Source organism: Littorina saxatilis, linkage group LG5, assembly GCF_037325665.1.
Source record: "Littorina saxatilis isolate snail1 linkage group LG5, US_GU_Lsax_2.0, whole genome shotgun sequence".
Lineage (NCBI taxonomy): Eukaryota > Metazoa > Mollusca > Gastropoda > Littorinimorpha > Littorinidae > Littorina > Littorina saxatilis.
The window spans coordinates 12,504,026-12,621,341 of record NC_090249.1 but is presented as its reverse complement, the minus strand read 5'-3'; the positions used below and the strand labels follow the sequence as shown (position 1 = coordinate 12,621,341).

At 41.8% G+C, this 117,316-nt stretch overlaps 4 protein-coding genes across 8 annotated transcripts in view; all 4 read left to right on the top strand.

Annotated features, from left to right (window-relative positions):
* Window positions 1-1,633: 1,633 nt before the first annotated feature.
* On the top strand, window positions 1,634-54,223 carry LOC138966329 (dual specificity protein phosphatase CDC14A-like). Of its 4 annotated transcripts, XM_070338524.1 has the most exons (16): window positions 1,634-1,957; window positions 5,068-5,158; window positions 6,972-7,047; window positions 8,326-8,418; window positions 9,623-9,702; window positions 13,957-14,023; window positions 15,984-16,046; window positions 20,348-20,435; window positions 20,836-21,066; window positions 21,680-21,818; window positions 28,861-29,041; window positions 33,302-33,423; window positions 36,601-36,834; window positions 37,905-37,946; window positions 42,231-42,399; window positions 48,721-54,223. In XM_070338524.1, exons 1-16 carry the CDS (start codon window positions 1,909-1,911, stop codon window positions 48,745-48,747), a joined length of 1,752 nt encoding a protein of 583 aa, XP_070194625.1. In that variant the 5' UTR covers window positions 1,634-1,908; the 3' UTR covers window positions 48,748-54,223. The 4 variants fall into 4 exon arrangements, with proteins under 4 accessions (XP_070194625.1, XP_070194626.1, XP_070194627.1 ...); XM_070338525.1 differs by lacking the exon at window positions 37,905-37,946; XM_070338526.1 differs by lacking the exon at window positions 42,231-42,399.
* Window positions 54,224-59,741: 5,518 nt separating this feature from the next.
* On the top strand, window positions 59,742-77,916 carry LOC138966001 (apolipophorins-like). Its single transcript, XM_070338086.1, has 15 exons — window positions 59,742-59,892; window positions 60,645-60,698; window positions 61,834-61,994; window positions 62,414-62,662; window positions 64,028-64,183; window positions 69,013-69,208; window positions 69,879-70,134; window positions 70,393-70,558; window positions 70,785-70,955; window positions 71,584-71,727; window positions 72,980-73,126; window positions 73,506-73,877; window positions 74,236-74,409; window positions 74,987-75,150; window positions 77,709-77,916. Exons 1-15 carry the CDS (start codon window positions 59,841-59,843, stop codon window positions 77,899-77,901), a joined length of 2,655 nt encoding a protein of 884 aa, XP_070194187.1. The 5' UTR covers window positions 59,742-59,840; the 3' UTR covers window positions 77,902-77,916.
* A 1,142-nt stretch (window positions 77,917-79,058) lies between these two features.
* Window positions 79,059-102,981, top strand: LOC138966325 (serine-rich adhesin for platelets-like). Its single transcript, XM_070338512.1, has 26 exons — window positions 79,059-79,318; window positions 79,855-80,002; window positions 81,422-81,688; window positions 82,116-82,385; window positions 83,256-83,487; window positions 83,878-84,097; window positions 84,517-84,685; window positions 85,416-85,594; window positions 86,440-86,685; window positions 87,054-87,583; window positions 88,132-88,309; window positions 88,588-92,229; window positions 92,510-92,758; window positions 93,217-93,372; window positions 94,722-94,934; window positions 95,489-95,628; window positions 96,012-96,213; window positions 96,939-97,104; window positions 97,954-98,138; window positions 98,424-98,695; window positions 99,445-99,592; window positions 100,044-100,367; window positions 100,667-100,807; window positions 101,404-101,574; window positions 101,907-101,969; window positions 102,568-102,981. Exons 1-26 carry the CDS (start codon window positions 79,103-79,105, stop codon window positions 102,631-102,633), a joined length of 8,793 nt encoding a protein of 2,930 aa, XP_070194613.1. The 5' UTR covers window positions 79,059-79,102; the 3' UTR covers window positions 102,634-102,981.
* A 6,369-nt stretch (window positions 102,982-109,350) lies between these two features.
* Window positions 109,351-117,316, top strand: part of LOC138966324 (uncharacterized) — a 42,126-nt gene continuing 34,160 nt past the window's right edge. For both annotated transcript variants that reach the window (XM_070338510.1, XM_070338511.1), the window contains exons 1-5: window positions 109,351-109,490; window positions 110,213-110,266; window positions 111,018-111,178; window positions 111,596-111,844; window positions 112,339-112,494. In XM_070338510.1, coding sequence (XP_070194611.1) covers window positions 109,439-109,490; window positions 110,213-110,266; window positions 111,018-111,178; window positions 111,596-111,844; window positions 112,339-112,494 — 672 coding nt within the window. In that variant the 5' untranslated portion in view covers window positions 109,351-109,438. The remainder of the gene's footprint in view (window positions 109,491-110,212; window positions 110,267-111,017; window positions 111,179-111,595; window positions 111,845-112,338; window positions 112,495-117,316) is intronic.

Genomic DNA, 117,316 nt, shown 5'->3' with positions numbered 1-117,316 from the left:
CCCAGGAACAATGGTAAATAGCAATGTTCAGCGAGTACCATGATCGGGTAATTCGTCCCCCCCTTTGTCGTGTAACTCGACCCGGGTCACAATACCCGACTATGGGTCCATATCACTCTCTCGTCTGTGTAGACTCTTTAATCTCCAAGAAATAGTGTCAGATGAAGAACCCGTAAAAGTTCTTTGTATGTATTTGAAATAAAAGTGAACGTAGCCTTAAAAAAATAATATTCGAAGTTGTGTGTTGATTAATTAATTAAGACAGAGAGAGAGAGAGAGAGAGAGAGAGAGAGAGAGAGAGAGAGAGAGAGACAGAGAGACAGAGAGAGAGAGAGACACAGAGAGACACAGAGAGAGAGAGAGGGGGGGGGGGTGCTTTCCCGTCATTGGAAGTGCGCGTATACTAGTAGGCCTATTAAACTATTTCACGTTCACGCAACCTGAAATGGGCGACACAAATCAATTACAAGTCCAATTTGTAAATATATTTTCCCATTTGCTTTGCTTTGAACCAGAGCAACTAATAAGTATAGATGTTTGAACATCTATCCCTTCAAATACTCACCCTCCCTGCATAGCCAAGACGTCGATCGACTTCTGACGTAGGCCGACTCATTATGACGTCATTCTCACTTCCGATTAACAAAACTGACACAGAAAAGTTACTTCAGTCAATTTCATATGTCGAGGTGATGCTATTGGGTAATATGAACAACCTTTTCCACCTGGACGAATTACCCGCCCCCCATGGACGAGTTGCCCTCCATGGAGGGCAAGTCGTCCATGCTTCAGGATTTTATTCTTTTATATTTTATTTAAAAACCATGCCAGTTGGATCGTTCATATTCCACACAACGCTTACACGAAAGAGAACACACCAGGTTTTACAACAAAAACAATCTTTTTTTTAAAAAGACGAGAGGTATAAGCTGCATTTGTTAGAGGGGTCGACTTGCCCTCCCTTCCCCTACATTGGTACATTTGCCATGTAAGTTGCAATGCCCGCATGGAGTGATTTTTTAAAGTTTTAAAGTATTTTAGTTTACATAAATTGTAATGTGACCAAATTTCATCAATATTTCATAGCTCTGCCATAGATGGTCATGACCGTTGTAATAAGCCTATATTTGATTTTAGTTAATTAGAGCAACACCAATGTAATTTTACAATTCTGGTACACTGCAAAAAGACTATGGTGAAAGACTATGGTGAATCAATGTGTTCATCAGTCTTCTTTCTTTCTAAATGCAATGCTCAGCTTTCTTTCTAAATGCAATGCTCAGAACGGCAGTCAGGCAACTTTTTCTGATTCTGTGTCCAGTCTGGCTTTAAGACGTTCAAACTCAAAGCAAGTTGGCGCATGTTTAGATTCTTTAGAGCAACCGCATCACAAGCTCCTTTGCGATGCAAATATAGAGGTAAAAACGCCAGCACAAATCTGCATTTCCCATTTTCGTTTCCTCGTTGCTTCAAGCTATCGAACTCATCATTTGGTCATTTGGCAAGCAGGTTTGTTTACATCCACAGAGTTGTGATTCTTTCCACCTGCACAAAAAATACCACATTATTGGTCCAAGTTCAAATCGTCATGACGACACATAGTACGATTCACCTGATTGGCAAGCTACGTCACATGGTTTTAGCTCGTCGTTTCCTCTGGTTCAAACATGGCTGTCCTCAATCCGATAACATAGGACTTTATTTTTATCTTTGTGCTTCGTTTTGTGGTAGTTTGTTTTGTTTTTGTCCGCTATATTTGGTTGTCATCTGCGAGACCGAAGATCGTTCAAGTTGGCAGCGCGTCCATAGCCACTGTGACAGGGTACTGAGGAGCCCTATCGCTTGGCAATCTGTGGCAGGCAGCCCCGATCTCTTCGTCTCACTTTCCGCCCCGAAAGACCCCAAATTATGGCCGATGAGCATGAAATTATAGGAAGCGCCTCTGAGTTTATCAAGGGTAAGATTTGTTTGCGTGTGATTGTTGCGTTTGTTTACTGTTTTGCATATCTTGTCTGACCCATTTTTCGCCATGTTTGGCGTTCAGGTCGTTGGGTTACAGACGCGTAGCCGTGGCACAACTGGTATTTGTGATGGAATGCAGGATTTTGAAAACTGCCGCGGCAGATACAAATAGAAGGCCTTGGCTTCGTATTATTATAGCTTGAGCTTTTGACAATCACTTCTCCATTTGCATTGGAAAGTGTGACAGCTGAATGTTGATTTTTAATATATGTATTTCTACAACATGAAGTAAAACAAAAATTAAAAGTGCTCAGTATGATTTGATTGATAGAACTAGAACAGTAGAAGCTTGATACTGATAGAAAGCATAATTGAATGGGTCTTTCGTCGGGGATTGTCACTGTCAGGTGGGTGAAGTTTGGGCACCACAGTCGTTTGAGTCAGATATATTTTTGGGAATTAATGGTATTATTTCAACTATTTGTATTGCAACTGGATTCAGACTACTAGTACTACGCCTACTGATTTATAGGTCAAACTTCAGCTCTGTTAGTGTTATGTTATTTTAAATGTTGAGTACTTAAGCCTGTAAAGTTCTACCAACTGTAACTGTAAGTACTATTAGTATTACACTTAAAGTTTAAACATCATGTAATATGTACTTACTCTTACACCTATTGTTAGAGGAATTAAATTTAAAATTAAATAAAGGGCCTGTTTTTATAAGTTAACGGAAACCGACAAGCCTGTTAGTGTTACTGTTAGTGTTACTGTTACGGAGCCCCCAGGCTCGAGAACCGGTATCTCACAAAATAGACATTCCTAGTTTCCCCTTGCCTGGTCGGTAGCCGTTCATAACTCAGTTGTTCATGAACTGTGCTAGGGTTTGTGAGGTCGTAGGTTGGAGCCCTGCCATCGCGTTTTTTTAATTTTTGTTATTTGATCTTTTTAACTACTTTTTTTCCCTCTTAACTCTCCTTTCTTTTATTTTGTTTATTATTCTTTATTTCCTCCGAAAACGGCGTATGGCGGGGTAAAAAACGGTCATACACGTAAATTTCCACTCGTGCAAAAAACACGAGTGTACGTGGGAGTTTCAGCCCACGAACGCAGAAGAAGATTATTCTTTATTCAAACTATTTCGGTGATCAAACAGAGATTGCAACAACAAAGCTCACGAGTCACTGATTTGGCATTCATCACTGAATAAGTTTATACTATAGCTATACTCAATAAGTGAATTTGTCAGCAAACCAAGCAACAAGATTCACTGGTACCGAGGCTTGAAGTTGAAGCAGCATAATAGTTAACAAAATGTAGTACATAGATTATTAACATGAAATGAAACAAATCACACACAAAAAAAACGTGTTTTCGTTATGGCAAAGCATAAATATGCTTCACATCGAGTTACTTCGACCTTTGTCTCTGCTTCAAGTTTAACAGAATATCTTCTTACAGTTTCACCTGCTATTGCTAACCGCATCTCTCGCGAGGCTAAGGTCAGTCACTCATCAGTGATAGCGCTGTTGCTGAAATACAAGTCTTTCTGAGCCTTAAACTGATCAGTAGTAATCTTTCTCCAAAAGAGCAAAGACCACAGTTCTTTTTACATTTAGTCAAGTTTTGACTAAATGTTTTAACATAGAGGGGGGAATCAAGACGAGGGTCGTGGTGTATGTGTGTGTGTGTATCTGTGTGTAGAGCGATTCAGAGTAAACTACTGGACCGATCTTTATGAAATTTTTCATGAGAGTTCCTGGGTATGATATCCCCAGACGTTTTTTATTTTTTCCATAAATCATTAAATGTCTTTGATGACGTCATATCCGGCATTTTGTAAAAGTTGAGGCGGCACTGTCACACCCTCATTTTTCAATCAAATTGATTGAAATTTTGGCCAAGCAATCTTCGACGAAGGCCGGTCTTTGGTATTGCATTTCAGCTTGGAGGCTTAAAAATTAATTGATGACTTTGGTCATTAAAAATCTAAAAATTGTAATTAAAATTATATTTTTATAAAACGATCCAAAATTACGTTTATCATATTCTTCATCATTTTCTGATTCCAAAAACATATAAATATGTTGTATTCGGATTAAAAACAAGCTCTGAAAATTAAAAATATGAAAATTATGATTAAAATTAAATTTCAGAAATCGATTAAAAAACAATTTCATCTTATTCCTTGTCTGTTCCTGATTCCAAAAACATATAGATATGATATGTTTGGATTAAAAACACGTTCAGAGAGTTAAAAAAATAGAGATATAGAAAAGCGTGCTATCCTCCTCAGCGCAACCGCTACCGCGCTTTTCTGGATTGTTAATTTCACTGCCTTTGCCACGAGCGGTGGACAGACGATGCTAGGAGTGTACGGTCTTGCGGAAAAAATGCAATGCGTTCAGTTTCATTCTGTGAGTTCGACTGAGCTTGACTAAATGTTGTATTTTTGCCTTACGCGACTTGTTTTAATTTGAACTTAAGAAGACAATCTTTAATGACGACCCATCAGACTTTGGAAAATAAAAGTAGCTTGTAGAGTGCCGGTCCCTGAGCCTTGGGGCTCTATAACCCGCTCGCCAGATCTCCAGCCACGGCCATAAATTAAATTATGTTAAAATTCATGACAGCTAGCAAAACCTGTATGGTCAGCAATCAATGCAGCTGTGAATAGCAGGCTGCGAATGCGATGTAAAAAAAAAATTTTAAAGTCCAAAACAACACCAACAATCATACAGGGTACACAAAATGCGCACCTGAGATCATTTAGTAATTACTGTGAATGTGATAACCTTGCTCACACACTTGAGTTCAGTTCAAGTCAACTGATTCTTCCTCAGCCAAGAAATTATTTATTTACATGAAATATAGTCTGACAGTTATTTTTGGAACGGGAACGGGGAAGCCTATTTACGTGAAGTCTCGCTTATACTTACATTATTTGCACCACAGTTCCAAACACTTGCAGCTTAAATAGCTGTGGTTTAGAGATAATGATTTAATTTATTTTCACAAATGATGAATCAAAATGTTCTTGAAGCTGAAGTAGCTGTGGTTTAGATGATATGTTTTCACCAATGATGTGTTTTTGTTCTTCTCCAGATCGCCTGTATTTTGCTACGCTACGAACTCGCCCCAAGTCAACAGCACACACTCATTACTTCTGCACGGATGATGAGTTGGTGTATGAAAAGTAAGTGTTGCTTCGGAGCGTTCAAAGCATATTTTTTTGTCTTTCCTTATGTATACAGTGGAAACCATCCAAATTTGAGGAAAGTGATTTGGGAGTACATGTACATTTACCTGGCAACTCTACATTTTCACTTTGAGAATTTGAGAAAACGTTTGGTTGCTCTCTCTCTCTCTCTCTCTCTCTCTCTCTCTCTCTCTCTCTCTCTCTCTCTCTCTCTCTCTCTCTCTCTCTATCTGTCTCTCCCCCCCCCCTTCTCTCTCTCTTCCCCCCCCCCCTTCTCTCTCCCTTCCCCCCCTTCTCTCCCCCCTCTCCCTCTCTCTGATCTCTCTAGAGAGAGAGAGAGAGAGAGAGGAGTGTGGATGTGTTTGCAGAGATGGTTATGTTTATTTCTTCTGTAAATTATATCCCCTTGTCTAAAGGGCTTTTAAAGCTGAGGACAATAAACTCTCAAAGCGTCTCTCTCTCTCTCTCTCTCTCTCTCTCTCTCTCTCTCTCTCTCTCTCTCTCTCTCTCTCTCTCTCTCTCTCTCTCTCTCTCTCTCTCTCTCTCTCCCCCCCCTCTCTCTCCCCCTCTCCCTCTCTCTGAGTCTCTCTTGTGTGTGAACATACTTTTCTTTTTTTCATACTTTTTATTTTGACTTTGTAATTGAAACACCATAACTAAGTTGATAAAGAAATAGGAAAGAATGGCTAGACAACTGATATATTGATAACAAATAATTTCACCTATGAATTGACGAGCCAAATTAACAAATGACCGTTGTCGTTGATTGAGCACTTGGAATCAACAACAAACTTATTTAAAGTGAGCTTGTGTAAAAATGCATGTGTATGATCTATTACTTCTATACTACTAGCAGTTATACTTATAACGAATGTTATTTACTTATCAAGACTAATCTGGCTATATAACTTCAGTGTTCAATTGTATACATGTAAAGACTATTAAAGTTAAATGAAAAACTAACCTGTTGCATTTTAGATTTAAATAAGGGCCAGACTGCTTACGAATAGTAATAAACCAAACCGTTATTGTTAAGTCTTTCAGAGCATGTGGCATAATGCATTGGGTTAGACTAGAGTGAGTTGCCTAAAGGGTGGCCTAGATGATAAAGTCTAGGCTTAGTTCATAGTTGTGATTGCTCCATTGTGTCGAGCAGACTTCATCAGTCTGGCTATTGGAAGCACAGCGAACAGCTTATCCCTTGTCAAAACAGCACTTAACTCGTTCCCTTCTGGTCAAAATTTCAGAGGTCCTTCAAGTTTAGTCATGTTACAGCGTGTATTGTAATGGGAACCTTCAGATTTGTTGATACTTCAAAACAATGCACAGTTGTCCGGATAAGATTTGTTGGTAATGGGCCGTCATTAACAGGAAGTCTGCATAACCAAGGTCTTACAAGGGAGATTCCAGTACCACTGTAGTTTTAGCAAGTGTCACATGGCAATAAAAGTTTTTTGAGAGGTTAAAAAAAAGTTGCACAGTTATGAGGGAAAAAATAAAATCGGTTGGGGAATCGGAAACATTGATTTAAAAAAAAAATATTGGCCTTATTTTATGAGTTACTCTGAATAAAATTTAGTCATAAAAAAATTACGGAACTTAACTTAGCCAGCATCTGCCAAAAAGTTGCATGATTTTGAAGGTAAAAATGTTTGTCTGTGTAGTGTGTATCTCTCTGGTTCTGTCAGATATCTTGAGCAGAGTGTTTGAAGTCTTTGACTATGCATGTGTTTTGGGTTCCGCTTCAAGTCAGGACCTCGGAGATTTTGATAATGATTAACAAAAAATATTGTGTTGTCTTTTCTCACAGTTTCTATGCAGACTTCGGCCCACTGAACCTTGGAAACCTGTACAGATACTGCTGCAAAGTCAACAAGAAATTGAAGGTAATGCTTCTTTTAAAAATCTTTTCTGCTTCCTTTCAGGTTTTGTCAGGACATTTATTTTGCCATTTTGTGAATTTCTGGCATTTTTAAAGCTCAACATTTCTTTCTTGAGATCGCCAGACTGTATGGTTTTGCAATGTTGTTCCACGCTTTGCAGTTATACTTATACTGCAGCAACTGCAGACACTTGGTCTTGTCTCATTGTCTTTTCTGTTGTTTACGTAGAATTGAGGACTGCTTAAAAATCAACAAGTGAATGGGTCAAGCAAACAGTAACATTAGACAATAATAATTAACATAAAAACGTTGAATGAAATTGTTTGTGTCCTACGGTTGTTTACAGTTGTATATAAATTAAACATGTTGTGGTTGAAATTGAGGTACTCGCAGCATGTACACATGTAGTGTAGATATGAACAGAGGGCAACAGTAGATAAACCTCTCAATTTAGGTTGTAAACATTATCAAGAAGTCCTTGATTGTAATCGCAGTTGATAAGATAGATAGAATGTGTGTACAAAAGCTTATGGCAATGACCTAGCTTTAACACAATGTTTTCGAAAGTCTACCCTGGACACTGTATACAATACATTTTGACCATACGTCTTTTAATCAGGACAGGGGTATTTGTATTGTCCCAACTTCCACTCTAGCAATTTGCTAAACTGGTACTTCTTTCTAACTCCAAGTGCGATTTCTGTCACTGACAGAAACATTTCCCTCTGTCATGCAAAGCAGCCGTCAACAAAGCAAAACAATGCAGTGATTACAATTAACATGATTATATTAGGAGGTGGGGGAGTCATTACAGAATAGGTTGGTACAATGGTAGGTCTGATTATCAAGTATTTCAGATTTTGTCTGGTATAATACAAAATTTCTAGTTACTGCTGTTCATGGTTGTCCCTGCTTTCAACTCAGGGATGGCTAAATAGTAAATTGTCCGCCCGATCGCCAGGGGCGAGTACAAAATACGACAGGCTAGTAGAAATCGCCTTGCAACTCGCCCAGCTGGTCAGTGAATATTCTGGTCAAATCAGTGCAATACTTTTTGTTGTACTATCGAGTTTCAAAGTAATTGTATAAACACTGCAGATGCATGGAGTGTGGTACTGTATGTACCGGGCCAGCAACATTTCTGGCGAGCTAGTAACTTTCTTGAAGTTACTCGCCCAGCTGGCGAGTTAAAATGTGAGATTTGGCTATCCCTGCAACTGACTCAAGTTGTAAGAATATAACACTTCACATGTATGTCATCCTTTCCCCTTTGCTTTGCAGTCCTTTTCCTTGGCCAAGAAGCGAATTGTCCACTACACTAGTTTTGATGCAAGAAAAAGAGCAAACTCTGCCTTCCTTATAGCATCCTATGCTGTGAGTATCACATTTATTTTGAAAAGGCATTTACTGAGAAAATGAAGTGAGAATGTGTACTGTTTTGTAGGTTAGGTGGAATACATGTTCAGAAGGGGAAATTGTATTGTCCCCGTGATCACTCAAGCCATTTTCTAAAATGTTATTTCTTTTCAAGTGTTCATCAGGAGGAGAGCCTCTGACATTGACAAGGAAATAATATGCTTGTTCATTTGTTTATTTGACTTGTGTTAATAATGCAATGCAGACAAAAGAAACAAAGCCTATGTCAAGTATGTAAGAAATGTTACTGCCTTCAAATACACATATTAATTTGGAGACTTGTGCATTTTTTCAGATAACTTTTCAAAGCATACATGATTTGTGTTTCTCTGTTGTTCTAATTGTCGAACACTTGGCAAGGACAAACAACATCACTTGGTTTATGATAGGCAAGGACAAACAACATCACTTGGGTTATGATAGTCAAGGACAAACATCACTTGGGTTATGATAGGCAAGGACAAACAACATCACTTGGGTTATGATAGTCAAGGACAAACAACATCACTTGGGTTATGATAGGCAAGGACAAACAACATCACTTGGGTTATGATAGGAAAGGACAAACAACATCACTTGGTTTATGATAGGCAAGGACAAACAACATCACTTGGTTTATGATCGGCAAGGTCAAGGACAAACAACATCACTTGCTTTATGATATTGATAGGCAAGGACAAACATCACTTGCTTTATGATAGGCAAGGACAAACAACATCACTTGCTTTATGATATTGATAAGCAAGGACAAACATCACTTGCTTTATGATAGGCAAGGACAAACAACATCACTTGCTTTATGATAGGCAAGGACAAACAACATCACTTGCTTTATGATAGGCAAGGACAAACAACATTTGTCTGTCTCTGTCATCAGACATCAGGGCTGTCTCGTGTTTTGGGTTGTCATGGTTATATGTTGTAGCCTGTGTGTGTCTACTTTTGTGGCTTCCCATAACTCTGTTATAGACTGTCTGTCTGTTTTTGGGGTCATCTGTTTCTGAATTTTTGGCTGTCTGTCTCTCTGTTTGGAGCTGTGTCAGTGTCTCTTTGTGTGTTTGGTTGCCTGCGTTTTGATTTTGAATTTTGAGCGGCTTTATGTTTGGTATCTTTTGTTATTCCGTACTCTGAAACTTTGGCATTAGAGTTTGTGTGTGTTCAGATCATCTACCTGAAGAAGACGCCAGAGGAGGCATACAAACCTCTAGTGGCTGGAGCAAACCCTCCCTTCCTGCCCTTCAGGTGAGACTGGCAGTAACGCTGCATTTAAACTGTACACAGAGTGGTACCTGTGGGTTGAGGCCCCTCCTGTGAAAAGACACCTCCCAGTAAAGGACGCCTTTTGTTGTCCCTTTGTCTTTATCAAGTCTTATCTTGACCCAAGGCTGTCCGTTTACCACAGGTACCACCGTACAACTACAAGGCGCATGGCATCATTATCATACTTTTCTGTCATATCTCATCATTTTTGACTCACATGCGAAGCAAAAGTGAGTCTATGTACTCACCCGAGTCGTCCGGCCGTCCGGAAAACTTTAACGTTGGATATTTCTTGGACACTATTCAGTCTATCAGTACCAAATTTGGCAAGATGGTGTATGATGACAAGGCCCCAAAAAACATACATAGCATCTTGACCTTGCTTCAAGGTCAAGGTCGCAGGGGCCATAAATGTTGTCTAAAAAACAGCTATTTTTCACATTTTTCCCATTTTCTCTGAAGTTTTTGAGATTGAATACCTCACCTATATATGATATATAGGGCAAAGTAAGCCCCATCCTTTGATACCAGTTTGGTTTACCTTGCTTCAAGGTCAAGGTCACAGGAGCTCTTCAAAGTTGGATTGTATACATATTTTGAAGTGACCTTGACCCTGAACTATGGAAGATAACTGTTTCAAACTTAAAATTATGTGGGGCACATGTTATGCTTTCATCATGAGACACATTTGGTCACATATGATCAAGGTCAAGGTCACTTTGACCCTTATGAAATGTGACCAAAATAAGGTAGTGAACCACTAAAAGTGACCATATCTCATGGTAGAAAGAGCCAATAAGCACCATTGTACTTCCTATGTCTTGAATTAACAGCTTTGTGTTGCATGGCCTTGGATGACCTTGATCTACACATGTATTTTGGTAGGAAAAATGTGTAAAGCAGTTCTTAGTGTATGATGTCATTGCTAGGTTTAGTTATTTGACCTTGACCCTGAAGGTCAAGGTCATGTAAAGGTCAAGGTCAAGCATGTGAGTCGTATGGGCTTTGCCCTTCTTGTTGTCTGTACAAGATTCAATAGCAGCATACTTATTTGTTTTATCATACTTATAGTTTTGGACACAATATCCATAGCTTTATAGTATATTGTCCATCTGTCTTATCTCGTACTAGTTTAATGGGTTCACGTGTGTAATTAAAATAGAAACAGACTCAATCATAAATAGGATTGGGGTGGTGGTCGGGGAGGGTAGCATTTTATTTGCAGATGCTTGTCAGCTGTAAAGTGCAAAGAAGGTGTTTCATGACAATTCAAGTGAACTTAAATGGCAGTGTTAATGTTTTATGGGGTCTGTTTTGCAACAAGCACAACATTGTATTGTTAAGACTAAGAGCATGTGTGTGAGGGAGAGTAGACAGAATTTTCAGGCACGTGCAACAGCTGTTTCACGCTCACAGTGTTTGTTTTGTTTTGTGTCCTCAGTGTGTCGCTTTTGTCGGCTGCGTTGTTACAAATATACTTACGCGCATGTATCCGAAAATTAGTTTGTCGCTTTTTACCTTAGTTGATACCTGTCTGCCTTGATCATTTGTTGGAGTTCTGATGAGCATGATTCTATAGAATTAAATGAAAATAGGTGATATCAAAACATTTTTTGAAGTGTTCATGTGGCTAAGTCTGAATTTCAGCAATTTGAGTAGGGTCCTGACAGGCAGTGTGCATGTGGCTAAGTCTGAATTTCAGCAATTTGAGTAGGGTTCCGACAGGCAGTGTGCATGAAGAAAACTGAAAGCTAGTTAGCAAAAAAGTTGGAAATGAAATACATGTAGTGTGTACATGCATCATGGATTCATAATTTACAATAATGTTGGTTGTAATTTACTGTCTCATTTCTTTTTACATTTAGTCAAGTTTTGACTAAATGTTTTAACATAGAGGGGGGAATCGAGACGAGGGTCGTGGTGTATGTGTGTGTGTCTGTCTGTCTGTGTGTGTGTGTGTAGAGCGATTCAGACTAAACTACTGAACCGATCTTTATGAAATTTGACATGAGAGTTCCTGGGTATGATATCCTCAGACGTTTTTTTCATTTTTTTGATAAATGTCTTTGATGACGTCATATCCGGCTTTTCGTGAAAGTTGAGGCGGCACTGTCACGCTCTCATTTTTCAACCAAATTGGTTGAAATTTTGGTCAAATAATCTCCGACGAAGCCCGGACTTCGGTATTGCATTTCAGCTTGGTGGCTTAAAAATTAATTAATGACTTTGGTCATTAAAAATCTGAAAATTGTAAACAAAACATTTTTTTTTATAAAACGATCCAAATTTACGTTCATCTTATTCTCCATCATTTTCTGATTCCAAAAACATATAAATATGTTATATTTGGATTAAAAACAAGCTCTGAAAATTAAAAATATAAAAATTATGATCAAAATTAAATGTTCAAAATCAATTTAAAAACACTTTCATCTTATTCCTTGTCAGTTCCTGATTCCAAAAACATATAGATATGATATGTTTGGATTGAAAACACGCTCGGAAAGTTAAAACGAAGAGAGGTACAGAAAAGCGTGCTATCCTTCTCAGCGCAACTACTACCCCGCTCTTCTTGTCAATTTCACTGCCTTTGCCATGAGCGGTGGACTGACGATGCTACGAGTATACGGTCTTGCTGCGTTGCATTGCGTTCAGTTTCATTCTGTGAGTTCGACAGCTACTTGACTAAATGTTGTATTTTCGCCTTACGCGACTTGTTTCTCTTTATGTTGTTTGTTTTGAACATGAAGCTCTGAAAAAAAGATACCGATGAAGCAGTTGTCATACCACATGCACACATGTTTTTACATTCTACACTTGTAATGACACTGGAAGAACTTTTTTCACAAGTCCAGAACACACAGAACTGTTTGTTCTGGTTGCCGAACATAATGGTGGTTTTGGCAGCACTTATTAGTGCAGTACATGTACATGTACCAGAAGTATTGTCCTGGGCACGATGATGGTGGGATAGAAGACATTGACTTCTTTACTCTGTGAACTTTGTGTGACCCCGACCTATTTTCTCTGCCATTCAAGTCAGGGGAGAAGTGGTTCTGCTGTTGTGTGTAGTTGGTCCCTGTACACACATGGCCTTGCTTGTCTAGTTGAGTCACTTAGTTGTGGTACTGGTAGTGATAGGGGAAAGACAGGTAGCTACAGGCACCCTCTCTGCTCTCTGTCAGAGTTTAGATACTCTCTCTCTCTCTCTCTCTCTCTCTCTCTCTCTCTCTCTCTCTCTCTCTCTCTCTCTCTCTCTCTCTCTCTCTCTCTCTCTCTCTCTCTCTCTCTCTCTGATGCATGCTCGCTTGTGCATGCCCTTTTCACACACATGCACTCACACAGATACACATGCAGTCTCTCTCTCCACCCCCCCACCCCCACTTCACTCTCTCTCTGTGCGACACACACATTTGATCTCTCTCTCTCTCTCTCTCTCTCTCTCTCTCTCTCTCTCTCTCTCTCTCTCTCTCTCTCTCTCTCTCTCTCTCTCTCTCTCTCTCTCTCTCTCTCTCTCTCTCTCTATGTCTGTCTGTCACAGACACACACACACACACATTACCACACTCATACACAATATTTTTTCTGTTTTTAATGCATGAACACTTCAAGTAATTCTACCCTTGAAGCCAAAGGACAGCAAGTCAGGTGGCTTGCCTAGCAGTCCATGAAAGCCTGTGTATGTAGCATCTTACATCACATTCCATGCATAATGCAGTGTGTTGTGGTACATTCAGTCACACTCACAAAGACCAGTACATGTATATAAATATACATATCTATGCAACAACTTATAATGCAGCATTCCATTTCTGACTCACTCCTGCTGTGCTTTGCAGCGCTTTATATAGGTTTTATGCCCTTTATATAGGTTTTATGCTTGACAGGGCATGGGTATGGATGTGGGGGGTGGGGGGGGGGGGGAGGGATTGTTATGCAAATTAGGGAGACACTTATTGTATAGACCTTGGTATTGGTGGTTTTTCCGTGTAATGTTGGTTGTTAGGGTTTTATTTTTATGTGGGGGTTGTTATTGTTGACAGGTTTTTATGTGATTGTGTGTGTGTTTTTTGTTGTTGTGGGGTTGTTGTTGGGTTTTTTTTTTGGGGGGGGGGGGGGGGTGGTGGGGGAGATTTATTTGTTTAGTTGGATCTTTATTTTGTATTTTCATACCTTAGGAGAGATCAGGATCTGTTTAACTCAAGTTCATTGACTGTTGTTTTGTTTTTCACACAGGGATGCATCGTTTGGGCCATGTTCCTACAATCTCACACTTCTAGATTGTCTTCATGGTCTAGACAAGGTGAACTTTTTTTGCAGTCTCCTGTCTTCTGATTTGCCCAGTATCTTCATAGAAAATGATTAGAGTGCATGCCTGTTGACTGTTATGATATGCAGTGTTCTGCATCTTTCAGGTGAACCCAGTGTATACACTTTAACAAGTCGCGTAAGGCGAAAATACAACATTTAGTCAAGTAGCTGTCGAACTCACAGAATGAAACTGAACGCAATGCCATTTTTCAGCAAGACCGTATACTCGTAGCATCGTCAGTCCACCGCTCATGGCAAAGGCAGTGAAATTGACAAGAAGAGCGGGGTAGTAGTTGCGCTAAGAAGGATAGCACGCTTTTCTGTACCTCTCTTTGTTTTAACTTTCTGAGCGTGTTTTTAATCCAAACATATCATATCTATATGTTTTTGGAATCAGGAACCGACAAGGAATAAGATGAAAGTGTTTTTAAATTGATTTGGACAATTTAATTTTGATAATAATTTTTATATATTTAATTTTCAGAGCTTGTTTTTAATCCAAATATAACATATTTATATGTTTTTGGAATCAGAAAATGATGGAGAATAAGATGAACGTAAATTTGGATCGTTTTAGAAATTTTTATTTTTTTTTTACAATTTTCAGATTTTTAATGACCAAAGTCATTAACCCAATGCCCCCTGACAAAAAAATGGCAGGCAGCCTTCTAAATCCTGAGCAAAGGGAAACTACTCCGCACAACATGCACATACAAAACAAAACAATTCATATAAAATCATAGAGTACTCACATTTATATAGAAGATCGCAGAATAACTCGAGAATACACTATAGTTTCATATGCAAGTATGTTCTGTCCATTTCCAATGTAATAAATGTTGTTTAAAAAAAAAATATCCAGCAAGTGTTCTTCAAAAACGTCCAACGCGTCAGCCTTCAGTCCTCATTTACACCAATATATGTTGAAAACTCCCAGAAAAATCCTCCCGAAAGTCCTTTCGTCGAATAACAACACCCAGATCGATGTCAAGACTCATCCCCTTTCACCTCTTCAAGTAGAAAACCTTCGAAAGGCGTGTCAGAATCGTCATCTGAGTTCCCCATGATCGAACACCATACTCCCTAACCTTTGTTCAACGCCATTTTGTCAGAAAAAAAATCCTCAAACTTTGAAAATTCACAGCTAACACACTATCGCATCGATTCAAACTCTGCAAACGCTAGAATGAAGCAGCCGGAAGGAAGTGCATTAATCACATCCGGTCGCAAGGCCTTATGGGTAAGGCTCAAAGCGAAAGTGAAAGTAGGTGACCTAGTGTTTAGCGGGCCATGCCGGGCGTTTCAGGGATTTCATAGGGCACTTCCGGCGGGCCATGCCGGGCGGTTCAGGGGGCATTGGGTTAATTAATTTTTAAGCCACCAAGCTGAAATGCAATACCGAAGTCCGGGCTTCGCCGAAGATTACTTGACCAAAATTTCAACCAATTTGGTTGAAAAATGAGGGCGTGACAGTGCCGCCTCAACTTTCACGAAAAGCCGGATATGACGTCATCAAAGACATTTATCAAAAAAATGAAAAAAACGTGTGAGGATATCATACCCAGGAACTCTCATGTCAAATTTCATAAAGATCGGTTCAGTAGTTTAGTCTGAATCGCTCTACACACACACACAGACATACATACACCACGACCCTCGTCTCGATTCCCCCCTCTACGTTAAAACATTTAGTCAAAACTTGACTAAATGTAAAAACCCAAACTTTTCATTCCAGTATTTGTTTGTGTACCTAAAAAAGCAACTTCAGCCTTTTCAATGTTTCAATTTAGTTTTCTTCTTGATGAAAGGTTTTCATTGCATTTATGCAAAATTTACAAGAAGAAGAGTTTATCACAGGTTACAAATGTCATTTTTAATATGAATAGAAAGAGGATCACTCATGTGTGTTTTAATACATATACTCAGCTAGCTGTGTGTTGTGTTCATTGCAGGCCCTTGCAAATGGATTCTTTGACTTCGAAACATTTGATGTGGATGAATACGAGCATTATGAGGTGAGTAGTGGTAGTATGTGTAAAGGAGGGAGTGGAAAACAATATGTGTGTCTTAGGGCTTCTGCTGTTCTGTTTTTCTGACAGTGTAACACAGTTTATTGAGTGTGTATGTGTGTGTCCTATGTCTCACAGGGATCGCGTTTACCGGTAATTTCTGGGTTTTTTACCGGTTAAGATTCGCCAATACCGGAAAAAAAAGTGGATGTCGGTCAGACGTACCGATTGTTATTTGGTTTGACCGGTAAAAAAAAAAGTAGTAATTACAAAAATCGTTTGTCAGTACGAGAGAGAGAGAGAGAGAGAGAGAGAGAGAGAGAGAGAGAGAGAGAGAGAGAGAGAGAGAGAGAGAGAGAGAGAGAGAGAGAGAGAGAGAGAGAGAGAGAGAGAGAGAGAGAGAGAGAGAGAGAGAGAGAGAGAGAGAGAGAGAGAGAGAGAGAGAGAGAGAGAGAGAGAGAGAGAGAGAGAGAGAGAGAGAGAGAGAGAGAGAGAGAGAGAGAGAGAGAGAGAGATAGATTTGGATGGCTTGTTGTGACAGCGCTACAATGTTGCGATTATGTCTCCATTGATGACACTTGATGTCAAGGTGTCAAACATGACGTCAAAAATCAGACATCATACTTTTCGCGCCATTTCTTTCGGTTCCCGGTCCATCGTAAAATCTTTCAGTTTATGTTATAAGGGACGGCGTCTAACTATAGCCGACATAGCATCATACCGGGAAATCATGTACTCACACCAGCTTAGATCTTTGTCTACATACAGTTGATTATTGTGAGGCGAGTCGATTGCGATGAAGAAGCAACGATCTTTACTGTCTTTTCTACCCCCAAGAGGTGAGAAAAGGCCTTTGAATGAAGGAACTGAAAGTGAAAGTACTTCACGGCCTAGTACATCTGCAGAGCCCGAGTCTCAAGCGGCGGCAAAGAAACCAACATCGGCATCTTCCACTGTCAAACGATTTCAGGAAAAATGGTGCAAAGAGTTTCTGTGGTTGCGGACAGAGGGGGAGAACTTTCTCATGTTTTGTGAAGACTGCAAAAAAACACGTCAAAAAAATGGTTACACAAGAGGTTGTCGAAATTTTCAACATTCATCTCTCGAAGACCATTCAAAATCGCTAAGTCATAGAAATGCTGTTGGCTCTGCGCGTGAAAACTTTTTGACAACAAAGACTAGGCGAAAGTGAAACTGTAACAGTAAGTAACTAGTGAGTAAGTCTTCCAGTTGCGTGATTACTATTTGCTTTCCTATTTTATTTCGGAAGTCTCTCTCTCTCTCTCTCTCTCTCTCTCTCTCTCTCTCTCTCTCTCTCTCTCTCTCTCTCTCTCTCTCTCTCTCTCTCTCTCTCTCTCTCTCTCTCTCTCTCTCTCTCTCTCTCTCTCTCTCTCTCTCTCTCTCTCTCTCTCTCTCTCTCTCTCTCTCTCTCTCTCTCTCTCTCTCTCTCTCTCTCACAGCGGCTGCTGATGTGTCACTGTCAAGTTGTGCGACAGTTACTTTGAGGGGGGGGGGGGGGGGAGAAAAAACGTCCGCATAATATCACTGACATTGATTTAATGTATTGTAAGTCATTGTTTGTCTTTTACTGGTTGCCTTGGCAAGCTTACCGATTTTCGTGAGAGCCTTGTAGCCAGCTCATGACGTCATACCGGTTTGAAAAATACCTAGCGCGATCACTGTCTCAGTAGTACAGTACAGCAGCACCCCCCCTCCTTCCTGTAAGTGAAACCCACAGAATGTGCCAGTGAATTTAGGTGATAAGCATGTGCTCCCTTATTCCACAGTGCTGTGCCAAAGTCCCTTATTTCAACACAAAAGGTGCATTCACACTTGTACCAGGAGTGACTCAGCTATGTAAAAAAAGACGTTCTTGGGACAATAAATAGCTCCCAGTCTAATGCTTTAACTATCTACCTGTCACAGTGAAGCATAGGACATTCACTCCACCTTTTTCCTTTTGAGATTAGGATTTCTATTGCTGTCACTGGTTTGAGGGTGTGCCTTTTCATTGATTTACTGTAGGAGTACTTATTACATATTAGCAACCCCTTTGAAATCTTTTGTTCTGGGTATTGTAAAAAATAAAATAAAAATGCTTTGCACATGTATGTTTTGCTGTGTAGCAAAATTGTGATGTGCGTGGTTTGCATTAACATAAGCAATGTGCATTTTATTCCCATATATGTCAGATAAGGTGACAGGTTTATTACTCCAAAACATTAAAAACAAATCTTGTTAACCAGTGAGTGATTGGAAAGGGGGGGGGGGGGGGGTTGATATAGTGTGCAGCCATTTACGCCTCGACAGGTGTAATAATTTGCAGTGACAGGTGGCTTTATGTGAAAGGTAGGCTCCGCTTAGTTAACAGCTGCACCCCTGTTAACATGATTTAGTGTGTTGATGTGGTATGTTAAATTTAAAAAAAAACTACTTAAAAGTACACTGTCTTTCCCGGGAAGGGGGGGGGGGGGGGGGGGGGGCTTTGTGCAAAAGTGTCATGGGTGAGGGGTGTCTGCAGAAGGGGTATACTGATTACATGTTACAAACAGGTATGCCATTGGTGTAATGGAATGGGAGGAATGTCCTTGGTTATGATAGTTAAAGAGATACAAAACTTTTTGGGGTCACTGAAGGACTGATTGGGCCACAAAAAAAAAATGCTTTGGTTACGGTTTCCCGACCGACCCTAATTTTTTGGGCCGACCCTAAACTTTTTTTTGGTCCTAAAGCTAAAAATAAAATGAACCAAACACATACATACACACAAAAAAACCACACACACACACAAAAACCCACCGAAAACGACAACACCACGGCACAGAGAAAACATCGATCGCCGGCGAGCAGACAACAACAAGCCCGACAAGGGACACCACTCCGCTTTTTACAACTCCCATATCCAAGGGAAGTCAGTCTCGTGCGTTCGTTCGTTGCGCGAACGTAAAAAGATGTCGTCTGCATTTGCAATCGTATTCGGAAAGTGCGTTCATATCGAACAAACACGACTGATAAGTCAGTACTCGAAGAGTGCAACCTTGGTGGACATTTTTCATGATTTTCATCCAACTTTGGACGGCAAACTGTTCGGGATAAAATGTGTTGGGTCGACGAAAATAAGTGCCGAGCCCGAAGACTCTTTCGAACTGGACTTTGGCATGACTCTCGAAAACTTGGAAAGTTTCCACATCAAATCACTTCACTTCAAGTGTGTTCGTTTGACTCCTGATGGCAGTGAAGCGGACGAATACACCAATATGAAAATACCTCGAATATCCTGCATACACAAATATTTTTATCATTTCAAGAGGGACCAACCAAAAAAAAAAAAAAAAAAAAAAAAAAAAGTTTAATCGACCTACCTACCCTATTTTTTTTGGCCATGAAACCGTAACCAAAGCAATTTTTGAGTCACTTGAGAAAAAGTGACTCTATGTAATCGGTCAGTGTTAGTCTGTCCGGCCGGCCGGCCGGCCGGCCGTCCGTCCGTAGACACCACCTTAACGTTGGACTTTTCTCGGAAACTATCAAAGCGATCGGGCTCATATTTTGTTTAGTCGTGACCTCCAATGACCTCTACACTTTAACGATGGTTTCGTTGACCTTTGACCTTTTTCAAGGTCACAGGTCAGCGTCAAAGGAAAAATTAGACATTTTATATCTTTGACAAAGTTCATCGGATGTGATTGAAACTTTGTAGGATTATTCTTTACATCAAAGTATTTACATCTGTAGCCTTTTACGAACGTTATCAGAAAAACAAGGGAGATAACTAGCCTTTTCTGTTCGGCAACACACAACTTAACGTTGGGCTTTTCTCGGAAACTATAAAAGTGACCGGGCTCAAATTTTATGTGAACGTGACTCATTGTGTTGTGAATAGCAATTTCTTCCTGTCCATCTGATGCCTCATATAATATTCAGAACTGCGAAAGTGACTCGATCGAGCGTTTGCTCTTCTTGTTTTTTTTGGCCTTGGCAGAGTGTGTCTGGGCTGGGGTGGAGGGTGGGGGTACATGTATTACTATTATGGAATGGGGATGAAGTCAGAGAGAAGGTTGCCAGGTGTGAGAGACACATGTTAAGTGTTCTATTAAGTGCTTAAATCGTCATTTGTTTAGTGATTCTCACCAAATTGAGTCTGGTTATTCAATGGATCTTATTGAATCTGTGTCTGTACTGGAGTTGATTTGATTTGAGCAGGTGTGTGAGTATTTCGTATGTTACACCAAAACAGAGATAGCTTCATGTTGTTATCCAGTTTGCTTGGACATGGCAATGATGGCGGTTATGTTTAATGCGTGCAGAAAGTGGAGAATGGAGATTTCAACTGGATCGTGCCAAACAAGTTCCTTGCCTTCTGTGGCCCTCACCCAAAGTCCAAAATTGAAAACGGTAGGTGCCTCAGACTAGCAGAAACATTTCTCTTTTGTTTTCCAGCTTAAGCTTCTAATTGTGTTACTACATGTAGGTTGTTTAAGGGTGCAATAGTACCTGGCTTTAATAAAAACCGTTGATGAAGAAAATGCTAGCACAAGAAAAGTTGTATGTGGTGACTGCTTGCAGCCTTAACAACAAGAAAAGAAGAGGAGAGTTTAGGGTAAGAGTTACACATACTTCCCTGATACAGAGTGGACTGTACAAGTGAGTACGTACCTTCAGCATACAGACTACAATTACACCACCAGAAAGAATGAGATTGACAGAAAGCATCATCAACTAAATTTAAGCCAAATGATATGACAAAAAGCATCATCATATAAATGTAAGCCAAATGTGTGTTTGCTTCTTCTAGGGTACCCCCTGCATGCCCCCGAGTCCTACTTCCCCTACTTCCGCAAGCACAAGGTGACAGCCATCGTGCGGCTCAACAAGAAGATCTACGATGCACGACGCTTCAAGGACGCAGGCTTCGACCACTACGAACTCTTCTTCATCGACGGCAGCACGCCGAGTGACAGCATTGTACGCCAGTTCTTGGAGCTGTCAGAAAACACAGATGGCGCTGTGGCCGTCCACTGCAAAGGTAGGTGCAGGCTTGTGTGCCCATAAAGCTGTAGCATGTTACACTGTACACATAAAAGTTAAACAGAACCCATAGAGTTGTGGTTTGTTTTTACAGTAGGTTTTTAAAAGATATCACACTGTTCAGGCATGACACATTTTTCACTTCTCTCTGGTGTTAGAGCTGGTCCAAACCTCTTTCTCTCTTTTTTCTTCAAAGAACCCAAACAGTTTGTGTGCATCTAGTACAAGTTTTCAAAATTTTTAATGCTTTCTGCTGTCTGTAAGTTGTGGGACCTTTGTCCTTGATGTTAAGCCAGGCATGGGAAGTGTCCGCCGAATGGCAAATTTCCGCCTACCTTTGTTTTGTTCCGCCGAAAAAATAAATAAGGGAGGCAACAACAACAAAAAATTTAATGGCAAACTTGGAGCTCAGATGACACCAAATTGCACCATTTGGGTTCTTTGAAGAGAAAAAAATTCCCCCGGACTCTCCTAGTCAACCTTTTTTACTTTTTGCAATTCCCATGCCTGTAAGCCACCAGCTACAGTTCACCTTGTTTTCCGTGTCCCTAAAAGCTTAGTTAATTGTGTGGGCGTTAAAGCTTCATTGCAGACATGTGGTGTTTTTACAGCTGGCCTGGGCAGGACAGGATCGCTGATCGCTTGCTACATGATGAAGCATTACAAGTTCACTGCGGCAGAGTGCATCGCGTGGTGTCGCATCTGTCGCCCCGGATCCATCATCGGCCCCCAGCAGAACTTCTTGGAAGAGTAAGAATTTCACACAAAAAGCTGTTGAATTCATTCCGCTTAATTTCAGCTAAAAGGCACAGTCCTTCTCATGAAAAATACTGAGCTTACTATCTTAGATGTGCCCAGGCTTTTGTCTGGGATAAGACCATCACTCCACATGGACACATACCAAAATTCAACATCCTGACTGCTGTCTATGCAGGTTGAGAATTTTTTGATGAATAATTTCACAGGTAGCCATTACTGTCCACTAAGAAATTCCAAGTCTGCACAGAGAGCTCCCAAAATGTTGATTTTTAGAATGTGTCCGAGAGGAGGGATGGTCTTATCCCATGTAAAAGCCGAGCCAGATCTGAGATGGTGAGTTGAATCAGTAGCTAGATTTAGAGAGGTGAACAAAGCCCACCACTTTCCTTTCGCCACCTCATTTTCTCTTGCCCGCTCGGATGGGCGCGCGTGCACAACGAAACTCAACAGTGCGTGTGGTAAATTTCGTAGTTTAGACGCCACTGGCAAAGACATTCTGATGGCAGAAGAAGCGGTGACAACACATGTGTGATTAATTTGCAACCTGAAGCTCGACTCATAAAAATTATTACTGTTCAAAGTGAGACAGTTAAAAAATTAAGGTCTGCCCTATAAATACCGTAAAATCCCTAGCATAAGCCCACCATCTAGCAAACGCCCACCCCCCACTTTGGGCCAAAAGTTGTGAACAGGGGTAACTACCTAGCAAACGCCCACCCTGATTTTTTCAGAGACTATAGGCTCACTTTCACCAGGATTTGTGCAGACTGTTCTAAAAGTCATCTTTTTCCCCTTCTTCACCTTTTCGTGTTTCTTTCCTTTTTTCTTATTCTTTGTCCCCTCTCCTCACTCCCACCCATCGTTCATGTTTTTTCGAGTTTCTCTTCTCTTTTTTTTCCTAAGTTTGTGGGTTTTTCTTTCTCAGAAAGATTGGGCCTTTTGAAGACAAAATCCAAGTTCAGTTAACGTTTCATTTCCAAAGACGATCGTGTAATTTCTTCCCTGTACAGAAAGAAAGGGCTTCATTGGTGTTGACATTTCGACATTTCATCAAGTTTCTTTTCCCCGGAATTGTGTTGTTATTGTTTGTCCTTGCAAAGGTCTGGCGATTTTCTTTTTACTCATAAATTTATATGAATGACTATGCTCGTGTTGTTTTCAGAAGAGCCAGTCCTTTTCTCTCTCTCTCTCTCTCTCTCTCTCTCTCTCTCTCTCTCTCTCTCTCTCTCTCTCTCTCTCTCTCTCTCTCTCTCTCTCTCTCTTTCTCTCTCTCTTTCTCTTTCTTTCTCTCTCTCTCTCTCTCTCTCTCTCTCTCTCTCTCTCTCTCTCTCTCTCTCTCTCTCTCATGGTTGGCCTTCTTTGCCTCAAAGTCCTTTTTTTTATTTTTTCCTTCACTTCTACTCACACGACCTAACTTACATGCTTTCTGGGTTTGTATTCACTCAATTACACGGTTGAGCACAAAACTTACTTTGTGCAAAGGGGTCTATCCCTAGCAAACGCCCACCCCCCAATTTTGCCCTAAATCTGTGCACAGGGGGGGTGGGCTTATGCTAGGGATTTTACGGTATAAGTATTCTATTTATATTAGGGAAGAAATAGAACTCTAAAGTCGTGAAGCGGCAATCGGCTCCTGGCCGGCATCTTTGATTTTCCCCAGCGCAACCTAGGGAAATGTATGCTACAGAAATCCAGTGAAAGATCGACCTCAGCGTCCACTCCAGACCTTAAAGTAGGAAGATATGAAAAGTTAAAATAACAATTCGGTAACCTATATCCAATAAATTAAAGGTTTCCAGACAGAAATAACCAAAACATGAATACAAAGTCAACGAAAGTAGATTCGTAGAATCGCCCAAATCAACGAAAGTCGTTTGTGTTTTTGGTGTGAACTTCGTTTCATTGCCAACCGGAAATGACGTGTACGCAAAATTTGTGACGTAGCACTTCCTTATATGGGACGAAACGAATGTGGTTGGTTGGTACTAAATAAGCCTATTATAAGGGGAGGACTGTGCCTTGAATTATCTGCTTAGTTGTTTGTTAACCTTGAACATCTTATTATTCTGCTTCAGTGATTGTGATGTTTTTGGTTGGTCAGGGGTTATGTTAACAGAAAATTTCTTTTATTTTACAGGTTGTAATTTGAAAAGATTGTAAATTAATCTACCACCAGACAGACCTGTATTTGTAAATTGTTTCAGAATTTGTCCAACAGTTTGTATCGTACTTATAATGACATAATTATTGCCAGCTTTAACTTGTTTAATATAATAATAATAATAAAGTGTATTTATATTGCGCCTATCCCTTACAAAAAACAAAAATATTTGGCTCTAAGCGCATTACAACATGTGTAGAGACTTGGTACAATCAAGTCTGACAAATACAATAACACAATATACAGTCGGTCTCTTAGGTAAAACTGGGAAAAGCAGCTTCGACATTGAAACACTGCTACTAAAAAATCCTCTAACAATGCATACTGCTTTACAATATGCATTTATGTATAAATATAGTTAACCCCTTCACTGCCACAGTATAACAGCATTTTGGTATTGCTGTGTGCCAGGGCAAAATTTCGCTTTCTTCGGTAGGTTCACTAATCTGTTCACTGCTCGATCATTTATTGAGATATCTCTTAGATCTTTGGCATGTGTTTTGCTTATACCCTTGGCTATTATAGGACTAGCAGTTAAGCCCGGCTTCGCCCGGGAGTAAGCGGAGCCCTGTAGCAATTTAAGACGCTCGCTATCCCATTATCATTAGCTTTACCTCCTTTGTTTGGATACAAAAAAAGAGTTATCTCCCTTACCTTCTAGAAATTTCCGGAACTGTCCAGTTAATTTTTCATTCTTCATTTCTTCCCCTCATAGGAGCAATAGCAAGTCTCTAATATCACTGGCATGATGTGCTTGCTACAGACAAAAAAGAGTTATCTCCCTTACCTTCTAGAAATTTCCGGAACTGCCCAGTTAATTTTTCATTCTTCATTTCTTCCCCTCATAGGAGCAATAGCAAGTCTCTAATATCACTGGCATGATGTGCTTGCTACAGACAAAAAAGAGTTATCTCCCTTACCTTCTAGAAATTTCCGGAACTGTCCAGTTAATTTTTCATTCTTCATTTCTTCCCCTCATAGGAGCAATAGCAAGTCTCTAATATCACTGGCATGATGTGCTTGCTACAGGTGAACAGTAGGCACTGAACTGGTCTTGCACCATATAGGCTGTATTCAATAAATGGGAGGTCCATAATCTGAGAAAGGAAACAATGAATCAAGAAACTAAAACACAGGTGCACATCTGCGGCACTTCGGGAGTGTTCGTGCACACTATCTTGTTTCTGCCTCTTGCCATCTCAGAGGTATGGCGACCACAGACAAAAAAGAGTTATCTCCCTTACCTTCTAGAAATTTCCGGAACTGTCCAGTTAATTTTTCTTTCTTCATTTCTTCCCCTCATAGGAGCAATAGCGAGTCTCTAATATCACTGGCATGATGTGCTTGCTACAGGTGAACAGTAGGCACTGAACTGGTCTTGCACCATATAGGCTGTATTCAATAAATGGGAGTTACCTCCCTTTGCTTCTAGAAATTTCCTGAACTGTCCGGTTAACTTTTTCTTCTTCATTTCTTCTCCTCATAGGAGCGATAGAGAGTCTGTAATATCACTGGCATTATGTGCTTGCTACATGTGATCACCAGGCACTGAACTGGCCTTGCACAGCAGGGGGCAGGGTTAGTGTGTGTGTGTGGGGGGGGGGGGGGTGGGGGCGGGATGATAGCGGGCGGGGGGTAACCCTTGAGAATTACACGGTATACTGGTTTGATGAGAGTTACCTCCCTTCCGTGGGTGACAAAGCATGACTTACCTCCCTTGCACTATGTAGACTGTATTGATAGATGGGGAGGGTCATTATCCGAGGAAGGAAACAATGTCTGGAGAAACTAAAACCCAGGTGCACATCTGCGGCAGCTAGGGAGTGTGCATGCAAAATATCTTGTTCCTGCCTCTTGCCATCTCTGAGGTATGGCGACCACAGACACACAGACACACAGACAGACACTCTCTTTTATTATATGTATAGATAGATAGATAGATGACATGATCATTGGACTTTGTTTGTGATTGTTATAGTAAAATTGATATAATGACCATTTTTGTCAAAAATTACAGTTTCCGGACTTACACACACACACATTGCAGCACGTAAAACCACACAAAACACTGCTAAAACTGGTGTCAAACATCAGGTACTCACATTACAGCCCATAAAAGTATTCTTCTGTGTGGTAATCCATAAATCACTTCTTGTAGAGCTTCCAGAACACTGTATCGCTTGAAAACAGGTCTACGAGTTGAGGTCCGACTTTCGGCTGCCATTGTGAATGCTATAGATCGGTTCTACATTTCTAACACAGTTTTCAACACGTAGTAGTAACTTATCCGAACGGTCTATGGGAAAGAACTGTGTTTAGAACCCCTACAAGTACTTGGACAGTGGTTACCTCCCATTTAGTTTTCAGAAATGTCCTGAAATGTTGTTGACACAAATCCCACGTATGAGATACGGTTATGGGCGTACGACAAACCGAAAATGACCACGTATTACATACGGGGTGGGCAGTGAAGGGGTTAAAGAACATCGAGTTAATAGGAATTAGAAAGGGTTCTTATGATAAAACTATCTAGCGAACGACGAAGAAGAAGAAGAATAAAACTATCAATGTCAATGTATAACAAGTCATTCAACGTAAATGGCCAAAGAACAACAAAGCAATGATGAGTTATACTCAATGGCTAATAACGAGGCAGAACTAAATAGTATCGACACAAGATTAAAACAAAACATATTCCTGGAGACACATTTATACATGTATAAAATAATTAATATACAAAATACAGCCCTCACACACTCGCCAAGGCACGTGTAGTCGCACTCATACACCGCGACAGCTATCGCGCGCACGTACAAGGGAAAAAAACAGACCTGCACACCGATTTTCAAACACGGAAATAAACAAAGAAACAGGCACATGAAATACCAACCCGCCCCCAGCCGGCCCACAGCGCGCTACGATGGTAAGTGGCAGATACTGAACAGGCTAGGGGTTGAAGTATTGCCGGAAGAGGTGTGTTTTAGAGAGGACTTGAAGGAAAGGAGAGAGGTAGAAAGGCGGACAGACATGGGCAGAGAGTTCCAAATAGAGGGAGCTGTGTAGATAAAGGTGCGCTTGCCGAAAGCGTTCAGTTTGATGCGTGGGACAACAAGGTGCCCTGCGTCAGCGGATCTGAGGTTGCGTGTGGGGACGTGTGGCTTTAAGAGCGAAGACAGGTAAGAAGGGGCAGAGTCGTCGTGAAGGCTACGGTAACACAGGGTAGCTATTTTATATGTTATGCGTGCTTTGATTGGTAGCCAGTGAAAGGTCATTAGGAGAGGGGTGACATGGTCGCGCTTGCGCAGCACAAGACGTGCTGCATTGTTCATGATGCGCTGTAGGCGGTCTAGCTTGGCGTCTGGGAGGCCGGCTAGGAGCGAGTTGCAGTAATCCAGTCTCGACAAAATAAAAGCCGAAACCAGTGTCTTGGTTGCGTCGAGGGAAAGAAGGTGTCTGATTTGGCTAATCCTCCGCATTTCAAGAAAGGCGGTTCTGCAGAGTGAGTTGATGTGGGCGTCCATTGACAGGCTACTGTCAAGGTGGACACCCAGGTTTTATACTTTGGTGCTGAATGTGACTGTGGTATCAGAAAGGGTAAGACTGGATGTTTCTGAAAGAAGCTTTAAGTTTGATTGTTTGCCAACTGGCATGATCTCTGTCTTATCATCGTTCATCTTGAGCTTGTTGACTGTCATCCACTGTTTGACCACTAGCTGGTAGGTGGCTTTGTAACCAGTTTGTCGCTAACAGCTATCAAGACCCAGGTACGGTGGGTTATCTCTGTTTTTCCAAGTCATCATTCAGTGCAGAATCTACATGGACCGATTCTAAATTTGTACTTGTTTAGAAAAAACAATTTGAAAACTATTTTGGTTTGCTTCCAAACGGCATCTAAATGCTACAGAATGCTGTGGGTAAAGGGAGATAAACCAGTCGTTGGCTGCAGGATTGTCCCCTCTTACACTTGTCTTGCAGCCAGGAAAAACAACAACCTACTGACAGAAAGCTGGTTTTGGCTGGTGGTGCTGGGGCTGTTACAGGGGAAAGAGATCAAACTGTTCAGTTTCTGTGATGGTTTAGGTCAAGGGTCTTCTACTCTCATTGTTCATACTCAGTCATTAAATGCAACAATGTTTGCTAATCAGTAATGCCTATCTGGACTGATTTCATATTGTTGGATTGGACTCAGTACTGTAACTTTTTTTTTAAACCATTTCCCTGAAGTACCATCTATTCCTTATAAATCGTTATGCACACGACGGCATATGCAGTTCAACTTTTTTTTTTTTTTTTTTCTTTTTTTTTTTTTTCTTTTTGTCCTTACACCTGTTCCTTGTTCCGGTGTTCTCTCATTCGCTGCTCCATCCACATCTGAATTTCGTTCCGCTGCCAGACCTGTCGATTTTACAGACGCTCCAGGGAGGGATGTCGGGTCGTTGCGTTAGGCTACCCTCGGAAGTTGACACTGCACTTCTGCTGAGTCACTTCGACGGTGTTCAGTAGTGGGTCTGTCCCGAGCAAACGGACTCAGCCCACTACCTACTATGCCCCCTACTAACGACATTAACTGCTAAGTCGCGGAGCCAGACTAAGTGAGCGCCCCCCCCCCCCCAGAGAGCAGTTCAACTTTTGCTTTCTTCCACTTGAACACCAGACTCATCAGCCTCACTGCTTACCGAAGAGAGCAGGATCGATCTAAATTGATTTATTTTGACTTAATGAATTAATAATAAGTGCTCCCTTTAATCAGCCCCCAAAACCGTACACACATGAAATGTGTCTGAGGTATCCACATTGTCACCTTTCCACTCTTTTTGTTGTTGTCATTACTTATCATAAATATTATGCACGAAATGTTGTGGGTGCTTGCAGACGTCAGATGTGGCTGTGGTCGCTAGGAGACGCGCATCGGTCACGCCGCAAGGAGGCAGCCATAGAGAAGGAGCGGTTCCGCGACCGCCACCACAGCTTGTCCAACCTGATGTCCGGAGTGGACGATATGCGCATCCATGATGCCGTGGAGAACGACAACCGCTTCAACAACTATGACAACGTGAGTGCTCCTGTCTTTCGGGTCATACTGTGGAACCCCCCTTTTCAGACCCCCCTATTTGAAGACTCCCTCCTTTTTACATTTAGTCAAGTTTTGACTAAATGTTTTAACATAGAGGGGGAATCGAGACGAGGGTCGTAGTGTATGTCTGTGTCTGTGTCTGTGTCTGTGCGTATGTGTGTGTAGAGCGATTCAGAGTAAACTACTGGACCGATCTTTATGAAATTTTACATGAGAGTTCCTGGGTATGATATCCCCAGAGTTTTTTTTCTTTTTTTCGATAAATGTCTTTTATGACGTCATATCCGGCTTTTTGACTCACATGCGAAGCAAAAGTGAGTCTATGTACTCACCCGAGTCGTCCGTCCGTCCGTCCGGCCGGACATCCGTCCGTCCGGCCGGCCGGACATCCGTCCGGCCGGCCGTCCGGAAAACTTTAACGTTGGATATTTCTTGGACACTATTCAGTCTATCAGTACCAAATTTGGCAAGATGGTGTATAATGACAAGGCCCCCAAAAACATACATAGCATCTTGACCTTGCTTCAAGGTCAAGGTCGCAGGGGCCATAAATGTTGCCTAAAAAACAGCTATTTTTCACATTTTTCCCATTTTCTCTGAAGTTTTTGAGATTGAATACCTCACCTATATCCCATGACCTCCCTTCTTTGTCTCTGTTACTTCAGTATGGGTATATATGTTGTATTTTTATAGCTCAATAAATACATCATGGACTCCAAAAAATATATGATAGTGCAGATTCCGATTTGGGCAAAGAACTACTTTCCTCCCGACCTTTGACCTTGCGCCAAACAAATAGATTGTAATACACTCTTAATTGTTTTGCTGCCAAAGAGTTCTATCCGCAGTTTTATTAACCCGTGCATAACACTAGTTTGAACAGTCGAACACTATCACAATGCCCATGGCTACAAACCAACAAAAAAAACCCGAGTACCCTCCCTTGCATCGAAGCAGACGACTGTTCGTGAGAGTCTGTCACAGTGTCGGTGTGGGAACTGACAGAAGCTAGGGAGCACAGATAATAGAAGCCCTGTCACATAGACTAATCACACAATCAATACACATTTGGCTCATGTTTTAAATGACAGTTTCGAGTTTGTTAGTCAAACTCAAAGCAACAACACTGGTCTGGTGTCATGCGTAGCGGGACCGAGAAGCCGTCTTACCTGCATGGTTTGGGGTGGCTTCGCTTCGTATCAAACATCGACTGTTTCACGTATTTTGCGAGAAAGTCTACTCTTTTGCCTGGCTCTGCAGTAAGTCCACATTGGCGATGAAGGTATCCAAGAACTTAACGTGTGCATTTTTCCGTAATCCAGTCATATTCCTTCAAAATGCAATCAATCGGCGGTGACAGACTTGGTGTCAGCAATTCGCGACTTCACCATTTTGGTCCCGTTTCCTCACACCCATACCAGTTTAAGTTCATCCATGCAAACACACTCGCAAAACAATTTATCACGTAGATACATTTCAAATAGGGAGCAAATGGTTAAATCTAAACCTACATATTTGTTCCCTAAAATTTGCTTCTTTGTCAATAAGCCTGATTGTATAATAATACGTTCGAGAAAAACAACGTGGAATCGATTCTGAATCGAGTAAGCCAAATGGGTGCCAACCCGGTTTCGCCCGTTCTGCCGACCTGAAACGCCGCAACAAAAGAACTGTGCGCTTCAACTAAATTAATTTCTATACGACTTCATTACTTTCTTGCAACTTATGAACCTTTACTTAAAGCTTTTAAATGGTCTGAAAGTAGTGTTACCGCGTACTTATCGATGCACTCATTCGTTTTATTTTTTCAGCGACGGTCACTTAGTTTTTAAGGTTGCAAAAGGGCCAAATCTCGCTGGCACCACTGTTTCACTCTCCACAGATCGCAACAGTGCCGCTAGTAGTCTACACTTTGTGTTTGATGGTAGAATGGGATATACAGATTACAACACTCGTGGTTTTTTATATGGCTTGTATTTCAGTCAAGACCCAGCGGGAATATCAATCGAGAGCCACTCGCCAGAGGCTCGTGTCTCCCGATGATATTCATCCGCTGGGTCTTGACTGAAATACAAGCCATATAAAAAACCACTCGTGTTGTAACCTATACATATATGATATATAGGGCAAAGTAAGCCCCATCTTTTGATACCAGTTTGGTTTACCTTGCTTCAAGGTCAAGGTCACAGGAGCTCTTCAAAGTTGGATTGTATACATATTTTGAAGTGACCTTGACCCTGAACTATGGAAGATAACTGTTTCAAACTTAAAAATTATGTGGGGCACATGTTATGCTTTCATCATGAGACACATTTGGTCACATATGATCATGGTCAAGGTCACTTTGACCCTTATGAAATGTGACCAAAATAAGGTAGTGAACCACTAAAAGTGACCATATCTCATGGTAGAAAGAGCCAATAAGCACCATTGTACTTCCTATGTCTTGAATTAACAGCTTTGTGTATGTATTTTGGTAGGAAAAATGTGTAAAGCAGTTCTTAGTGTATGATGTCATTGCTAGGTTTAGTTATTTGACCTTGACCCTGAAGGTCAAGGTCATGTCAAGGTCAAGCATGTGAGTCGTATGGGCTTTGCCCTTCTTGTTGTAAAAGTTGAGGTGGCACTGTCACACCTTTATTTTTTAATAAAATTGATTGAAATTTTGGCCAAGCAATCTTCGACGAAGGCCGGACTTCGGTATTGCATTTCAGCATGGAGGCTTAAAAATTAAATAATGACTTTGGTCATTAAAAATCTGAAAATTGTAATTAAAATTGTTTTTTTATAAAACGATCCAAAGTTACTTTTATTTTATTCTTCATCATGTTCTGATTCCAAAAACATATAAATATGTTATATTCGGATTAAAAACAAGCTCTGAAAATTAAAAATATAAAAATTATGATTGAAATAAAATTTCCAAAATCGTTTTTAAAAAAACAAACATCTTATTCCTTGTCGGTTCCTGATTCCAAAAACATATAGATATGATATGTTTGGATTATAAACACGCTCAGAAAGTTCAAACGAAGTTCAAGTAAAGCGTGCTATGCAGCACAGCGCAACTGCTACCGCACTAAACAGGCCGTCACTTTTACTGCCTTTTGCACTAGCGGCGGACTACGGTCATTGTGAAAAATAGCAGTGCGTTCAGTTTCATTCTGTGAGTTCCACAGCTTGACTAAATGTAGTAATTTCGCCTTACGCGACTTGTTCAGAGATCTGATATTCTCAGATTTTTAAAATGCAGATCCGAGAGTAGCAACACATCATCCACTGTTACTGATGGATGCGTCGGTAACAACACATCATCCACTGTTACTGATGGATCCGTCGGTAACATCACATCATCCACTGTTACTGATGGATCCGTCGGTAACAACACATCATCCACTGTTACTGATGGATCCGTCAAACGGCTGAAGGTTGTAGTTGTATCTACTGAATCAGTGTTAACATTCACTTGAACAGTTTGTTCGTTCATGGGCTGAAACTCCCACGGCTTTTACGTGTATGACCGTTTTTACCCCGCCATTTAGGCAGCCATTCGCCGCTTTCAGGGGAAGCATGCTGGGTATTTTCGTGTTTCTATAACCCACCGAAATCTGACATGTATTACAGGATCTTTTTCGTGCGCACTTGGTCTTGTGCTTGCGTGTACACACGGGGGTGTTCGGACACCGAGGAGAGTCTGCACACAAAGTTGACTCTGAGAAATAAATCTCTCGCCGAACGTGGGGACGAACTCACGCTGACAGCGGCCAACTGGATACAAATCCAGCGCGCTACCGACTGAGCTACATCCCCGCCCATTCACTTGAACTGAAGTGGAGGACAGAATGCTTTTGTGTAGCCAACTGATACCAATCAGAATGAACTTATTCAATATTATCTATTCAGCCTCCATGTTGGCCACATAATGTTAAGACCGCTGCAAGGAAATCCTCTGTATAGATGTGGCACAATAAAGAACACAGGACTTTTAGTGTTTTTTTACTCAACAGCTCTGTGGCTTGTTGGTTATGGCTGAACTCAAAGTACACACAAGTCTGTTATTGTTATTTTACAAATGGCAGCTGTTTAAAATGACAAACGGCATCACAGTTACTGAACTAAATGTAGTGTTCTTTTTCCATGGTGTTTTTCCAGATCTAAGATCCTCCTCAGACTTGCGGTCATGACAATGGGGAAACAGTGAACTAAAAACTGATGTCATTTTCTGTGATGTTTTTCCAGATCTATGATCCTCCCATGACGCGTAGCCATGACAACGGGGAAACGCAGGGGGACAAGTTGAACCAGCTCAAACTGCTGCGCAGCAAGCACAGTCGCTCAGCAACCACCGGAGTCACTGGGGCGTGAGTATTTATTGTCCCCTTTCTGTGTGTGTCTTTGATGCGCATGGCTTTCCTTGCAGGTGGAGGGCTGTCGTCTTTGACGAGAGCTAAAATCATTTTCTTTTGCCATTTTTTTTAAAATAAATAATTAAAGGCTTTCACTTTGTAAACGGAGCTGCCTTCGTGTTCTCCCCTGCTGCTTTAAAATAATTTTTCTTTTGTAGGTCTTTTTGGTTTAAAAAAAAAAAAATTGTACATGTTGATGTATCAATCTCTCCTCAAGAGTGGAAACATTTTCATCTTTAACTGAACAAGTTCTTTACCCATAGAAAGAGGATCAACTTGTAATTGTGGGGTTGTGATCATCATAGCTTTTTACTTCTATGCCAGATAAAAAAAATATTGTCATTACTGTGTAGTCCTATGATGATGAACACCTAACTCAAGTTTATTGCCATATTTAGTAAAGGTTAGTGTCATATATCTGTTAACCCTTTCGCTGCCAATCAAAACTTGCGTATGTGCATTCCTGACTGCCAGGGAATATTGGAGTTCGGGGTGTAATAATTCACAAAAAAATCTAGCTCCAAACTGGCAGTAGGTAGGTAAGTAAAACCTATGTTATTTTTAAGGGAAATTGAACCAAGAATCTGTTTTTAGTGTCTAATCATGGAAATAATAATTAGTTTGGCTTATAATGATGTTTAAATATGAACTTTTGAAAAATCAGTCCGGCGCATCTTCCGGTGCCTGTGGATGAAACACAGGTGGCTGTTTTGCTTGCTCCAAGAAAGGATTATAATCACTATCATCTACCTGTTTCCAACGAATCGTCCGAAAGAAGATCTCCCCCTTCCCCTGTCAGTATCCATAATCATGCGGCTGCACAAGTGCATGACGGGTATACCCGTCCTAAGGCAGTCAAGTGGTTAACTAACCTGGTATTTACTAAACCTTGGACCTTTTTTTTTTATTAACTTTTTCTCTTGCTTCTTTGGTCAGTGCAACTCAAAACCACAGCTTGCAGAGAGAAAAAGCTTGACATTTAAATTTCTTATAGTTTTGTCCACTTTACCCACCCTTACACTGACTGAACTTTGTGCAGATTTGACAAGGTAATGCTGTTACACAGTTTGATGATTTGCATGGCTTTTGACATTTGGGAATGTGGATTTATTACTGTTTCATAAAAGAAGAGACTAGATTTGCAACTACTCTAAAGTAAATGAGGGTGTGTCCTCACGAAAAAGTAGACAACGATTTTGTACGCGCCTCTGAAATTGTTTTATGTTGTTCCTGACCAGTAACAGTGATGACTGAATCCTGTATGGATCATTCTCTCTTGATCAGTCTCAGGAGTATACTTTTTATAATGGAGTAGCTGAATGTAGAAAACAGTGAAACGGAATTCCAGTTATGTGATATCATGTTATTTTGTGTTCAGTTGTTCTGTGCCGTTAAATTTTTCAGTGTGTTCGCATGATCTTCCAGTTTAATAAAATTGTTGCTTACAGTTGAGTTGACTGTTCACATCATTGTGGGTTGTTTGTGTTTTTTTCCACTGGGTTTTTGTTACATTTTTGTGTCACCAACTTTCATTGTTATTCACTGGCAGCAAATGATAATTCTTGCAGTTATAAAGTGTGATAAGGGACACAACCCAGAACAGGGTTCGTACAGGTCATGGAAAACCTGGAAAGTCATGGAATTTGATTTTTAATTTTCCAGGCCTGGAAAGTCATGGAATTTCAATTCAAGTCATGGAAAGTCATGGAATTTAACAAAAATAAGAAAGAAAGAAAAATTAACCTTTAGCACGCCAGCGGCGATTTTCGTTGCCCAGCCATTCACCCACCCCCCCCCCCCCCCCCCCCCCTTTGCCAGCCAGCAGCGATTTGCGTCTCCAGCACAAGGCTTGTTCGTATGACCAACTTCTCGTTCGTATTTGCATACGAGAATTACGGTATTTTTAACGGCACTTGAGCCAAAGTGAGGCTCACTTCCTTCCGTTATCTCGTCGTGTCGTCTGCGCTGCATTTGAGTCGGTTTCGTCGAAGTTTTCTGCTTTTGTTTTTGCATCGATAAAGTACTTTAGCGCTTCGACAAGCAAGATGGAGGATGATGAGTTTGATACTTTCTTTCGAGTTGTTTCTTGACAACAAAAAGTATGCGGAATTGGAACGAATTACCGAGGAAGATCTTCGCAATGAACTGTGTATCGCGGTGAAAATAATGACAGTTCGTCAAGTCACAGTGACGGTTACGAAACGGAATTTACGAAAGTGCAGATGGATACAAACAGTGGCTGGTCCAGTTTAGTGAAATGACAGGACCAGCAAACATTACCGATAATCTGACTGCGTAGCAAATGCTTGACTTGCTTGTCGAAGAGACACTGCGTAGAAACTGACTCAAATTCAGTGCAAAGCAAGCCAGTGTCAAAACTGGCAGTGACAAGACGTAAAAAGTTTGCGTGTTTGGAAATGGCGACCTGTGGATCTAGTCATGGAAAATGTTATTGAGGCTCATGGAAAGTCATGGAAAAGTCATGGAATTTTGTTTCTAAAAACCAGTGGGGACCCTGCCAGAAGCAGTGACCTACTGTTGTTTCCTGTGTGTTGAATTGTGCAAAGTGAAACTCGGTGATCAGGACTATCCTTGCTTCTGACTAAGTGGTCAAATGCCCTTTCCATGTGCATGATATCGATGTTGATATTTTGTCATGGGGATTAGATCTGAGAACAACAAATTTGATTTTAGTGTGATCTTGCCTTGACCGAATGTTTAGTCTTCCCAGATGATGGCAGATCTTCTGTCCATGCATTACTGTATTATTTATTTGTTTCTTTGTTGTTTTAGGGAAGCTTCTGCTCCATGAATGGAGGCATGGTTCTTTTATCATCATTGTCTTCCCTAGCCCCAATCCTGTTTTGGCCTTTGCTGAGCATACTTTTTTATTTTTTTTATTTTTGTGAGTGTGTGTTGCTAACTCTGTCTGCATGGTTCTCTTCCTTTTGTGTGTGTATACAATCCTTGATACTTTACCACACAATTTTCCTGTCCTTTTTTTGTATTCAGCAATGACACATCCATACCCACCATGCCTTTGCTTTATCTTGCGTGTATTCACTGTGTGTGTTGACCTCCTCCTGTTTGAACCTAACCCTGAGTGCCTTGCTTGTCCCTCCACCCATGCAGCTCTGAGGACGGTCTGAAGGGCCACAAGCGCTCCACCACCCAGCCCCTGCGCACGTCAGGCGCCAAGAGCGCGGGTCAGAGTGCCGTGTCCCCCCTCAAGTCCTCCAAAATGGCTACCACCACTGCCGCCTCCTCCATCCTCTCCAACCACCACCACCACACCAACGCCAGTGTTAAACGCTCCCCCCGCCACGGCCTCGCCACCACCACCTCACCCTCCGCCAGCTCTAAGAGGTGGGTCATTTCTTGCCAACACTTTGACCATACTCCCTCTGTCCCTTTCCCTCTCTCTGTCTTTTTTCGGCTAGGCTCAGGTCAGTCTTGGGATTAAACAGGGGTAAACACTAAAGGAAGAATTATAGGGTGAAGCAATATCAAAGCGAGAGAAAGAGAAAATAGGGCTGATTCAAAGGGAGAGTTGAAAACAGGATAAATAAATGGTTTGGAAAAAAGAGAAGAAGAAAAGAGTGTAGTGGAAAAGATTACAAAGAGCAGTCAGTGGAAAAGCAGTCTGTCGACTAAGCTTGAATGTTACCTGTAAGATTGAAAACAGATGCTTTTGTTAAATGCATCAAGAACTCAACCAGCAGACTGGGAGACTGTTTCGTTTGGGGGAAGTGTGAATTAAAGAATACAAACTACTTCATTGAAACTGATGCTATTATTTTATTTAAAAAAAAAAAGTAAAACTGTAGAAACGTTTGCTGTTGATGGCAGAGTCTGCAGTGATTATTCTTTTGTGACACTGAAGTCTTGATTCAGTCAAAACAGTGCAGTTGTGGTTTAGATGAAGGGGAAGGCAGCATAGTACTAGTAGCAGTTCGGTTTTCTGGGACATGAAGAGTTCAAATTAAATCTCAGTGTTGATGTCTGGTTCAGTCTATTCTGCGCATCCACTTTGTACTTTATACACCTCTTGCCCTCTCCTGGCAACTTTAACTCCTCCCTCTGCTTTCCTCGTCTGCCTTGCATATTTCTCTTATAATTATACATTGTAAATTTGTGTAATCTTCATTAGTGAATATATTTGAATTTATGGATTTGTTTTTTTGTAAATTTTTGATTGCTGAAGAAAAACTAAGGGCTACGGTAGTGTTACAATGGTGACAACAATGGTATTGCTGGTGTTAACAACAAATTGCATCTTGATGCTGACTTCTCAATTGTTTTCCCTTAGCTTCACTTGGTAGTGCTGTTTGTATTTATACTTCCTTTCTCCTTCTACTTATTTGTCATGTACTGACTCATTGGGATGGTATCAACTTTAATTAACCTGCGCTCCTCATCATTTATTCCTTTTCTAGAAGAAACCAGATGCATAGCTTGCGGAAGACTATGAACACTAGGTATGAGATTTTCTGTGCTCATTGGCGCACTTTTCTTGTGATTGTGGATGATATTCACGTTGTGTCTGTGCTCTATGGTGGTCATTGTGTCATGTTTTGCCGTGACTCTTTTGAGTTAACTCTTTATTTTTCCAAGTTACTGTTTGGTGCTTTCAGCTTTGTTGTGTTCTGATTCTGAAACAGAGCTGTTAATAAGAATACAATTCAAAAGCTTATGTATGTAGTTCAAGTACCAGTGTTTTGTGTTCAAAAGTTCAGTAAACATAGTTGATGTTTTCTGTTTGTTGGCCTGATTCAACGTTTTTGGCACTGGACTGTTTGAATTCAGTTTGTGTCCTTCATGATTTTGTTTGATAGAAGTGAACATTTGTGTTATTGTAACCTTCCCTTTTGTGTTGAAGGTTGTTTTGGTTTTTTTAATTTTTTAAACAGTTATCAGTTCATGTACCAGTAGTTTCTGGTGTGCTTTATTCATATGAACTGTGTATGTTTCCCCTGAGTTTCCTTTAATATCTTGTTTTTCCCACTTAAAAATTTGTTTGATTGTTTTGACAAACAGATTTATGCATGTATCATTCTAGTCATTGTCATTATTAGTTTATATTATAGTTGAAGTACCTCATGAACTAAATTTGCATTGAAGATAGGCAGTAAAAGAACAAAATCAATTTTAAGATTTAAGAAATCACAGGTGCACAACACTGCGGCATTAGCTTCCATCATGAAAAACTGAACCTCATGTATTTGATCAAAGGGAATTGTTATTGAAAGGATAAACTTTTACATGGGAGATATATCAAGAATTGAAGGGGGGTTAGGACAGATTAGAATAATCTGTATTTTATATTAAATCTAGTTGTCATGTCAGTCTGATTTTTTTTTCACCATTCAATTTTGTTATTGCACTTACATGTACTGCGTGTATCCACTGAGGTTGTGAGAGAGGTATTAAATCCTCTCTTTGAAAATTTTAGCCTGTCTATGGAATTGAAAACGAAGCCAAAAATGATAGTTTCATTCAACCATCGGAACAAAATAACCATGAAAATGTTACAAGGAATTGTCGCACAGTGCGTGTTGACCAGCTTGGGCCTGGTATCACACACTTTCAGCATCTCCAGTTGTTGGTGCCTATACTTTGTGACAGAGATCGCTGATGAAACTTTTCAATTACTTGAATAACAAATGTATTCAGCGTTCGGAAGGGCTTTACTTTTAGGTTTGGGTGAGCTATCTCTGTTATGGTATATGTACATGTATCTTGGAGTCTGCTCCCAAATGTTGAATGTTACAAAAACTATCTTGTTTCTCAATAGGGCCTTCCAAAGCCACACTCTCTATACTAACTTCCGTCGTTGGCTGGATCGTCAGTCAGCTATGCCTAAGTACTTGACTAGCAGCTTGTAAGTGCATTGGGCACATGCATACTTTATGCTTGGTGTTACTGCTTTTGAACAGCTTTATCATCAGAGATGCGCTAGACATAAGAGTAAACACAAATTGATAACATTTAGACTAAATTAGAAATAAACAAAGACAAATGGCTGTGAGATAGATGGATAAAATAGATGAACAGTTAACTGGGACAGTGCCGTTAACATGGTAAAACGGGGAAACATGGGGGTGCGTACTGATATGACTTGTTGGTCTTTTTTCATGCCATCATGAAGTTAGAGGTAGAGAGAAAAGGTGTGAAAAGAAAGAGGTTATAAAATACATAAACTTTAAGCTGAGTCCATCTTGACATTTTCTGCAGAATTTTGTCTTAGTTGGGGATACGTTGTTGGAAGGAATTTGTGAGAGAAGTTAAGTGTTAAAGTTGGAGACATGTGTGCACCAGTGTGTCAACTTTGTTTGTGCTAAAGTGCTAATTCTGAGGTGCAATGTTTTGGCTGGAGAATGGGGAAAAGGTCGGGTTTTGCTGCTGCAGAGTTTGTTTATAGTGTTTATTTTTTATGATTATTTTGACAAGATGCGTGTGAGCAAAGTATTTTTGTCTTTGCCTTGTTAACGGCCGTTTTTGCTTTGCATGAATATTGGTTGCTGTGGATTGATGTAATCTTCACCCAAATTAACAACAAAAATCTGAACCTGTTTTCACATATTTACGTTTTTGCTTTTGGATTATTGTTCAGCTATAAACATTACAAAAAGACAAGAAAAAGTTAAGTACAGAAATAATGAAAGAAATTATCAAATCAATATGCAAAGAAAAGCAAGTTTTTTGTATTTATATTTTATTTTTATAAGGCAGTTTGCTGTCAAACAAGTTAAAACAGTCAACTTTAAATACTGTGTTTGGGCTTCTTTGATGGAGGTCTTAGTGGATTTTCACATTCAGTTGAGAAAGAGTTGATTGTTGTTCCCTGTCTGAATCATAGATACCACGAAGAAAAGGGATGAAGAGTGAAATCCATCATGTACTCTTCATTTCTCACCTGGGAAAACTTCTGTGTGTGCGCGCTTCTCAGTAGATTTGCACATTTGAAGAAGCTTTTTGTCTTATTTAATATATTTTGTGGCCGAGTGGTAACGCACTTGCACTCGGAAGCGAGAGGCTGCGTGTTCGACCCTGGGTCAGGCCGCAATTTTCTCCCCCCTTTCCTAACCTAGGTGGTGGGTTCAAGTGCTAGTCTTTCGGATGAGACGAAAAACCGAGGTCCCTTCGTGTACACTACATGGGGGTGTGCACGTTAAAGATCCCACGATTGACAAAAGGGTCTTTCCTGGCAAAATTGTATAGGCATAGATAAAAATGTCCACCAAATACCCGTTTGACTTGGAATAAAGGCCGTGAAAGGTGAATGCTCGCCTAATAGGCTACTGAGCTTACTGGCCGATGTGAATGCGTTATATATTGTGTGTAAAAAATGTCTGTTTGTCTGTCTGTCTGTAAAACATTCCATTTCAAACGGCAGAAATTAATATGTAAGCGCCTAGGGCTATATCTAGATTAGGCGCATAAAAATGATCACAATAATAATAATAATAATATGATATTTATTTAAATTTTCAGGTTTATCACGTTTTTTTCCATCGTTTTCACTTACTTTGACGACAAACTCTACTTGGGCAGGTTTCTGTGAATGTATGACATAGTTTGCCTTCCAGTTAGAGGAGTAAGGTTTTTGCTTGCAGTAATAAGGAAGACGATCTATAATTCTCTTTTGATGGTCTGTTTTGTGATTTTTTACAGCTTTTACTTTGGGCACAGTCCTTCTAATGAAAACAGTTTCGCTCACTGTCCTGTTCACCAAGGTTTTTACTAGGGATAAAACCATCTCTCCACTTGGATGCATACCAACAATCGAGATCCTGACTGATTTCTGTGATGAGTGGGAATTTTTTTCATGAACTAACTTCACAGATTGCCAATGCCACTTGTGGGTGGATTTTTTTGTTAAAGAAATTAATGTATTAAAGAAAAAGTCCCACTCTGCACAGGGAGCAGACAAGCCGCTGATGTTTGGTGTGTGTCCAGATGGAGAAATTGCCTTATGGATGTTTTCCTAAATTGACAGATTTCAATTGTGTCTGGAGGGATACGTTTCACTTAATGGATTAAGTTGCTTAGTTCATAACTTGTTTATGCCATGGTTTTGGAAAGGCTGAAGGACTGAGACAAGATTTGTATGTATTTTTCTTCGTGCATTGAGCTATCATCATCTTTTGGGCAATAAGAGTCTAACTGCAGGAATGAGATTTGTTAATTTGCGATTGAGTTTTTTTTTAAATTTGATGTGCCTGTTTTAATTAGAGATTGGACTGTGTGTGGTAACCAGTGTTCATACAGTATCAGTATTCTGCTGTGATGTTTTGTATACCTAATATGTTGTGATATTTTGTATACCAAATATGTTGTGATGTTTTGTATACCTAATATGTTGTGATGTTTTGTATACCAAATATGTTGTGATGTTTTGTATACCTAATATGTTGTGATGTTTTGTATACCTAATATGTTGTGATGTTTTGTATACCAAATATGTTGTGATGTTTTGTATACCAAATATGTTGTGATGTTTTGTATACCTAATATGTTGTGATGTTTTGTATACCTAATATGTTGTGATGTTTTGTATACCAAATATGTTGTGATGTTTTGTATACCAAATATGTTGTGATGTTTTGTATACCAAATATGTTGTGATGTTTTGTATACCTAATATGTTGTGATGTTTTGTATACCAAATATGTTGTGATGTTTTGTATACCAAATATGTTGTGATGTTTTGCCTTCATTCTGTGATGTTTGTTCTCTTCTCTCTCTGTTTTTGCTGACAGCACGGCGCGTGTAGGCTTTGGCCTCGAGTCTGACCTCTCCGACTATAGGTCTAAGGAGTTAAGGGGAAGCATGTACACTAGTAGTCATGATCGTGATATCTATAAAACAAGCTCGGAATTCACGTCCACCTGGCCCTACAAATATCACTTGCGCTCCAACAATCACACAGTAAGTGACCAGGCGGAGGCACAGGTCTCTCGGACTTGCTCACTCAGCCAGTAACTGTTTTTTGCCCGCTGATTCCACCTACCATGTAACCTGCTGTGTAACTTTTTCATTTTTAACTTTTTCCTCATCAAAACTTTTTTTTAATGCATGCTGTTGCTAGCTTTGAGAGTTTCACTCCTTTTTTTTTTAATTCACACTTCATGTTTTCATCACTAAGGTTTTTGTGTGGTGTTTTTGCTGAACTTTATTGTCATTTTTCTTGTCCGGTAGATATTTTTCATATTTCACAGCATTTTCATGTCATTCACTAGTCGTCATTTACAATGGTCATCTGAACTTACGGTAGTTTTCATGAAAAATCTATTTGATTTATTTTTACAAGAATAGAAGCTACGTATTTGTTCAAACTGATCAGACTAAGAGGGCAAAATTAAACACATGGTGCTTTTCAAAATATTGATATTTAAATGAATGCTTTTGTACATTTTTGTCTAGAATCCTATGTCAACATCATTGTGAGAAATTTACAGAAGATTTAACATTTTAAAAGCACTGTTATATCAGAGCATTATTATTATAGTTCCAAACTGACAGACTTTGATGATACCAGTGATTCTTTAGCTAAAACATTCAGGATCTTAGTTTTAGGTACACATTATGGAAAGGGCTGGTTTATAATTATAGTGTCAAAATACTTTCCTTTGGGCTCCACCATCAAGTTTAGCATGAAATGTATGCAGGTAAATTGGGTAAAATAGGATGAATGTGAAAAAGCTTATCCTCCACAGTAATTGCTATGACTTTCCAAATTGGGTTCTTTTTCTGACCATTTTTTTTCTATAAAATATTAGTACCGTAAAAGTCGACCTATAAGACGCACCTGGGTATAAGCCGCACCCCCCGATTTTTAAAAAAAAATCAGAAAAATCCATACACAAGCCGCTCCGGCATACAAGCCGCGCCTAGAAGCAAAGTTCAAGTCAAGAAACATCGAAAGTCAACGAAAAAACAACACACACACACAAAAACGAACCGGCTAACTTGTCAGTTTTGCACTTTACTTTCAGCATCAGATGTTGAGTGATTCACAGAACTCTGGACTATCAAACTGTCCTCTCGTCCTGCACACAGCACCTGTAGTTAGTTCTGTAAATCACTCAACATCTGATGCTGAAAATCCGCTGAAGTCGGACTCCTCAGTGTCGGAGATGAACAAGTTCAGAATGGCTTCTGGCACAGAGTCACCGGAAGTGTCACTCTCGGCCCCACTGTCAGTGGCTGTCGTGTTGTCTGTCGCGTCGTCTGCTCCAGTGATGATCTCAGCCTTTCTGAAGCCGTTGATGATCGTTGACTTTTTGACAGCATCCCAAGCTTTCAGGACCCACTGGCACACATCTGCAAAGGTTGCTCTACGCATGCGGCCAGTCTTTGTGAATGATTTCTCGCCATCCACCATCCACCTCTCCCACTCATCCCTCATCACCACTTTGAAGGGCCGGTTCACACTGATATCGAGGGGTTGCAGGTACTTTGTTGTGCCACCCGGGATGATAGCGATGATGGAGTTGGTGGCAGTGACTGACTTTTTGACCTTCTCAGTGATGTGTGCACGCATGCTGTCCATGACTAACAGAGCTTTAGTGCGACGGAAGAAACCCCCTGGCCTTTTCCCATAGCATTCTGTCAGCCAGGTGTCCATCATCTTCTCATCCATCCACCCCTTCTTGTTAACCTGCACGACGATCCCCTTCGGAAACTTTTCTTTCGGCATTGTGATCGATCAAAACCGGTGTATGCCAACCCATTACTGTGTGAGTGTAAGTTATTGTCATGCTTCAAACTTCCGGAAAGAAGGTGAGTGAGTGAATTGAGGTAAACACGGCTGATTCAAGGCCATTACACAGCGGCGATCCAACTTCCGGAAACTAGGTCACTGAGCGAAGTCGGATACACTCCACTGATTCAGAAAAAGTCATTCATAAGCCGCACCGCCTTATAAGCCGCAGGGGTCCATTTAGGAAAAAAAAGTTGCGGCTTATAGGTCGACTTTTACGGTAGGTATGTAGTCTGCACATGGAAGTACGTGTAGTACAAATAGTACTTTAGATGCATTGCTGTTTTGATGCCATAGACTTTTTGTGTTCCTTCTGTATGTTGTCCTCTATTTGCTGTGGAAATCAAGTATTCACTCATATAAACATTTCTCTATCATTTTATCCCTGTTTGTGTGCACAGGTGCCCATTTTCCATTTTTAAAAAGTACATCGTTTTGTTTGTTTCTGACTTCATTTTAATTCCCACTCTCATAAAAAAAAGTTTGAATACAAAATGTGGATAACCTCACTTTGGCTTTCTCAGTTTTGGCTGGTTTTAAAGGAAAATTAGCAATAATTTGATCAACAAACACAGTCTGTGCGAAAGGTTAAAAAGAAGAAAAGGGAGCAAAATACGTAGCTATAAAGATGCATATCATTAAACAACCCGCTCCCATGGGGTCGCCTTCACGCGGCAGGAGTGTTTCCACAGAGCTACCCCACCCCTTTACTTCTCTTCTTTTGTCTTATTTCTGCCTTACCAGTCCTTTCACCTATATTTCCTTCCAAGAAAACTCTCCCTACTATTCCCTGCAGTTTTCCAATTCTTTTCTTGTCTTATTTCTACCTGACTGGATCCATCACCTTTATTTCACTTACCAAAAATCTTCTTTTCCACATCCTTATTTCTCTGCCCCCCGCATGTCGTAAGAGGCGACTAACGGCCCATTCTGTTTCTCCTTTTACCCTTGTTGAGTGGTTCTTGTATAGAATATAGTCAATGTTTGTAAAGATTTTAGTCAAGCAGTATGTAAGAAATGTTTAGTCCTTTGTACTGGAAACTTGCATTCTCCCAGTAAGGTCATATATTGTACTACGTTGCAAGCCCCTGGAGCAATTTTTTGATTAGTGCTTTTGTGAACAAGAAACACTTAACAAGTGGCTCTATCCCATCTTTCCCCTATCTCATCTCCCCCCTTTCCCTCGTCGCGATATAACCTTCGTGGTTGAAAACGACGTTAAACACCAAATAAGTAAATTAAACAACCCCAATTATAGTTTGTCATTTTTGAAGTACTGTCCCCACATTGATCATTTTGAAAAGCTGTGGCCTCATTGATCATTTGAAAACCTGTGGCCTCATTGATCATTTTGAAAAGCTGTGGCCTCATTGATAATTTGAAAAGCTGTCGCCTCATTGATTATTTTGAAAAGCTGCTGCCTCATTGATCATTTTGAAAAACTGTCGCCTCATTTGTCATTTTGAAAAGCTGTGGCCTCATTGATCATTTTGAAAAGCTGTGGCCTCATTGATCATTTTGAAAAGCTGTGGCCTCATTGATCATTTTGAAAAGCTGTGGCATCATTGATCATTTTGAAAAGCTGTGGCATCATTGATCATTTTGAAAAGCTGTCGCCTCATTGATCATTTTGAAAAGCTGTTGTCTCATTGATAGTTTTGTAAAGCTGTTGTATCATTAATCATTTGGGAAATAGTGTCCCCTCATTGGTCTGATGATACATGTCATTCATTGACGATCGATCTACCTCATTTGCATGGCTACATTTTGAAGGCATTGTAGACAGTGGTACCTGTGATGTGAAGTGCGCCCCTCCAATTATCAGCGACCTCCCAACAAAGGACACTTTCTGTGGTCCCTTTTTCTGCTATCTTTATACAAAAAAGTATACCTGTCATAAAATTGTAATTCAATGAAGTTTGCGTTTCAATGAAACAGATCCTGTGATTGGTCAGAATGCCCCAACTCATTAAAAATTACCGGTCATTAATTGTCGATAACCACTCGCTAAAAAAGCCATTAACCACCTGCTGGCGAGGCGCATTGATACAACCTCAACTAGTCTCGGTTAGCTTTGAGGGTCATTTTACAAGTAGGAAATATGAAGGCCAACAAAATTCCGAGACCATAAGGTATGCGAAGTGATGACGTCGAATACGTGACGTAAGTTGATGCATGAATTCTTCCGGACTACGTCAGTCAATTCCAAAGATCGCTTTTGTGATGAAAAGAATTTGTTTTAGAGTTTGCTGTCCAGAAACCCACAAAAAAAAGGGAAAATGTATGTGAAAGAAAACAAGACAGGAGCAGAGTGATAAGATAGGAATACAGAGACATATTTCTTGGGACTTGACCCTTGCAGGTAGGTGGACTGAAAGTAGTGTGTGAACAGAACAGAATCAATTCTGTCTGTTTACCATCGCATGAAAGCAGGAAAAAGATCGTCGTCAGATTGAATTACAATAACATTAACATGCTTCCATTTGAAACTTCTCGGTCGTCATCGTGGATTGACGCCCTCCCAAAGTTTAATTGAAGCCCTCCGTCGCTTCGCTCCGTCGGGCTTCAATTAGCTTTGGTCGGGCGTCAATCCACGATGACGACCTCGAAGTTTCAAATGGAAGCATGTTAATGTGTAAATGAAAAACAAATATAAAAAAAGAAAACTATAAATGTGCTCAGATATGTGTTGGTGTACACCACTTTTGGCGTTTGATTCAAAATTTGTATCAAACCTTTCGCTACAATTTTAGGGATTTTGTATTCAGTGGGAGTCTTGGAGTTAGAAGAGCTGCTTAAGAGACACATTTTATATTTGTGAGAAAGTTAGCACTGAGTTGGAATGCAAGCTTTCTTAACAACTGTGTGGTGCTGATGAGTTGAACGTTCCGCATGACTGGTTTTGACATTGTTGACAAGCGTTTTGCCTGACTGGCTTTCAGGGCATGTCTCATGACCACCTCCTGTTCAGGTACCGGTCATCAAGTGTGCACAAAAACCCTTGCTGGCGGTGACAAAAATTACCATGATCCGGTTTTCCTGTGTTGTGTTGAAGGTTGTGAAGAGAGTAGGTTTGATAATTGCAACACACCTTTGGTCCCGCGCGAATATAGACAATGGTTGGAATAAACTGTCTGCGGTTTTATGCGCTGTGGATGAGGTATTTTCTTTGAAGATGAGGCCAGATGTAAACATGTTGATAGAGTCGCAGTGAAGAATTAGCTCTGATGTGCATGTTTATGAAAGAAAAAGGCATCATTCTGAGGGGACACAGCATTTAGAGATCTTGCCTCACTTTCAAGGAAATGATACAACGTCCAGTACAGCACGTGAAAACCCTAATAGTTCTTTCCTCATAATGTCTATTGTCTTGCACCCTGTATGTCATGTGTTAAATTTGTGTCTTTGACAGCTAAACTTCCAGTGTGAAAAAAGAAACAAAATGTAATACCCCAAGTTTGCCGTGTTTTATAAAAAGATAACATTTGGACTTGGAAGTGTTGTGTCTGCTGTGAAATTCCCTAATTTTCTGTGATATCCCTCCATGTAATTGTGTGACATGTGAATGGTTGTGCAAGGCTTTCTTCATAAAAAAAAGGCTGTTGACACATGAATGAACTCAGTGGAGACAGTATCTGCGCATCTTCAAATGCTTTTGTTCAGTGACACTGTAGTGAGAATGTTCATGATAAAAAGTTATGCAATAGTAAATGTTATGTTTTGTTGTGGTTCATTGTTTAAGTATCATAATGAATTAGTCTTGGTGTGTGATTGGCATCTCTCTCTTTGTGTTTGTGCATCCTCCAAAGGCTCATGTTAATAGGTGTGTGTGTGTGGGGGGGGGGGGGGGACATGAAAGTGGAGGGGTGTAAGTGAGGGGGATAGTTTTGGTGTTCATCACTCGGTTTCTGCTTTTGCATAAGGCTGTGCAGGGGTGGGGGATGGTTATCCTGTGTGAAACTGAAAGAAAAGGTGAAATGACACTTTGGCAAAAGATTGTAAAGCATTGATTGGAAGAATGAAGGTCAGAAGCTGTTGTCATGGCTTGCTTGATCAGCATGGCTCTGGGATGGGGGTTGGGGTATTTTGCTATCAGTGCCCTGATGTATATACAGGGGTGATAGTACCAAAGAGTTCCAAAACCTGAACCAAACAATTTCCAGAACCCAAAACCTGAAACCAATCTATAAAATAAATTTAAAATTCTTGTAAACCGGAAAATGAACAAAATTAATAGATTCATCACTTAACTATTGCTGAATCTGGTAGCAGACTATAGTAGAGGCACATGAAGTCTTGAATAACTCACCACAGTCACTTTGTTGTTTAGATGTCAATATTGATATTAAAAAGAAGACAGAAACATAGTTCTGTTGGGATGTAGTATACAATAACTCAGCAAAATTCAGATTTGAAATTACAGAAAAACGGAGACAAAAGTGTGCGAAATGGGTCACTAAACAACTGCGTTTATTTGTTGTGTGCAGACCCGTGCCTCATACACGAACTACTAAGCCGACGCTGATTCGATGATGCCCCTCCACTACGCCCCCCTGAACTTTAACGACGAATTTGCTCCAAGGCCTGGCTTCACTCGATTAACCCCCAGCTGTGATAGCTTCCATGGCAGCCTACAGCTTCTTTTTCCTCGCGCCTTTCTCATTTTATGCTCTTTCTTTCTTGGGCGTTTTTATCTTCTCCTTGTTTTCATTCTTTGGATTTCGTTTCTTTGCGTGCTTTGGTTGTCCGTGGCTTTTGCTATCAGGTACATGTGGTTTACATTGGAACTTTTTTTTATTTTTTAGCTAATGTGACGTTATCTTTCTTGTATTTTTAGCAGTTCTGTTTTTGATTTAATGCATTTTTGTGTTTTTATTTGGTATCTCTCCCCCGCCCATCAGATATGTGTCACAATATTAAGTTATGTTCTAGTAAGAGTGGCTTCTTTTGCTGTCCTTACCTGAAGTAGCTGTTGTTTTGTCCCAAATTTTTATGCAAATTTGTTATGTTTGACTCGATCTATTTTCGTGATAGTAGGTTTTACATTTGTTATGTTCACATTATAGTGTAATTTTGTTGGTGTCTCTGTTAATGTTATTAGGTTTTTGTGTAGTCAATATGCTTAAGTTATCCAGCTTTCGATGTGTGGATTATTTCCATATGGTGTTGGTTTGAAACAGCGCATGTTGTAAAAGTGGACGACGAGAAATGATTTTGTTTACAAGAGTTTGCTTGGGAGAAGCATGTGAGAGCAAGGCTCCCGCTTTGTCCATGCATTCGCGGATTTCTGAGAAACGTGAAAATGAAACACCAACAAAAGTGCTCAGATTTGCGTTTTCTAGCAACATTTTGAATGTAGATGTCAAACAAAATTTCCGACCTCCATTGAATTTCTGTTTGTGTTCGTGGGAGCTCTGGATTGTCAACAGAAAATGAGTGCTTCATGCATAGAATGTTCCAGAACCTGTGTTATGAAGAACCTTGCTGTGTCAAGCTTCTGGAGGCCAACATCACTTACAATTTTGGATGAGCGGAATGCAAGACTGTTGTGTTTTGATGCAAGTACCAATGTGCATTTCAGGGTATGATCGTTTGGATTTGGATTATGTACCTGACAGAATTAAGGTAGGGAGGAAATTGACATACAGATTCTGTGTACCTGCATATTTTTGAATATTTTATCATAGTAGATAACCGCAAGCATTTATCAGATTACTGGTACGGAAATACTTCTGAATGATTGCTTGGTCTGCTATGAACACTCATTAACTACTTGTACTTTGGTAATTGTCCGGTGCAGGAGATTAATGTGTTTCTGTTATATTAACAAGCATAATGCCTCAATTCGATACCGATACATTTTCACAACATATACATGTTCTTGCTTTATGCTATTTTTTATTTTAATTGGTAGGCATAAAGCACTAAGACAAGTGAGCATCTGTCAAAGGTGTTCCCAAGTTCATTTTAGCAGCATCATGTAACTTTTGTTTTCACGGTCCAAGCTTGATAATAAAAAAAATTGGCATTGGTAATATTGACAATTGTGCTTGGCCATACTCCAATCAGATTATTTGATTGCATTGTCCCCTTACTATATGTCATGTGTACCTTTTTGTGTAATTCAGTCAGGATCGTTATAACTTATATTGTCTTGAGTGGTTGCAACTCCAAGGGAAAAGCATCAGAACAGAGCGTTGGCCCAATTTCACTTGGTGTAGGGACAGAGCTTGTGTTGAGTGTATGTGGTGCTGACACCCGAAAACCCACAATTCCCTTGTTTTTGCAGTCTCTCACTCTAGATATCGATAGATATTTTTTGTCTTTTACCATTGCTTGTTTTTGTTGTGTTTTTCTGTGTGATTTTTTCTTGTGGGGCTGTTATTTTTCTACTCCCAGAACAACGAGGCCTTAGATTTGCAAAGCTCATCACTCATACTTTGATTGATTCATTGTAAATCAGTTTCTTTGCCTGTCCATGTTTTTGTAGTAATTTTCTCGTTGTTGAAATCGCCTGTCCATTGATAATGATAGATTATGCCAAAATTTTACTGTCCAGGCTTTATTCAGTCACCGTCTATGCACTTGCAACTCGATTTAAAAACATATTTTATATTAGCCGCATATTTCTGTTTTGTGTTTTGTCTTATAGTGTAGTTAGTGATTGTAATGTATATTTAACAAGATTATATTTTGGGTTTTTATCACCATGTAGCATTTAGACAAACATGCATATGCATTTATAGAGAGAAAACAAATATGAGAGGATGTGTGAGAAATACATATATTATGCACACCTGCCTTGCGGTACTCTTGTTTTATCTTTTTCATGGCTGTATTTTGTTGCATCCGTCACTATAGAAACACATTGTTGGTTTTTCGGTTTATGCATGTTCTTGTTGTGTGTGTGGACTGGCCCAAACCGGTTATTAGTTGTCTTGTTGAGTGTAAGGCCTGGATGTTTTGCATGAGGTGATGATAACCTGTTTGTGGTCAAACTGCACATTATGAATGCTATGAGACTTCCGTTTTCTTGGAAGGTTTGAGGCTGGTCCACATTGGTTTGTTGATGTTATTTTGTGATTTTAGAATGTTGATTAAATAGCGGGAGCTTTGCCTGTTTGATGACATAGGTAGGGCAAGTTATTTTTTGTTTGCTGTTTTGTACATAGTTTTAGATGGCCAGGAGCATGTATATGAACATACATTTATTATGCAGTTTCATCTCTCTCTCTCTCTCTCTCTCTCTCTCTTCTCTCTCTCTCTCTCTCTCTCTCTCTCTCTCTCTCTCTCTCTCTCTCTCTCTCTCTCTTTCAGACACACATGAACACTCAGAGTGTAAAATTCTTCTTTGACTTCTATAGTTAGTAAGACTGTGAGATCAGTATTTATTGCAAATAGAAATATGACGAGTAAACTTCCGGCTGAACCATCTTTGATTAGAAGCTCTTGCATCACTCAACTTTTTGCTGCTTCTGTAATGACTAATGTACTACATTTGAGGGGAGACAGCAAAGCAGATTTTTATTGGCACATACCATATTGCACATCACAGAAAAGGGGGCTACGGTAATCTGTTAAAATAAAAAAACATTATATATATATATATAATATATATACCTAAAGTTTTTGTATCTACATGGCATTAGTGTACAAAGAACCTGAGACACAATTGTACAAAGTATGCAAAAGATATTGTAGTGCACATACAAAGCTGACAATACCACAGTTAACCTAGTTATCGGTGGTAATATAATTAACTATGTACAGGTCAATGGAAGATGTATCACTTCACGACCCCCCGCGGGTTAGGGGGAAGAATTTACCCGATGCTCCCCAGCATGTCGTAAGAGGCGACTAACGGATTCTGTTTCTCTTTTTACCCTTGTTAAGTGTTTCTTGAATAGAATGTAGTCAATTTTTGACTCACATGCGAAGCAAAAGTGAGTCTATGTACTCACCCGAGTCGTCCGTCCGTCCGGAAAACTTTAACGTTGGATATTTCTTGGACACTATTCAGTCTATCAGTACCAAATTTGGCAAGATGGTGTATGATGACAAGGCCCCAAAAAACATACATAGCATCTTGACCTTGCTTCAAGGTCAAGGTCGCAGGGGCCATAAATGTTGCCTAAAAAACAGCTATTTTTCACATTTTTCCCATTTTCTCTGAAGTTTTTGAGATTGAATACCTCACCTATATATGATATATAGGGCAAAGTAAGCCCCATCTTTTGATACCAGTTTGGTTTACCTTGCTTCAAGGTCAAGGTCACAGGAGCTCTTCAAAGTTGGATTGTATACATATTTTGAAGTGACCTTGACCCTGAACTATGGAAGATAACTGTTTCAAACTTAAAAATTATGTGGGGCACATGTTATGCTTTCATCATGAGACACATTTGGTCACATATGATCAAGGTCAAGGTCACTTTGACCCTTATGAAATGTGACCAAAATAAGGTAGTGAACCACTAAAAGTGACCATATCTCATGGTAGAAAGAGCCAATAAGCACCATTGTACTTCCTATGTCTTGAATTAACAGCTTTGTGTTGCATGACCTTGGATGACCTTGACCTTGGGTCAAGGTCACATGTATTTTGGAAGGAAAAATGTGTAAAGCATGTGAGTCGTATGGGCTTTGCCCTTCTTGTTTGTAAAGATTTTAGTCAAGCAGTATGTAAGAAATGTTTAAGTCCTTTGTACTGGAAACTTGTATTCTCCCAGTGAGGTAATACATTGTACTACGTTGCAAGCCCCTGGAGCAAATTTTTCACTAGTGCTTTTGTGAACAAGAAACAATTGACAAGTGGCTCTGTCCCATCTCCCCCCCTTTCCCCGTCGCGATATAACCTTCGTGGTTGAAAACGACGTTAAACACCAAATAAAGAAAGAAAGTCACTTCACGTTATCCCCTGCAACTGTGTTGTCATTCTAGGCTCATTGGTGAAGGTTTTCCTATTAATCTCCAGAATAAAATGACCGTGTGCTTTTGCACTGTCTGTTTCATTGCCATAGTCTATTCCGTGGCCATCATATGTTATCATGTAAAGGAGACAGAGGCGGGACAGTTTTACTTCTTACTGGTAGCCAGTTCTTTACTTCATTGTAAGAAATAATCTGTTCTTGGAGAATAATTGGGCGAGAATTTAGATGTAGAAACCACATAAGAACAGACATGTTATCTCGTCATCTTTTGATGCAAACCATATAGAAATAAAAAAGCATCAGCATATATAAATCGTGATACTGATAGCTATCTAATCCTGAGAGAAAAAACTTACACTATTTTAAGTTTTGCCCCTTGCAGGGAAAATTTGTACGAATTTGTTTTCCTTGCAACCACAATGAAAATACCACAATAGAGAATTGGGGTTATGATGGTGAGGTTATTTGAGTTTGACTAAAATTCATATTTTGGGCTCAATTATTGGTTGCTTTTGAAATAATAAAAAGCAAGTATACGTCAGTAAAATTCTCCAAAAAACATGTTTCAGTGAATATGCTTGCATGTGTCCGTGCACAGGCCCACACACACACACACACACACACACACAGAACTCTTCGACACAATAATTATGCCACTTACTCCAAAAAGGGCTTGTTTTCAGGGAAAATCATAATCATTATTAGAACAAGGAGTGCATAAATTACACACATATGGCTTTCATGCTCTTCGTACTAATAGTAATTTTTGATCAATTTCTTGTTCATCATAATGCTGTACATGATTGTTCTGTTGCATAGAAAAAGAGAATATTATGTAGAAGAGATTGCCCGATCAAATGCGGCGTAAATTGGAATGAATTTGTAGGTTTAATTTGTTTTTTCATGCGTTGTCTCCCATGATTAAAGCTTTGCGTAATTAATGCGAAGGGGTACTTTGACATTGATTGTACAGTTGTACTGACATCATGCGCATTGTACATACATCCTATAGGCCTTTCATAATGAGAATAAACGTATACGATTTGTAAAAAAGAAAAAACATGAGTTGTGGTATTTGTGATTTTCTGTGATGTATGGTAAATGATTGTTTCAATGTTTCCTTTTGGATCTGCTTGAAAGTGCGTGTGTGTGTTTGTGAAATCGCAAGCTGAATAAAGCAGACTTTTTCTGCTTTCATTATGAATATACAACAAAATGTATACAAAGTCACAGCACTCTTGCACTTATTTATTTCTTCCCACCTCTGCAGTGGTACACAAGGACACGCTTTGGACCAGCTCAAAATACATTGCAAGGGGCCTCTCGACAGTTGCACTTAAAGTCGAATTCATAGATAAAGGGAATCTAGAAGGTTCTCTTCATTGGCAAGCACTTGCCCTGTCATCAAATGGGCCTCACGTCGCACAACCACTTCAGATACCATTTGGAACCGAAAGTGTAGCACACAACTCTATCATTGAGTCTCAATGTGTCCAGGTTATGCTTCCACTCTCAGTCACAAAGACAATAATTTTCTGGCTGTGGTATTGCAAGTTCAACCCCAAAGCGGTATTAAATTCAGAAGGGTGGTCCAAAAATGTACCGATTTTTAATAAGCTCCCACGTTTTCAATTCTCCACATTTACCCGTCATTTTCAGATGACACATTGAGCAAATCTAGACATTTTCTGAGGATGTTAACTTGTACTCACGTACTGTTAGTCAAGGGATCAAAATGGCTGTTCTGCGACTAAATCGTTGGGATGCTCACAGTAGATGGCTCTGTATTTCACATCAGAATCGAAGAAGAAATTGTAGCAAAATGAAATATTGATACCAATTAAAACTGGGCATATTTGGAGGGAACCACATTGTGACATGTAAAATTAGTTGATAATTCTTTTTTAATATGAAAAATTAAAGAATGACATCTTTTTTAAAAACAAAACACAACAGAAAACACACACACACACAAAGAAAATATAAACACACACTGACTGATAAAAGATCTGTCCCATACACTCACTACTCGCCACATTTAAGTGTCAGTAACTAAAGGGCAATTTTGATAGCATATATCTGGGTACATGTAGTCGTTTCTGTTTTGCTCAGCAGGGAAGCGGTAAAGCAATGCTTCAGATCATGTGACTGACACATGTGCCGATAACAAAAACATGACCCCAACTGATCAGTTTATGATTGCCACACTTACACAACAATCAATGTCACAATGCTTCTTGCTCATTTTGTTTTTAATTTAAAAGAAAATTAAAATGTCAGTAATAATCTTTGATGTTCGCATGGTTATTAGTGGGTTTCCTGCTGGTTTATTTGTTGATTTGCATTCAGTATTTGTTTTTATGTTCTAACAAAGGATGTTGACTAGTATCTTCTTCTCTGTCACTCTTTTTTTCAGAAGTTGATAACAAAACAAAAAAATAATAGTAATAATAATTATAATAATAATGACAGCTTATAAAGCGCAAAGCACAGTAATCTATGCTCTTCGCACTTTACATATTAACTATGAATAAAAACATACTATTTAACACAACATCAAATACATATACATGTACATTCTAGCGAAATAACGTAACAATAAACTTACAACAACACATTAGCTAGTTATGGACAATACCATGCAGACAGAAACACAACGCAAAATAAGTCAGCCGTCTCCTTAAACAGGGCAGGTTGAGAGAGAGATGTCTATGTCTTTGAATCCAGAGAGAGTTCGGCAGATGGGGTTTTAAAGCGGTTTTAAAGGCGAAGTCGACTCCATGTGCGAATGTTATGGGGGTTGTGGTGGAGATGGTGATGGTGTATACATGTACCTGTCTGTCTACGTGTCTGTCTCTGTATGATTGCCTGTCTGTTTTAGTACCTGTCTGACTGGCTGGCTGCAGGCGCGTCTTTGGCTTCAATCTTTGAACCATTGCACGCACATTGCGTACTTCAATCATAGAATCTTTCAAACGCAAGGCATTTTCTTCTTCATCATGTCAGTAAAAGTGATGAGTATTATTATGAAACCAGATGGAACGGCTAACAAAGCCGTTATACTCCAAGACGGTAGCGAATTAGTCTTTACGACGATATGTCATAACACTGAACTGAGGTCGGGAGAGCTTTACTTTTCTTCTCCATAAGGTGTCAGATAGCAAGTAAAACTATTTGAACTTTGTCAGGTGTTATTTATCAATTCTGCTGATCTTGCCAGCTGAATAAACCTGGTTCACCGAATCACTGACTTTTCTCTATCTCTTCTCTGTCCATTAAATATGATTGTGTGACCTAGAAGTTAGTGTGTGTAAGTGTGTGTGTGTGTGTGTGTGTGTGTGTGTGTGTGTCAGTGTGTGTGTGTGTGTGTCGTGTCAGTGTGTGAGTGTGTGTGTGTGTGTGTGCGTGTGTGTGAGAGTATATGCATGCGACCATGTGTGTGAGACCTTATTTTCACTTTTTTACACCCCCGGTATAGGGGTGTGTATAGGTTTCGGTCGATGTGTTTGTTTGTTTGTTTGTTTGTTTGTGTGTTTGTGTTCGCATATAGATCTCAAGAATGAACGGACCGATCGTCACCAAACTTGGTGAACAGGTTCTATACTTTCCTGAGACGGTCCTTACAAAAATTGGGACCAGTCAAACACACGGTTAGAGAGTTATTGGTGGATTAAAATTATACAAGGACTTATAGAGGGACATCTTAATGGTCAAAGGGAAATAACCATTCTCACTCAGTCACTGCCACCAACTGAGAAGGTTATTTCCCTTTGACGGGGGTGTTTTTCCTACCTCGGAGGAATTTCTTGTTTTCTTCTAGTCCAATGCAATCCTTTTTCTCTCTCTCTCTCTCTCTCTCTCTCTCTCTCTCTCTCTCTCTCTCTCTCTCTCTCTCTCTCTCTCTCTCTCTCTCGTGTCATTTATGTTTGTACTATTGAACTGCAGCTGGTTGTCCTGGTTTGTTTAATTTAGACCACTTGTGTCATGTTCTTGCAGGTATCCTAATTCTAGAACATCACAAGACCTTGCAGTGATAGTGTGTTTACCTGTTTAAAATTGAATATACAAACAAAACAAAACAGTACAAAGTACATGCTGTCAATATTTTAATGCACCTTGGGTCGTAATTACCTACATACGCATTCAGATATAAAAAGTTTTTTTTTTAAATGTATCATTGCACTCGGTGACAAAGTTCAGAATGATAAAGACAAAACAGATGTGAAAGGTAAAACATTACTGTCAACATTCTTTTTTCTCATCACACCCTATCAATTGATGACAAAGAGTTCACAGTTCAATTGCCTTTTTATCAAATATGGGTGAAGCATTTGATTCCTATCTGACGTTAATCAGGATCGATACAACGTTAATTTGGTCAGAGTGGTTAACCAGTATTGCCAACACTTTTGGAACATATGCACTTCTGGTGGGTCATCCATGTAACAAAGTTTGGTGAAATATCTGCATGATCGACTTTTCTAATAATAAATGTAAGAAGAAAATAATTCAGTTAAAATGCCGAGCACTCAAAATGAAGTTTTCCCTTAGAGGTCCTCTTGGCATATATTTGTAAGAATGTAAAGCCTCGAGAATGCATAGAACCGTCATCTGGTTTTTTTAAGCCGTAGTAAGAATAGGGGGTATTCACCATACACACATACACACATGAAAACACCAAGCCTTTCATGTTGTGTAAGCAAGATAAAAGATAGAGTCCAACCTGTCTGTAGCGACCACACAAGTGACCAACCAACAGTGGTCCATATACACAGGTAGTTGCTGTGGAAAGGTGAATTATTTAGAAGAAAAACTCGTCTGGGATCCTTGGGAGAGGTCGTTGTGGACAGGTGGTCGCTTTCGAGAGGTGGCCGCAAGAGCAGGTTTGACGGTACACTAACTCACAAAGGATTCATACCGCAACACGGTGGCCTAGTGGTAAGGCGTCCGCCCAGTGAGCAAGAGGTCGTGGGTTCGAACCCCGGCCGGGTCATACCTAAGACTTTAAAATTGGCAATCTAATAATAATATAATAAATGAGCAGTTATATAGCGCAACATCATAACTTTACAATTATGCTCTTTGCGCTTGACACATTTAAAATTAAAACACAGTTATACAAGCATTTACATCTACATTCATAGTCAGCAACGCTTAATTAAAAGCATACAGCATCAAACATACATTACAAAAGATTCTTCCACTAAGTAATTTAAAAACATGAATAAAATAGGTAGTGAAAACAAGGAAATACCAGCTGAATACCCTTAATCAAACAGAACATGTTATCAACAATACTGAAAACAGCCCTAGATGTTTATATACATTATACAATCTAGTGGCTGCTCCGCCTGGCGTCTGGCATTATGGGGTTAGTGCTTGGACTGGTTGGTCCGGTGTTAGAATAATGTGACTGGGTGAGACATGAAGCCTGTGCTGCGACTTCTGTCTTGTGTGTGGCGCACGTTAAATGTCAAAGCAGCACCGCCCTGATATGGCCCTTCGTGGTCGGCTGGGCGTTAAGCAAACAAGCAAACAAACAAACAAACAAAGGATTCATCCAGACACGACTCTCTAGCGTCGAGATCCCCAATCCATCATTGTTAGGCTTCTACATTGGACACAAGTTCCAAACATCTAGTTATGAAAAAGCAAAGTGTCCTGCTATCGTCTCTGTTACTCGAATCTCGAAGTATATTTACATAAACTTACAATGGATTTGAAGCTGACAATAAAAAGTCCTGAAAACAGTCACTGACACCAGCTAGTTAAGGACAAGCACTCGATGTAGGTGAGATTTTATTATCAGCATTATTATCATCACTTTAACTGTGTCATCTCGGCCAATGTATCGAATCGTACAAACAGTTCATAGCAAAGCCGTGTTCATTTATCTCTCTTTAATCACCCTTCCCCCGCCGATTTTTCTGCTCTTCTCTCAATCGTCGGCTCCTGGCACGAAGCGGCTGGAATTCTGTAGTTATTTTGTGAAAGTACCATTTTCTCCACTGTATTGAATGTCCTTACAAACAAACAAAACAAAACAAAAAACTCTCAAAATATAACGGTCGTTGACGTAAATGACCTTAGGTCAAGCACGCGATGTAGGTGAGATTTAATCATCAGCATTATCATCACTTTTACTCTGTCACCTCGACCAGTGCATCAATGCTCTAATCCACTGACACACAATCACACCCTCTACACTTTGATAAAGATAAAACCTAATCAATCAGAAAAACCTCTGTCCAACTCCTAATCAACTAGAAAATAACTTTCAATGTCAGTCAGCCCTTGACAAGGCCTCGAAAATATGTGATGCTGATTCGTGATCCAGATCATTAGGTTAACGGTCATAATTAGTCCAGAAAAGCGCGTAGAATACAGTCGTTTGAAACTAACTGCGCTAAACTAATACTTTCCAGTCAAGAAAAGCGCAAAGAACGTTCGGTCTTCATTGCTTACCGCGCTAAACTAGTCACTAAAAACAGTCAGAATTTTTTTTAACGATCCACCCATCCCACACATCAACCTTTGAAACAAAGCGGGTGCAGGCCGGGGTGTATAAAAGACCGGGTAGATCGAGGTGGCAGGCAAAACCGCGATCCCCTTTACCCCAGGCCTCCACGACAGACAGAAGAAGAAGAGGTGGGACCCACGCAGGACAACCGACAACCATGGAGGCCAAACTCTTGGTCCTCTGCGCCATGCTGGCTTACGCCGCAGCTGGTGAGTGAAATAATGCTAGATGCGGTCGTGGACTTTCGCTTGTTAGCACAACAATGAAAGTATTGGATAATTCATTTTCGAAGCGTTTAATTTTGTGACTAACATTTTTTTTTCTTGTCAAAAGTTTTTTGTGAATGTTTTTTGTTGTTTCTTTGCACGTTTCTCTCTTTCTTTATTTATCTATGTAATGACTTTATAATATTTTGGCTTTGCTTGCTTGGTTGTTTCCGTTTTTTTTACCTTGTTTGTTGCCTTCCTTCTCACTGTCTTTCTTTCTTCCGTTCTGTCTTTCTTTTTTATTTATTTCTTTTTTCCTGTCATGACTCTTTATAATTATGGCTGTACTTGGTATTCTACTATTTCTTCATTGTCATTCTTTGTTTGTTTGTTTGAGTGTGTCCTGGTGTCTTTTTCCTCATTCTTTTTTATATTTAGTCAAGTTTTGATTCTTTCTTTCTTTCTTTCTTTCTATCTTTCTTTCTTTCTTTCTTTTTCTTTCTTTCTTTCTTTCTTTTTGAATACGTGTAACTTTATTTATCCTAGAATTGACCATAAGTCTTTAACCCGTTGCAAACATAATACCATGGCTGTTTTGTGTAAAGTTTATGCGCCCTTGGTATAACGTTCCTGAATTTAACTCTTTGTCATTAAGAACAAAACAATAACGATATTCACTAATGAATTTACTTACAAACTATCAAAGCATGCTTCTCTGCATACATTAAAATATATGCAAATGTGTGTGTTTGCAGGCCCCGTGAGAATGATGACGGAACGCAGCGACTCCTGTGCACAGACCTGCACACGTGAGTAACGGTTACATCTTCACACAAGTATTCGTCTAGACTGCATCGTGTATACTTTTAACTCCACAATTATTTCTTCACAAAAATACTCGAACATTACACGTAGACTGTACGATGCATTATACCTTTATCTTCTAAGTTATTTCTTCCCACAAGTACTAGTTTACGCATGTATATCTTTAACTCCACTATTATTTGTTCACAACAGTACTCGAAGACTGCTCGATGTATACTTTTAACTTTCAAGTTATTTTTTCACAACAGTACTCGTAGAATGCAAAATATATACATTTAACTCCACAAGTACACGCTAAAAACCCACAAAGCCTTATGCTTTGTATCTAATGTTGTATCTAGGCCCTATTGTGTTTTAAAGCCTTATGTCTCATGTCCCATGCCAACTTGTATATCTTTTTTCTCTTACGCCGTTTACCTTTTTGTATGTCTTGTGTCTTATGCCGTTTACCTTTTTGTATGTCTTGTGTCTTATGCCGTTTACCTTTTTGTATGTCTTGTGTCTTATGCCGTTTACCTTTTTGTATGTCTTTTGTCTGATGCCGTTTACCTTTTTGTATGTCTTGTGTCTTATGCCGTTTACCTTTTTGTATGTCTTGTGTCTTATGCCGTTTACCTTTTTGTATGTCTTGTGTCTTATGCCGTTTACCTTTTTGTATGTCTTGTGTCTTATGCCGTTTACCTTTTTGTATGTCTTGTGTCTTATGCCGTTTACCTTTTTGTATGTCTTGTGTCTTATGCCGTTTACCTTTTTGTATGTCTTGTGTCTGATGCCGTTTACCTTTTTGTATGTCTTTTGTCTTATGCCGTTTACCTTTTTGTATGTCTTGTGTCTTATGCCGTTTACCTTTTTGTATGTCTTGTGTCTGATGCCGTTTACCTTTTTGTATGTCTTGTGTCTGATGCCGTTTACCTTTTTGTATGTCTTTTGTCTTATGCCGTTTGCTTTTGTATGTCTTGTGTCTGATGCCGTTTACCTTTTTGTATGTCTTTTGTCTTATGCCGTTTGCTTTTGTATGTGTTATGTCTTATGTCTAACACCGTATGTGTTATGTCTTATGTCTTATGTGTTATACTGCACGCCTTGTGTCGTACATCCTCCAATCTCACGTCCTGACAGCGTCCAGCAAGTTCCAGTACCGACCCGGCCAGACCTACACCTACGACTACACCATTCAGACCGACACCAGCATGGACAGCGCCTCTCAGGAGAAAGCCGTATTGGTCATCTCCGCTCAGGCAGACATTGAAGTCATTGACCAGTGTGACTTCGTCCTTGTGGTCAGTTGCACTCTATGCCTTGACCGGGTCGCTCGCGAGCATTCACGTTCCGCTTTATTGACTCTCTCTTTCTCTTTTTTTTTCTCTCTCTCTCTCTCTCTCTCTCTCTCTCTCTCTCTCTCTCTCTCTCTCTCTCTCTCTCTCTCCGCTTATATTTTAGTCTGTTGTTTCTCCGGGCTGTTTTCCTAAAAGCTAGCAGTAATGCTAATCTGTTCATTCTCACTGAATTATTTATTAATCCATTGATTTAGTTATGCTTTATTCTATTCTAATTCACATATTTCCATCGGTTTTCTTTGTCATTAATATAAATGTGCTCCTCAGATTCGAAAAGAGAAAACTTAGCAACTGTAAGCAACATTACAAAACCAGCTCATTGACCAATGCGAGCCCTCAATGCTCTCCCTTACCTTTCCCAGATGAACAATGTCCGAATTGACGAGTCCAGCCCGTCACGTGACGGCCGCCTGCTGCCCAGTCCCAGAGCTGCGGAACTTCGCCGCGTGCTTGAGGCTGCGCCGCTGCGGTTCGCTTTCCAGGACGGCGTTGTGCAAGAACTGTGCCCCGACCCGCAAGATGATCCCTGGGCTCTGAACATCAAGAGAGGTCTGCTGTCCGCCCTGCAAAACTCCATGGACTCTCTGCAAGGAGAACAGACTGTGGAAGAGGTGAGTGTTGTAGTGTAGTTTTGTGAATGGTGTACGTGTAGCAATAATGTTCTGAGTGCTGTATCTACAGTGTTCTGAGTGTTGTAGTGTAGTGTTCTGAACGTCAAATGAGGTCTGACGTCCGCCCTGCAGAACTCCAGCTCTCATTTTGTTACACTAACGATGTTTTATTCCCGCAAAGGTTTTCTTTTCTTCTTATTTTCAAAATGTCGAGTTTCAACCACACTGACAAAAACGCTCTGTGAATGTCGAATCCTAGCAAATTCTTGGTTTTCAAGTTGAATGTAGGATTGAATTACAAGAGAACATAGAAAAGGGAGAGTACCAACACAAAAAACACACACACAAACACATACAAATAAAAAACAAAACAAAACAAGTCGCGTAAGGCGAAAATACAATATTTAGTCAAGTAGCTGTCGAACTCACAGAATGAAACTGAACGCAATGCAACGCAGCAAGACCGTATACTCGTGGTCCACCGCTCACGGCATAGGCAGTGAAATTGACAAGAAGAGCGGGGTAGTGGTTACGCTATGCTGCATAGCACGCTTTTCTGTACCTCTCTTCGTTTTAACTTTCTGAGCGTGTTTTTAATCCAAACATATCATATCTATATGTTTTTGGAATCAGGAACCGACAAGGAATAAGATGAAACTGTTTTTAAATTGATTTGGAAAATTTAATTTTGATAATAATTTTTATATATTTAATTTTCAGAGCTTGTTTTTAATCCGAATATAACATATTTATATGTTTTTGGAATCAGCAAATAATGGAGAATAAGATAAACGTAAATTTGGATCGTTTTATAAATTTTTATTTTTTTTTACAATTTTCAGATTTTTAATGACCAAAGTCATTAATTAATTTTTAAGCCACCAAGCTGAAATGCAATACCGAAGTCCGGGCTTCGTCGAAGATTACTTGACCAAAATTTCAACCAATTTGGTTGAAAAATGAGGGCGTGACAGTGCCGCCTCAACTTTCACGAAAAGCCGGATATGACGTCATCAAAGACATTTATCCAAAAAATGAAAAAAACGTTCGGGGATTTCATACCCAGGAACTCTCATGTCAAATTTCATAAAGATCGGTCCAGTAGTTTAGTCTGAATCGCTCTACACACACACACACACACACACACACACACACACACACACGCACAGACAGACAGACACACATACACCACGACCCTCGTTTCGATTCCCCCTCGATGTTAAAATATTTAGTCAAAACTTGACTAAATATAAAAAGCAAAAAAAGACGACGACTATTATCCTCATCCTCGCCATCATTATGATCACAATCATCAGTGTGTTGACACACTTCGCACCTTATTGACCTTGACCTTATGACGATCAGGTGGACGTGACCGGCAAGTGCCCGACCAAGTACGAGGTGACGGGCGCCGGTTACTGGGGCAACCAGAACATCAAGCGCACCAAGGACCTGATGGCCTGCACCGACAGACACGGCTACTCCGGCAGTCTCCAGGCCGCCAAGTACCAGATGGCATCCGTGAGTTACTCTTAAAATAATTATGATAATAATTGTCAGTAAGGACTGGTGTCACATGACTGATGTGAAACAGTTGATCGGCTAATGGCAATGCGCTTAAAACTGTTAGCGCACTCACAATCACCGAGAGAGTATATTATAAGATGTTTGATGGGTTGTTGACAGACCAGCTTTTTTGTCGTCCGAGGGGGAGCATATCGTCTTTTGTTTCATATTGATTGACCAAGGCCGAAAGCCGCGGTCAATAAATATGAAACAAAAGTCGATATGCCCCCCGAGGACCGACAAAAAAAGCTGGTCTGACAACAAACCACCAAACATCGTTTTTGTCATCATTTTGGTAGTGAGAAAATAAGATAACAATCAACACAGGGAGCCATGCTTTGAAACACGGGTTCCGTGCTGATAACCACACGAGTTCCGTGCGGTTAACCACTGGCAATCAAAGCTGGCGTGTGAAAGCAACTTTCTGTATTTTTGAGTTCAAAAAATGTTGGCATGAATATGTCAGGTTTGAGGATGCACAGTTCTCTTTGTTCATCTCGGTATTCCACTCCCTCGGCTTTCAGTTGTGAGTATTAAGCTTAGTAATCGAATGTGGAAGCTACGTTGAGTCAAAGGTCACAGAAGATTTGCGCCGTGCATGCAGCGAAGGAAAGAATCGCGATCTTGTTTCCGACTCAGTACCTCTTTGTTTTTCATTAGGCCTGTCAATCTGCTTGCTCGGCTTTGTGAGATGTTTTATCTTGTTGCTATTTTCTTTGCTTTTATCATTATTTCTTATTTGTGCTTCGTTTATCGATACAACGTCTTGTGCACGGGTCAAAATGGGTGTGTCAGGGGTCAATTGGTTTGACTTGAACTTGACGTTCGTGTTTCTCACACAAAGATACACGCACTCCATGACTTTGTTAGAAGACATAACGTATCGGTAGGTTTCATTTGTTTGTGACGAATTTATTGAAGTAGTTTTGTTTTTTTTGTTTACTTTTGCCAGTTTTCCAGTTGGTTTTTGGAACTTTGCAAAGCAGTGTCTTGTCGTCTGTTTAGGTCTGGGGAAACGCCAATGAAAAGAACCGAAGAATCCTCGAGCGTTTCTATTGGGTTTGCTTTTGATTATCCATGTAATAGGGCTTCCTGCAACTATGGTAACCAGGGATTTATTCCCCGGGGAACATGAGATTTATTTCCCAGGTGCTTGTGAATGAAAACTCGTGAAAATGATGACAAATATATTTATCCCATGACCTGCCTCTTTGTCTCTGTTAGCTGAGGAGGTGAATATTCTGAATATTCCATCACAACCATATTATGGATATCCCATCACAACCGAGTTTCGATCTCAACTGTCATTGGTGATTGTCTTTGATTTCAGAGTACAATTGAATAATTTATAGAGGTCATCTGCATATTCAGAGTTTACAGATGGACTACTTTTTTTGAACATACGACTGAAATATTTTGTGGTGTCAAAGTCAATATCACGTATAGGTACAGGCCTACATGTGTCAAGATTGAGAAAATAAAGAATACTTCATACGATACGCACATTCTGCATGGATTTAAAGAGCGGAGTCAAGATATTTCGCTGGCTGAAGCGACCGCATGGTCAAAGGCATGTTCAACGAGTTTCGCGAGTGGGATCAAGGGACGATACTCCCTAAAGACAGCAATCTTCACAGAACCGTGAGAGAGAGAGAGGGAGAGAGAGAACTTTGAACTTTGAACTTTATTACAGGAAAGATAGCATTAGGTCCGTAGGACCTTTCTTACAGCTAGTCCTGATCTAAGCAAAATGGTTATAATCGAAATGGGAATACATAGGAACAAACTTTTTATGATGAAAACGCAGACACACGCAATAATAGTAATATAAGAATAAGATCATTCTTTACAGACATGTGATATACAGATATCACAATACGGGCAATACAACCATACATTATCAGAACACACACCAAGTTGACGCAAGACACACACATGCACATTTCAGAAGGATAGAAGGCATACATACGTTTGAGCAACCAGGCACACCACATTAAAGTGATGTTTGAATGTATTTTTGCAGATGTGTTTTGAATGTTTTAAGGTTACTGATCGATTTTAAGCATGTAGGTAGGGAGTTCCAGACATAGGCTCCCGAGTATGAAAGACTAGTTTTAAATATGTCAATGCGTGGCTTCGGGCAGGCCAGATTATGCTTGAAGGTGGAATACCGAGAAAGAGAGAGAGAGAGAGAGAGAGAGAGAGAGAGAGAGAGAGAGAGAGAGAGAGAGAGAGAGAGAGAGAGAGAGAGAGAGAGAGAGAGAGAGAGAGCAATCAAAACACAACCCAGTCACCTGGTTGTTCGAAAACTCAATCTGAAACTGACATCGATTGTCGAAGGCAATGCCTGCGGTGCATAACTCTGGAAAAGTTGTCGTAGCTGGGAACCCGTTGAGATCCATTCCAACGCCAAAACAATTATCAGAAGAGTCACCATGAAGTCAAATCAAACGTTAGGTTTTCTCATTTGGTTATTTGCTTTGGTTTTAAGTGTATTGCTTCGATTGATAGTTGAATCTGCTTGCAACCGTGCTGTTCAAGACTGTTCGAACTGTCGTCTGCTAGACGGGCTGGTGTGAATCTGAGTCGAGTCAACTGGGGGGTTCAGCGACAAATGAGGGAGTGGCATCAAAATGAAAAGAAGAAGACGAAAAGAAGTTGGAGATACAGTTAAGATATATGGGGAAAAGAAGAGGATGTGAGGTGTTAGGCCTAAAAAAAAAATAGGTGTGGTTACGGTAACCCGACCAGAGACTATAGAGTATACAGAGATGTACTCTACAGTCTCTGACCCGACCTACCCTATTTTTAGGGGCCGATCCTATAACTTTTTATTACATTTGTCAAAAAAGAAAAAAAGGAAAAAAAAACGAGTGCAAAAAACGCAATGAAAGCGAAAGCGCCCGAGTCGCACACTTATTTCCCTGTCAAGTAGGTTTAATTTGTACACATTAGAAAAAAAAGTTTAAAAAAAAAAAGTAATTGCCTACCTACCTACCCTATTTTTTTTGGCTATGTTACCGTAACCACACCTATTATTTTTTTTGGCCTTAGATGTATCCAACCTTAGGTGTTCAAACTCAAGACCGGGACAAAGTAGAAAGCGATGTACCGCGACCGATTCTCAGTGCCGACATACAACTTCCAAGCTTTATTGCTTAACGTCTACAACAGGCGAAGTATTGAAGCTTTGGCTCACCTAAACCCGACGACTGAATATGTAAGTGATCCACGTGTGAAAACCGAAACAGAACAGCGCGATGACAGCCAACATTTCTATCCCCGACTGACAAACAGTAACACTGCATGCGAACTGACTTGGGTCAACGATCAAACCAGCACGGCCCGAACTGAATTTGTTGCGCTGCCATTATCGTGCGCAATTCTGGTAAAAATATAAACCCGGTATGCCGAATTGAGTATAACGAAAGCCGATGTCAAATATACACAGGGATATTTTAAAATGACTTTCAAAATGTAAAAGCAGATAGCAGACCTTTTTATAAGCAATATAAATGACTGAATGTCCACATACAAGTCGAATGACGCCGTCCATTATGCTGACAAATGGGAACTAGCTTTGCGCATGAATTCATTGACATGAATTTCGACTGCGGAGGCTTTTGGCAAGCTGAAAACAGGCACGGGCAGGTTTTAGTGGAAAAAGTAAGTGTTTTTAATGAAAACGTCGGAGTAATGGGATAAATAGCTTACACAACTCGTCCTGAATATCTTGCATATTTTCCCTCGGGTCGATTTTTCAGAAAATCGACCCTCGGGAAAATATGCAAGATAATCAGAACTCGGAGTGTGTAACCTATATATATGCGCCTATGCCCCTTCTTTCGATTTGAGAAGATTCTTTTCATCGTCCATTTTATAATGACATGTAGCTTATCGTCTCCACATTACCAATATATGGTTCAGCCTTAAATACCCGGTGTTTAACAGAAAAGCACGAGTCATCGTTATTCCGACAGATTTTGAGCTAGATTAGCATTTGAAAGTTGACTGATTCAATACACTCTGTCCAACGTAGCAGACGACACATGAAACGGGACTGTATCGGCTCAGGAAATGAACGATTTTTGCATATATGTCAAGGCAACAATTACGGGAATAGAAAACGTGAAGGGTTAAAAACATTCTTACCGTGTAAATTTAGTACCAGTCTCCCCGATAATGTAGTTGTATACCAGATCAGAAATAATATGCCAAGTTTAGTTTTTGGAAATGATCCAAGTATCACCTGGTCAGTTTCATATCAGGGGACGTTACTCAGTTGCTTTGGGAATGTTCATTTTTTGGGAGAATGAAGACTTCTGGTACGTATTTTGCTACCAATAATTAATGAAATATAAAATAAAAAAATGCTTCAGCGTAAATTAATCATAATTATAGCTCATACATGTTTATTGCTAATCGATACAATGTGTAGAGGGTTATTAAATCGTTAATAAATTGGACGGTGTTCAAAACAGCCGATACCCCCGAATTTTGCATCTGTTGCACACACAAAAAGTAGAACTCACTCGACCTGTCCAAAAAGTTATCAAAACGCCCGCAGAAAAATGTGCCTTGTCAAACTTCCTGTTTTCTTTTGGTTACTGACAATATCGCTATTGAAACAATCACAGTGCACTAAGAGATTTTTACAGCAAGTCTTAAAAATAATTATTGAACTCAGCGATACGCGGAGATGCAGACAATCAGCAAAATGTATACACGCCTTTCCGGACACGAAAATGCAGCACATTAACATGATTTATGCACATCTTCCCCAGGACATGCAGTCCGTGCCCCTGATGAGCAGCGACCACGCTTGCAAGCAGGAGGTGTCCAAGGGCGTGATCCAGCGCAGCGTGTGCACAGAGAAACATCTCTTCAGGCCCTTCTCCTCAGAGGGCAGCGGCGCCCTCACCACTGTGCAGCAGAGCATGACCTTCAAGACCCAGAAGTCCGGCATCAGCGCTAGGAAGGGTAAGCGTCTGCTTTTACATGCATGGTAAAGGAAGAGCTCGTTTCCTTATGCAACACTTCTTAACATGTTTTCCTGTTAGAGAAAGTCCGTTGAAATAGGTGGGCATCGAACGACAGCCAGGGCTCAGGTGCATGAACCGAATGTGGGTGCCACCAAAATGGGAGAGAAGAAACTGTGCGCGGGGTCTGACTCGTTGAAATCACAACAAATCTCAGTTTTAACCAATCCAATACTACTGCGGAGGGCTCCCGTTTGGGTGGTAACTTTGTCGTGCACCTCGGTCCTGTTCTCACGTGTCTCCTTTGACACACATCGTAAGAGAAAAACTCTTCACCTGCTTCGTCATTCATCTTTTCTTTGCCTTTCATCCTTGTAGTGGAATTCCGTTGAAATAGTTGTACACCAAAGGGCAACACCCTCTCGCGTTTTATTTTAATTTTCGTTGCTAAAACGCCGACAAGAACAGAATAAGCAGACTTGAGTATTCGACAAAAGATCTAATGGTGTAAGAGGAATCCTTGCGCTCCAAACGTTGTAAGCACCATGTTGTTATTCTTCTCTGCATCCCCTTGTTGTGAGCGAGAATGTTATTTTTATTATTCGATGTAGTTGACGAACAGTTACTTCGAAATACGTCTCGTAACAGTTCTTGTTCATGTACTGTTTCAGGCTGGGTCCAGTCGAGAGCGGAAATGACCTTTGACCACGGCTACAGCCTGAAGGACAGCAACGAGGCGCGCATGCGCACAGAGAAACTGCTGAAGACGCTGTGTGAAATTTCCGTCAAGGGCGTGCAACCGGAAGTGCCACGTGTCTTCTCCCAATTGGTGGGCGCTGTGCAGAAACTGGACCGCTCCAACATCCGGGACATTTACCAGCAGCTGCAGGGTAGCCAGATTTGCAGCATGAACAACAAAAGGACAAAGTGAGGGCAAGCACACACAAAATAATACACACACATCTACACAAACAAACAAGTAACTAACTAACTGTTATACACAGAAATCTGCGAAAACGGAATAAAACACGATATAGCTGACTGCATTTTGTTGTCTGAGCTGTAAGGTTATTTTGGATACTTAAAAGGTTATCGACAAAACAAAAACAAAAATAAACAGAAAATCTACAACAACAGTGTCTCTATCTGTGTCTGTATCTTTTTCTCCATCTGTGCCAATTGCAGGAAGTTCTTCCTGGACGCCCTGCCCATGGCTGGCAGCAGCGCGACAGTGGACATGATGAAGGAACTGCTGGTCAACGGTGACATCACAGGCATGGAGGCTGACCTCTGGATCGCCTCGCTCGCCTTCATCCCCCAGCCCACTGCTGAGATGATCGAGTCTGCCCAGGTAGGTTTGATGGTCACGTGATTAGATCGTTAAGAAGTCATGGACTTGAAGATGAAAGTGGCTTGTTCAATCTTGTAAATCTCTCAGGTGCCAAGAAAAATGGCCATAAATTATAGCTTCACTGGTAATTAAAGACACCGTTCCCTAGTCCACCCTACCTAGCACGACTCCCCCGTCCTCGCCCGTTAGTTACACCCACACTAACCGAAGTTAACGCCTTCACCAGGAACTCCTGAAGAGCGACAGTCTCAAGCTGAGAGCCATGCTGGCCGTGTCCTCCATGGTGCACAACCGCTGCCAGAAGACGGAATGCAGCAGTCTTGCTGTGGACAACATCGTTCAGAGCCTGAAGGACACCATCGGCCGTTGCTACGTCACCGACGGCAACATCAAGACTGTGAGTTGTGGTGAAGATGGGGATGGTTATAGTGAGATTGATGCAAGCTGCATATATAACTTTTTATGGATAGTTAATCACATACGATACCGACACTAAGTTATTTTCAAATGCGTGTATGGCTTAGTCAGGTACACAGACCTCGTTCTCGAAAAAACAGCAATGACAGTTCTGGCGTCATTTTGATATTTGTTTCGCTTTTAACGTCGGAAATATACTTTGGAAGGGAGGGTCAAGAGAAGTATTTGTTTACTTAGTCGTGGTCAAGCAACGGAAAGGGACTCAGTGGATTTGAGCTGTAGATCCATATTTCACTTTGAAGCATTCTTTGCAGTTTAACCTCTGATATGACGACAGACTATTTAAATTAATTCCTTAGTGATAGAAGGATTGTTTCCTTCTTTCGTTACATTGATGCTTATGCCAGTGTTTCTTTTGTTTTATAACAATAATTATGTTTTATTTCTACCTGCAATTTTTATTCTCACATTCAACCCCACTCTTTAAGAGTTGAAGGTCTTAATTGGGCTGATAAGCTTATCCCTGCGAACGAGTCCTAGTATTTCGCTACATTCAAATGGCCAGTTTTTCTCACTTTCTGTGTACGTGTGTGCTCTGTATCTTGCAGATCCTGACCGCTCTGCGTGCTATCGGCAACGCTGGCCAGTCCGGTGCAGTGGACACCCTTAACACCTGTCTGCACTACCGGGTGCCCATGGAGGTACGGGTGGCCGCTGCTCAGGCTTTCCGCCGCATGCCCTGTGATGCTGATGTAAGTACTCTAATTATGATAAATATGTCTTTGTGATTGTCTGTCTGTTTTTGTAGTATTTTTGTTTGACTGTCTTTTTACATTCTCTGACACAATTATTTTACTTACTGAGCATGCTGGTATAGTGTAAGTGTGGTAATTAAGATAGTCACTTTGTTGTATTACTGTCTTCTTCGAGTTATACTGCTTAATACTTTATTTTAGTGTTTCGATGCATGCAGATGCGTTTGTTTAGCCATACCTTTGCTCTCATTCCTCTTCGAAAGCTCTGAGATTAAAGCAAGCACAGCCAAAAACAAGTCGCGTAAGGCGAAAATACAACATTTAGTCAAGTAGCTGTCGAACTCACAGAATGAAACTGAACGCAATGCCATTTTTCAGCAAGACCGTATACTCGTAGCATCGTCAGTCCACCGCTCATGGCAAACGCAGTGAAATTGACAAGAAGAGCGGGGTAGTAGTTGCGCTAAGAAGGATAGCACGCTTTTCTGTACCTCTCTTTGTTTTAACTTTCTGAGCGTGTTTTTAATCCAAACATATCATATCTATATGTTTTTGGAATCAGGAACCGACAAGGAATAAGATGAAAGTGTTTTTAAATTGATTTGGACAATTTAATTTTGATAATAATTTTTATATATTTAATTTTCAGAGCTTGTTTTTAATCCAAATATAACATATTTATATGTTTTTGGAATCAAAAAATGATGGAGAATAAGATGAACGTAAATTTGGATCGTTTTATAAATTTTTATTTTTTTTTTACAATTTTCAGATTTTTAATGACCAAAGTCATTAATTAATTTTTAAGCCACCAAGCTGAAATGCAATACCGAAGTCCGGGCTTTGTCGAAGATTGCTTGACCAAAATTTCAATCAATTTGGTGGAAAAATGAGGGCGTGACAGTGCCGCCTCAACTTTCACGAAAAGCCGGATATGACGTCATCAAAGACATTTATCAAAAAAATGAAAAAAACGTTTGGGGATTTCATACCCAGGAACTCTCATGTCAAATTTCATAAAGATCGGTCAAGTAGTTTAGTCTGAATCGCTCTACACACACACACACACACACACACACACACGCACATACACCACGACCCTCGTCTCGATTCCCCCCTCGATGTTAAAACATTTAGTCATAACTTGACTAAATGTAAAAACCCACTGTACTTTGACACGTACATGCAGAAGGTGATCAAGAACAATGCTTCGAGTTCTAATAAATATTAACGATGCTTCGTTGAACAGAAGCGCCACCTGACGAGAGTTGTGAAGGACAAGAGCGAGGACTCTGAGATCCGTATCGCCGCCTACCTCCAGCTCATGACCTGCCCGACCCCTGACCTCATGACCCAGATCCAGGTCATCATTGAGGATGAAGCCGATGATTCACAGGTTAGGAGAAATTCACGAATTTCACCATTGTGTTATTGTTTTATTGTTTTAACAGGTCTTTGGGTTTGGTTTTGGACAAAGGGGTAATTTAGATCGTTTAAATAGTTGTATGCTTTCTTTTCAAATTGACCGAAACGATGTCTCTAATCTCTCCCATTTCAGTACTCAGCTTAAATCTTAGTTCTTCTCGTCCAGCATTAAAAAACAACCACAACACCCGTATGAAAGCATGCACATACTCTGAAGCAGATTTTCTAGGTTTTATTGTTTACTCCTTCACTCCATCAAGTGAACTTCTTTGACATCAATACGCTCATCGGTCTCGAATAAAAACAGTGAAGAGAAAACCACTCTCTCATTCTCTTCTGTCCTTTCACAGGTGGGCTCGTTCATCTGGTCTCACCTGTCCAACCTGAAGGAGACGTCCAGTCCTCTGAAACAGGAGGTCAAGCAGATGCTGCAGGACATTCAGATGAAGAAGCTGTTCGACCTCAACCCGCTCAAGTTCTCCCGCAACTACGAAAAGTCCGCCTTCCTCAGGATGATCAACAGCGGGCTGCAGGCCGAGAGTGACGTCATCTGGTCAGCCGAGTCCCCCCTCCCCCGCTCCGTGTCGGCCAACCTGACCTTCGACCTGTTCGGCCATTCCGTCAACCTGCTGGAGATCGGAGGCCGTCTGGAAGGCGTGGACTACCTCATCGAGACCCTGCAGGCCAACATCTTTGGTGATGGCAAGGACAAGTCTGCCAAGGTGAGACCTTATTGCTCGAGCAGTTCGGTTGGTTTAGTATAGCGATGTGATAAGAAATGAAGCCTCCAAAAATGTAATTAGTTAGTATTGTTGTCGGTGACCATAGCAATAATTGGTACGTTATGTAATGCAGAAAAGGATTTATAAGTCCATGGAGCATATCTAAGAACAGAGAAACAAACAAAACATGTGACAACTATTTGAGAAAACCTCATGATATGTCGAGTAGGCTTGGCATTGGTAGGTAACCGTTGAACTCGAAGCAAATTATATGACTGAAAAAGATGGAGTCCTTTACTTGCCTTGGCCATCGTTTAAACTAAACACTGAACATCTGTCTTCTCTTGTTCGTGATCAGAAGAACGTGGACGAGCTGAAGGGCTCCGGCTTTGCCCGTGTCTTCGGGAACGAGCTGGCGTACAGCCGCTTCCAGGGCATGGATTCCCTGACGTCAGGCAAGACCTTCAACCTGCTCGACTTCCTCATCAATCTCTCCGAGAACCACGACTACACCTTCACGCAGAGCATCCAGGTCAGTTGGCAATCAGGCTGTGCTGCTGAGGTTTATGATCTTACATTAACCGCCGCGCCCCAACAAATCTTAACTCCTGTGCCATTTCGAACGGCAGTTGTCATGATATGAGCATGCAACAATTACGGACCAAGGCTGACAAATACGAGTATTTACAAACAAAATATTAGGGCCGTAAACAGCAACACTGCATCTTTGTTTCGGGGTTTAATAATTTGAAACTTAGCTAGATAATTGAAAATGTATGTGACTTTCCAGCTGACTGAAGTTAAAACGTACTGCTGAGCGACGGAAGATGTCATGTTATGAGTTAGCTTGGAATCTGTCTGGCATAGGTCAAAACATTGGCAGTCTAAGTTAATTACATATATATGACAGAAAGTGGTCACTAATTTCAAATTATGCACAAGAGTCTTTGGAAAAAACAAGCCATGCAGAGTTAATCTCCACTTAATCCTTGTAAAACACTCCCTTTGCGTTATTTAAGTCATTGGCTAAGCTGATATGACATGACCAACGTTTACCATAGCTCCTATCTCTCAGACTAAACACTTTTTCCACTGTACTATATTTACAGTTCCTGGACAGCAGCATCACAGTGCCCACCATCTCGGGTCTGCCCCTAACGCTGTCGGTGAACGGTACAGCCGTTGTGGACATCAAGGCTTCGGGCAGCATGGACCTGCGTAAGGTCTCCAAGAGTCCTCGCAGCCTCTCCGTGAATGGAGAAATCAGACCCAGGTTAGTGGGCAGTTTAGTGTGTGGATGGAGAAATCAGACCCAGGTTAGTGTGCAGTTTAGTGTGTGGATGGAGAAATCAGACCCAGGTTAGTGTGCAGTTTAGTGTGTGCCGGGTGGATGGAGAAATCAGACCCAGGTTAGTGTGCAGTTTAGTGTGTGGGTGGATGGAGAAATCAGACCCAGGTTAGTGTGCAGTTTAGTGTGTGGGTGGATGGAGAAATCAGACCCAGGTTAGTGTGCAGTTTAGTGTGTGGATGGAGAAATCAGACCCAGGTTAGTGTGCAGTTTAGTGGATGGGTGGATGGAGAAATCAGACCCAGGTTAGTGTGCAGTTTAGTGTGTGGATGGAGAAATCAGACCCAGGTTAGTGTGCAGTTTAGTGTGTGGGTGGATGGAGAAATCAGACCCAGGTTAGTGTGCAGTTTAGTGTGTGGGTGGATGGAGAAATCAGACCCAGGTTAGTGTGCAGTTTGATGGGTGGATGGAGAAATCAGACCCAGGTTAGTGTGCAGTTTGATGGGTGGATGGAGAAATCAGACCCAGGTTAGTGTGCAGTTTAGTGGATGGGTGGATGGAGAAATCAGACCCAGGTTAGTGTGCAGTTTAGTGTGTGGATGGAGAAATCAGACCCAGGTTAGTGTGCAGTTTAGTGTGTGGGTGGATGGAGAAATCAGACCCAGGTTAGTGTGCAGTTTAGTGTGTGGGTGGATGGAGAAATCAGACCCAGGTTAGTGTGCAGTTTAGTGGATGGGTGGATGGAGAAATCAGACCCAGGTTAGTGTGCAGTTTAGTGGATGGGTGGATGGAGAAATCAGACCCAGGTTAGTGTGCAGTTTAGTGGATGGGTGGATGGAGAAATCAGACCCAGGTTAGTGTGCAGTTTAGTGTGTGGGTGGATGGAGAAATCAGACCCAGGTTAGTGTGCAGTTTGATGGGTGGATGGAGAAATCAGACCCAGGTTAGTGTGCAGTTTAGTGGATGGGTGGATGGAGAAATCAGACCCAGGTTAGTGTGCAGTTTGATGGGTGGATGGAGAAATCAGACCCAGGTTAGTGTGCAGTTTAGTGGATGGGTGGATGGAGAAATCAGACCCAGGTTGGTGTGCAGTTTAGTGTGTGGATGGAGAAATCAGACCCAGGTTAGTGTGCAGTTTAGTGTGTGGATGGAGGAATCAGACCCAGGTTAGTGTGCAGTTTAGTGTGTGGATGGAGAAATCAGATCCAGGTTAGTGTGCAGTTTAGTGTGTGGATGGAGGAATCAGACCCAGGTTAGTGTGCAGTTTAGTGTGTAGAGAAATCAGATCCAGGTTAGTGTGCAGTTTAGTGTGTGGGTGGATGCGGTTTGTGTGTAGTTCTGTCGCATGGTCCTCAGTTGTATACTTTCTCTCATTTTGTCTGCATGTCTGTTTGTACCTGTCCAAAGGTTTTTATTGATCTATTTCTGTTTGCATTCTCGTTGTCGTGTGTACAATTCGCAAAACATTAAGCTGTTTGACATTTACAATTTGTTTTTACCATACTCGAATACGTTTTATTTTGTTTGATATCTGTTTTTTTTACCAGACACCAGATTGGTGGAGGCCTATAGACTATCCTTTTTTCATTTAGTCAAGTTTCGACTAAATGTTTTAACATAGAGGGGGAATCGAGACGAGGGTCGTGGTGTATGTGTGTGTGTGTGTGTGTGTGTGTGTGTGTGTGTGTGTGTGTGTGTGTGTGTGTGTAGAGCGACTCAGACTAAACTACTGGGCCGATGTTTATGAAATTTGACATGAGAGTTCCTGGGAATGATATCCCCGGACGTTTTTTTCCTTTTTTCGATAAATACCTTTGATGACGTCATATCCGGCTTTTTGTAAAAGTTGAGGCGGCACTGTCGCACCCTCATTTTTCAATCAAATTGATTGAAATTTTCGTAAAGCAATCTTCGACGAAGGCCGGGGTTCGGTATTGCATTTCAGCTTGGTGGCTTAAAAACTAATGAGTGAGTTTGGTCATTAAAAATCGGAAACTTGTAATTAAAATTATTTTTTTATTAAACGATCCAAAAACAATTTCATCTTATTCTTCGTCATTTTCAAATTCCAAAAACATATAAATATGTTATATTTGGATTACAAATAAGCTCTGAAAATTAAAAATATAAAAATTATGATCAAAATTAAATTTTCGAAATCGATTTAAAAACAATTTCGTCTTATTCCTTGTCGGTTCCTGATTCCAAAAACATATAGATATGATATGTTTGGATTAAAAACACGCTCAGAAAGTTAAAACGAAGAGAGGTACAGAAAAGCGTGATATGCAGCACATCGAAATCACTACAGCGCCAAACAGGCTCGTCACTTTTACTGCCTTTTGCACTAGCGGCGGACTACGTTCAATTTCATTCTGTGAGTTCCACAGCTTGACTAAATGTAGTAATTTCGCCTTACGCGACTTGTTGTATTTTCTTGTCTGTTTCTTTGTCTGCTTTTGTCTGCCCCGCTCTGTCATTCTGTCTGTCTGTCTGCCTTTCTGGCTTTCTTTCTATACTTTATTCTGTCCCTGTGTCCACAGCGGCGCAGTGAACATTGACGGCGAGATGTCGGTGGACGCACTGGTCACACGTACCGGACTGAAGGTCAGCGGCTCTGTCCACTCTAGCATGGCGGTCAAGGGCCGTGTGGAGCTGGACAGGGGCCGAGTGCTCAGCGTGCAGGTCGACATGCCTGATGACCGCTTGGACATCCTCGACGTCAGGTCAGGCTGAGAGCGTTTTGTTGTTCTTCTGTCGAGGCTTAACCGAGAGTTTGTCGTTTTTGAGTCACTTGAGAAAAAGTGACTCTATGTAATCGGTCAGTGTTAGTCTGTCCGGCCGGCCGGCCGGCCGTCCGGCCGGCCGTCAGGCCGGCCGTCCGTAGACACCACCTTAACGTTGGACTTTTCTCGGAAACTATCAAAGCGATCGGGCTCATATTTTGTTTAGTCGTGACCTCCAATGACCTCTACACTTTAACGATGGTTTCGTTGACCTTTGACCTTTTTCAAGGTCACAGGTCAGCGTCAAAGGAAAAATTAGACATTTTATATCTTTGACAAAGTTCATCGGATGTGATTGAAACTTTGTAGGATTATTCTTTACATCAAAGTATTTACATCTGTAGCCTTTTACGAACGTTATCAGAAAAACAAGGGAGATAACTAGCCTTTTCTGTTCGGCAACACACAACTTAACGTTGGGCTTTTCTCGGAAACTATAAAAGTGACCGGGCTCAAATTTTATGTGAACGTGACTCATTGTGTTGTGAATAGCAATTTCTTCCTGTCCATCTGATGCCTCATATAATATTCAGAACTGCGAAAGTGACTCGATCGAGCGTTTGCTCTTCTTGTTGGAGAATCGCTTTGGGGACACACACAATCTAAGTTAGAAAAACAACAACCACCAACAAAATGAAATACTAAAAAACAACAACAAAAAGACATAAAACAAACAAATAAAACACAGTGACAGACAGCAACTGGCAAGCTTTTTAAAAATAAGGAAACTTATATAAAGGCAATGTATATACACACACAATGAAACGGGAAAATATAAAGGGTATGACGGAAACAAAATGCAGTGATGTAGAGGAAAAAAAAGAATGAAAAAAAAGAGACAAATCTGTAAAAGCAAAAAGAACACCTCTCTTTTCCCGTCGCGATATAACCTTGAACGGTTGAAAACGACGTTAAACACCAAATAAAGAAAGAAAGAACCTCTCTTTTGAGAAATTACAGTCAAGTCTGTTTGTGAATTTTTTTGGGCATGACATAACAGACAGAACTTTACTTACCTGACACAACGAAGTTTAAACCAAGTCCTGATGGTTTCATTGACTCCGTACACAATGATTGATTGATTGATTGATTAATTGATCCACAGAACCAAGTTTTTCATCCTGCACAACAAGGCAGAAAGCGAGCAGAAGATGATCACTGGCAACCGGAAGGAATTCGAGATCTGCACCGGAAGCATTGGCTCCAAGATCAGCGGCCTTGAACTGTGCGGACAACTCCAGTTCCCCAACGCCTCCATGCTGAGTGCTGGCCCTTACTTCCCCCTGACCGGACCTTCCAGTGTCAGCCTGGTTCTTCACAAGAGGGATTCTCACTCTGGCTACAAGGTCCTGGCCAAGAGAGTAGAGGTTAGTGATTTTGCCGTCTGGGTTTTTCTAACATCTGACCCAGCCTGTGTGTGATTCCTTGTCGATAGCTGTCTTTTTTGTGCATTTCCTTTTTATTTCTTTGTCTTTCAACGGCCCGGCTGCGCGTGTGCGTGTGCGTGTGCGTGTGCGTGTATGTCTCCTTTTCTGGAAGTGTCTCTCTTTTTCCCTTCCTTTCCCTTTTTTCCTATCGCGTTCTCTCTCTCTCTCTCTCTCTCTCTCTCTCTCTCCCTCCCTCTCTCTATTTTTCTCTCTCTCTCTGTCTTTTTCTATTCCTGTCTTACTGCCTGTCTGTCTATATCCCTCTCTTTGTCTCTGTCTCTCCTCTCTCTCTCGTTCTTTCTGTCTTTCCACCTCTTCCCTACGCTCTCACACTATAGCTCCAGACTCCTATACGAATAGGATACAACACGAGCTTCCACAAATGCACATCCCATGCTTTTTCACAGTGCACTGACTTCTCCAGGCTTTCACCAGTGTTATCGACTGTTGATTTTAACACCGTTGTTCACGTGCAGAACAAGAGGCAGAGCATCGCTCAGCTGTCATTCGACACCCCCGGCTCCAGTGTTGTGCGCGCTGTGTCCTTCGACATGATGATCGACTACCCCAAAAACCAGGCTGAGATCTCCTTCGCCTCTCCGTGGAAGAAGGCTGCACTTAAAGGTAAATGCTTCTCATCTTGACAGGCGTAGAATCAGAAGAGGACAAATGTATTCATCTTATGGCAGGAGAAGGCTTGGCTGTTGTGTTACTACTCTTTTTATCTACGTGACAGACGGTGTCACTGACACGTGATCAGACTTATCTGGAATAACTGTGTTGTAACTGAACACAGATGACAGATCCTGCCTTTCTTGAAAGCTTCGTTTGAATACCATTCACCGCTGTGCGGAAGTAGTTGGGGAGCGGGGGGTGGGGGTGAGAAAAAACTTGCCTGCATCAGTTTAAATGCATAAGAAGGTGCCTTTAATTATTCATTTTAATTTTGTCCTTTATGTTTGCGCCCCTGATGTATGCGATTTGTTGCAAAGAGACAATTTCTATCTTTCTGTAATCAAAAAACAAACAAGAAAGGTAAGTTGTTGGAACGTTGTTATTGACAACAATAGTATAATAATATTCTGAATTTTGGAACGTTGGCAGTCTCTTTGTTTTTGGATTTATTTTATCTTTCTGTAAGCATAACAAGTCGCGTAAGGCGAAATTACTACATTTAGTCAAGCTGTGGAACTCACAGAATGAAACTGAACGTAGTCAGCCGCTAGTGCAAAAGGCAGTGAAAGTGACGAGCCTGTTTGGCGCGGTAGCGATTGCGCTGTGCTTCATAGCACGCTTTACTGTACCTCTCTTCGTTTTAACTTTCTGAGCGTGTTTTTAATCCAAACATATCATATCTATATGTTTTGGGAATCAGGAACCGACAAGAAATAAGATGAAATAGTTTTTAAAACGATTTTGGAAATTTAATTTTGATTATAATTTTTATATTTTTAATTTTCAGAGCTTGTTTTTAATCCAAATATAACATATGTATATGTTTTTGGAATCAGAAAATGACGAAGAATAAGATGAAATTGTTTTTGGATCGTTTAATAAAAAAATAATTTTAATTACAAGTTTCCGATTTTTAATGACCAAACTCACTCATTAGTTTTTAAGCCACCAAGCTGAAATGCAATACCAAACCCCGGGCTTCGTCGAAGATTGCTTTGTCAAAATTTCAATCAATTTGATTGAAAAATGAGGGTGTGACAGTGCCGCCTCAACTTTTACAAAAAGCCGGATATGACGTCATCAAAGGTATTTATCGAAAAAAAGAAAAAAACGTCCGGGGATATCATACCCAGGAACTCTCATGTCAAATTTCATAAAAATCGGCCCAGTAGTTTAGTCTGAATCGCTCTACACACACACACAGACAGACACACACACACACATACACCACGACCCTCGTCTCGATTCCCCCCTCTATGTTAAAACATTTAGTCAAAACTTGACTAAATGTAAAAATGGACATGTCAGACAGCTCGATCAGGCTCATCTAATTTTAAAAATAAATCTTATCTTATTCTTCTGACCCAGGTTCCATGATGAACGAAGAAGGCATGAAGAGTCTGACCGGCAGGCTGGATGTCGATGACGACAAGGTCTACTCCGTGACGACAGAGATCAAGGTGGACGACCAGAAGGACCAAAAGCTCATGGTCCTCACACCCTTGGTGGAGATCCGTCGTCCTGGTGCTGAGAAGATCACCATGATCGGTAGCGTTACCATGGATATGCGCGGCAAGAGCATGAACTCTGACCTCAACCTCAACGGGGCCACTGAGAAGCCCGTCCAGGTGCAAGGTACGGTTAACTTTGACAAATCCAGTCGCCGTCGTTGTAGTATAAGTTTCATTGTTGTGGCAGAATACGCTCTGCAAAAGTGATCAAGATTACCGGAAGTTGGAGGCCGAAACATTCCTGTTTGTAAATTTATCGACAGCGATCTCTGGAAGAAGTACATGTACCTTCAAACATATGCGTGATGTTCTTTAGGTTGCCTCTTTCATGTATCATCAGAGCACCACTACCTTTTTACTTTCAGAGGGTATATTGCAATACGTAAAAAGACATGTAAAGAGACCTTCCAAGAGTTTGCAGATTAATTGATTAATCTAAGGAACAGTCAGAAACACACAGTTCGCACTATAACCACAATAGCTCCATAAACGACTTCACAACGTAGTAGGTTTGACATCACCATAACGCATCTCCCTCGCTCTGTGTCCAGCCTCCTACGTGAACAACCAGAAGGAGAAGAAGGTGAGCGGTTCAGTCCGTTACGGCAAAGAGACCTGGTCCGCCCAGGCCGGCAGCGTCCACAGCATCCGCTCAGGCAAGAACCTGCAGGCCCAGTTCTCCCCCATCATCGTCGTCACAACGCCCAAGGGAGACGTGCTGAAGCTGGAGGGGTCTGCTGACTTCAGACAGAACAAGATGCTCCGCTCCGACATCACCCTCACTGCCCCTGACTTCATGGACAAGCCTGCCAACCTGAAACGTGAGTGTTTGAGAGTGTTGGTGTTGGTCAGGGTGTGTGAGAGTGATGGTGTTGAGTGTAGATAAGACTTGTGGTTCGACATCACCCTGACTTCATAGACAGATCTACCAACCTGAAACGTGAGTGTTGGAGAGTGTTGGTGTTGGTCAGGGTGTGTGAGAGTGATGGTGTTGAGTGTAGATAAGACTTGTGGTTCGACATCACCCTGACTTCATAGACAGATCTACCAACCTGAAACGTGAGTGTTGGAGAGTGTTGGTGTTGGTCAGGGTGTGTGAGAGTGATGGTGTTGAGTGTAGATAAGACTTGTGGTTCGACATCACCCTGACTTCATAGACAGATCTACCAACCTGAAACGTGAGTGTTGGAGAGTGTTGGTGTTGGTCAGGGTGTGTGAGAGTGATGGTGTTGAGTGTAGATAAGACTTGTGGTTCGACATCACCCTGACTTCATAGACAGACCTACCAACCTGAAACGTGAGTGGTGGATAGTGTTGGTGTTGGTGAGCGTGTGAGTGTTGTTAAATTATGGGTGTTGATTGTAGCCTGTCCGAAGTTTTATTCGCTAAAACTGGTTTACGTTCATTGCGAAGAGGAGGGTAAGGGGGGCGGGACAATTCCGAAATCCGATAGTGTTGATTGTAGAGAAGTAGTGTTGTCCGACATCACCCTGAAGAATGTACGAAGAAGTGTTTAGAATTATAGACGTGAGTGTATCTAGATTGTGTGGGTGTAAGTATGTCATTAATAGGGACTTTCTGAGTCAGTGTCGCGTGTTGCCAGACTGATTTATATCTAAAATCAAAAACCCAGCATAACACTCTCCTTTAAATGCATCACGTGCACTGTATGATACATGCCTGTCTTACAGTGGACCTGATCAGAAAAGAGCGCAAGAAGGCCACCAAGTACAACCTCAACCTGCGCCTCAAGTCCAAGCCCTTCACGGGCAAGGCCAGCGGTTTCCTCAACGTCGCCGACGCCCTCTCCACCAAGCTGACCGTGGACTACAACGTCTACCGCGTGGGCCGCGACCGCATCACTGTCAACGGCAAATTCAGCAACAAGAGCACGTCCGCCTTCAAGAAGTACACCCTCACATCGTGAGTGGCTGCTTTCTCATTTCACAAAGCTTGACACTACAGGGTTGCCGTTTTCTCCGTTAGTTGTTGCTGAAGATTTGATGTGGTATTAGAGTAGGTCAAGACATTCAACGTACTCTTATTGGAACTTGAAAATCCGACACAGAATCCTAACTGTCTTGAAAAAAAAACCCATTATAATGCGCTTTGTTGACACACAAACAAATCTCGAAAGCTTTGCCGTGTGCTTGAGTATGGCTATCTTTTGAGTAAAACACAGGTGGAGTATATAATGTTCGGCGTAGATTTTACAGTCAACCATGAATATCCAGTTTGAAAACCTTGTTTTGAAGCAACAAATCGAAGACACATCACAACAAATTCAGCATGTTAAAACCTGACTGTGTACAGCTCTGTGGACTTCAAGCGCAATCCCGAGTGGAACGTGCAGACAAGCCTAGACTTCGACCACAAGAAGAAGCGCACGGAAGGCGAGGTCAAGGTCATCCTGGGCAAGGACCCCAAGGACAAGGACAGCCAGCTGCTGCTCTCCGCCTCCGTCAACCGCAAGGTCAAGGACGTCACTGACATGGACATCGACTACAAGATGAAGGCCGCTGCTCCCATGATGGTTAGTTTCTGTTTGTTGTGTGCGTCTGTTTGTGTTTGTTAACATTTCTTCAATGGAGCCTTTGGCATGCTTCTCTGTTTCTTGTTCATATAGACACTATAAAAGAATAAATAGATCTGCCCCCCTTCCCCCATTTCTCTCTCTCCCTCTCTCTCTTGCTCCGCCTCCTCCCACCACTTTCTCGGTGATCTCATCACTTCATCATTTGTAATTTCTTCAACTTCTCTTTGTCAATGAAGGTTTTCTCCCAGGTTTTGCTCAACTGCACTAGCCTTCTGTGTATCTACAACATGAGCTAATTAGCAATTTGCAGACCGCTGAAAATGCTGTGATTTTACTATGGCAGAAGTTATATATGAATATTACCCAGGTTCCTTGCCACAGGTGATTTCTTACAAAAGACATGTTGACTCTTGCAGGGCATTGACACCACTCTCGTGGGAGATCACTCTCACAGCCCCAACTCGCTGGGATCCAAGGTGACCTTGAAGTACGGCAAGGACGGCTTCGTCACGGGCGAGGTCAACATGAAAGACAAGTCAGACAGCTCGATCAGGCTCAACGGAGACGCCAGTCTTGCGTTCCCAGGTCAGTCAACACTTTTTTGTGCTCTGCAGGCTGTCCTTGATTAGGTCCGAAGTTGACTTTGTGCAGGTTTCGCGGAGTCTTTTCAGCAAAAAGTCAGTGCCAAAGCTTCGTGCAGCGAGCTTCCTGAAGTAGACTTCGCGAAGTCGAATTTGCACAATTAATTTCAGGCTTAGAGTCATATGAAATGTAGAATAGAGACGATTTAGTTCATTCCGGTTCACCGAGTAGCTGGAAGCATCCTCTGGTATTAACGAAACCGGTGTAGTTAAGACGGACAATTGTGGATGTTTTTTCTCCAAGCAAATTACCACCAACTCTTAAACGAAATATATTTAAAGGGAAATGTAGGTTAGGGTCGAGCTGCTGTAAACTCCTTTTAAAGATAAGAAATTAATTTCAAACTGTGGTGAAAAGTCTCTTCTGTGTTAAAAGAAGGAATCTTTATTTCAGTTATCTTTTAAGCCGTCAAAAGGTTTTCATTATACCTTAAATCTGACAGACTCGACATGATTCCCTCAAAATGTGCAAACAATTCTCGGAATTCTGAAATCTCAATTTGTCATTGTATTGTTTTTATGTCAGCACAAAAAAGGTCTAAAATGTGAACATTTCTGTTGTTGTGTGATTCAAAAGGCCAAACATAATCATTGTGGGAGTTTGTGGTGTTTTTTGCCGTGCCGTGCAGTTCCTTGCCGTGCCATAAATGTAAATGTGAACATGCAATGTGCAGGTTACAGCTACGAGATTGACAGCTCGGTGAAGAAGAGCGGTAAGCAGTACGTGCACACCGTCAATACCAAGACACACAATGGCCCCTACATGGCCTTGATCTCCACATACAAGTCCTCCAAGGACGACACCCATGACGTCACTGCTGACCTCCGCCTCAAGGACTTCTCTCCCATCAAGGTCAGGGTCGTTTTGTTTCATACTACTTGTGGTAACTGTGGATTGCACCTTATCGCTTAAAGGGCAACTACTCTTGCATGACTGTTGCATGCAAGGGAACGCACTCTGCTGAAAGCATCACTGTGGTCCACGTGTCTTCTTTCTAGACCTAAACTGTCCTTTACTTCATTTGGCGACGAGGATGCCATCTTTTGGAAGACAGCAGGAGTTCGGACTGGAGGGCGGAGAGGACTGAGGTCAGTACATAGAAAGAAGACACATGGAACACAGTGATGCTTTCTGTCAGCCATTTGTATTCCAGCAGAGTGCGTTCCCTTGCATGCAACAGTCATGCAAGAGTAGTTGCCCTTTGAGCGATAAGGTGCAATCCACAGTTACCACATACCCCCACCTTTAAGTTGGCAATTAGCCACAATGTAAAAGTAAATAAGGAACGTGCATCTCACAACTTGACTACTACCGTAGTGTTTGGTGTGCATTGAGCCATGCGAAGGAGGTGTACACATTTAACGATTTTTGTTTAAAGAAACATGTAACGATGTCAATGGTTTATTTTCGACGTGTGTGAATGAGTGGCACAGTCGACCTTACAATAACCTGTGGGAGTTATAACCCAAAGGCCCTCTGATAAAAAAATTTATTCAGTTTTTAACTGTGCAGATGCACAGTCCAAATGACTTTGCCGTTTTCCTGACGTTTTATTTTCGGACTAACATTTTTAAAACTAAAACACTTTTGCTTTAGCCATCGCAGAAAAGTAGCACCGCACGCCTCCAAATATCCTGCAACAAAGTTAAAATCCCGGGTGTATCTGTCTAACCTTTATCTGTTGCTGACTCATACAGATGAGCGGCACAGCTGGTCTGCAGCTGGACAACCTTCAGCTTCAAGGTCAGATGCTGCACGGCAAGGACAGTTACTCCCTCAACACGCTGTCCAAGATCTCACGTGGTCCGCGCGGCAAGTGGATCGTGGAGGTCAGCTACCCGTCACGCAAGGCTGCATTCACCGCCATCGGTGGTCTCAAGAAGAACAGCGCCGACCTCGACCTCGACCTTGCCTGGGACAAGGAAAGGGATGACTCCGCTAAGGTCAGTAGTTTTTTCCCTGGCATAGATGACGATGGATTAACACGCACGAATGCCGTTTTGCATATAATATGAAGTTATAGTTCACATTGTTTTCTCTGCGGTAACGTTCGGAAACACTCGTTTGTTGATGATGATAATGATAAAAGCACTTAACCCTTAATCCCCAACATAATGCAATAATAATGAGAAATAGTGGAGGTGCATTTCACTCACGCTCTTTATGCATTACACAGTGACAGTATACATAGGCATACTTTTCACGTACAGTCAAAATCCTAGGACAAAAATCCAGCTTGTTTTTCTGTATGAAGAAGATAAGCTTCCATAAGACCTTGACAGTCTGTAGATATTTGTGGTTCCTTCTACAGATCACGCTGTCTGCCAGCGGCGTCCTCAAGAACACCCGCGCCCAGACCAGCTCTAACGCCAAGCTGGAACTGACCACCCCCTTCCACCACCTGCCCCGCCTCAGCGCCAGCGTCAGCTACGACGACGACTCCAAGCGTTACGGACTGGACGGCAAGGTCAGCACGGGCGGCAAGTCCGACACCTACTACTCCACCCTCGACATCCGCAAGCCCCTGTCGCCTAGCAACGTGCAGCTGACGTGGCAGGCCGGCACCCCCGTGAAGGGCATGAAGCGCATGGACGCCTCCGTCGCCCACGTTGCTGACCCCAGCTCCCTGAGCACAGTGGTCAAGGCCTCACGCGGCAAGAGTCAGCTAGAGGTCACTGTCACCGGCAGCAACAAGGGCAGCAGAGGCTCCACTGACGTCAGCGGTGACGTCACCATCAAAAGTGAACTGCCCGGCATGGAAGACGTCAGCATCAGCGCGGCGCACAAGGATGACGGTCAGAAGTACGAAACCAGCGGTGCCTTTGTTGTCAACAAAGACAGGTAGGCGCTCACAGCTTATACTGCCACTAGCCTATAGATTGATACCTGTATTCGGATATGTTTAGAGTACAAAACCAGCGGTGTTTCATTTGGAACACAGACAGGTAGGGACTACTACTACCACTTGCCTAGAGATTGTTACGTGTTAACTGTAGTGTATAGAGACTTATACCAGTCAACAGTCACAACAGGGACAGGTAGGCAGTCATAGCTTTCCCGGCCACAAGCCCAAAGACTGGATGATTTTTACTAACATGTAAAGAGACGAATTTCGGTGAACTGTAACAATATTAAGAATAGAAAAACATTTCATTTTGACACTCTGTAATGTCGGTGTCGTCCTGTAAGAATGCTCATGTCTTACTTTGAGGTTTACAATTCAATAACAACACTCTGTATTTTGGTGTCTGCGTCGAAAAATGACTCCCGTATTATTGCAAAACAGAACGTGATGAGAACAATGATCACGGTTTTGAAAGAAAGAACAGGCATAAATTGCTCAGATATGTAACTAAAAGATAATGTGTTACCATCCTCTCTGTTCACAGGTACTCTGCCGACCTTGACCTGACTCACTTCCGACGTGACTGGCAGATCCAGAACAGCGGCAACCTGAAGATCGCCTCCCCTGAACACGAGATCGCCACCAACTGGCAGCACCGCAGCTCTGACGATGACATCAAGTCGTCCTTGAACTCAAACTGGGGTCGTGGAAAAGAACTGAAGGTACAGTACCGAAATCGAGAGTGAAACATGCCATTGAACAAGTGATGTGGTGTTTGATATTTTTCCATTACTATATTGTCCCATCGCTGGGGAAATCAAGTCGCTTCCTCCAAATGGAAAGCTAGCAGTAACAGAGTCGCGTTAAGGATGTGCGTATTGAGGTCATACGGTTCTAGCGTTTTGTTTTTCATAATGATAATTGTGTTGTCAGTATTTTCACAATACACTTCAGAAGACGAATCATTGTTAAACAACTGAGGTCTTGTGTCTCTTCACAGGTGGCTCTGTCCGGCAACAAGCAGCTGGGTGACTACAACAGCAAGGTCAAGGGCGCTTTTACTGTGCGGTCTCCATGGGAACCCGTGCGTGACATTCAGCTGACCCTGAAACACGAGCACAGCGACGGACAGTGCAAACACAAGGCTGAGCTCGTGCATAACGGCGAGAAGAAGATGTCCACCGCCTTGAACTACCTGGTCATACCTTCAGACATCAGCGGCGACTTTGCTCTCTCTCTGCCCATCATGGAAGACAAGTCCGGCAGCCTGACCATCAAGCGCAGCGGCTACCCCGTCACAGCCCACGCCGAGCTGCAGATCGCGCGCGGCAAGATCATCGCTGGTGACGTCTCTTACAGCAAGGACAGCAACATCGACATGGACGGCAACCTGAGGATCACCACGCCCTTCGGAGCCCTCAGGGCCATTACCCTCAGCGGGTCCACCAAGCGCGAGGGAGACGACATCCTGGCCAAGGCCATCCTGGACTACGGAGTCCGCAAGAACTACGACGCTGAGATCAGAATCCGCCCTGATACTCTGAGCATCGCCCGCATCACCTTCCACACCCCACTGTCTGCACTCTCCTCTCTGGAGGCCGGTTACCGGGTCGCCGGGGACTGGCTAGACCTTGATGCTAGCGCCGACCTGGCCGTCGAGCCTGCACTGGGAAAATACAGCGGGTCCCTGATCTGGCAGAATGACGACGAGATCTCCGGCAAGCTGAGGATCGACACTCCACTCAGAGACCTGCGCTACATGCAGCTGGTGGCCAGCAGCCAGGAGACGGCCCAGGGCCGCAAGAGTCGCATGGAAGCGGAGTACTTCCCCCGCAAGTTGTACGCCCTCACCTCCTTCTACAGCACCGATCTGCCCATCATCTTCACGTTGGACGCCGAAACCCCCATCCCCGGCTACAACAGCTTCGGTCTAAACATCCGCCACCAGCACGGCGACTCCGCCATTAACACCCACGGCGAGCTGCAGTACCTGCCTGAGCGCGTGATCGAGAGCACCCTGGCCCTCAGCTGGCTGGACAACATGGACGGCAGCCTGGTGGTCAAGACTCCGTTCTCTGGCCTGGAGGAGAGCAAGCTGTCCTTCCGCCACGACGGCGACATCGAGGACTTCAGCAGCCACGCTGAAGGCGAGCTGATGCGCCACACCATGGTGGCCGACGCGCAGTTCAAGGCCGGATACAAGTCATCAGGCATCTTCACTCTGGAATCCTCGCTGGCGAAGGAAGTCAAGGCCAAGTTCAGCAAGTCTGGCGACCTCGAAAACCTCAGGGGATCCGCTTCCGCTGCCTACGGCGACCAGGAAATCAAGGGCGACATCCAGCACAGGATGAACTCGCGCAGCCTGTCCACATCCGTCTCTCTCAACACGCCCTTCACCAAGGTGATCAAGTCGTCCGTGGAGCTGAGCAACAAACAGGGCATCATGCAGGGCGATATGAGCGGCCAGTACGGGCCCAAGAAGGTGGAGATGAAGAACTCCGTGAGCCTGGCTCTGCCCGACGCCAGCATGAGCTCCAGCCTCAGCTACAAGCTGGACAACTCGGGTCCCCAGGAGGTGAAGCTGACGGCCAGCAAGAAGGGAGAGTGGCGCAGCATGGACCTGGCCGCTTCTCTCACCACGCCCTACACCCAGGACGCCGCGCTGTCGCTGCGCCACGTCTGCTACATGCCAGTCTCCTACCAGGCCACCCTCGCCGCCAACTACGGCAGCCGCCACACCATCGCCAGTAACACCATCATGGAAAACCGCGACAACGCCTTCAGCGCCTCCAGCGTCAACTCTTACAGAATGGACGGACATCCGCGCGAGATCTCCGCCTCCGTCGGGAAGAACGGTGACATGGACGACATGAGCGTCTCCGCCAGCGCCAAGTACAACGGTCAGGAGGTCGGCCTGCAGGGCCAGCTGAAGCAGACTGACGGCATCGCGGCCAATGTGCAGGTGAACACGCCCTTCGAGGACTTTGAGCGCCTGGCAGCCGACATGACCTACTCCCCCATCAGAAACGGTTTCGACCAGCAGAGCAGCGTGACATACATGCGCGGCAAGAAGATCCAGCAGACCCTGAGAGTGGTGAATGACGACCTCCGCGCCATGCAGCTGGACGCCTCTCTGACCACGCCCATCCAGAACCTGGAGAGCACCGCCCTCAACGCGCAGCATACCTACGACCAGCACACCAAGGAATGCTCTGGCTCCGCCCAGATCACGTCAATCCTCGGCAAGCACCTGGTCAACTACCGTCGCGTGGGTGACTGGGACCACATGACCCTGGATGCCGCTGTGGACGGAAACGGAGAGAAGCTGGAGGGTCACGTCGACAGAGTTCCGCTCAGCAACGGCTACAAGCACGCCATCGACCTGAAGGGACTGGGCGAGGAACTTCAGGCTTCACTTGAGCTTGAGAAGACGCAGGAGAAGGTGAGCGGCAAGGCCGCTGCCTCCCTCGCACCTGCCTCCATCAGCATCGAAGGCGACGCCTCCATGACGGGATTCACCGCCGAGCTTAACGCCAAGGCCGACATCAACACTCAGACCCGCAGAGACACCGCCACCATCGCCCTGAAGAAGACTGGACCCCTGAACGACATCACCGTGGACATGCGAGGTGCACTCAATGCCAAGAAGGCCAGCGCTATTGCCGAGTTCAAGAACTCCCCAGGCGATCTGTCCGGCAAGGTGAAGATCAGCACGCCTTTCGAGGGCTTCACCAAGGTGGGCGGTTCCTTCAGTCACTCCGGAGACCTCAACCGTTTCAACAGCCAGGGCAGCGTGACGTATCTCGACGACCAGGAAATCTCTACCAAGGCCAACTTCTACCGCTACGAGTGGAGCCGCATTGAGGCAGCCGCTGAGCTGAGCACACCTTTCTCTGGCTTGGAGTCCACCAAGGCTGAGTACCGCCACGCAGGCTCTCCCGACAGCTTCACTTGCTCCTCTTCCCTAGAATACGGCGACTCCAAGAAGATCTCCAGCGACGTGCGTGCCGTTCTGGACCCCAAGTACGACATCACCCTCACCGTGAAGACTCCGTTCCGCGGGTACAGGAAGATGGTTGCAGCGGCCGCTCTGGAGAGCCTGGGCAACGCTCACAGCGCCAGCTCCTCTGTGGAACTTGTCGGCAGCGAGCGCTACGCCATTGACGGCAGTCTGGACATGGACTCCATCCCAATGACCTTCACCGGCAAGCTGACCACGCCCATGGAAGCCCTGAGCAGTGTGGAGGTCAGCGGTTCTCACCACGGTCAGCTGGACGACTTCAGCTCCTCCCTCATCTTCAACTCCCCTCAGACTGACGTCATCAAGGGCGACGCTATGCTGACGGTGAACTCCCTCTATGACGTCAACGGCGCTGCGTCATTCAGCAGCCAGCTGTCGGGCCTGGAGGACCTGAGGGCCGAAGTGAAGACGAGCGACCAGGGCAGCAGCAAGACCGGACACGCCATGGTCCGCTGGGCGCCTGAGCTGCAAGTTGCAGTGGACGGTACCTACGACCTCAAGGACTACTGGTACCAGAAGCAGCTGATGGCTGACCTGACCCTCTCCACCCCCTTCCAGCCACTGCGCTCCGCCAACATGCACGTGCAGCACGAGCAGAAGGACAGCAAGTACTCGCCCAAGGTGTGTGTCTGTGGTCGTGAAGTTGTGTGTGTGTGTGTGTGTGTGTGTGTGTGTGTGTGTATGTGTGTGTGTGTGTGTGTGTGTGTGTTTGTGTGTGTGTGTGTGTGTGTGTGTGTGTCACCGTGTGTGTGTGTCACCGTGTGTGTATGTCACCGTGTGTGTGTCACCGTGTGTATGTTTTAGAATATTTCTCTTATGTCTGTGAAGAGGTCACGCTAAAAGGCATTATTAGCACTGAATGTACATTTAAAAGTCATATGGCTGTCTTATGTCTGTGAAGGTGGAACTCACACTGAACGGGGACACCCTGCTGGATGCTGAGGGAGAACTGACCATCGGCGACTCTCCTGCGATGTCTCTGTCGTCACGCAAACCGTTGCCGGTCCAGCTGACCGGCTCGCTCAACATGGCGGGCGCGGAGAAGGAGGGCGAGATCTTCCTCAACTGGAACCGCGACGAGAGCGACAAGAACGTGCGCGTGCAGACCAAGGTCAAGGACATCACGGACGACAAAGATTTCTCCGTCAAGGTCGGTGAACAAGAAAGGAGAAATGAGTTTGAACAATTAAATGCGTGCTGCAGGTTGTCATTATTCGATGGAACTTCTCATGAGAGTAGAGGTTGAGTTAAAGTTTGAACACAGTGATTTGGATATGATATGCTGTCTTGCAAGAGCGAAACTAAGATAAGTTAAGAACGACAAGGAGAAGCGTTGTGAAATTGTTTTGACTGCTACTTTCTGTGGTAATGTGTAACACTACCGAAGTTAGAGACTTCGATTTATTGGTCTAACACGCTGTCGCACGATTTATAGCAACTGTTAGCAATACGGTTTGAGGAAAAGAATGTTACAAAAGATATGCGTTTTTATTTTACTTTTTTAAATCTTGTATTGTTCGAACTAGCCAAAGAAGTCTTACCATAGTCTCAGTTTGACAAGGTAGTGTCCGCGTTTTAAATAGTAATAATTAGTTGTGTGGTGTGCAGATGATTCTGCCTTACCGCACAGTGAGTTCAGGTGTGACACTGAAGAAGCAGGACACCGCACTGACCAGTGAAGGCTACCTGTCGTGGGATGACCGTGCCGACAGGAAGGTCTTCTACACTGTCCAGCTCAACGACAACAGCCAATACTACCGCAAGGTGCGTTCACTCGTCATAATCACAATGACGTTTTCTGCCTGGTCCTTTCCTTGTAATTTTTCTTGTAGTGAAAAGTTACAGATAATCGGTTTTTATTAGTCGTGTTCAAACTATTCTCAAGGGGCAATTCGCGCTTCTTCTTTTTGTGTGCAAACTTCCTTGTCTAACCTGCGACACATTTGTCCACCGTAGACTTTGCACACAGCAGTTTACGATTTAAAGTTTTCTTCACAACAAACCAGCACGTGCATGTTATCCAGGGCAACAAGTACCTCATCAGGCATGGGAATTGTCCGCCGAACGGCGGATTTCCGCCGAATTTTTGTTTTGTTCCGCCGAAAATGCAAAAGTGTCCGCCGAAAAAATAAAGGGGGGAGGCACACAAAAAAAGCACCGGTTACTTTGGCCTTTGCGGAAAAGCCCGCGAAAACTTTCCGTACTTTGTTCACGCACTGCTACCGCCCGCCTCAGTTATTGAACTTTTATGTTTGAAAGTAAACCAGATTGCACAGATTGTGTTACAAGCTACATTTTCCTGTTTGTCTCAACAGATCAATTTTTTTACAAATTTAAACCATATAATACATGTATATATTTTTTTCTTAAAAAAAGCAAAAATTGGTACATTTTTGTACTAAAAGCTCTGATTCTAAAAACAGAATTTAATGGCAAACTTGGAGCTCAGATGACACCAGATTGCACCATCTTGGTTCTTTGGAGAAAATTTTTTCCGGGGGGGCTTGCCCCCGGACCCCCCTAGTAAGGCTAAGCGCTTCGCGCCGTCGACTTGACGCTTCGCGTCTTCAGTTATAAATTTTCCGCCTTTTTTACAATTTTCAATTCCCATGCCTGCTCATGTGTACTGAAAATTAGAATCACAACGTGCTTGCTGTCTTAATTCGCAAAGACAGCGAATTTCAGCACAGCAGTATCAATCATCACAGCTGTGTGTGCGTGTCTCTCCCCCTATACTGTATCTCTACTCCTGGAAAGCGGCAGCGTGAGGTTAGCAGTTCCTGCTCATACACTGGAAGGTTCTGATATTTATATCTACTGTATCTCTACCCCTCTAGGTGTACGACGGCAGCGTGAAGGTGGGAGTTTCTGCTCGTACGCTGCTCGTACCCTGGAAGGTTCTGACATTTATTTCTACTGTATCTCTACTCCTCTAGGTTCACGACGGCAGCGTGAAGGTGGGAGTTCCTGCTCGTACCGTGGAGGATTCTGATATTCATATCTACTGTTTCTCTACTCTTCTAGGTTTACGACGGCAGCGTGAAGGTGGGAGTTCCTGCTCGTACCCTGGAAGATTCTGACATGTATTTCTACTGTTATCTCTACTCCTCTAGGTGTACGACGGCAGCGTGAAGGTAGGAGTTCCTGCTCGTACCCTGGAAGGTTCCGGCTCGTACTCCCACAGCCAGCAGACCTCCGCGCTTGACGGTACATTCTCGTGGGACGCCGAGCGTGACGTGACGAAACAGGTGGGCTTCCAGGCCAAGCTGACCAACGGCGACAAGACAAAGGCTGACCTCAAGTTCCTCATGCCCGCCATCGGCAAGGTGTGTGTGTGGCCATGGAGTGGGGACTGGGGATAATTACTAATAAAAGAAAAGCAATTTTGAACTTCGTTATGCCAGTCTTCTTTGGCAATCGCAAATCTGGTCATCAATTTTTATTTATGTTCTGAGATAGTCTCAGATTATGTACGAAGGTAGATTCAGATGTATTTCAGATGTATTCACTGTCGTGAGACAAAACAAAATATTATGGTTGGCTGTCATACAAAAGAGTGTTTGCTTGTTAAATTAGGCAATTATTTTGCATCGCGTATGTGTTCGTGGTTTTCTTTTTGATTTTTTTTAAACAGTTTTTACAATATTATGTTAATATTGATTTCACGAGCTCCAAAACCATGTTGTTTGCTTATGACGAGAGAACCACACGCAGTTCACGTGTAAAGCCTGATATAAATTAAGGGAGGTCAAGTCCGCTGCACGAAGCTTTGGCAATGAATTTGGAATAAAAAATAGACTTCGCGAAGTCTTTGCGAAGTTAACTTCGGGGTACATCAGGGTCAGCCTGTTAAATCCCGTCTTTAACCTTGACCGTACAGGAGGTGCACATCGACCACGAGATGGAGGTGAACCAGGGCCGCACAGTGTGGGACGGCAGGACGCAGCTCTCCTACTCCAAGGACTCTCGCAGGAAGCTCACTGTCGCCTCCTCTCTCAAGGACGTCTCTGCTTCGTTCCAGTGAGTAAAATAATGCAAAATAAAATAAGATTGGAAGGAGGGATAAATCTGAAGTGGAAAACCAACACAAAATAAATCTACATGTGTGGGCCTCACAGATTTTTTTTTTAGTTGTGGGAATGACATTTTTTTAACGATATCAGATCGAGTTTTTCAGCAAATATTTCGGATGTAGCTGTTCGAAATTTGTAGTGTTTCTCGCTGCGATTGTTCTGTTCTTGTTTTTGCTGTAGTTCACTTACTCAATGTATCAGATCGAGTTTTTCAGCAAACCGGCATTTCGAATGCAGCTGTTCGAAATTTGCAGTGTTTCCCGCTGTGATTGTTCTGTTGTTGTTTTCGCTGTAGTACACTAACTCAATGTCCACCTGTCCCACGTCCAGGTCCGGCCAGAACTACAGCCTGGCTGTCGCCATCTCCCACCCCCATACCAAGACCGACATCAGCTTCACCTCACACATCGGAGCCACCGGGGAACGCTACTCCGCTGCCATGGATACCGTGTACTTGACGTCACAAAGCGAGCGCAAGATGATGGCTCTCCGCGGCGAGATCGACCGTCTGCGTCGCCAGATTGACCTGGAGGTGAGAGAGATGGGAGAAGGGGGTAGAGAGGGGGGGGGGATATGGGGAGAGCGAGAGAGAGATTGAGAGGGAGCGAGAGAGAGAGGGAGAGAGAGAGAGAGAGGCAGAGAGAGAGAGAGAGACAGAGAGAGAGGCAGAGAGAGGCAGAGAGAGAGAGAGACAGAGAGAGAGAGAGAGAGATTGTTGGTCAGCCTCTCTGTTTTTATGTGTTTCTGGCCGTATGTCCATCTGGCCAAATGTCCATCTGTCCGTGTGTCAGTCCATCTGTCTGTCCGACCGAGTGAGTGTCTGTTTGTGTTTGAACTGTTCAATTGTGATGACGGTGCGACAGACAGATAAACAGTAATGTTTTAAGGAGAAAAATTCAATATAAAGCAAAAAATCAGCTGCACGCGATCAATATGGAAGCAAAGATTATGTTCTCCGCAACCGAGAAAACTCAAGATAACCTAGCTCAGCTGTAAATAGATGAATTTCAGAAATACATCTGTCGGGTTTGTTTGGGTTGTGGAAGAGAAGCTTTCCTTGTTTTTCCGTAGAAACACTGAGGCACGCTACACGTGGCATTGTAGGCTTGCCTCAGTTTTTTTTTATGGAAGCAAGAGATAGCAGCTCTCCCAGAACCCATACAAACTTGACTGACTTATTTTCAAAACATCGTCTATTATGGCATGTCCTACATTAGAACGAAAGCTTACCCTGAACCGTGTGTCTGTGTCGTACAGCTGGTGAGCCCCATGAAGAAAATGTCGATGCGGGGCGAGGTGCAGTCCACTGAGCCCTACCTCATCAGGCTGGTCAACACGTATGACGACAGCGAGATCATCGAGTCCCAGCTCAAGGTCGACCCCGAGGCACGCTCCATGCAGTTCATCACCAACTACGACCTGGGTGAGTGACTGCATCTGGAAAATGTGAAACACTAGCTGGCTGACTCTTGGAAACTTAGAGCCCTAACTGATTGGCTCTTGGAAACTTAAAGTACTAACTGATTGGCTCTTGGAAACTTAGAGTACTAACTGATTGGCTCTTGGAAACTTAGAGTACTAACTGATTGGCTCTTGGAAACTTAGAGTCCTAACTGATTGGCTCTTGGAAACTTAGAGTACTAACTGATTGGCTCTTGGAAACTTAGAGTCCTAACTGATTGGCTCTTGGAAACTTAGAGTACTAACTGATTGGCTCTTGGAAACTTAGAGCCCTAACTGATTGGCTCTTGGAAACTTAGAGTACTAACTGATTGGCTCTTGGAAACTTAGAGTCCTAACTGATTGGCTCTTGAAAACTTAGAGTACTAACTGATCGGTTCTTGGAACCATAGAGTCCTAAGTGATCGATTCTTGGATATTGATTTAAAGCCCCAACTGATTGATTGTGGAATATTTATTTAGAGCTCTACGTGATTGATGATTGGATATTTATTTAAAGGTCCAACATCGATTCTAGCAAAGCTAAAGCACTGATTGGTTTTTAAAGATTTGTATAAAGCTTTAACTGATTCTTGGACATTTATAGCCTAAGCTCGTTGATCTGGGACATTTATAGCTGAAACTGATTAATTCTTGTACATGTAAAGCTGTCACTAATACAAAGTGTTAAACCCAGGACCTACCAGCTGCCGTACGTAGCAATCATCGTTCAATCTTAGTGTATTTACCCCACCAGCCTTATGCCTTTCCCACAGCGACATGGAACCAAGCATGTTGTGTTCTTTAACTATGGCACTGTGTGTGTTTGCAGACAACCCCGAGAACCAGCTGATCCTGCAGGCAGGCTATGTGAACGCCTCTGCCTTCAGCGCTGAGCTGTACCGCCAGCAGCGAGACAGGAAGATCAGTGATGCCCTGCTGGCCACACGTCTCAACACCTCCACCCTGCTCCACACCCGTCTCGCCTGGAGACCCCAGAGCATTGATGACATGGAGGTAGGTACTGGAGTAGATTGTAGAGTATAAGTCTGAGGGTCTGCCTTTAATGTGAACTATACGCCTAAAGATGCGTAGCAATAACTGACAAACTGAGGAGCAACAATTCAATACTTTGCCCTGCTTGAGAAATGATTCAAACGTCCATTTCTGTTTAATGTTGTTTGGTGTGTTTGTTTCTTTGTTTGATTCTTTGTAAGTCAATGTCTTATTAATTACTCTAACACATTCGTCAGCAGAAAGCATCCTCATGGTCTAATTCACACTGGTTTCTTTAACCACCAGAGGTACGCACGCGGCAAAACCATCAGCTACTCCGACAACATCCGCAAGACACTCGAGTCTTCCACCAGCGCTACCGGAAAGGAACTGAGCGACAAATACGCCGCCATCACAGAAGAGCTGTACTCGGAGTTGTCGCCCGTGCTTGACCTCGCTCACAGCGAGCTGAGCAGACTGGGTCAGCAATTAGAGAAGTCGCGCAAACAGCTGAGCAGGATGTACCGCAACAACGACTTCTACTTGCAGAACATCGGGGATTTCGCTTCTGAACTGATGTGAGAACACCGTGAATTTTTTGTCCGTTAACCCCTGTGTGTGTGTGTGTTTGTGTGTGTGTGTGTGTGTGTTTGTGTGTGTGTGTGTGTGTGTGTGTGTGTGTGTGTGTGTGTGTGTGTGTGTGTGTGTGTGTCCAGGTCCATTGTATTGTCCAACATCCTAGAACTTAGAGGCAGTGCGGGACAAATAAGGTACCGATATATAAATCCGTAGTTACTCCTACAGTAGTTTTAATATTGAAGAATTCACAAAGCAGTCTTTTCAGCACATATTATCTTCAAGATAGAGCGATCCATGCATGGGTCATACGCACATACTGGATTGGGTAACTTTATACCGATAGACTGCAAACCTTTGAAGGCACAGACTGAGCCAGGGCCAGTGTGCTAAGAAGACACACACGTTTGAGTAGAATGAGGGATTGCAAATGAATTGAGTCAAGGTTGATGTAGCTTCAGGGGAACCCCCTTTCAAGACGTCCTCCCTGTTAAGACCCTGTTTTCTTTGACTTTTTATTCATAACCTCTGAAAATGTTCCCCCCCCCCCCCCCCCCCCCCATTTTAAGACTCTCTCCTGTAATGACCTGATTTTGTCAAATTTGATTAGGTCTTAAAAGGGGGGGTCCACTGTATTATTTAAAGCAATCCTGAATTTACAAGCTCAGACGCACAAGAGACACATCTTTTCTGCTTGTTGCCATACCCGTGAACGATATATTACCATAAGTCTGTACGTTCTTACTTACAGCGTCGCCATGAAAGACTACAACGACGCATACAAAGAGGCCTACGACACCATCATCAGCGACATCAGAGGCAAACTCCAAGACATCAAAGATTACGACATCCGTCAGCAGTACGAGAAACTCGTTGAAGACATCGCCGAACAAATCGCTGTAAGTTAGGCCTCTACACAGTCTTTGATTTGTCTCGACTTTCCTGGTCTGCAAAAATGCGGGTGTTACAAAACTAGTTTGGAGTATGTATGACTTCGAAAAGTATAGTATACTTCTCTCCCGTCACAAGTACCTGATATATTGTGTTTTTTTTACCTTGATTTGAAACATGAAGAATTAAAAAAAAGAGAAACATATGAAAGTAGAACACATACAAAACATGAATAAATAAAAGGGATAATTAATGTATTGAATATGTACCTCTCCTTGAATCATTGTTCTTTGTTATCAGGGTGATATATATGTATATCAGCCTGTCACTTCCAAGATGTGAGTAAGAAGATACATCGTAATCGCCTGCGGTGGGAACTGGGCGTAAAGTGCACTTCCGACGTAACTTTATAGCGTTGTAATATTCCATTGGTGAAAACATGACTTCTTACACCGACAGCTGGCCATCGCCCGTAGCGGTGAGTGGGTGGAGGAAGGCCTTGCCGAGCTGGACGAAGAGCTGATGACCCTGAAGGGACAGGCCTGGCGTCAATTGGAGGAGCTGAAGAATGACCCGCGCATGCAGCAGATCCAGAGGCGCGTGCAGCTTCTGGGTCACGACTACAAGTGGCTGGCGGGATACGTGTCGGATCGCGTGCAGAAGTTCAACATCCCCGAGCAGTACACCTCGGCCATCTACAGCGCACGTGACACCATCGCTAATGGACTGGTGACCGACCACGTCAAGACGGCCCAGGAGGTCGCCAATGAAATTTACCAGCAGGTGAGGATAACAGTCGCTTGGTCGCTCAGTGCTTAGTATTGTGTATAGTGCCAAGATTGGTTCTGCTTAGCTCTCATTGACCGGGCAAAGGCCCATGAACGTTGCGAATAAAACTTACCACCAGATGAAGATTGTTAGCTCGTTAGTTCAATGTTTAGTATTTAGTGTTTGCAGTGCTGAATTGTAAGTAAATGGGACGTTTCATTTTCGACTAAACAACGTTAGCAGTCTGTCTGTTTTTGGATGTCATTGTGTTAACTTGTTGTCTTTACCATCCCTCTGTTCGTGCACCGTTACAGGGAGCGTGGGCATACCAATACTGGCAGGTGGAGAAGAACGCCCAGAAGCACGCCGCTAGCATCCTCAAGATGGCCAAGGAACTCGCCGCACAGCAGCTGGAAAAACTCACCGAGAAGTTCAGCTTCCTCAAGAAGAGCAAGGTACGCTAGTTTTGCCTTGCTATGTTGTGTCAGTTTTCTGGTTGAACTCTTGAAGTTTCAATGCGATCATTAGGGCTGTCCTTATGTGAGCCCGACTTTGACGTCGTGAAGTCATTTTAACGAAAATTCAGTGCCAACGTTTTGTGTAGCAAGCTTCCTGAAGTAGACTTCGCCCAGCCTTTAGACTATTTAGGTGCTGAATATAGTGAATATTGTGGCTGATTTTAACTTGGAAAGCGAGGGTTTCTTAGAAACTTTGAAAACTACTCATAACCATGGCAAAGCTATTTGATGTACGAGTATCAAAAATACTGAAAATTACACATCGTTGGCCATTTTGGATTTGTTGAATACTTTCTCTGTCATTGAGGTATTTATGATTTTTAACTTTTTCATGAAGATTAAAGAAACACGAAGACAGCGTTTTTCATTCAGTGTATGCAAGGAGGTTCTTGCACAATGTCGTTGGATCAGTTCTTCCGAGCAAAGCCGACTTTGAGCCTACTTTCATGAGTAAAATCAGTCTTTTAAACCCTTCACTCAGAATACCTGTAGTACATGACTTTAACGTTACGCGATTTCCACCTGTCCCACAGGTAACGGTGTACGACCCCGAGCAAGGTGAGATCCAGGTAGAAGTGTTCCTCCCCGTGGCCCTCAAGTCCCTCCAGGAACTGCCCGACCTCTCCTTCTACGTCAAGCAGGCTGATGACGTCATGGACCGTTACGTGCCCGATAAGGACACCGTGCTGCACTACTACAACCAGGTAAATCACCGTCTGCGTTGACTACCTTTTGTCTCTGTATGACAAGAAAGACTCAAAACGTAGTTGAAATCGCCGTAAACGTTGTTTTTATTTCGTCAGAATTGGCAAACGGTTTGTCTTTTCAGTTGCCGCTTGCAGCTACGTTCTATCCAATTGTGAAATGAAAGCACTACCAGGAAATATTTACTTTTAGGGACACTCAGTTCTTTCGCTATTTAAAAAAATCAAGGTATGCCATGTGAAAAGTGTTCATAATTTCTTGGCCAGTTTTGCCTCAAGTATTACCTGTTTTAATTCATGTGCTGACGCGAATCGTAACTGTTTGATTGCAGTACGCACCCTGGCTGAACAACGCGTCAGCACCAGAGAACGATGACATGATGGCTCAGTTTGAGGTACGTTCACTCTTATACGCTTTTCACGGTAATCAGGGGGTACTAGGTTCCGGACCCCTTTCCCCTCCCCCGGCAAATGTACTTTTTTCTCAAGGAGAGATCCTTATTAGTGTTACATTTCAACAGCGGCCCCAGACCCCCTGACAGACTAGCCCCTGTACCTTTGCCTCATTTTTGGAGCCCACCCCCACCCCCCACCCCCTCCAATGCACCAGGTCAAGCCCTTGAATACTGGAATTACTAATTATTGTGTTTACATATATGTTTTTGTTTTGTGTTTAGTGTTGGTCCCTTCTTGTTTGCAGTTTGTTTGTTTGTTTGTTTGTAGTTCGAGGTTGCCCTTTTCCAAACAGTGGCTGTATCTTGTCTTGCCGATAAAAGCAGTAGTCTATATTGTCAATTTGCAAAAGAAGGCTGTTATACAATTTGCATACTTCAAAGGCAAAAACAGTTTTCATAGCCGGGGTTCGCACAGAAACAAAGCATGCTCGCTCTTTTCCAATCGAGTTGAACTCATTAAATACCATAAGTTTAATTGTATGACTGTTTGGAATTAAATGCTTTGATTTTGATTGACTTTTCTTTTTTCGAATTTCAGACTTACCAGCCTAGCCAAAGAGCCCCACGTTATCTTAGTCGCCGCAACCGCGTGCAAGGGATCTAACTCCTGCTGTCTTCACCTCTGAAACCTGTGAAGCTTTTTACCCTTACGACCTCTGCCACGTCTACTATTTATTGACCCATAACCTTACGACCTTCGCCATGTCTACGATTTATTCCCCTTGAACCATTTGAACTTTTGACTGATAACCGTACGACCTTTGCTTTGTCAACGACTTATCTCCCCTGGAAGGCAAAAAACAGCTGATGGACTTATGTGATTGAACAAAAATTGAAATACTGTGTGTTTTTACTTATTTTTTCAACCTTATTTTCTGTATTGCTTCTGTTCATATGTTTTGGAAACTTTTATTATGATTTGGTAGAATAATAAACAATTTATTTAGCAGCAGTTAAGACTTTGACTTTTCGCTCTTCAGTGTGTGTGTGTGTGTGTGTGTGTGTGTGTGTGTGTGTGTGTGTGTGTGTGTGTGTGTGTGTGTGTGTGTGCTCTCAAGAGGAAGTTCAAAGTGAATGAAGCTGCATGAAAAACGTCAAGTAACATGTAATACTACATTCCCACTTTATACCCCGAACCAAAAAATACCGGGACGAAATTATATAGGAGGATTTAACAAAATCCTTCAAAGATCAATAACACAAAACCGCTGCTTTACCAAAGAGCGTGGAAGCATTTTCTACCCTCTTTGGTTTTACGCAAAGATAGTACAGGCATTTTGCAACAAAGATAGTACAGGCATTTTGCAACAAAGATACACGCATTTTGTTCTCTCTGTCTTTCCTTGTCTTTCTCACACATACAAATGTATACACTCCCGGTTTGTTTCACATGGTAATCGGAAAACAGCATGCTTCATTTCAAGGTATGAAAACGGCGAACTGCTAGAGGAAGACACGGGGGAAAAATGTTGCCTGCTGAAATGCAATCTTCACACAAACGACTGAACAGTAAACAAGTCTTTATGAGTATATGCAACATTCATACACAGATAGACACAGAGGTACACACGCACGCACACACACACACACACACACACACACACTTACACACACATGCACATACACACACACGTACACACACATGCACATACACACACACGTACACACACACACACACATACACGTACACACACACACACACACACACACATACATAAACACACACAGAGACACACACTAACACACACACACTAACACACACACACACACACACACACACACACACACTAACACACACTATCTCTCTCTGTCTCTATCTGTGTGTGTGTCTCTCTCAGACATACATGTACATGCATACCAAACAAAAACGCCTGCGGCATTATCATTAATAGTTCGCAATGGTAACAGTCCTGGGCCCGTATTCTTGAAACAGCTGCAACTCATATACTGGTCTGTAAAACCACTTCCGCTCGATAAGTCCACTAAGTGTTATTCATGAAACTCCGGTAAGGACTTACCCGGGTGTCTCCGAGCTGTAAAGTTAGACGACCCATCCCCTTCCTCTAAAACCGTCAATTTTTAATAAATCTTGCACAAAATCAACCTCTTCAGACATCACTTCCCGCCAAAGATGAAGCTTTGAAGATGAAGACCATTGTTGGAGCAGTCCGCGGTACACGCCATCAACAACTGTACGGCGAGTCAGGCTTTATTTCACTTTTAGAGAGGCGTAAACGTCAAACTTTGATATTATTTCACAAGATTGTGCACCGTAAGGTGCCAAACTACTTACTTGCCATATTTCCATCATTAATATTAACTAATAATCCATATCGCCAGCGCAGACCTTTAGATAGGAAAGTTCCATTGTTTAACACTAAATTATACAAAAACTCATTTCTCCACTCTACAACACAACTCTGGAATTCTTTTCCAGACTACATAAAACTTAGTAAGTCCCTCAAGCACTTTTTGTCAAAAAACGATTTAAGTCCGCCGTGTTATTGGTATTCTGGAGATCGCATATCACAAACAATTCACTGTAAGCTCAGGCTATATATAAGTGATCTTAATAACGATCTAGAATCAGACACCAAATTCCCGACACTGTAATGCATTTAACAAGACGCAATCACACTTTCGCAACACGCCGTTATGATCGAGCATCGGTTGAAATCTTTCATGAGCAGAATCTCGTATTTGACCGCAATGCATTGGTGCTTTAATGACACCAATGTGTGTCCATGAGGGACATAAATCTACAAACAATATTTGAGCAAGATTTATTAAAAATTGACGGTTTTAGAGGAGGGGGATGGGTCGTCTAACTTTACAGCTCGGAGACACCCGGGTAGGTCCTTACCGGAGTTTCATAAATAACACTTTGTGGACTTATCGAGCATAAGTGGTTTTACAGGCCAGTATATGAGTTGCAGCTGTTTAAAGAATACGCGCCCAGGTTTGTTTAATTTAGACCACTTGTGTCAAGTTCTTACAGGTATCCTAATTCTAGAACATTACAAGGCCTTGCAGTGATATTGTGTTTACCGGTTTAAAATTGAATATACAAACAAAACAAAACAGTACAAAGTACATACTGTCAATATTTCAATGCACCTTGGGTCGTTATCACCTACTAACGCATTCAGATTTTATCTTTAAAAAAAAAAGTTTGATTGCTCTGATTGAGAAAGTTGATAATGATAAAAGAAAAACAAGTCGCGCAAGGCGAAAATACAACATTTAGTCAAGCTGTCGAACTCACAGAATGAAACTGAACGCAATGCAATTTTTCAGCAAGACCGTATACTCGTAGCATCGTCAGTCCATCGCTCGTGGCAAAGGCAGTGAAATTGGCAAGAAGAGCGGGGTAGTAGTTGCGCTGAGAAGGTTAGCACGCTTTTCTGTACCTCTCTTTGTTTTAACTTTCTGAGCGTGATTTTAATCTAAACATATCATATCTATATGTTTTTGGAATCAGGAACCGACAAGAAATAAGATAAAAGTGTTATTAAATTGATTTCGAAAATTTAATTTTAATCATAATTTTGATATTTTTAATTTTCAGAGCTTGTTTTTAATCCAAATATAACATATTTATATGTTTTTGGAATCAGAAAATGATGAAGAATAAGATGAACGTAAATTTGGATCGTTTTATAAATGGGTTTTTTTTAACAATTTTTAGAACTTTTATGACCAAAGTCATTAATTAATTTTTAAGCCACCAAGCTGAAGTGCAATACCGAAGTCCGGCCTTCGTCGAAGATTGCTTGGCCAAAATTTCAATCAATTTGATTGAAAAATGAGGGTGTGACAGTGCCGCCTCAACTTTTACAAAAAGCCGGATATGACGTCATCAAAGACATTTATCGAAAAAAATAAAAAAAAACATCCGGGGATATCATACCCAGGAACTCTCATGTCAAATTTCATAAAGATCGGTCCAGTAGTTTACTCTGAATCACTCTGCACACACACGCACACACACACAGACACACATACACCACGACCCTCGTCTCGATTCCCCATCTATGTTAAAACATTTAGTCAAAACTTGACTAAATGTAAAAACAGAAGTGGAAGGTTAAACATCACTGTCAACATTCCTATCTGATTCCTATCTGACGTTAATCAGCATTGATAACAAGTTAAATTGTTCCGAGTGGTTAACCAGTATTACCAACACTTTTGGAACAAATGCACTTCGCGTGGGTCTTCCATGTTACAAAGTTTGGTGAAATATCTGCATGATCGAAATTTCTGACCACCTTATGAAGAAAACGATTCAGTTAAATTCTGAGCGCTCACAATGATAGTTTCCTTCGAAGTCATTTTGGCACATATCTGTTAGAATTTAAAGCATCAAGTATGCACGGAACCGTGTTCTGTTCTTTTAAGCCGTAGTAATAATAAGGGGTATTCAACATACATACCCACACATGCATAAATCCACCCTTACGTGTTCCGTAAGCACGATAACAACTACAATAACTGACAAAGGAATCCCCTAGACACGACTCTCTCACGCCGAGATTCCCAATCCATCATTGTTATGCTTCTACAGTGAAAAATATGTTCAAAACTTACTACGAAAAGGCAAACTTTCCCTCCTATCTCTGTGGCTTGGATCCCGAAGTAGATTTACATACGCTTTAAATGGATTTGAAGCTGACAATAATAAGTTCTGAAAATAGTCACTGACACCTGCTAGTTGAGGTCAAGCACTCGATGTTTTAGAGATTTATTTAACAGCATTATCATCATTATATTCAGTCAAGTTTTGACTAAATATTTTAACATCGAGGGGGAATCGAAACGAGGGTCGTGGTGTATGTGCGTGTGTGCGTGTGTGCGTGTGTGTGTGTGTGTAGAGCGATTCAGACTAAACTACTGGACCGATCTTTATGAAATTTGACATGAGAGTTCCTGGGTATGAAATCCCCATACGTTTTTTTCATTTTTTTGATAAATGTCTTTGATGACGTCATATCCGGCTTTTCGTGAAAGTTGAGGCGGCACTGTCACGCCCTCATTTTTCAACCAAATTGGTTGAAATTTTGGTCAAGTAATTTTCGACAAAGCCCGGGGTTCGGTATTGCATTTCAGCTTGGTGGCTTAAAAATTAATTAATGACTTTGGTCATTAAAAATCGAAAAATTGTAAAAAAAAATAAAAATTTATAAAACGATCCAAATTTACGGTTATCTTATTCTCCATCATTTGCTGATTCCAAAAACATATAAATATGTTATATTCGGATTAAAAACAAGCTCTGAAAATTAAATATATAAAAATTATTATCAAAAGTAAATTGTCCAAATCAATTTAAAAACACTTTCATCTTATTCCTTGTCGGTTCCTGATTCCAAAAACATATAGATATGATATGTTTGGATTAAAAACACGCTCAGAAAGTTAAAACAAAGAGAGGTACAGAAAAGCGTGCTATCCTTCTTAGCGCAACAACTACCCCGCTCTTCTTGTCAATTTCACTGCCTTTGCCATGAGCGGTGGACTGACGATGCTACGAGCATACGGTCTTGCTGAAAAATGGCAGCTACTTGACTAAATATTGTATTTTCGCCTTACGCGACTTGTTTTTACATTTAGTCAAGTTTTGACTAAATGTTTTAACATAGAGGGGGGAATCGAGACGAGGGTCGTGGTGTATGTGTGTGTGTGTGTGTGTGTGTGTGTGTGCGTGTGTGCGTGTGTATGTGTGTGTGTGTGTGTGTGTGTGTGTGTGTCTGTCTGTCTGTCTGTCTGTCTGTCTGTCTGTCTGTCTGTCTGTGCGTGTGTGTGTGTGTAAAGCGATTCAGACCAAACTACTGGACCGATCTTTTTGAAATTTTACATGAGAGTTCCTGGGAATGATATCCCCGGACGTTTTTTTTTTATAATTTTTTCGATAAATACCTTTGATGACGTCATATCCGCCTTTTGTAAAAGTTGATGCGGCACTGTCACACCCTCATTTTTCAATCAAATTGATTGAAAGTTTGGTCAAGCAATTTTCGACGAAGGCCGGACTTCGGTATTGCATTTCAGCTTGGTGGCTTAAAATTTAATTAATGACTTTGGTCATTAAAAATCTGAAAATTGTAAAAAAAAATATTGTTTTTATAAAACGATCCATATTTACGTTCATCTTATTCTTCATTATTTTCTGATTCCAAAAACATATAAATATGTTATATTTGGATTAAAAACAAGCTCTGAAAATTAAAAATATCAAAATTATGATCAAAATTAAATTTTCGAAATCGATTTAAAAACACTTTCATCTTATTCCTTGTCGGTTCCTGATTCCAAAAACATATAGATATGATATGTTTGGACTAAAAACACGCTCAGAAAGTTAAAACGAAGAGAGGTACAGAAAAGCGTGCTATCCTTCTCAGCGCAACTACTACCCCGCTCTTCTTGTCAATTTCACTGCCTTTGCCACGAGTGGTGGACTGACGATGCTACGAGTATACGGTCTTGCTGAAAAATTGCATTGCGTTCAGTAACTGAGTTCGACGGCTTGACTAAATGTTGTATTTTCGCCTTACGCGACTTGTTACTTTGTCATGTCGGTCGATGTATCGAAACGTACAAACAGTTCACAGCAAAGCCGTGGTACTTGTCATTTGTCTCTCTTAAACTCCCCTCTCTTTTCACTCCTGCTCCCCTTCCTATCTTTGGCTCCTGGCACGAAGCAGCTGAAATGCTGTAGTCATTTCCTGAAAGTACCATTTCCTTCACTGTTTTACATGTCCTTACAAAACAAAACAAATAGATAAATAACTCTGAAAATATAACGGTCGTTGACGTGACTGACCTTAGGTCAAGCACGCGATGTAGGTGAGATTTAATCATCAGCATTATCATCACTTTTACTCTGTCACCTCGACCAGTGCATCAATGCTCTAATCCACTGACACACAATCACACCCTCTACACTTTGATAAAGATAAAACCTAATCAGTCAGAAAAACCTCTGTCCAACCCCTAATCAACTAGAAAATAACTGTCAATGTCAGTCAGCCCTTGTCAAGGCCTCAAAAATATGCGATGCTGATTCGTGATCCAGATCATTAGGTTAACGGTCATAATTAGTCCAGAAAAGCGCGTAGAATACAGTCCTTCGCATCCAACTGCGCTAAACAAATACTTTTCAGTCAAGAAAAGCGCAAAGAACGTTCGTACTTACCACGCTAAACTAGTCACTAAAAACAGTCAGAATTTTTTTAACGATCCACCCATCCCACACATCAACCTTTGAAACAAAGCGGGTGCAAGCCGGGGTGTATAAAAGACCGGGTAGATCGAGGTGGCAGGCAAGACCGCGATCCCCTTTACCCCAGGCCTCCACGACAGACAGAAGAAGAAGAGGTGGGACCCACGCAGGACAACCGACAACCATGGAGGCCAAACTCTTGGTCCTCTGCGCCGTGCTGGCTTACGCCGCAGCTGGTGAGTGAAATAATGCTGGATGCGGTCGTGGACTTTCGCTTGTTAGCACAACAATGAAAGTATTGGATAATTCATTTTCGAAGTGTTTAATTTTGTGACTAACATTTTTTTTTCTTGTCAAAAGTTTTTTGTGAATGTTTTTTGTTGTTTCTTTGCACGTTTCTCTCTTTCTTTATTTATCTATGTAATGACTTTATAATATTTTGGCTTTGCTTGCTTGGTTGTTTCCGTTTTTTTTCCTTGTTTGTTTCCTTCCTTCTCACTGTCTTTCTTTCTTCCGTTCTGTCTTTCTTTTTTTATTTATTTCTTTTTTCCTGTCATGACTCTTTATAATTATGGCTGTACTTGGTATTCTACTATTTCTTCATTGTCATTCTTTGTTTGTTTGTTTGAGTGTGTCCTGGTGTCTTTTTCCTCATTCTTTTTTCTTTCTTTATTTCTTTCTATCTTTCTTTCTTTCTTTTTCTTTCTTTCTTTCTTTCTTTTTGAATACATGTAACTTTAATTATCCTAGTATTGACTATACGTCTTTAACCCGTTGCAAACATATACCATGAATGTTTTGTGTAAAGTTTATGCGCCCTTGGTATAACGTTCCTGAATTTAACTCTTTGTCATTGAGAACAAAACAATAACGATATTCACTAATGAATTTACTTACAAACTATCAAAGCATGCTTCTCTGCTTAAATTGAAATATATGCAAATGTGTGTGTTTGCAGGCCCCGTGAGAATGATGACGGAACGCAGCGACTCCTGTGCCCAGACCTGCACACGTGAGTAACGGTTACATCTTCACACAAGTATTCGTAGACTGCATCGTGTATACTTTTAACTCCACAGTTACATCTTCACACAAGTATTCGTAGACTGCATCGTGTATACTTTTAACTCCACACTTATTTCTTCACACAAGTATTCGTAGACTGCATCGTGTATACTTTTAACTCCACAGTTATTTCTTCACAAAAATACTCAAAAATTACACGTAGACTGTACGATGCATTATACCTTTATCTTCTAAGTTATTTCTTCCCACAAGTACTAGTTTACGCATGTATATCTTTAACTCCACTATTATTTGTTCACAACAGTACTCGAAGACTGCTCGATGTATACTTTTAACTTTCAAGTTATTTTTTCACAACAGTACTCGTAGAATGCAAAATATATACATTTACTCCACAAGTACACGCTAAAAAAACACAAAGCCTTATGCTTTGTATCTAATGTTGTATCTAGGCCCTATTGTGTTTTAAAGCCTTATGTCTCATGTCCCATGCCAACTTGTATGTCTTATTTGTCTTACGCCGTTTACCTTTTTGTATGTCTTGTATCTCAAGCCGTTTACCTTTTTGTATGTCTTTTGTCTGATGCCGTTTACCTTTTTGTATGTCTTGTGTCTGATGCCGTTTGCTTTTGTATGTGTTATGTCTTATGTCTTACACCGTATGTGTTATGTCTTATGTCTTATGTGTTATGCTGCACGCCTTGTGTCGTACATCCTCCAATCTCACGTCCTGACAGCGTCCAGCAAGTTCCAGTACCGACCCGGCCAGACCTACACCTACGACTACACCATTCAGACCGACACCAGCATGGACAGCGCCTCTCAGGAGAAAGCCGTACTGGTCATCTCCGCTCAGGCCGACATTGAAGTCATTGACCAGTGTGACTTCGTCCTTGTGGTCAGTTGCACTCTATGCCTTGACCGGGTCGCTCGCGAGCATTCACGTTCCGCTTTATTGACTCTCTCTTTCTCTTTTTTTCTCTCTCTCTCCCTCTCTCTCTCTCTCTCTCTCTCTCTCTCTCTCTCTCTCTCTCTCTCTCTCCGCTTATATTTTAGTCTGTTGTTTCTCCGGGCTGTTTTCCTAAAAGCTAGCAGTAATGCTAATCTGTTCATTCTCACTGAATTATTTATTAATCCATTGATTTAGTTATGCTTTATTCTATTCTAATTCACATATTTCTATCGGGGTTTTTTGTCATTAATATAAATGTGCTCCTCAGATTCTAAAAGAGAAAACTTAGCAACTGTAAGCAACATTACAAAACCAGCTCATTGACCAATGCAAGCCCTCAATTCTCTCCCTTACCTTTCCCAGATGAACAATGTCCGAATTGACGAGTCCAGCCCGTCACGTGACGGCCGCCTGCTGCCCAGTCCCAGAGCTGCGGAACTTCGCCGCGTGCTTGAGGCTGCGCCGCTGCGGTTCGCTTTCCAGGACGGCGTTGTGCAAGAACTGTGCCCCGACCCGCAAGATGACCCCTGGGCTCTGAACATCAAGAGAGGTCTGCTGTCCGCCCTGCAAAACTCCATGGACTCTCTGCAAGGAGAACAGACTGTGGAAGAGGTGAGTGTTGTAGTGTAGTTTTGTGAGTGGTGTACGTGTAGCAATAGTGTTCTGAGTGCTGTATCTACAGTGTTCTGAGTGTTGTAGTGTAGTGCTCTGAACGTCTAATGAGGTCTGACGTCTGCCCTGCAGAACTCCAGCTCTCATTTTGTTACACTAACGATGTTTTATTCCCGCAAAGGTTTTCTTTTCTTCTTATTTACAAAATGTCGAGTTTCAACCACACTGACAAAAACGCTCTGTGAATGTCGAATCCTAGCAAATTCTTGGTTTTCAAGTTGAATGTAGGATTGAATTACAAGAGAACATAGAAAAGGGAGAGTACCAACACAAAAAACACACACACAAACACATACAAATAAAAAACAAAACAAAAAAAGCAAAAACAGACGACGACTATTATCCTCATCCTCGCCATCATTATGATCACAATCATCAGTGAGTTGACACACTTCGCACCTTATTGACCTTGACCTTGACCTTATGACGATCAGGTGGACGTGACCGGCAAGTGCCCGACCAAGTACGAGGTGACGGGCGCCGGTTACTGGGGCAACCAGAACATCAAGCGCACCAAGGACCTGATGGCCTGCACCGACAGACACGGCTACTCCGGCAGTCTCCAGGCCGCCAAGTACCAGATGGCATCCGTGAGTTACTCTTAAAATAATTATGATAATAATTGTCAGTAAGGACAGGTGTCACATGACTGATGTGAAACAGTTGATCGGCTAATGGCAATGCGCTTAAAACTGTTAGCGCACTCACAATCACCGAGAGAGTATATTTTGTCATCATTTTCACGAGTTTTCATTCACAAGCACCTGGGAAATAAATCTCATGTTCCCCGGGGAATAAATCCCTGGTTACCATAGTGGCAGGAAGCCCTATTACATGGATAATCAAAAGCAAACCCAATAGAAACGCTCGAGGATTCTTCGACTCTTTTCATTGGCGTTTCCCCAGACCTAAACAGACGACAAGACACTGCTTTGCAAAGTTCCAAAAACCAACTGGAAAACTGGCAAAAGTAAACAAAAAACAAAACTACTTCAATAAATTCGTCACAAACAAATGAAACCTACCGATACGTTATGTCTTCTTACAAAGTCATGGAGTGTGTGTATCTTTGTGTGAGAAACACGAACGTCAAGTTCAAGTCAAACCAATTGACCCCTGACACACCCATTTTGACCCGTGCACAAGACGTTGTATCGATAAACGAAGCACAAATAAGAAATAATGATAAAAGCAAAGAAAATAGCAACAAGATAAAACATCTCACAAAGCCGAGCAAGCAGATTGACAGGCCTAATGAAAAACAAAGAGGTACTGAGTCGGAAACAAGATCGCGATTCTTTCCTTCGCTGCATGCACGGCGCAAATCTTCTGTGACCTTTGACTCAACGTAGCTTCCACATTCGATTACTAAGCTTAATACTCACAACTGAAAGCCGAGGGAGTTGAATACCGAGATGAACAAAGAGAACTGTGCATCCTCAAACCTGACATATTCATCCCAACATTTTTTGAACTCAAAAATACAGAAAGTTGCTTTCACACGCCAGCTTTGATTGCCAGTGGTTAACCGCACGGAACTCGTGTGGTTATCAGCACGGAACCCGTGTTTCAAAGCATGGCTCCCTGTGTTGATTGTTATCTTATTTTCTCACTACCAAAATGATGACAAAAACGATGTTTGGTGGTTTGTTGTCAGACCAGCTTTTTTTGTCGGTCCTCGGGGGGCATATCGACTGCCTTGGTCAATAAATATGAAACAAAAGACGATATGCTCCCCCTCGGACGACAAAAAAGCTGGTCTGTCAACAACCCATCAAACATATATATTTATCCCATGACCTGCCTCTTTGTCTCTGTCAGCTGAGGAGGTGATTATTCTGAATATTCCATCACAACCATATTATGGATATCCCATCACAACCGAGTTTCGATCTCAACTGTCATTGGTGATTGTCTTTGATTTCAGAGTACAATTGAATAATTTATAGAGGTCATCTGCATATTCAGAGTTTACAGATGGACTACTTTTTTTGAACATACGACTGAAATATTTTGTGGTGTCAAAGTCAATATCACGTATAGGTACAGGCCTATATGTGTCAATATTGAGAAAATAAAGAATACTTCATACGATACGCACATTCTGCATGGATTTAAAGAGCGGAGTCAAGATATTTCGCTGGCTGAAGCGACTGCATGGTCAAAGGCATGTTCAACGAGTTTCGCGAGTGGGATCAAGGGACGATACTCCCTAAAGACAGCCATCTTCACAGAACCGTGAGAGAGAGAGAGAGAGAGAGAGAGAGAGAGAGAGAGAGAGAGAGAGAGAGAGAGAGCTTTGAACTTTGAACTTTATTACAGGAAAGATAGCATTAGGTCCGTAGGACCTTTCTTACAGCTAGTCCTGATCTAAGCAAAATGGTTATAATCGAAATGGGAATACATAGGAACAAACTTTTTATGATGAAAACGCAGACACACGCAATAATAGTAATATAAGAATAAGATCATTCTTTACAGACATGTGATATACAGATATCACAATACGGGCAATACAACCATACATTATCAGAACACACACCAAGTTGACGCAAGACACACACATGCACATTTCAGAAGGATAGAAGGCATACATACGTTTGAGCAACCAGGCACATCACATTAAAGTGATGTTTGAATGTATTTTTGCAGATGTGTTTTGAATGTTTTAAGGTTACTGATCGATTTTAAAGGCAGAGTAAGCCTCCCGTAAACCATCACAGATACGGTCAGGCTTTTACACACAGTACAAACACCATTTCATTTAAACACTCACCAATTGAGAACATCCTAGGTGCCCTCCGTAAAGAGCGAACAATTTTCAAAGAATTTATTTTTGCGTGGTTTATCTTACCCCTGAGCCATCGTGAACCCGTGTGATCCAGTTTTCCCTTTTCACAATGCAGTCGTCATAGTTAGTCATTTGAATGCGACTCGACGTGAGCTTATCTACAATAGCACGTTTTTTTTATGCACGAAACAACGGCTGTGGTTCACAAGAACTCTAGCGATGGCTTTTGACTGTTGAGAGGAACGGCGATTTGCACTGATAAACCGGCCGTCGTCTGCTACGACCCTTGCGTGACCCTGCTTCCGGGCTTTTCTTTTTTTAAACTTTCACAACTTCGAATTGTTCTGATCTTGTCTTGATGAAAAACGAATTCTTTTATGATTAAAGAATGTTTGTGTAACAAGCTGTCAATTTATTATTTAGATTTTAAAAGTTAGGTCTAGCGCAAAAACGAGGCGCCGTTGTTGTTAACGGAACAAGTCTACGAAAATAAATTCTTTGAAAATGTCTCACGCTCGACAGAAAGCAGCCAGGATGTTCCCGTTCGGTGAGCGTTCAAATGGAAGTATGCTTGTACTGTATTTAGACGCTCGGGGAGCTCTGTGATGGTTTACGGGAGGCTTACTGTGCCTTTAAGCATGTAGGTAGGGAGTTCCAGACATAGGCTCCCGAGTATGAAAGACTAATTTTAAATATGTCAATGCGTGGCTTCGGGCAGGCCAGATTATGCTTGAAGGTGGAATACCGAGAAAGAGAGAGAGAGAGAGAGAGAGAGAGAGAGAGAGAGAGAGAGAGAGAGAGAGAGAGCAATCAAAACACAACCCAGTCACCTGGTAGTTCGAAAACTCAATCTGAAACTGACATCGATTGTCGAAGGCATGCCTGCGGTGCATAACTCTGGAAAAGTTGTCGTAGCTGGGAACCCGTTGAGATCCATTCCAACGCCAAAACAATTATCAGAAGAGTCACCATGAAGTCAAATCAAACGTTAGGTTTTCTCATTTGGTTATTTGCTTTGGTTTTAAGTGTATTGCTTCGATTGATAGTTGAATCTGCTTGCAACCGTGCTGTTCAAGACTGTTCGAACTGTCGTCTGCTAGACGGGCTGGTGTGAATCTGAGTCGAGTCAACTGGGGGGTTCAGCGACAAATAAGGGAGTGGCATCAAAATGAAAAGAAGAAGACGAAAAGAAGTTGGAGATACAGTTAAGATATATGGGGAAAAGAAGAGGATGTGAGGTGTTAGATGTATCCAACCTTAGGTGTTCAAACTCAAGACCGGGACAAAGTAGAAAGCGATGTACCGCGACCGATTCTCAGTGCCGACATACAACTTCCAAGCTTTATTGCTTAACGTCTACAACAGGCGAAGTATTGAAGCTTTGGCTCACCTAAACCCGACGACTGAATATGTAAGTGATCCACGTGTGAAAACCGAAACAGAACAGCGCGATGACAGCCAACATTTCTATCCCCGACTGACAAACAGTAACACTGCATGCGAACTGACTTGGGTCAACGATCAAACCAGCACGGACCGAACTGAATTTGTTGCGCTGCCATTATCGTGCGCAATTCTGGTAAAAGTATAAACCCGGTATGCCGAATTGAGTATAACGAAAGCCGATGTCAAATATACACAGGGATATTTTAAAATGACTTTCAAAATGTAAAAGCAGATAGCAGACCTTTTTATAAGCAATATAAATGACTGAATGTCCACATACAAGTCGAATGACGCCGTCCATTATGCTGACAAATGGGAACTAGCTTTGCGCATGAATTCATTGACATGAATTTCGACTGCGGAGGCTTTTGGCAAGCTGAAAACAGGCACGGGCAGGTTTTAGTGGAAAAAGTAAGTGTTTTTAATGAAAAAGTCGGAGTAATGGGATAAATAGCTTACACAACTCGTCCTGAATATCTTGCATATTTTCCCTCGGGTCGATTTTCAGGTATTACCTCGCCAAAGGCTCAGCACTCGGAGTGTGTAACCTATATATGCGCCTATGCCCCTTCTTTCGATTTGAGAAGATTCTTTTCATCGTCCATTTTATAATGACATGTAGCTTATCGTCTCCACATTACCAATATATGGTTCAGCCTTAAATACCCGGTGTTTAACAGAAAAGCACGAGTCATCGTTATTCCGACAGATTTTGAGCTAGATTAGCATTTGAAAGTTGACTGATTCAATACACTCTGTCCAACGTAGCAGACGACACATGAAACGGGACTGCATCGGCTCAGGAAATGAACGATTTTTGCATATATATGTCAAGGCAACAATTACGGGAATAGAAAACGTGAAGCGTTAAAAATATTCTTACCGTGTAAATTTAGTACCAGTCTCCCCGATAATGTAGTTGTATACCAGATCAGAAATAATATGCCAAGTTTAGTTTTTGGAAATGATCCAAGTATCACCTGGTCAGTTTCATATTAGGGGACGTTACTCAGTTGCTTTGGGAATGTTCATTTTTTGGGAGAATGAAGACTTCTGGTACGTATTTTGCTACCAATAATTAATGGAAAAAAAATGCTTCAGCGTAAATTAATCATAATTATAGCTCATACATGTTTATTGCTAAATCGATACAATGTGTAGAGGGTTATTAAATC

Excerpts from the sequence above, each read along its gene's own strand:
- LOC138966329 (XM_070338524.1), top strand. The coding sequence starts at position 1,909 with ATGGCCGATGAGCATGAAATTATAGGAAGCGCCTCTGAGTTTATCAAG. Across the intron at positions 21,819-28,860 it reads CAGCAGAACTTCTTGGAAGA|ACGTCAGATGTGGCTGTGGT; the intron begins GTAAGAATTTCA and ends GGGTGCTTGCAG. Across the intron at positions 33,424-36,600 it reads ACCACCGGAGTCACTGGGGC|CTCTGAGGACGGTCTGAAGG; the intron begins GTGAGTATTTAT and ends CCACCCATGCAG.
- LOC138966001 (XM_070338086.1), top strand. The coding sequence starts at position 59,841 with ATGGAGGCCAAACTCTTGGTCCTCTGCGCCATGCTGGCTTACGCCGCA. Across the intron at positions 70,956-71,583 it reads CCGACGGCAACATCAAGACT|ATCCTGACCGCTCTGCGTGC; the intron begins GTGAGTTGTGGT and ends TGTATCTTGCAG. Across the intron at positions 75,151-77,708 it reads AATGGAGAAATCAGACCCAG|CGGCGCAGTGAACATTGACG; the intron begins GTTAGTGGGCAG and ends CTGTGTCCACAG.
- LOC138966325 (XM_070338512.1), top strand. The coding sequence starts at position 79,103 with ATGATCACTGGCAACCGGAAGGAATTCGAGATCTGCACCGGAAGCATT. Across the intron at positions 83,488-83,877 it reads AAGAAGTACACCCTCACATC|CTCTGTGGACTTCAAGCGCA; the intron begins GTGAGTGGCTGC and ends GACTGTGTACAG. Across the intron at positions 99,593-100,043 it reads ACATCGCCGAACAAATCGCT|CTGGCCATCGCCCGTAGCGG; the intron begins GTAAGTTAGGCC and ends TTACACCGACAG.